Below are 144,179 nucleotides of genomic sequence, written 5' to 3'. Positions count from 1 at the left end.
ACATGCACAATATTTCACAACACATATTCATTCCATTAATTTGTGATAAGCATTTAATGTACATATACCGATCCTTGATTACAATACTTTGGCTATAAGAAGCTACCCATTAGAAGTAAGAAAGGAAAGGACATTCTCATCTATCAATCACAAAGATATATAATCTTATTTATGTATATAATTGTTAACCATAGTAGTATATCCAGGAAACTATATAATGTCATGAAACCATAGAAAAGCAGAGCAGTTGTAGGTTTATATAGATCATTATAATAAAAAGTCTTTCAACTTAAATATGAGAGATCCCATAAAAGTATAAAAATCCATAAAATTATGTCATTTCTTAAGCCCATCAGTGGTAATATACTTAGCTTTACTAGTAGATTGTGAAATACAACTTTGTTTCTTTGTTATCCATGTAATCAATCTTTCACCTAAAAAATAAGCTCCACCACTTGTGCTTTTTCTATCATCAACATTACCAGCCCAATCAACATCTGTGTAGAATTTAAGATCAAATTCATCATCTTTCTTATACCATAGGCCAAAATATTTAGTTCCTTTTAGATATCTAAATATCCTCTTAACAACATTCATGTGTTCCTCCTTTGGATTAGATGAAAACCTAGTAACTATATAAACAATATGTGCAATATCTAGTCTACTATGTAGAACATACTATAGTTTACAAATCATGGATCTTTATTGTGTTTAATTTATCTCTATAGATGTATCTTCTTTGATAATTTCACTCCAGTCACCATAGTTGTTCCGACTGGCTTAGATTTATCTGTTCTAAATGTCTTCAATATTTCCTTCACATACTTAGACTAAGTAACATATATACCATTCCTTATTTAATGGACTTGTAATCCAATGAAAAATTTGATCTCACCAAACATTGAAATCTCAAATTTTGTACTCATATGATCAACAAATGTCTTAGACAATATGTCATTTTTCCCAAATTTAATGCCATCCACAAATATTTCAGCCAAGGAATATACCTTCATCTCCTTTTGAATAAAATTTACCATTCCTTGAATCCTTGTGAATATAACACCAACTTCCAAATATTGTGAAATAACTTACATTAGGTTTATGACCATGGTAGAGGTCATAGGGTGTTTTATTTATTCCATTCTTCAGCTAAACTCAGTTGAGAGTATAAATAACTATACTAATAACTTCTCTCCATAATATTTGTGGAACATATTTTTCAATCATCATTTTCCTTGCATAGTCCACAATTGATTTATTTCTCCTCTCAAAATTACCATTATGTTGTGGTGTCATCGGTTTAGATAATTGTCTCTTAATACCATTCTCAGGAAAAAAGTTAGTAAATTCAATAGACATAAATTCACCACCTCTATCAAATCTTAAAATTTTCAATGATTTTCCAAATTTATTCTCAAACTCTAGCTTTATACCATCTACACATATCAAAAGCATATGATTTCTCCTTCATGAACATAACAATCATCATTCTAGAATAGTCATCAACATAAAAGATGAACTATCTATCACCGCGATAACTTTATGTAACAATAGGTCCACACAAGTTAGTATGAAAAAGTTCCAAAAGATCATTTGAATGGTTTTCCTTTCTTGAAAAACTTGACTTTGTCATCTTACTGATCTAACATTCTTTACACATAGCATCATCATATTTTTGAAAATTTGGTAAGTCTCCAACTCTTTTCTTTCTACTAACCTTCACCATGTTCTCAAAATTTACATGACACAACCTTTTATGCCACAATCATAGATCCTCAAATTTAGAGAATAAACATGTCTCATACGAGATAAAATAATTTTCCTTTAGTTTTCATTTAAGTTCTAATTAGTTTTCCTTCATCATCATAGATCTTGAATTTTTTGTTATAAATTCTAACTTGTGACCTAAATTATTTAACTAAGTAACACTCAAAAGGTTATACTTTAGTCCTTGTACCTAGTAAGCATCATCACATCTAATCTTATCATTCAACATTAGTGATCCTTTACCTTTCACTAGAGATGGAACATCATTACCTAGCTTAATAGCTCCACCATCATCAATTTCCTCAAAATTTTCAAACTTACTTAAGTCATTAGTCATATGATGTGATCGTCCACTTTCTGTAATCCATGAATCATTCTTCATAATATGAGAAATAAGGGCAATTTTACTTTCATACCTATTAGTAACTACATGGATATAGTTTTTAAAATTTAAAATTTGTGTTTTTGAACCACTTTAAACCTTAGTTCAAAGTAGTTTGAAGTGGTTTAGTAGTTCTAAGAAGATTATTTTGCAGGTCCATGGTTATTCTAAGAGTGTCACATATGCGATTTAGTGATCTGGGTTTGGTGATTCATTTCCAGTTCATAGATACAATTTGCCAATCCACAATTTTAAATGGCTTAGTTTAAAAGGTTTAGGGATGGGAATGCTGAGGCAAAGTTCAAAATTCATGTTCAGTTCTTGAAGACTAATTCAAAAATTCAAGCCTATGCTCTATTCTATGGAATAGTTATTGTGGATATAGTTTGGATGCTTGTTATGTCAGCATGGTCTCCTAACTTTTAACCTGATTGAAGGAAAAGCCTTTAAAGTTTGACTTCAAATTCAAAGTGGCCATAACAATTCGGTCCAACTGGGTAGATATTGTAAATGAACATAAGTTAATTTTGTGGCTTCTTACTCTCTATCATATCCACAAGGTTACTACATTGAAATAAGAGCCAAACATGAAAGATACATGCTATTATCAAGTTCATGTGTTTGGATAACAAAATTTCATCAAAGATAGGAATTGATTCTAGATTAGTTGGAAAATGATCTTCCTCAAAAGCCAAAAGTCATCAAAGGATTATGTTACATGAGCATGTTAAAACTAGCTATGAATCATTGGCATGGTTTAGGAGAAGTATTAAAGTTTTCACATATAGGTGGAACTCGAGAACATCATGTGAATTCCTCTCAAATTCTGTGTTTTGAGAAGAAAATGAATCTTCAAATTGAAGCACAAATAAAATATCTAAGAATTTCAATCATGAAATGCCGTAGAGCAACATTTAAATACATGTGGTCACACTCGTGGAAAGGCAATGCCAAGTAGCAGCTTGAAGGTATCATTGACCTAGTCTCACCAGATTATGAAGGTCTAAGATGAGAATCTGGAGAATAGATTATACAAAACACCAAAGATGAAGCTTGAAAGATGTTATTGTGAATAAGAGATTGTAGTCTCGTTGAAGGGAGTCGTGGGTACCTAAAGAAGCTCATGATCATCCAAAAGAATTGGTAGATGTCAAGAGCTCTCACACAAAAAATTGAAGAAGAAACTTGGTAGTGATAGTGATGATGGAGTAAACATGATGTATTCCCACAAATATCATGCCCACACACCGAATAATGGAATTTTATTGCAAGTAACATAAAAAGTGAACTCCAAACCCGAGCACCTATATGTTGAATGAAACATGTTGATGCTCATTTCAATGAGCAGATATAGAACCCACCAGTATGAATTGCAAATACGTGATAGATATATATCCAATGTCAAATAAATATGTGTGAAGGTGGAAGTTTTAAAATATATGTAATAAAAATGAAGCTTTGTTGTAGTTGAAGGTGCATCTAACACATTGCCAAGCTAAAGGGAACTTGAGGGAAAGTGCATGCCTTTCTATCTATTCAAGCATCATTGGATGATGAGCTTCATTCCTCTTAAAATATTGCAATCAGTCTATACATGCAATACCATAAGATTATAAACCATGGTTGGGGTGAATTCTTATGTCATGGGATGCACAAATGAAGGCTTGCACAAGGAACTTCCTAGATTAGAAGTATCAAATGTCCAAGTAGAAGAAATTTCTAACATTAGTGGTAGCACTAGACTAAAATTCAAAATTATTGCTGAAGAGATGGAAGAATGTATCTATGGTTAAGCATCATATTTGTTACTATAACATGTACCCCCTCAACCAACTATTGTTTGGTGGTCAAGGAATTTGCTAGTTTCTACAGATGTTGAGTTACAATGGAAAGGCTTTTGTGCCATCATTGCAAATGCATATTATATTTGAGGAGTGGCTCAACTTCTTGTGAAGACATTGTAGTTAGAGAAATTAGTCGTTATGGGAACTACATAATAACCAACAATGGTTGTAAGTTGGATGCTTCTCAAATTAAAATATGAAAGTGAACTTTGTCACATTGACAATTTTTATAGAAAACAGTGATCACGATCCAAGGATTGATTGGCATAGATGAAATAATGGAAAATTTTGAAAGGAGGAAAGCTTTAAACTTACATCTTGTATAGGTGAATTAACAATGGCATCCGTAGGAGTAGACTTCATCGAGTTTGAAGAATTGAATGATGCAGATTAAAGAGATATATATATGAAATTTTAATTCAAATTTTCCATATAACATATATCTTGAATGCATGATGCAAAAAAATAATAAACATTGACCTTAGGGGCTCCAATATAGAAAGTAGTTATAAATTTAAAAGATACTATTATTTGGTAATTAGGTAAAAGATACAAATCCATGATGTATTATTACCTAAAATTTAATGAGGGATCAAACATTGTGTTTACAAGAGATTGAAAGTATTAAAAAGGTAAAGGAAGATCAACCACCATCCAAGAATCAATTATTAGAACGGACAGATCTCATTGGAAAAGGGGGGTTACAGGGATTGAAAGAAGATTTCCAAAATTCTATAAAAGGAGGAAGACAAAACATAAAGGGGGTTCCATTTTCCTTTCCAGGAGGATATTTTATATTGTTGTAGGTAGAGGGTTCGAGTTTCCTATAGAGAGATTTTCCAGTTCTCTAGGGAAAAGAAAGTAGACTTTAGAGCTGTGGCAGAAAGAGAGCTTTACTTTGCTACACTTTGTGTTAGTTTTTAAAGGGAATTTGATTTCAAAATCTAATGTATGGGAGAGGGTTTTCATTTTCTTTCTAGATAGTAAATCTAATGCAACATATAATAAGATTTGTATAGATTTTTACATCTTAGCAAAGGGAGATTTGAAAGATAACTGCAAACTAGAACTTTGAGTTTAGGCAGTTTACTTTCCATTGATTGTTATCTTTTCATAACTTTCAATTTTCTTTAAGTGCATCTAATGTTGCTATTTTCTGAAACATATTTTGATATCAAGATCTCTTTGAAGCTTTGATTCTTCTTTTTCTCAAGAGGATGAAAATTATTCCTTTGATCATTGTCCTTTTGTAATGTAACATACATCAAATGAACTTTGTGTGATCTGCTATTTTCTGCTTTCTTTCTTTTTAGTTATTAGTTTTATGCATCTACTCTATGTTTACAGATAGATGCTTGTAACCCTTTCATGCTTTTTGGTTAAAAGCATCCATAATTAATTCATTGAATATCTCACATGGGGAGCTGTACTTGATAAAATTTTGAGGAAGGTTATCAATCCAATGATAACCTATCCAAATGCTGGTGTTAATTAGTCCTCTCACTTGGGCATTTAGGGTTATAGTTGTATTTTCTTGGAGGACAATCTGTTCACTAACAATATCTTACTCCATTGGGATATTCCTTGGCAACAACATATACCATCTCAACCACTTCCTTCTCTTCATCACTACTAGACTCAGTGTGCTCTTCCTCAACAATGTATCATGATTTATTCCCTTTTTCTTTGGATTCCTCATTCTTCCTATACCTATAATCTTTCTTCTTATTTCTATCCCTCTTTATTTTTTTAGGACACTTATCTGCATTAAAATGACCAACTTCATTGAACTTTAAACAAACAAGGGGTAGGTTACCTTTACATTTACCTTTACCTCTTGAAAACCTTCTTACAAGCAATTCTTCAAGTTCATCCAAATCATCCTTGTATTCAAATTCACTTTCTTCCTTAGTTTTCATTTCTTTCTTTGAACTTTCAATGCTGAATTTATATTTAAAATAATTTCCAAGTGTAACCATATTATTATCATATTTACTCAATTCAAATTGCAGTCAAATGACCAACCAAACTATCAAGTGCCAAAACATTTCTAGACATAACTCTCACTTCTTGAATTGTAGAAACTTTGATAACATAAATAGGAAGAAGAGTTCTAAGAAATTTACTTATAATTTTAGTATCACTGATAATTCTTCCAAAAACTTTGAGTCCACTTATAAATTATTTTATTTGGTTGACATACAATGCAATATTCTCACCTTCCTTCATTCTCATTTCATCATACTTGCTTGTAAAACTTTTAGTTTTAGCTCTCAACATATTTAGATCTCCATTGTGTACAAGTGGCAATTTATACCACATCTATTTAGTATTTTTTGAGTTCTTGATATCATCAAACTCAACATCATTAAGTGAAGATGCAATCTCAATCATCAAGCTATTGTGATTCCCCTTTTTAGCCAGTTGTTCTATTTTCATAGGAGTAGGAGGTGCATTATATTCATTTTCTAACCAATGAGTAATATTATCTCCAATTCTAGATAGATGTAACCTCATTCTATCTTGCTATGATGAGAAAATCTCCTTGCTTAGCTTTGGTACTCTTCTCTTATACATCTTTTGGTCATTAGCTCAAGTTCCTTTAAACTTATTTCTCCAAGCACTCTGATCTGATACCAATTGTTAGAGACCTAAGAGCAGGGGTGAATTAGTTATGTCAAGTTATCCTAAAGACCCTTTAATCATTTTAGTACCAAAAAAACTTTATAAACATTATAAGAAATCACTCAATGATCTCATTCAACTTCATAATTAACACTTATAATCAAATTAACCCAAACTGTTCATTCATTATTCCTATTATTGCCAAGTGCCAGAATATAACGTTTCTTTTTTCTAGTTGTTACAAAGTTGCATTAAAAAGTAAATAATATAAAATGAAATTTGCAACATAACAACAATCACACATTTAACACCAATATTTTTAACATTAATCATGTAAAGGGAAAAAACACTTGGGACTGACAACCCAATATTTTCACTATTCTTAAGTGAGCTTTGGTAGGAGCCAACCTTGTAAAAAATTTGCATACACATTGTTAATGTGACCTTGTTAGAGGATTTACATGAAAGATTTCCTAGATCTTATCACTCCTTGATCTTGTCTAAAGAGTGACCTAATTTAAAGGACTTATCAACACCACTAATCGATGTTGCTATATAGGATTCATAAAATTGTTAGGTCTACTCAGTTAAAAATATTTTTTTGCTACAATGATTAGAAAGTAATAGTATAAATTGATCTATTAGGTTTAACACTACCTTGCTTATCCATATCTTCTCTGTGCTCACTTTATTTCCAATCTCCTCCTTTTGATCTCTTTATTGGTTGATTCACACCTTCACTCTTTCACTCTTTCACTCTTTAACTTAACTCTACTTTGATCTTCTCTCTTCTCTCTTCTTAGTTCACCTTGCTTCGTTTAGCTTCAACAACTTCACTCTTTTATCTCCTTAATTAGAACTCCATTAGTAACTAAAAAAATTGTTCAACTAATCCATTTATAGTAGTCTCTATGATTCCATATTCTTCCAATTATTGTCGCTTAAACACAATTATTGATCTCAAATTCATTGCATTTAGTCACTTAGAAAATAGAAATTTGTGCTCATCCTTATCCTTCTCTAGTCTCCATTATCATATCTTCATTGTACTTTTCCAGTTGTAGATCTTGTAACAAACTTTGACTTGTGCCTTTGAACTTCTTGAACATTCTTTATTTCCACCAAAATTCAGCTTCAGATTCCATTTTTACAAACTTGTTCTTCTTGTTGTTACTCAGTAATCATAACATTTCTCTCAAGTATAACATCACTCAATCAATATTGAACTCGCTCAGGTAACACTAAACTTTCACTTTCTTAACCAAACACTTGGTGAGTATTGTAGTTTCTCAGTGAATATTGTCTTCCTTCTTTAACCTTGTGACTCAGTGGTTCTTCTATAGATCATTACATTACAATATTATATGATTGTAAAATAATAAAGCGAACATTACATTATCACTATCCAACTCATTCAAATGCCCATTAAATACCATACTTATCAACTTTGTCTGTAACATACATCAAATTCTCTTCATCAATCAAATTGATATGACACTCTACTGAATTAAGATAATGTCTAATCAAATAAGACTTAACATCAATAAAAATATAACAATTGATATTACTCTTTTACATACAGTCATAGCATTCTCATTTGCATCATTAGTTGGGGCTAGCATATGTGCATTACATCCTTTGTAATTCTAACCAGTTTATCTAGCCATATATGCATATTGTAGACTCTACTCAACACAACATGTATCTACTTTACCTTAAATAATTTTTAAAAATGAAGGGCATGGGTGAGACCTTTCATCTCTACATGTTTGTTTTCTTCTTTCTATTTCCCATCAACACATAGTTTATGATATACCTCTCGTAATTCATGATCCCTAACTTCGCCAATCTTGCAATGATAAAATGAACAGATGTCATTTAACAATAAAAAACTAACTGGAATAGATGATAATGTACCCATATTTTCTATTTACATAGCCACTTTAGAATATGGCTTGTATATTGACTCTTCACAATCTTCATTTTGAAACAATTTTACAATATTCACCTTGGTCTTTCTCTTAATTGTTTTGGAACTTGATGCCATTATTGTAGTTGGGTTTTGGTAAATAAATAAATTTTTGTGCTTCACTTGGTTCACTCCAAATTCACCTTTGCACTAAGATCTTGAAAAAAATTTCACTCACAAGCTTTTAAATTCTATCACTCACGCATATAGATCAAAATTACTCTTTCACTCTTAAGAGTGTAGCATAACCAAATGAACAATTCTTTCCCTATTTAACATGAAAAAGTTTTTGTTAATGCTCATTAGGGCATATTAAATGATCTGTACCTTATACTTGGTTCCCATAGATAACTTGGTCATACTCATTTCCATCACCTACTTAGTTGTCTCTATAGTGTCATCTCAAACTCGGTTAACATACCAACTCTACCAACAACCTCACTTACTTAGTTTACATTATGCCTTCAATTATTTACAATCTCAGTGTGACTTATCAACTTGTAGATTTCTAGACTTCATGAGTTGTCCTTGTGTATCATTCATTATTCATATATGGACTTTATTTCAACAAAAATTTTAGAACTGATGTAAGATTTATCAATTCAAATGCAACTCCATACCTGCTTTATAAGATTTAGCTTGAAGTAGAGGTTTCACCTAATGCATTGGATGAGGTGCCACCATCAATTACATTTGATATCTCATTATCTTTTGTCTTAGCCATCTCTTGTTCATTTGTTCAATCAGTTCATCCTCATTGACTTTCTCTTTACCTTTTGGATCTTCCTCTTTAGGTGTTGATACTTGGTACCTATGGTTATTGCTTAAGTGACTAATCTTGTTACCGAGAGAATGGTAGGAATAAGGTGTCTCAACCTTGGATAATTCCTATATTTTTTTTTTTTGTAAATGTATTTTTTGCAAATAATCTAATTAAGTGTGAGTATACATGTCTAGTTGGCATATTGATGTGTCACTCCACTTGTATGTGTCAACATCTTGAATTGTGTATAAGGAGATCATGGTTGAAATGGTTATGATGGATTCCTATGATGTGTAAGAGCTATCTCTAGAAGATTTGATGATGGGTGAAGATGTGAAGACATGTGACAATTGATTACTGAGTACTATACACTTGAGTCTCCAACTCACATGTGGGGTTCAGGATATCACCTCAAAATTTGTTTTGGGTTCCTATTTTTTTGGAAATGGTAAAACCCTAATAAAATTGTTATTTGGAAGTTTCCCTGAAATGGAAATTGAATGATATAAGCATTTTAGGGTTGGAAATAGGAGTGAGAGAAAGTGTATTGTTCGTATGGTATGTTTCTACTAGATTGGTCTTTTGTATCATTGTTATTCTAAAAGAAATTGCATTATAAGTATGTTACCTTTTGTATTGAAGATAATACATTGTGTAGGTTTTGAAGGGGTGGGGTTGTTTTATCAAAAGGTTTTTCCCCATCGGCATATCTTTGTGTTTATGTGTTTTCTTTCTTTATCTATTTTCTATATTCATGGCTGATTGTAATATTATTGTTTACATAATATCAAATCTAAAATTGTAAGGATTTAATAGGAATTTTCACAATACTTTCCTTAAGGGATTAGTGTAGGAAGTTAATTTTGCACCTAAGTTTCCTTACATATAACATGAAATTCTAGGTATTCTCCACTTTTGATATCTTCTTCCAAAGTATAATCTCATGCAAGTAGCATCAATTTGACCATATTTTACACATGTAGTACAAGAATACCATGTATCATACTCCCAATTGATTGTATTACCTTTCTTTCTCAATGTATAGTTAGACTTCTTTTGTGATCTATAGTCTTGATACTTATGTCCAAACTTATTACAAGTTTAGCAGTAACCTCTGAATGCATACATCTTAGGGTACTAAATAAATTTGGATCTAAATTCATATTCTTGGTGACCATATTTATTAGAAAGATAATAGTAACCATCAAATTTAGGAGTGACATTGGACCTACTAGTATTTCTCCTGCATATTTGTTTTGTGTGTCTAGGTTTTCCACGATGATATCATGTAGGCTTCTTTGGCTTGGGATTCTTATAGATATTCCTTTTTTCATCTTGCTTATATGATTCTCCTTTCTTGGTAGTAGAATGATTGATGTATCCTAGTCCAAATTTGTCTCTCAATCTCCTTTGTCCTCTAAGTTGTTCATCCAATATTTTTATGCTTTTCCATGATCTCTTTAGTCTTTCATGAGTTCTATTTTTTATTGCCAGTTCAATTTTCAGATTTTTATTCTCTATTCTTAGTTTCAAAATCTCTTCCATCTTCCTGCCAATTTCATGATATTCATTGAATAGTTGATTTACCATATTATAATGGTTCTAATTCAACCTTGTGATTTCTTCACCCTTGGCATCTAATATTGCAATGATTTGTCTCTTATCTTCTTTGATCATTCTTTGCTCATCATCAACTTACATCTTTAGTTGTAGCACTTCACACATCCTAGTAGATTGCAATTTTGCTTCTCTTTTTAGTAATTCTATCTACTCAATAATACTATGATTTTTCTTCAACATATCAACTATGGCATCATTATATTCATCATACATGTTTCCATCAAACAATTCTTCAATCACTTCTTCCTGATATGTAGTTTCATTCATTTATTGGGAAATATCCTTCCTTCTGTTGGAATTATAATAGGAAAGGTAAACTTCTAAGAGGTGGGGGGGGTGGGGGTGAATCAATAGTTTAAACTTGGACCCATAAAACTTTCACCGCACATCCATCTCATGCATTCAATGAGTAAACTGAAATAGCATGTAAAGCATGCACATCTAAATCATGTATACACATAAGCATTCACATACATATAAAAACATATATGATTACCTAGAAACCCTCCAATGAAGGTAAAATTGGGGTGGGGACGACACCCACAAATCTTCACTGCTGTAGTAATAAAGTGTATCCAATGAAGGTTACAATGTTTTGACCATGAAACATGATCTACCCTGTGAAAGGTCTACCCTATTAAAGGATTACAAAGACTATTAGGTCTTTCCCTATTAGAGGATTTCAACACCCTATTAGAAGTGTGCCTGATTAAAGGAATTCAACTTACAATTAAGCACCATGTTAAAGCATTTCATATAGCCTATTAGGACTACTCTATTAAGAGATTTTGACTGAAATCACTTGTTAGAATGTCTCAGCATTGATCCTATGGTTAGCACTTGATTACATGATAATAGATCACCTCTAAACTGATGTATTATCGATCCTCCTTGATCACATGTCTCTTTTCTATATTCTTTTCCTTTCTTTTGTTCTGCTCTAACTGATTCAATAATGTAGTCTTAGATCATAACTCCTTAGCCACCATGAATGCTCTATTTTCACATGCAAATGTCTCTATGTTCTCCTTCACACATGTTACACACTCACTAGAGAATTTAGGGTTTGTCCTCCTTAAGAAGACTTTAATGACTTAGGATTAGGTATGAATCTACAATTGAGATTTATCCATTTTGCTACTTTAACCTTCTTATTTTCTAATTGGCTGCATGTAATTGCATAGGGAATCCAACTTGAGATTCATCCTTACCTCCAAAATATCAAAATTCAATCTTAAGTCAGCTCAAAAATGGTTTACATGGTTGTTTGTGCCATTACAAAAAAATATGTTAAAATTGTGTCACTCAGCATCTGAAGTCTCTGATGCTCGACATATACTATTCTCTATGCTATGACTTGGCATCTGTATTACTCAACATGCACTACTTGCTTGGCTCTTGTGTCACTCAGCATACATCTTCTTCTCGATACTTGAATGACTCGACACATGAGTGGCTTGAAACTCACTGTGGACTCAACATACTTTATAATATACATGTTGTGATTGGTATGTACTAATTGTTCAACATGAACTAAAAAACTTAAGTGTGTTGACACTCACTTGTCAAAACCAATATGACATCAACATCTTCTATTCAATGAATACTTCAAATTATCTTTCATCTCATTGATTTGATTCATGTCCATCCTTAATTCCAAATTCTGGTTTTCAATGGTTTTGTCAAGCTTATACCTCTCCTTATCTCAATTCTTTTATCTTAGGTGGTAACACATTCAACAAGAGAACAATGCTCTGGTACCAATTATTGAAATAATAGGAAAGGTAGGATGATGAGAGGGATGGGGGATGAATCAATATCCTCTAAAAATTTGACCTTAAATAAATTTAGTGATGCCCTTATCCTTTTCACAACTCGGTAATCACATAACAATAACCATAATACTTGTGAATGAAAATAATTTTTTTCTAATCTAACTTGCATCAACTGATACACCATAAACATAAATTCATAACACATAACCCAAATATTTGGTCATATCAAAACCCTTGGATTGAGGGAAAGCTATCATGGGGATGATACCCACAACTCCATCACTATTGCAATAATAGGGTACCTTGATAGGGCTACAATGTTTTTTTCACTTTTGGTGACTTACTCTATTAAGAGTATACAATCAAATCTACTAAGATCTACCCTCTTCAATGATTTTACAATGCTATGCTAATTTTGTACCCAATTAATAGAGTTTACATAAGATTGTTAGGTCTACCTTGTGAAAGGATTTAGTTTGCTAGAATAATTAGAGAATAGTTGTAAACTATTCTATAGAATGCAACTTAATTTTCCAATTAGGTCTCTCTTTTGCATAATTATTTATCACCTCCTATCACTGATCTTTAATTCCTCTCAAATCTGCTTGAATCTATGATCTTTGATATAATTGACACTTTAATCTTTTGCCATAAAAAATTCTCGACAACAGAAATACCCCTCTTTTTCAATTCAACAAAAACTTCAAAATGTTTCCATATAGGTCCTTTTATAGTTTTATTTTTCCTCTTTGATCTATGACCTAATTAGGGTTTAGGAGGTCTCTTGAATGTATCACTAATTGAAATTCATGATCTAGAATAGTCTTGATTCCATACTTTTCCCTTCTATATTTGAATTGGCCTTCTTGGCCTTGAAATCATAAAAAAATTAGTGTACACATACCAATAAATCTTTTCAAATATTTTTCTTGATATGTGGGAATCTTGTTTCCTTCTCTATATGATCTTTACACAATTTTTAGATATAAATTAAACATTTAAGTATCCTTTTTTCCACTCGATAAATATACTATTCCTTCTCAATAGAAATGATGTCTCCCAATGATGTCTCTTCTTGGTTATATTTATCTTTCTCAGTGAGGTCTCTACTCAATGGAAAAAACTACTTGGTAAGTACATTGCTTGGGTACAATTTTAAACTCATACTTCTCCTCTTTCATTTATTTGGAAATATAGTAACTTGATAATAGTGTTCATTGACTAACTCATTCTCTTCTCCTTCACTTATCTTTTTGACACTATCTGAAAACATGAATGTTTATGGGAGTAAAACAATGATTCTAGTTGCATTATATGTTTGTTATTCAAAGAGATAGTAAGACTCCATGAATTACCTTCGAGCTAATATCTGACATATTAAAAAAAATTGTGAGACATTTTTGGGGGAAATTGTGGAGGAAGTTGGGCCCAAATTCATCATTAAGTTCTATTTATCATAAATTAAGGTTGTGAATAGGTCCTTGGTAAAGTTTATGAGATATCTAATCAATGAGCATGGAAAAATTGGGATGTAGTTCTTCTGCACACAAAGTATACATACAATAAATCCAGCAATAGAAGAAAAGTTATGGGCCCATTTGAGATTATACATGGTCAAAATCCTAGAGGGGTTTGTGAATTGAGAAGTATGAAAGGTCTAAATAAGAGGAGTGCACATGAAAAGATATGCTAGAGGCAATTAAGGAAATTTGTGAATAAGTAAGGCATCACTTGAAGTAGAACACATAAAAAGTTCAAGAAAAATCAAATCAAAAGAGGAGATATATTAAATTAATAGTTGGGGACTTGGTTATGATTAATTTGAATAAGGTAAGGTTACTGAAAGGATGCTACATTAAGTTGATGTTGAGAAAAATACATCCCTACAAAATACTCAAGAAATATGAAGCAAATGCATACAAACTTGAACTACCACAAGGTATAGGTACATATCCTATTTTTAGTGTATTAGATTTAGCATTATAAAAGAGCCCAATCAATGAAAAATCTCAATAGAGTAAAATACCTATAGGAGAAGTAGATTGGATCAAGGAAATGCCACACTAAGAGGAGAAACAAATGGAGTGTATTATAGACACTGGAAAAGGAAAGAAGACAAGGGATAAGATATTTTTGGAACATCTAATAAAATGGAGAGGACTCTTGTAAGACCCCTCCTTGCACGCACTTATTAAAATATGAATTTCTCTAGTCATGATCAATATAGGATATTACAATGGAAACATGAGTTGGACAACGTGATGGTATGGGAAATTGTTATAGTTTTCTTTCTAGAACTATGTTGAGGAATTTATGATAATTTATAATATTGGATATATATTTAATTGATAGTATTTATAGTATTATTATTTAATACTTATACTTACCCTCATAAGGATTATTAGAAATTGATAATGAAACTATCATTACAGTAAGAAGTTCTCATAATATAACTTAATGATTAGATGTTAAAGTATTGCACTATGTTGAGTCTTGATCAACTAGGTGGAAAAATGAATGAGATGGTATATGGTTGAGACACCTTTGTATACACTATAACTACACACACACACACACACACACACACACACACACACACACACACACACACACACACACACACACACACACACACACACACACACACACACACACACACACACACACACACACACACACACACACACACACACACACACACACACACACACACTAGAATTGTGCACTTCTCTAAACCATTCTATCAAAGATGTTCCATGAGTTGGAAAGACTGAATTGTGGCTTAGAGCTCCCTAGTCATGGAGTGCAAAGGTGTGCACATAAGCATAAAAATAGCTCTCAACCAAGCCCTAGGAATATAGCCCTTGCTAGTAAACCATTAAATGAGTGATTCTTTAGAAAAAAGAAAGAGTGATAGTGTCAAAGAACTCTCAAATATGCAATGCAAAGATTAGACTATGCTAGAATGGGACACACAATGCAACTATGCTAACAACTATTCTAATTAAACTATATGAACTATGTTATGGAAAGGAAACTAGATTAATGCAAATGAGGCTAAGCTAGAATAAGACAAGAAGATAGAAGTTCTCCAAAAAATACTCCAATAAACCTATAAGTAAGCCTAAAACATAACAATAGCTCAAAATTGGGATCCTTAGAGAAGGAGAGAGCCCTCCCTTTTAAAGGTGTATGGACAGTTGAGATCAACATCAAGAAGTGGATGATCAAGGGTAGGACTTGAATTTTAGCATGATCTGTGTGCAAGATCATTTCCACCAATGAGAACGAGTTGAATTTTCATGTGAGACAAAGTATTTTCTTTTAATTTGTAAATAGGGAAAAATACTTTATGTGTGCACATTAGAGTGGGTTGGAAGAATGGGGTCTTTTATTTAATTAAAAGGGGACATATTCTTTTAATCAAATATGGAATTAGGATATTATAGTCAAACTATAGATTAAAATAAAATAATTTTATTTTTAGAAATTTGACATAGGTAAATGATTCAATAATTTAGCCAAAATGCTAAAAGGGGAGCTAATAGTCTAGATGACCATTTTTAGGTGATAAAATTTGCCTCTATTTGACTAATGTATGATCCATCTAGGAACACATTATGTCAAAGAATAAGGAAGCCAAGTAGGTAAGAATAAATAAAGAGATTTAATTTTGAAGAACAAAAATGCAAAATTAGATAGCAAGTCCTAAATGTATAGCTTGGTAGTGATACTATTGAACACTAGGAGAGAGATGATATCAAGACTCAAGAAGAGTAATAAAATCAAGAAAAGAGGATCGATGAAGAGAAAATGAAAGGATCAAGCATATGCTCCTGAGAAAATAAATAGCTATAGCAAGTAAGCAATTTACAACAATGATAGAATATTCTTTTCCCCTCGGGATCAAAATAGAAATGAGGTAAAGCGAATGCAAAAATGAGTGAAACAAGATCAAATAGAGATAAAGAAAGGTCCATGATGATAGATAAGTGGTTAAAACCCAAGAGTGACTACAAGAAAGTGATGTAATGCCCTATTTTGACTAGAATTGACCAAGAAGGATAAAGTATTAAAATTAGATCAAATCAAGTAGAAAGAAAATATGGTGAAATAAGGTGAACTAAAGTAGGTAAGAAGTGAAGACATGAATAAATGAAGTTGGAAAAACTATCTACATAATCAAAATAAAAAACAAAAGAACATCAGTGCCAATGAAAATAGATCAAGAAAATATCTAAACAAATAAGCACGAAAGAAAAAAAATATTCACATGCTCAAGTTCTACCTCTAAACTTTAGAAAATGGTCAAAAAAAAACTATGAGATGCTTTTTTACACTAGTGATGTGATACTTTTTACTGATGATACATCGTGTGATACTTCTTATAGTAGGCATGTAATGCTTTTGTTTCATGGGATACTTTGCACAGTGTCATGTGACAATTGGGTGCCTCTCATATGATATATTCTCTAGTAGTCATGTGCTACAATGTTGATGTAAGATTTATCATGAGATATTTGTCAAATAGGCATGCGATAATTTTTAAGTATCACAGGATACTTATCACCAAACTCAAAAAAACATAAAAACATGTTTAGAAGTGCAATAAATAACCTAAAAACTAGAAATTTTTGAACAATTATGGAGGCCTCTTAGTTTGTAGGCCAGTTGTGCAACTAGATGTGCTCAAAATGGTTTCAGTGAGTCAGAATCCTTGCTAAATCCATCACTCTCTCTCTTAGACCACTCAAAAGCTCTCAAATTCACAAATGAAAAAATGAGTTGAAAATGACCCTTGACCCCTTATATAGTCATTTGACCTAATTTTGACCCATTTTCAAATATCCTGCGATACTTAAAAAGTATCGCATGCCTATTATGACAAATATCACATGATACTTTTGACATCAACATTGTATTGCACAAATGATAGAGAATCTATCATATGAGAGGCACCCAATTGTCACATGACACTGTGCAAAGTATCACATGAAAAAAAATTATCACACACTTACTATAAGAAGTATCACATGATATATCATCAGTAAAAAGTATCACATCATTGTTGTAAAAAAGTATCACACAGTTTGCTTTTGACCATTTTTTCATGTTTAGAGGCAAAATTTGAGCATGTGACTATTTTTTTCTTCCATGCTTAGTTGTTTAGAGATTTTCTTGATCTATTTTCATTGGCACTGATGTTCTTTTGTTTCTCATTTTGATTATGTAGATAGTTTTTTGAACTTTATTGATCAGAACCCCTAAGGTTGTGGGTTTACATTTTGTTTGACACTTAGATGATGATGAGATCACCACAGTAGAGAGTATGGGTTTTGGTTGGTTGCTATAGATGCCCCATATCTAGGTGAACCATGGGCTACTGATAGAATTGGCCAAGAGGTGGCAAAATGAGCATAACACCTTCCATTTTCCCACTAGTGAGGCTACGATCACTCTCGACGATGTGGATCACATCCCCTACATAACATGCCATGGTGATCCAATGAGTATGATAGATATATCTTGAGATTTTTTCTTTTGATTTTTGATTTCCATATGAAGAATACTAATAAGAGAATTTTCATGTCACAAGTTCACTATGATCAAACCCCAATAGAGGGGAGAGCTATAGTGCAACATTGTTTCGAGGATGTTGTTGCAGTTTCACAATGCACACCCCATTTTGCAAGAAATTGGGATCCCATACTTTTTTCATATAACTTTCTAGATTCCTGGTCTTGGGTTTGAGTCTTTTTTAGGGTTTTTCCTAATGTCTCTGGCCAATCTAGGTCTTGACCTGAAAACCTATATTTCAGGAATCATCATCTGAGGGAGTAAGTCATTTTTTGAAAGAAAAATTGTGCACCTAGTGTGCCAAGAAAATGAGGAAATAATTTCCCTCTCATAAATGAGCAATAGCACAACTGCACAACTAGGCACCTCCAAGATGTGTGCTAAGTCCCAGGTCTATAAAACTTAGGACCCTCCCCCTTCCCCCTAACCTTATTTTCACTCCAAGTCTTCATAACTCATAGTTGTGCATCTCCTTAGTGTGATACTATGACTAATCTCCCCTCCACCACCTACACAAAAAGAATAATAAAAGGCTACAAGGTGCACATCTAGCACACCTATGAGGTGCACTAGCTGTGAACCTTGTTTCAAAACTAAAAATACGTTTAAAAAACTTAAACCCTAAGCCTGCCCTTAAAATAAAGTGCACTACTATGCACCATATACTAAGGATAAACATCCTTAAAGGGATAAATGGTGTGCACTTGGCGTACCCCAACTAAGAGAAAACACATAACCAAAAAGAAACACACTTGCAAAAAATGGCTCACTCCCTCAGATAATGGTTCCTAGAATTTGGGTTTTCAAGCTGGGACCCAGATTGGCCAAAGACATTAAGAAAAACACTAAAAAAGACTTAGACACTAAACTAGGAATTTGAAAAGCTATAAGAAAAAAGTGGTGGTCCTTATTTCTAGGCAAAATGGGGTGTGTGTTGTGAAACCACAACAAAATAGCCCTGACAAAAAGGAAGAAATGATAAAGGCATTTCTTCATCAATAAACATTAGTCTGATGTGTGTCTAACACCAACTGAATCCTAAATACTTGAAGCATATTTTGAGTCACTTTATAGTCAAAACCTTAGAATCTTGAATCTTCAAGTTTAGTATGTGTTCAGTATAACCTAAGCCTCGCATCTCAAAAAGGACAACTATCCTTTGCCTTCATTGGATGAAGTCTTGCAAATTTTCAGTGGCTCAAAGATGATGTTTTTCTTGGATGGATATTCAAGATATAATCAAGTAATGGTTGATGAAGAAGATAGGCTGAAGATGGCCTTTACGACTAAATGGGGAACTTTTTCTTACAGAAGAATGCCTTTTGGGCTAATCAATGCAGGGGCTACATTTCAATAAGCCATGGATAAAGCTTATAAAGGATTAATAAAAAAGTGTATAGTCATCTACATGGATGAATTAACTATATTTTTGAAGGATCAAAGAACACACATTGCTGATTTGAGATAGGTATTCAGTAGATGTTAGAAATACAACAATATCACTTAATCCCAAGAAATATTCATTTGGGGATACTAAAGGAAAGCTCCTTGGCCATATCATCTCTGAAGCTAGAATATCCATTGATCCTGATAGAATTGAAGCCATTATGAAGTTATCACCTCCTCACAGTCAAAAATAACTTAAGTCTTTCTTTGGGAAGATAATTTTTGTGCGAAAATTCATAAGTGGATTTGTAGAGATAGTTTGTCCCCTTAATGGTTTACTTAAAAAGGGAGCTAAAAAAAATGGGTCCCAAAGATTAAGAAATCATTTGAGGATATCAAAGTGGCCATTTACATAGCCCTGGTATTAGTGAGTCTAGATTATGGACTACCTTTCAAAATATACTCTTTTGCTTTAGAATATTCATGTGCTGGGATTCTTACATAGAAGAAGGATAAAGAAGATGAAAGGCCCATTGCCTTTATGAGTTTCCCTTTGAAAAATGTCAAGTTAAATTATTCCAACCTTGATAAATAGTCTTTTTCTTTAATCAAAGTAGTAAAGAAGTTTTGCCATTATATATTGAGGAGCAAGGTATATGCGATTGTGCCTAATCCTATAGTTAAGGCATTGTCGATGCAAAATGAATTTGGTGAAAGATGAGGAAAATGGATGGAAATACTTCAAGAATTTGATTTAGAGATTCAACCCATGAAGTCAGTAAGAGGCCAAGGATTATAAAAATGATAGCAAATAATCAGATCAAGGATGAAAAGAAATTTAGATTTGATGGTGAAACAAATGTCGAAGATCAGAAGAAGATTGTAGTATCTCAAGTTGACATTGACTAGGGGATAATAATAGATGTTTGGTACTAAGATATTGTTTACTATCTTTTACAAAATCAATACCCCAATAGGATGATTAGTTCATAGTGTAGGGGACTCAAAATGAAGTGTGAATCCTACATGCTGCATGATAGACAATTATACAAAAGGAACTATGAAGTAATTTACCTAAAGTTCTTGGGACACGAGGAAGTAAAATAATTTTTGAAACAATTTCATGATAAGTATGGTATAGGGCATGGTTTGACAGAAGCAACTACTCATATGATTTTAAAATCGTGTTATTTTTGGCTACAATTATACACAGTATATTTGCATATTCATGAAACTTTAATGTGGAGTGCAGATAAAATGATAATGAACTAGACTAAACCCAAGAAATCATTGTCAAAATGTAAACTCTACGAACGTCTCATGTTTCCCTAACTACAACCGCTAAGAATGCTCTTAGACCAACATCTCAGTGATAGTTCTAGAATGGGAGTATGCTTAAAATGCAGATCTACTAGTATGTACACAAGATCTAAGATGAAAATGCAGATTATATGCGAGTAACAACTTGTAGAATACTATCAAAATGGACATGCAATGAGCTAAATATGTGTTAAAATGATACTAAATAACATGAAAACAAAGCTAAAATGCTATCAAAATGACATAAACTTGCCAGAATAACAATGTTAATATGCTCAATATGACAACTCCAAATATGCCTATAATGCAGATGCCTAAAACTTCGGTCCCTTTGCTCTTGAATTCTCCTTCTATTTATAGGATTTTAGAAGGGGTTGAGGTAAGAATCTAGATTTTACCTTTGACAGGTGAATGAATGTGAAATTGAAAATATCTCATAAGAGATAAGAGGAAGAGTCCAAAAGACTTGATTTTGAGGATAAATGAGGATATTTCCAATTCTTTTAAATGTAAAAGGAGGATTTTCATTTTTGTGAGGATAAATGGATTTTTTGATTTAATAAAAGTTCCATTTATTTTCAAAAGTTTGCCTTTTTCCTTTTCCCTTTTGAATTTCATTTTATGATTTTGAATTGTTTTTCTCCTCTTTTTGAAGTTGGTTTAGGTCTTATTAATTTGATAGATGATTTAATCAATTAATGACCTGATGTAATCCTTAATTTGAAAGTCTATTATCTTCCTCTCAATTTACGTTGTTATATCAAGATTTGCTATGTTTTGAGTCTTTGCCAATTTTTGGATGTCTACAAATGCCCCTCTTTGAGCTAATATGTGAAGCATATTAGTTTAATTACTATCTTGATTTTATGATTTTAGGCCAAATTTTGATGATTGAATGTTTGCTCAATGAAATTTTGATGTTTTGTAGGTTGATATGTGTTGGTGTTTTAAAATGCTATAGGTTTTTAATTACCCCGATGAGAAAAAGACACATCAAGGGGAAGCTAACTCCCATCCTTAACATGTCATTTCAAACACTGGGCCAACTATAATGCTAGACCCTTCTTCTACTTCAGGCTCTGCAAAACCTAGGTGAGTGGACCTCAGATTCAATTATATGGTACCAGTGCAAAAACATATTCCTGAATCTATAAAGTAGATTTAACCCTTATATCTCCTAATACTTATGAAATAACACAAATCTACAGTAGAAAAATTACAATCCTATGATATTCACAAGTTGAGTGAGGGTATTCTATTTTAGCTCTTCAATATGAAAGGGGAAAAACATTTGATTAATGATGTTGAGTTCAACAAAACCTCAAATATGCAACAACATGAACAAGTAATCCTATAACTGATCAGTGCCTTAACCATTGGGCAATTCCATAAATAAAATACACACATATGGATACCTAATACCTATTCATATATTTAGATATCTGATCTATCTATTCACCTTGTAAATAGAGATCTATGTTCAATCTAAATCTTATTCTTACCTGATATCCTTCTCAATAAACTTGCAACCCTGTTGATTTCCTTGAAGCATTTACATAACTCCTTGAATTACAAGAAACAATGAAACAACATACAACCTTAAGGGACTACAACTATGACCTAGGCTCTTTGTTTAAAGATCATAAAAACATTACAACTCATTGAGATAGGAGACAAGATTTAAAATGAAACTCAACCATCTGCTGCTCTTTGTATTTATTTCTTTGAAATAATACATTCATATGCATGAAATCAAAACATGAAAACACCTAATAGATATAAACTTGCTGTATATCCTTCCTACTACTATTCATACAAGAGAGAATATGCTGAAGAATGAAGGTGGAATCATAGTTCTGGATGCAAAAAAGTGGTCTCACAGAAGGACAAAATTTTTTCAACCAACAATGTTATCATAGGTTTGAGAAAACTCAAGATTGGAACCAACTAGTTCCATAGTGAAAACTGGAACCCCTTCAATAGATGAAAGAAAGAAAGATATAGACCAAGATGAATTCCCAGATCTAATCTCAGAATGACATGTGTCCACTTGAAATTCCATCCCTTGCAACTGAATAACCTCTCTCTTCTTTCTACCCCTGATCTGATTTTTCTTTTCATCATTATACTGTAACTAACTTGAAATATCTCCTATTCAATGATGAAAACTATTCTATTTGCCAAAATATTTGAAAACATATAGAATGTTGATAAAATCCCCATTTAACTGACTTAAAAGTGATCAAATTCAACCCCAACTACATTTTCACTATCTTTTACCTACATTCAGGTTATTTCCATGCTAGAAATCAGTTTTGAACTTCGACACCAGAATATAGTTGAAAATTAGGAATCTAGGACAAAACCTCCTATATTTTGAACAGACTACTTCCTATGTGAAAACAAACTCCAAAATTAGAAAGTTATTCTTCTCTTGATTTCGGTGATATATAATATGCCTGTATTCGCCTCTCAGAAACTCTCTAAATATCAGTTTGAAAAATGTACCCCTTACATGGCCTCTAGTTTGCAGCTTTAAATTTGAAAAATTAAAAATATTCTAATGTTCATACTTTAGAAAATGACCACTTTTGCATTTAAAAAACAATGCATGCATCCCTTTTTGAAAAACATTTTAAAATATTTTCTTTTTTGTCCTCACCCTACAACTTTAGGGTCAAACCTTGTTTGACCAGCTGCCATGTGGTAGTGCCTTATTGGTTGATTTTTGCCACTAGGTGCCACATCACCTTGGGTCAACACCTGCATGTCATTGACACATCATCATTGGGTAGGTTCGCCGCCACTTGTCACTTTCCCACTTACCTGCATTACTTAACCTTCGAGCAACTTTCTTTTGCGAGGATGTGCTAATCGTTCGATCCTGCCACGTGTCATGATCTTAGCATTTAGTTCAAAACTTTCTATTTTGGCACCACTTCACTTCATTTGCAACCTGCTGCCACTTGTCACTTTCTTGCCTACTTGCATTTCTTAATGATCAGGCAATTTTGTTTTGCGAGCATGCGCTAGACCTCCAATGCAGACACGTGTCATCATTTGGGTGCATCTCTATTTTTGGTGCCACATCATCCCATGCATACATTGGTTCAAAATTTTTTGCGTCATCTTCTAGCCTGGCCACGAGGGGGTCTACTGCGTGAGCCTTGCCTTTTCAAAAGGTGCTTGTCTTAAGACATTAAGCTTATTGTGTCTTTTAGTATTTAAACACTTAAAAAGCCCTCCCATGAGCAATGTGGGATATATGTGATTTCTTGGTTGTCCCTCTGTTCTTCCTTGTCTACAGCTTGTTTCCTAAGTGAAGCTTTTGATGTGTGGTGCTCTGCCTTTGGCGTGGATTCTCTATTTCTTGCTGCCACTTATTTGTATATGGCTTCTTTCTTTGGCATTTTTTTTCTTTTATTTATGAGTGGTCTCTACCTCTTCCTTTTAGTTGGGGATTTTCCTTTTAGTTGGGGATTTTCCTTCTTGGTGGCTTCTCAACATTCCCTGCTATTGACGTGGATTGTGGACTGCCCCATTTTGTAGTGCTTTGCCTTTGACATATGTATTATGGTATTTCAATTCCTTTTGATGTTCATCCATTGCTACACAATTGAAGAAAATAGGGGAAAACATAAACATTTGGGCAAGGCCATCCCTGTTCTTGAATACTTCTACATTTGTTGTGGCCCTTTTCCTTTCAAATGCACGGGCAACTTTTTATTTGCTATGTGGTTCATTACCTATGGGTTTTTAAACTCCCTTTGTTTGGCGCTTGTGAGACTTGCTCTTCAAACTCACAAGGGTTCTCCTTTGTACTTGCTGCTTTCCTTTGTTAGATGTTGTGACTCCCCTATTTTCATGCAAAATATTTAGTCATTACTTATGGCTTCCCTTTCTACACAGCTTCAAACATGCTGTGGGCTTCTTTCCCATGAACGTAGAGTAGAGTGCAGTCTCCTCATGCTGTGGCTTCATGCATTGATGCTGCCTTTTCACGTGTTCCCTTGGCTGGCTTTGTTGATGGGCACCTTTAACATGCATGGGAGTTTTCTTTTGATGATTAATAATTGCAAGTGACTGTGAGGTGCTCAAGTAGATTCAATCCACCTCATAATCAAAAGTAATAGAATCTACTTGCTCTGTGTAGCGCTGACAGTCCAGAAGATTATCAAAATAGTCCAAGGTTTCCAATCCTTCAACTTTCACATCACTGTTATTAGAAATAGACAAATGGGTATGCAAAGAAAGGGTGAAGGTGAAAGGCTTGTTGTTAGTATTTCTCACTTGTGATGTCAGTTGAAGTTTCCCTACTCCCAAGGTCATTCTCAATCTCAGTTCAAAATTGTTAGGCCAAATCTTCATATCCTCATTTGTAGGTTTTACAAGTAGATCAATTGCAACCATATCATTGTTAGGGGGAAGATGTGGGTTAGGATCTATAACCCACTTTCTACTCCTTGCAAATTCATGCCTCTCCAATGAACCCATATTCCCAAATTGTGGAAAACAGATAGCAATCCCTCCTTTCACTGGCTTTGGTGGCTTGAAGACAACCTTACTGCTAATGAAAAGTAAATCTTCTCCATTTTCACTCTTGCATGAGGTCACTTGTCCACCATACAAAAATACTAGAATTCCTTTGTGAACAAGAGCTATAAGTGTCTCGAATAAAGGTTTCCCAAACAAGATGTGTGTTCGAGCTCATCCCTAAATTGAGAACTTTTGAATGAGGCATTGAAATGCATCATAGTATCATGAGTAAAGGATTTTTTCATATGATGTAATTGTGAGTAGCTCTTGGGGTCTACATCATTGAGATGCTAAGAAAACAAACTTAAAACCATACCCAATTTATGCACTATAGTCATAGAGCAACCCCAGCTTATCACTAGCATCATCACTTTATCAGCTCTAATAACAAGAAAAATCCTCTTGACTTGATCTTAAGAAGAAAATTTTCAAAACCTATATACCTCCTTAAGTTTTAGAAGGTGATGGATTCTTTGATACATTTCTACTAATCATGATCATTTTTGTCTTTAAATATTTTCAATCTCATGACATCTTATCAACCTGGCAAAATAAGTCGGGCCCCAAAGTGGGTCCAACTAATTTTTTTTCATTTCTGGACACCTGAATTTCCAAATTGATCCATTCAACTTGTCATCTTAATTAGAATCAAATTTGATTATTGAACCATCAATTACAACTTATTTTACCGTTAATCTACAAATTGTCAATTTAATGCTAGAGGGTCTTTTGACCGGCTTTGAAAACTAACCCAAACCTTTGACCGAGTCTAAAATCAAACATAATGATTCTTTGTCCCACATACTTGAACCCTATTGAATCTAACCTCATGAAAAAATATAAGTCAAAAGATATTGACTGATGAAGTTACCCCTTTAAAATCACCTACACATAAACATGTTAAAAAACACTAAATTGTGTTTAGGTTTGGCTTCAAAAACTAGGTAAACCGACACTTGGGGAACTAAAAATTGGGGCATAGGTTCACTACCACAAGGAGAGTATAAATATGCAATTTGGGCTCATTATGAATAACTAGGCATAAATTGCGAGCGTTCAAAGTGGGTTACTTAGAAAATGCAGACTGGAAACACTAATAGAAATTTTTTTTTCAAATGGAATTTACTTGGGAAAGTGTGTAGATGGATTTGTCATGACTTGAAAATTGACACACTTAAAGTATATTTAGAGTAAAAAATAGTGGTACAATCCATTCAATCTCATCTATCATGGATTTCAAGTTATGACATCACAAATAGGGGTATTGACAAACCTGCACTTCTTGACACTAGTAAAAAGTTAGAAATTGCATTTGGAATCATGTTTGAAAACTAATCAAACAGATTCTTCATAAGCTCAAATTTGAAATGTGGCAAGTCTCTAACCTCCAAAATGAAACATAAAATAAATTTTAGCATTTTGGTCAATTGGGTCAAAGTTATAACAAGTGAAACATGGCCTTCTAGAATTATGAACAAGTTGTATTAGCATGACATCAATAAATGACCAACTTTGAGGGATTCAAAACCTAGACAAACGAACTTGAAATGACTCAAAATCCAAAACATAGGCTCTTAGGTATAGACACTAAATAATCCCAAAGTGACGAGTCATGAAACATAACTGGGTGCAACATATTCAATTGCAAACACAACCTCCTGTTGTTGTTTGACACAGGTGAAAATGTAGAGTTGATAATTGTTCAAAATAGGACTTTACAGAATGGCTCAGAATGTCAATTTAACTTTATGAAACATATAGACACACTGAATGGAAGGTTCTAGAAGCATTAAAGACCTCATAAGATTCTCAAATATAGTCGGGTACATAGGCATCAAAAAGCATTTATAGGGCTTAGTTTCTCAATGGTACTCAAAATTGGGGCTTCAATTTTTGAGTCCCAACAATATGATCTCTGGTTGTCGTTGATGGCTTGCTATCTAATTGTTGTTGATTTTTTTGATTGATGTTGTGATTTTTTTACTTGGATACCTTGGCTTTGGTTGATTTGATGTTTGAAATTTTGGCTAGGGTAGAACGTTTTTGATTTTTCAAAAAAATTGGATGCCCTGATTTGATATGGATATATTGCCCCCTCAAAAATGAAATTGGAAAAGAAATGAATGTGTGAAAATATATGAAAATTCCAATTTTATTTCTTAAATGTGAATAATGGAGAGATTAAGATGATCAAGTTGGTTTAGAACAATACCCAATTCATGAAAGTAAGCAAAAAGGTTCCAATGTTAGGTAAATAGATCAAAAAGGTGATATAAATGCTCCTAAGGAGGGTCAAATAGGTTAAAAAGCCTTTTACCCTTGTCATTTTTACACTTCCCTTTGACATTTGGCAATTTGGAGCTCTAAGCTAGTGAGGATGGTGGTTCCTTTATGAAAACATAGATTCGAGAGGGGTCGTAGGTACGAGCATCCAACTGACTATGGTGCCTTGGTAAGTCATTGAGATCCTCCATTGTTAAGATTTTTGCATGTATACCTAAGTTTTTGTGAATTTTGCATGAATATTTGTGGTAAATGTGGTAGTTTAACTTTTTCAATGAATTTATAGTTTCTTAGTGCATTTGAAATATTATAGCACTTTTCAATGATGTTTTAGTGCATATGATTAATGATTTAGTGCATATGAAAGCATAGGATAGGAGCACAATAGTGCATTCATTAGGAAAATAGTGCATATGTAGCCTTAAATAGTGCATCCAGATGTTTAGGTGTATTTGATTGATTTTATAGAACATATGCATTATGTTTTAACACTTTTGTTTCAAATAGCACTTAGGCATTATCAAACAACACATATGAGCATAGGGATAGTGCTTAGCCATCCTACAACACATTCGAGATATATAATATCACTTTTTAGGCTTTTTATAGTGCATGTGGCATTTTTAGCACATCCAATATGTTTTGTAGTGCATTTGTCCCATGAAATAGTGCAAATTGATTTTGAAGTGCATGTACTTGTTAAAATGGCACTAACGAGGACTTGAAGGGCAAAAATTAACTATGAAACACTGATTTAGTGTAAGATGATGCAAAAGACTAGATTCTAGTTTACTGAGTAGTGATTTGTTACAAATAAACAAACAATAGCGATAAGGTAGCCGAAAAGTGATGTTCTAGGATCAATTTGACAAAAGTGAGATAAAGAATGATGCACCAGCTCAGGATACAGAGTAGGGAAACAAACATGTCCAACTCAAGATAGAAAAAGACAATGTAATAGGTTTAAGATAGATCTAGTAGCAGATTAGCTAGAGATTGAGAGTAGGTTGATGAAGGATGATCACTTAGGATGAAAATTGATGTTATTGTTTGTTTGATGAAAATAGGTATGTGGGAAAAATCTGATGGTATGAGAATTGTATCCATGGCCCCTCGAGGTAGTAGAAAGATTATCAATTGAGGAGAAATAGGTGATTGACAGATGTGGGTTCACCTATTTATTACAAATACCCTAGTTCTGAGTGAATAGAGGGCTATTAATAGCTATGGCTAAGCGGTGACACTCGGACCACAACACCTTTCACCTGCCCATGGGTAAGATGACTATGATGTCAAATGATGTATATTGATTAATGCAGATCCTAACAGTGGGAGATTTGGTGTACTATGATTAGACTACAAATGGCATTGCATTCAAAGATTTATTTGGAGATGACAACATTGGGGATGATAGTGTACCTAGTTCTAGATGTTGCAATATGAGCCATTGCTTACAGTTTTGGCTGGATTGATAGGAGGGTTTTTGTTGCTAGACTAATGAGGGAAAGGATGTCCATTTGGATGGGGCTAGTTAGTATAGGATATGATTGATTAGCCATAGAGATTTGCATGGGGTAGCTGCATTTTGGCCAGCTTATATCATGACTTGCATTAGGTTGTATTTACCTGAGCTTCATCGCTACTAGTAGGTGTGATATTGTTATAGCTATGGACATGGGAGAATCTACCCATTACTCATCCGATATGTGTATGAAAATGTCCTCAAGATATGTCTTACATATATACTTACTCTGGTGTGATCATGCAGCCTCATCCAGGAAAGATAGAGTATTGGCAACGAATTTTGGATGATATTGATGAGGTCATATGGAGAACATACAAGTTTACTGAGCCATGGGATGAGGATGAGGATGAGATGGTATATTTCTTTGGCTCAAGATATTTTCTTGGCAAGGTTCCTGCGGTGATAGAGAGATTTTGTTTTAGGCAAGTTGTGAGATGGTTTGGGCAATGATAGGGCATGCCATAGGGATCAACACATTATGCCCGAGTTCAGTCAGAGAGGGCAGTATGGGGGCTGACCTTGGAGTATGAGGCTTATCTAGAGGTCTTTCTATAGATGATAGATACACCACAACCATGGGAATTGAAAGATGGAGAGGAAGATGTAGGGATGGAGGGGGACTGTGCATGATGGTTTTTTGAGCATCCATTTTTGAGGTGCATGGATCTAGTGGAGCCTATTTTGGGTATTGATGAGCCATTGAGTGGGGGAAAGGATGGAGATGATGAGGGTGGTCTAGGGAGAGGTCAAGGGAGGCAATGGGCTAGAGGGAGAGCAAGAGGTGTGGTTAGAGCACAGGGGAGATATAGAGGGTGAGGCCAAGTAGCAGTGGTACTACCATAGAGGGGTATTGCATGAGGTCTAGTGTAGAGGTTAGGAGATGTGGTTGCAGGGAGGTTTGGAGGGATTTAGGGCCATGGAGGTGTGAGGGTGAGAGGAGGGATTAGTAGTGGTGCAGGATTTGATCAGCGGGATAGTGATGTTGGGTAGGAAAATATAGAGCATGTGAGGGCCAGGTTACTTGATGATGCACAATTTATTTAGTGATAGAGGCCATGGGTACAGGTTTTGATCAGAGATCTATAGAATTTACAACCATAGGGGCAATAGTAGGTGCCACCAGATGTCTAGCTACCACCAAAGAGACTAGGAGGATCCACTAATTTAGGGTCTCAGATGAGTGCACAGATAGGTGAGCTAGTGGGTATGTTATAGACATTTATAGTAGTGATGACACCGAGGCCACCACCATCACTGAGGATAGATGGGGCATCAACCAAGTAGATGGCCATAGTCATACATATTATAGTGATGATAGATGTGACCAAACAAGCTCCACGAGAGGACAAGAGTGCCCCTAGCGAGTAGGGACCTTTAGATCAACCACATACAGATGATGCAGGTGGTGAGACACATGGATGATTGTAAATCATTTGTCAATGTAGTACTTATCATATGTTTTTTATTGATGAGGACCATTTGATATTCATGTGGATATACTTTGTGATTTTTTAATGTTCATTTCATGTGATCATTTGAATGATTATGTTGATGTAGTCCTTATATTCATGTTGATTCAACCCTTTGATATATTGTTCAATCTTTTGCTTTATGAGATATCTAAGTGTTATGATTGTTCAGATGTGTACACTTGTTATATCATGGACTCACATATGCATGTGGTGGTATGATTTTATAGATATGATAGTAGTAGGTATTGATATATGTGTGAATGAGTAATGTAGCATATGGATAGCATGATATGTGAGTAATAAATGAAGTGATTAAATTGCATGTATGAGTGAAATGTGTTAATGAAATGTGTGAAGGAAATGTTAAGTAATGAGATGCATGAATGAAAATGTAATGAATATGTGGATGTAATGAAATATATGTAAATGAAATGTAATGAAAGGAAACGATAATGTGGTGAAATGAAATTTGATATAATGCAATGTGATGTAATCACATGAAATGTAATGAGATGTAATGCAATGCGACGTAATAATATGAAATATAATGAAACAAAATTTGATGTAATGAATTGTGAAAAAATGAATTAGAATGTGATTAGATGAAATGAAGGGTGGTATGTAATCAAATGAGATTGGGCATAATGAAATGTGATGTAATGAATTGTGATAAATGAAATGAAATGTGAAAAAAATGGAATATATTGAAATGTAATAAAATGAAATGAAATGAAGTGATAAAATAGAAAGAAACAAAATGAAATGGAATGGGAATGAGATATGAAATTTGTAAATGAACAGAAATGTGATAAAATGTAATGGAAACAAATGACATGAGAATGAAATGAAGTGTAAATGTGATAAAATGGAATGGAATGAAATATGATAAAATAGAAAGAAATGAAATGGAATGGAATGAAATAAAATGGGAATGAAATATGAAATTTGTAAATGAATGGAAATGTGATAAAATGTAATGGAGTGAATAATGGAAAGAAATAACATGATAATGAAATGAAATGGAAATGTGATAGAATAGAATGGAATGAAATATGATAAAATGGAAAGGGAATGAAATATGAAATTTTTAATGAATGGAAATGTTATAAAATGTAATGGAATGAACAATGGAAAGAAATGGGAATTAAATGGAATGTTTAAAGGAGATGAGAAGATGAGGTGAATGAAAGTGAAAAATGGAAGGAAATGAATGTGCTAGAGATGAAAAGACATGGGATGGGACTCAAATTTTGAGATTCAAAAGCCACAAAATAAAACTAGAGACCCTATTAAGAATAGAATAAGGAGTGAATTCATAAAATGTGATGAATGGCGTAATGAAATAGTGACCATAATTGTTTTTGATTCAAAAGTGACATAATGAAATAGGTGGGATAGATGATAGGTGAGAATGAAGTGTGATGCAAGATGGTAGTGTTGTGATGAGACCAAGTCTACAATAGTAGAGTGTTAACCGTTGCATGAATATGTTGTTTTGTGACTTTTTGTTGGATAGCCTTACTCAAATTGTTTAGCCTTTTTGTTGATCACTATTGATGAGACTTGTGTGTGTGTTATCCTTATTTATGTGCCAACTATGTGTTCACAAGAGACCCAAGATAAAAATGCAAACTAAATGAATGCAACTAATTGCCACTTTTATTGTAAAGAGACACAAATTAACTGTCATCATAGAGCATTTAATAAAAAGTGACAAAGTACAACCACCGCTAGCTCAGCTATGGTGATATGAATACTGTGTCTTGCCAAGAAGTACCACCAAATAGGGATAATGTACATGAAAAGTATGGAAACTTATTGAAAAAAAAAACATTATAGCCTCAGTAAGTAAAAATAGGCACACAAACAATCATATGTCAGATAAATTCCTCACTTAAGATATCATACAAAATTGGTTGAGGTACACATGGCTTTCCAAATGAGAGGAGGCACTTACAAGTGGACACCAATAATGCATGAAACCAGAGGATCACTAGAGTTGAACAGTAAAAAATCAAAGGAAAATAATGTATCATGACTTCATCCTAGTACCTCTAGTCAATTCCATCATTAAGGTACTAGAAGTGAATAACAATAGAAAAACTAGTAATTATGGACCAGTAGTGCTAACAATTGTGTGAAATATTGTAAAATTTGTTCAATTTGTGGGTAAAGTTATTGTAATGGTTAGGATGTTTTTGGAATGTTGAGGAATTTGTGGATTTTTTGGAATTTTTGGGAGTATTCAAATGTTTTTGTGTGTTTGGAAAAGATTTAGAAAAGTGTCGACTTTCATAAAAATGGGGACAATATGATCTATAAAGGAAGACAAATCTTCACTTGTATGTGGGGAACTAAATGTCTATGTGGGCTCCCAATGAAAGATGGGTACAAATTTGTGTAACGATCGGAGAGCCATGGCATTTAAGGTGGAAAAAGCAAGAAGTGCTAAACCACAAATTGTGAGGCACAAGTCTTTATATATTGATAGCCTTTATAGACAAGCATAAGGCCAAATTTAGGCTTTGATGGCCAAAAGAGACCAAGAAGTGCCTTGAAAAAGGTGCTTGGGTGTCCGTGAAGGATGTTTGGGCTCTAAAAAAGGCATCTGGGGCCTTAAAAGGTGCTTGAGGGACTAAGAAGTTGTTGTGGGGGCTTGAAAAGGCCAAAAAAGGGCTTTGAAAAAGATGTTTGGGCCTAAACATGCATTTTGGGAGCCTGGGAAGGCCAAAGCTAGGCTTTAAAAAAGGTATTTGGGCTAAAAAGGCACTTCGAGGGCCTAAAAAGGCCAAAATAGGGTGTTGAAAAAGGTGTATAGGCCGAAAAAGGCACTTTGGGGGCCTAAAAAGGCATTTGGGCCAAAAAAGGCATTTTGAGGACCTGAAAAAGGTGTTTGGGCCAAAAAAGGCATTCTAGGGGCTTGAAAAAGGTGTTTGGGCCCAAAGAAATGCTTTGGCAGCCTAAAAAGGCACTTGAGGGGCTTGAAAAAGTTGTTTGAGGGGCCTAAAAAGGCATTTGGGCTGAAAAAGACATTTCGAGGGCCTGAAAAAGTTGTTTAAGGGGCCTAAAAAGGCATTTGGGTTGAAAAAAGGCATTTTAGGGGCCTAAAAAAGGTGTTTGCACCTAAAGAAATGCTTTGGGAGCTTGAAAAGTGCCTGAGGGGCCTAAAAAAGTTGTTTGAGGGGCCTAAAAAGGCAAGGAGACCCCTATAATATCTCAAACTTACACTTACTTATTCTGTGCCCCTTGTTAGGGGATGATGAAAGAATCTAATGGATATCTGGGCCTTTTAGGATAGCATTGATATATTTGTTGAAGGGGTCTAGATTAGTGGTGGCCACTACAACATAAATAAGACTAGTAATCTGTCAAAGATTGTTGTTCTTGGCCAAAGGAAAGAAAAGGGACTCTACCAGATCCTCTTTCACTATTTGCATTGTGCCAAGTTTTCCAAAGCCCAGCAAGATGTTTTAGGACATAACTACACTACTTCTTAATGCCTTTGAGGCACTTTTTTTATTTTTATGGTTTTTCCAGAAGTATTGGAGCCATAAAATATTTAAATATTTTTTAATATAGTGGGCCTCACCATTGATTTCATATAAAACTGGTCAAGGTACACAAACTTATCCCACATGAGTAACAATTATAGACAGACACTAGTTTGACATGAAATCAATAGATCATTGGTTTGAAAAATACATCAATAATTTATGTATAGTTGAATAGCTTATTTGAGTTGAAATGAGCCATGTCTGACTAGAATTTTGGGGTGTTGTTAATTTTTTGGATTTTTTGGCTCTTTTTGGCAATTATTACCCCCTTTGGAATGTTTTTGGTAATTTTTAGTAAATTTTGACAATTTTTTAATTTTTTTTGATAATTTTTGATAGTTTTCCAACTTGTGGGGGTCAAGCGAGGATGTGAGTGAGATTTGTTGGACTGTGGAGATAGCCAGGACTATGTGGAGGCACCTAAAGAGTCAAGAAGACCAAAGTGGGCTAAAAGGGCTAAGAGTGGGTTCAGGGAGCTATATCAGAGATGATGAAGGAAAAAAAGATCTTTGAAATAACAAAATGATTGAATAAAATGCTAAAATGGATATTGGGAATTATTGGCCATGGAAAATAACTAATAGGTGCACTGATTTTCCTGCAATTCATGTCTATGGTATCTCAATATATAATCTAACTCCATGTTTCTTCTAATCTATTGTGCTTCTCTTTGGTGCTATTGTACTGATTGTCTCTAATGCTTTGAACTATGTCTGATGCCAAGAAACCATTGAATTGGAACCCACAAGTATTTCTCAATTGGGTGTGTGTAAAATTAACTTAATTGTGCTAGGTAAGCCACAAAAAAGTAAAATTTGTCTCTAATGAAGTTTCATGAGTTCTATTTGGAGTGTCTTTCAGCATTGAAGGACTCATGTTGTTTTGGAGAAGTCCAAAGGTGCTATCTCTTGCTCCTTTTGAAACCAAAGGTGGCATTTCTCACCATTTTTTTTTTTTTTTTTTGTATATTATGGTGTTTTTTGATTTTTTAAGTATTTTTGGTGATGATGTGTTTCCTAAAGGCCTTAGACATAGAACCTTTTGAGATGGATGTTGTTGATGGGTTCTGGTAGGTCTACGCCATCACAATCTACAAGTCTATAAGTACCAGTCCTAAAAGAATCTATGACAATGTAAGGACCAATCCAATTGGCCTCCCAATTTTGTTTCTTTTCCATAGAGGCTTGGTTTTTAGGGTTTTCTCAGAGCACTAGATCACCAATTTGAAAGAAATGGGGTTTATCCTTTTTGTTGTAATATCTTGATAACCTATTCTGATACACCTTGAGGTGGTCATGCACTGCACATTGATGTTCTTCTAGTAATTCTAGCTACTCTAGATGAGCCACTCTATAATCCTCATCTGATAGGATGTCATGAAGAATAAATCTCAAGGGTGGGATCTCAACTTCTAAGGGAAGAATGGCTTCACAACCATAAACCAAAGAGAAGGGTGTTGCACCTATAGGTGTCCTAACACTCATCTTGTAGGCCTAGAGGGTGAGATTCAGCTATAAATGTCAATCTCTATCGATATTTTTGATGGTTCTCTTGAGAATGTTGATAATGGTCTTATTGGTGGCCTCTGCTTGGCCATTGCCTTGGGGATAATAAATTGACAATGAGTGGTGTATAATGTGAAATGTTTTACATAGTTTATTAATTATTTAGTTTTTAAAGTATAAGGCATTGTCCGTGAGAATGGCATGAGGTATGCCAAACCAACAAATGATATGGTTTAAAATGAAGGGAGAGATTTGTTTTCCCATAGAGTTGGTAAGTGGTATCACTTCAACCCACTTGATAAAGTATATTGTGGTGGTGATAATCCATTTATGTTTGTTGGAGGAAGGTGGGTGGATGGATCCAATCAAATCAAAGCCCCACTAATAAAAAGGCCATGGTATGGCCAAAGGGTTGATCTCATGGGCTGGCACATGAACAAGATTACCATGGATTTGAAAATTTTTTCAAGTCTTAACATAGTCGATAAAATCCTTTTCCATGGTTGGCCAAAAATAACCCATCTTAAGAATCTTCATGGCTAGTATAAACCCATTGGAGTGTGACCCACAAATCCCTACATGGATTTCCTATAGAGTGACTCTCAACTCATCCTTTTCAAGACATCTAAACAAAGTATTGTCAAGACCCTTCCTATAGAAGGTATCATCCACCAAAGTGTAGTGTGAGGTTTGTCAAATGAAATTACATCTTTGGTTATGTGAGAGATCAAAGGGGATGTTTTATCCTAGAGGTAAGTGATGATGGGGTTATACTAGAGGGAATCAATAGCATCTAAATGGAAAATGATAAGGGAATCGGGTTGAGTAAACATGGGTTGAACCACTTCTTCTACGATGTAGGAGCATCTTAGGTTTCTTTGCAATCCTACACTTTTTCTCTTTCTACCAGTGACTACCGAGTTCTTAGTTACTATTGAGTTCCTTTGGTTGCCAAGTGAACTCTTTGGATGTCAAGTCATTCCTATTGTTGCTGAGTTCCTTTGGTTGCCAAGTGAACTCTTTGGATGTCAAGTAATTCCTGTTGCTATCGAGTTCCTTTGGTTGCCAAGTGAACTCTTTGGATGTCGAGTCATTCCTATTTCTACCGAGTTCCTTTGGTTTCCAAGTGAACTCTTTGGGTGTCAAGTCATTCTTATTGTTGCTGAGTGCCTTTGGTTACTGAGTGATTTTCTTTGGTTGCTGAGCGTTGGAGGATACCAAGTTTTCTATTGCTGCTGAGTGATTTTCTTTGGATGCCAAGTTCATGTGGATGCCGAGTGCTAGTATTTTGCAAAGTCTTCATTTTTTAATTTGTTTGTGTCTGGTTCTAGTTTGGGCTGGCTTAGCTTGCATTTAATTTTGGTCTAGGTAGTTATATCTGCTATGAGCCAACTTCTGGCTGTGCATGCATTTAATATAGGATTTGATCTTGTGATGGGCTGACTTGTGGCTACACTTGCATTTAAAGAAGTCTTAGACCGAGTTTTAGGTAGAATTGAGAGAATTAAGATTCATAGAGATTAGAAGATCAAATAGAAGATGCAAACTTGAAGTTGGATCATGAAGTCTATATTTTGAATCTATTATATTTGGCCATAACCTAGAAGGCCTTACAACTAGGCATGTATGAAGATATTTTAATGAATCAATAAAAGTATTTCACTCTTCTTCCTCCTTTGGTTGGTGTTCTTTGTGTTTTATTCCATTGTGTTAACTTTTGTAGGGTGGTTTGAATAGTTGGGTGAGCCTTGGCCCTAGTTATTCACCCCTTTCCTTGCGTCAGGTGGTATCAGAGCTTGAGGTTCATCCTTGTGGAGATTGGATCATGTAGAACCCTGATTTAGATTTGGTTGTAGGGTGGTAGATCTATGGATTTGACCTATAACTTGTAGAGGGTTATGATCTTGTAGAAACCTAATTTGTAAAGATGGTTCGTGGTAGAGGAAATGCTAATAATGCCATATTGGATCAATTGAGACAAATTGCAGCCAGAGTAGATGACATAGAGACAACCCAAAGGAGAGGATCAAATCTTGATGATGTAAGTGATGATGAAGTAGCAACCCAAAACCATAATCCAAAACCTAAAGAAGATCAAGATGAGGAAAGATTGTTGCGAGTGTTGTCTAGGGAAAATTCAAAGACTACTGTAGAAGTTGTTCCTTATGATGGAAAATTGGATACCAATGCTATGTTGGATTTGATATTAGATATGGAGAAGTTCTTTGAGTATGAAAAAAATCCTAATAATAGAAAGGTGAAGATTGTAGTCACTAGGTTGAAAGTTCATGCATCACTATGGTGGGAATATTTGCAAATTGATAGACAAAGGAGAGGAAAGGAGAAGATTAGAACTTTTCCAAAGATGGTGAACAAGGTCAAGAACAAATTCCTTCTTGCTAATGACCAAGTTATCTTGTTGGGAAAGATGCAAAATTTGAAACAAAAGAACATGACTGTGAAAGAGTATATCGAGGAATTCTATAGATTGGACATCAGATCTAGACATGTGTATGATGATGTTGAGAAAATTACAAGGTACATAAATGGATTGAGATCTAGAATTCAAGATGAAATAAGTTTTGTGAAGTTGGAAAATGTTGAAGAAGCATATCAATATGCCTTGAAAGTTGAGGAGATCTTAACAAAGAAGCATGAATAAAGACAAAAAGGTAGAGGTGGTAGATTCTAGAGAGGTAGAGGTAGATCTTATGGTGAAGGTAGCAGATCTAAAAGTTTTGTGCAGGATAAAGGAAAATCTAAATGGAAGAATGATGAAAAAGGCAAGACTGAATGGAAAAGTGGTAATTCTTACCAAGGAGGTACTAATTCTTACCAAGGAAGAGGTAATTCTTATTCTAGAGGATGATTTCATGGTAATTGTTTCAGATGTGGTAAAGACGGACATAGATCTTTTGAATGTAGATCCTTTGAAAGTGGGAAAGGTAGCAAAAATGTTGTGATTCAAGGAGATGATGAGGGTTCACCACGTGGACCTAAGGTTGGAGAAAATCTAATGGTGAGAAGAACCTCATGTAATAAGGGAAGTGATGAGGAACCTATTTTAAGAAGTCTTTTCAAGACAAGATGTAAGATGGCTAGAAAATGCTACAAAGTGATCATTGATAGTGGAAGTTCTACAAATTTGGCATCAAAAGAGCTGGTTACAAAGTTGCAATTATAGAGGCTGAAGCATCCTAAAACCTATCATGTTTCATGGATCAAAGATGAGCATAAGCTATTGGTAAGTGATAAATTCCTTGTGAAGTTCAAGATTGGACATTACTTTGATGAAGTTTTGTGTGATATTATGCCTATGGATTATTATCATATTCTGTTGGGTAGATGTTGGCAATATGATAGATATATTATGTGTGATGGAAGATTGAATCAATATAATCTTTGGGTGAATGGGAAGAAGCAAATATTGTTGCCTTTTATTGAAAGTCTAGATGAGGTTAGTTGCACTACAATAAAAGTTTGCATGGTTACTAGGAAATAGTTTGAAAAGGAAGTGAAGAAGAATCAATTCTATTTTGCCATAGTTCCTAGAGGACCAAGTGTTAGTAGTAATGCTCAAGCAGTAAAAGCTAGTGATGATCGAGTGATAATAGATAGTGATAGCCGAGTACCAGTAGAAATTATAGAATTGTTGAATGAATATAAGGATATTGTTGCTGAGGATATTCCTAATGGTTTACTACCAATGAGAAGTATAAGTTATTGTATGGATCTGATTGTTTGAGCTAGTTTTCCAAACAAAGCACCATATAGATTGACATCTATAGAAAATGAACAACATAATAGACAAGTGCATGAGTTGTTGCATAAAGGTTTGATCAGAGAAAGCTTGAGTCCATGTGCTATACTTGTTGTATTAGCACCTAAAAAGAATGGATAATGGAGAATGTGTACTAATTCTAGAACTATTAACAAGATAACAGTGAAAAATAGGTTTCCTATGTCGAGGATGGATGGCATAATGGATTTTTTGAGTGAAGCAAATTATTTTACCAAGATATATTTGAAGAGTGGCTATCATTAGATCAAAATTAGAGAAGGTGATGAATGAAATATTGCTTTCAAGACAAAAGATGATTTATATGAATGGCTGGTTATGCATTTTGGTTTGACTAATGCACCAATATTAAGATATTTAGTAAGACTAAGGAAGAACATCTTCAGAATATTAGACAAGTATTTCAGAGGTTGAAAGAGGAAAAGTTGCTAATTAATCTAAAAAAGTGTTCTTTTAAGCAAGAGGAGATTGTGTATTTGGGATTTGTGAATTTAGCTAATGGATTGAAGATGGATCCTAAAAAGGTTAAAGCAATTTTGGAAGGGCATATACATGAGAATTTGGGCGAGGTAAGATCATTTCATGGTTTGGCTAGTTTTTACAGAAAGTTTATAAAAAATTTCAGTGCTATTTGTAATGCTATGATTGAAACAATGAGGGGAGATAAAAATGAATTTAAGTGGACACATGGAGCTAATAAGATTTTTGAGACTTTGAAACAAAAGGTTGTTGAATTCCCTATATTGGCTTTGCCTAATTTCAACAAAGTATTTCAAGTTGAATGTGATGCAAGTGGTAATGCAATAGGAACTATATTAAGTTAAGAAGGTAAACTTGTTTCTTTATTTAGTGAAAAGTTGAATGATTCCAAAAGGAAGTATTCTATGCATGATCAAGAATTTTATGCTATTATTCAAGCATTGAAGAAGTGGAGACATTATTTGATTCCTAAGAAACTTGTGTTGTATACTAATCATAAAGCTTTACAATAATTGGGAAGTCAGCATAAATTGAATCAAAGACATATGAAGTGGATTGAGTACTTGTAGAGTTTCACATTTTTTACTAAGCATAAGAGTGTAGTTACTAACAAAGTTGCTAATGCATTGAGTAGAAGATGTTCTTTATTGACTAAAATGAAGGTTGAAGTTCTTGGTTTTAATGAAATGAAAGAGTTGTATGATGTTGATCCTATTTTTTTTGAGGTGTGGAGAGAGTGCAGAGCACCAAATCTGACAAATCACACAAGTATGATAAGTATTTCATTCAAGAAGGTATGTTGTTCAAAGGCATTAAATTGTGTATTCCTAGAAGTTCTATGAGGTTGAATCTGATTAAGGAAAAGCATATTGGTGGATTGGCTGGACATTTTAGAATTGATAAGACATTGAGTTTGCTAAAAGAGATGTATTATTGGCCACAAATGTATAAGGATGTTCATAAATTTGTAAAGAGTTGTTGAGTTTGTCAAATTGCAAAAGGAGTAAGTCAAAATACTAGTTTGTATACACCTATTACTATTCCTAAGAAACCTTGGATTGACATCAGTATGGATTTTGTTCTTGGATTACCTAAGACAATGAAGGGATATGATTCCATATTTGTTGTAGTGGATAGATTTTATAAGATGACTCATTTCATACCATGTAAGAAGGCATTAGATGCAGAGCATTTTGCTGAAATTTTCTTTAAGGAGATTGCATAAGATTACCAAGAAGTATTATTTATAATAGAGATAGTAAGTTTGTTGGTTATTTTTGGAAGACTTTGTGGAAGAAGATGGGTACTGAGTTGAAGTTTAGTTCTACAATCCATCCACAGATAGATGGATAGACAGAGGTTGTCAATAGAAGCTTGAGTAATTTGCTGAGATGTTTAGTTGTAGATAAGCTAAGTAATTGGGAAGTAGTGTTGGCACAAGCTGAGTTTGCATAAAATTATTCTAGGAATAGGAGTATAGGGAAAACACCTTTTGAGACTGTTACTAGAATGCAACCTAGAGGTATATTAGGTTTGAGAGATGTTGTTGGTGAAGAAAAGAGAAGTGCTACAGGAGAAGAATTTGTTGATTTTATGGAGTCTTTTCATAAGGAAGTGAAGTTGAGGTCGGAACAAAGTAATCAAAATATAAGGAGAAAGCTGATAAGTCTAGAAGACATCATGATCTTGAAGTTTGTGGTGAGGTGATGGTTCATTCAAAGAAGGGAAGATTTCTTGTTGGAACATACAGTAGGTTGAAGATGAAGAAATTTTTCCCTTGTAAGATCTCTAAGAAGTTGGACAGTGGTAATGCTTATGAAGTTGAGTTACTTGATGACATGGATATATCTCATATATTCAATGTTGCTAATTTGTATAAGTATCATGAGTTAGATGATGAAGTTTTTATATCAGAAGATTATCCTAAAAATTAGATTGAAGAAGTTGAATAGCTATTGGATTAGAGAGTTGGTAAGAGCATAAGAGGAAAAGATTACTATGACTATTTGGTAAAGTGAAAGAAAAAACCTATTGAAGATGCTACATGGATTTCTCAATCTAAGTTGGATTTAGGTTAGGTTGTAACACTTGCATGATTTAGGAGAATCATATTCTCTAACCCTGGTTGTTTGATGCAGGAGTATCCTAGGTTTCCTTGCAATCCTACACTTTTTCTCTTTCTGCTAGTGACTACCAAGTTCTTAGTTACTGTTGAGTTCCTTTGGTTGTTGAGTGAACTCTTTGGATGTTGATTCATTCTTATTGCTACCAGGTTCCTTTGGTTTCCAAGTGAATTATTTGGATGCTGAGTGAATCCTTTGGTTGCCGAGTGCCTTTGGTTATCGAGCATTGGAGGATGTTGAGTTCTTTGTTGCTACCGAGTGATTTTATTTGGATGTTAAGCTTGTGTGGATGCTGAGTGCTAGTATTTTGAAAAGTTTTCATTTGTCAAGTTATCTATGTTTGGTTCCAATTTAGGCTGACTTAGCTTGCATTTAATTTTAGTCTAGGTAGTTATATCTGCTATGAGTTGACTCGTGGCTGTGCATGCATTTAGTATAGGATTTGATCTTGTGATGAGCCAACTTGTATTTAAAGAGGTCTTGGAATGAGTTTTAGGAAGAATTGAGGGAATTAAGATTCATAGAGCTTAGAGGATTAAATAGAAGATGCAAACTTGATGATGGATTGTGAAGTCTAGATTTTGAATCTATTATTTTTGGCCATAACCTAGAAAGCCTTACAACTGGGCATGAATGAAGATATTTTGATGAATCAATAAAAGTATTTCACTCTTCTTCCTCCTTTGGTTGTTGTTCTTTGTGTTTTCTTCCATTGTATTAACTCTTGCAGGGTGGTTTGAATAGTTGGGTGAGGCTTGGCCCTAGTTATTCACTAATTTCCTTGTGTCATTCTACTAAGAACTCATACTACTCGTGCTACTCCAGTAACTGAAGCAAGGTGGCCAAGGTGGCCATGGTTTCTACTACTCTATTCTTGTCTCTGGGAATTTGTTCAAAAGTAATATGAACAAAACATGCGTTAAGTGTGTCAACCATATGTTTGTAGGGCAGTAACTTTTCATCCTTGGTCTAATATGTTAACTTGGAATCTCCATAAATCTCTAGCACTATTAGTTTCCATTCTAAAGCTAGCTTAAGGCCTAATACCAAGGCTTCATATTCTGCCACGTTGTTGGTGCAAGGAAAAAGTAGTTTGTAGGATATGGGGATCGTAACACTTAGTGGCATGATGAACAAAATATTGGTGCCTGAACCTTGGTGTGTCTAAGAACCATCAAAATATAACTTCCAAGTTACTAGCTCTATTTGAAGAATGCACATATCTAGAAAATTAGCTAAGATAGGATTTGAGCTCTCTATAGGTGCATCTTCTAATTGGTTAGCAATGGCCTGTCCTTTTATTACTTTCCTATCCACATACTCTATATAAAATTCACTTAGGATCATCACCCACTTAGCAAATCTTCCTGTTAATGTTGTTTTGCTAAGAAGATATTTAAGGGGATCAATCTTGGAGATGGGCTTGACCTTATTTTTCAAAAGATAATGGCATAGCTTTTGGAAAGCAAAAACTATGGCTAAACATGCCTTTTCATTAAAAGAGTAATTGAGCTCATAGTTGACTAGGGTGTGATTTTCTTGTGTTAATAGGGCTCCAATTGATTTGTTAGTTAGGGAAATATATAGCAGTAATGGTTTGTGTGACACTAGAGGCACCAACATGGGTGAATTCATCAAGTAGGTTTTGAGTAAATCAAAACCTCTCTAATACTAATCATCACATTTGAAAATTATGTCTTCGTGTAATAAGTGGGTGAAAGGCACACACTTCTCTGCTAACTGGAAAATGAAATGACAGACTAATTGAAGTCTTCCTTGGAGAGAATGTAGCTGACTCAAGTTCTTCAGTGGTTGCATGGTAACTATAGTTTGTACCTTGTTAGTATCAACTTCTACCCCTTTGACCAAGACAATGTATCTTAGAAGCTTGCCATATTTGATGCCAAAAACACATTTCTTTGGATTTAGCCTAACTTTGAATGCTTTTAGGTGGGAAAATATCTTGTCCAAGATGGAGAGATGTTCTTCTCAAGTATGGGATTTGGAAAGGTTATCATCTACATAGTCTTCTATAAATATTTGCATCATGTCATGAAAGATAGTGGTCATGGCCCATTGATAGGTGGCCTTTGTGTTCTTCAACCCAAAGGGCATCACATTCCAACAAAACGTGCCCCATGCATAAGTAAAGGCTATTTTCTCTTGGTCCTTTGGAGCTATCCTAATCTGATTATACCCTAAAAATCCATCCACAAGTGAAAACATGGAATGTATCACTGTCATATCTACAATGGTGTCAATATTTGCAAGGGGGAAATCATCTTTAGGACATGCTTTGTCTACATCCCAAAAATTAATGCAGATGCATATGCTGCCATCTTTTTTTGATATAGGCACAATGTTTGATATCCATGACACATATGCTATGGGCTAGATGAAGTTGGTACTGGTCAATTTCTCTAATTCTACTTTGTCTAGTAGAGCTACATGGGGATGTATTTTCTTGAGTTTTTTTTTGACCGGCTTGACCTTTGGAGAAATGTTGAGGTGATGGAGGATTAAAGTTGGGTCTAATCCTGGCATGTCTGTGCAAGACCATGCAAAGTTTATTTTCCTCTCTTCAAAGAAGTGAATGAATGCAATTCTTTCCTCTATGCTTAAGGATTGCACCAAATAGATGATCCTTGGTTCCTGCTTTGTACTAATGTTGACTTTTTTATTTGGTTCAATTAAGATGGATGACCTTTCCTCGGAGTGCTCAGATAAGGTATCAATCATCTCATCTGTGGGTGCCATAATTGAGTTTTCACCATTGGATGCATCACTTCTATTTATTTCCATTTTTTTGTCAAGATTAGCTACAACTTGGTAGTGATCCCCAAGGCTATGAAATGCTTGGCTTATTCTAGTATGACTGAGATGATTGATATCAGACTCAGCTATGTGCATTTCTTTGGTTCTTTATGGATGAGATGATTCAACCACATTAAGGTAGATGAAGACATTGTGGTCAGTATCAAAATGGGGAATATGGTGAAGCTCAGTTGTGTCCCAACTAATGAGTTTAGGATAAACTAGGGAGAGTGATTGATAATATGAAAAGGGTTCTACAGGGTTTAAAGACATGATCTTGTTAAATGGCTCATATGCTGTATTGGTTGGGTCTATGACATGTGCTTCCTCTAAGGTGTTAGGAAAAGTAGAGCTTGTGAGTAGCTCATTGTAGTCATCTTTGACTTCTAATGGAAAGAAGCTAGGAAATAAGGTTTGAAACTAAAACCCTTCAATATGTTCATCATCCTCATATGATGCAGTGTGACATGTCTATTTTGTAGTAGCCCCTAAGTTATTCTATTATACTCTGACTCTTGGTGAAGACAGAGATGAGAGGTTGATCCTTGTGTAGTGAAATCATTGGATATGGGAATGTGAATAACATCACATTCTTTATCATGGATGGACTCTTCAAATAATGATTCAAATTCCCACTTATTGGAATCGTCATTGTCTTCATTGTTGGAGGTGTCCATGAGTGGTTATCTTATGTGGTGTGAAATGGGGAGGGATAGATTTACATTTATTATATCAGATGCCTTCTTGTTAATACCACCTCTTTCTTTTGGTACCCATACTAGAGTGGAAGAGACAGAATCACTGTGCTTGGGATGAGACTCACGGGTGATCAATGCCTTTCCTTGTTCACTATACCCTACCCCTATTTTGGATTTTTTGGACCACAACTATGCTACAAGAGGTTTGAAAATTCCTTTCCCTTTCCCTTAGGGACCATCTCCAATATATCCCATCTTTTTCATTAAATCAAAACCTTTTCTGTGTAGATGAGGGGAGATGTCAATATTTTTTTTACCGATTTCTTCTACCGTGCTTGGGGGTACTCCACTCACCTTAACAAAATGCATGTGATAAGGTCTAGTGGTGGATGATGGTCTACCATGAGATCTTGGAGAAAGTGGGGGATCAGATAAGGAGATTGAGTACTCAACTACCCCTTTGTGTTGTAGTTTACACTTCCTATCAAACTCCTTCAACCTATCCATTTCTTCATAATATGTTTGTTTAGAGTCCTTTGATGATGATGGTGAAGGAAGAGAAGAACTTGAAAAATAAAATTTCTCTTTACCCTTAGCCAATGTAGATGAGTCATTATTTTAGTTGGTAGAGCATGAAGTGTCTATTGATGTGGATTAGTTAATGTCATCTATCGAGGTGCCAGTTTCTTCCTCGTTATGCAGAACAAGGGAGTTACAATATTGTACAAAGTTTTGGTCTCCAGGTATGGTCACCTCTTGACCCGTGTACAAAAATTTAAGATATTGATAACAATCCATGACCTTCCTAATAGGATGTTATAAGTTAATTGCAAGTCTAAGACTTGACAAACAACTTCTTTCACAATTGGTCCTACCCTAATTGGCAGAATAACCATGCCTTTGGAGGATTTCTCCTCGTCATCATAAGCTTTAATAGTGATTTTCTTCCTTGGATCAACAAAATCCTCCATATATCCTAGGGATTTTACCAAATTTAGTATGCAAATGTTGAGACCTACCCCATCATCGACCAATGCTCTCTTAACTCTATTTCTATGGATAAAGACTTCAATATGCAAAGTAGAATTTTGTGGCTGGATGATGGACATGTCATCTTGGGCTAAAAAGGAGACGTAATGAGGAGCCACAAGATTGCTGACCATGTTTTGAAACCCACTCACATCTAAGTCATTTGGTGGTAAGGATTTGGTGAGAATTTCTTTATGCTTCAATGAGATTTGCAACAACTCAAAAATGGAGATATAAGTGGGAGTCTTAAATAATTGGTTGACCAAGTTTTGTTTAGGCAAGGAGGAACTCGTAGTTGCATGATCAAAATTTGCAATGGATCCTTGTAAAATGACTTTAGAGGCCTGACCTCGGGTAATAAAATTTGATAATTGTTTCTTTTTTTATCCTTAATTATGATGATATTTACAGTGTCGTCAAATCTAGAGATCATGCCGATGGTGTTATTGTAGTGATATGCATAATTAACCTTATCTTGAGGAGGTGCCTTCTGATTGGCTCTAGAGGATTCACCCTTTTTATGACTCATGAAAGAGTTCTTAAAGGTCATATGGTCTTCATTGTTGCTAAGGTTATTCACTTTGATAGTTTCATCATTGATTAATTTTTGTATGGCTCCCTTAAGGGTGAAACAATTATTTGTTAAGTGCCCCTTGTTTTGGTGATAGGCACAAATGTGGTTGTCATTCCACCATTTTGGTTTGACTTGGGGTTCATAGGGTTTGGCTTGGGTAGTACAATAAGTTCATTAGCCAAGAGGGTTTGTAAAAAACTCTCATAAGACACCCTAATAAGTGTATACTCCTTGGGTATATTGAAAGACTAATATCTTTGTGGAGGAGGAGCTTGATTATAAGAAATTTGTTGATTAGATGTCAAGGGAGTTGTCATATTATGTTAGTAAAATGGATGGGCATTATCTTGTTGAGGTGTGCTTGGATTGGTTTTGTCAATGATATGACATGGTTGATTTAGAGGTGGTTGAGTTTGAGGTTTGACATTGTTGGCTTCAACCACCCCATCATTGGCAGTGTTTTTTTTGTTGTTGTTTCTCCACCACAATTTTTGTTTACTAGTGGACCAATAAGAGGAATTGTGATTCTGTGTGGAATTGTTGAGAAACCCTTACCATCTATAGATAATTTAATAATGTCATTTTTTATTAAGGTTTCTTCTACCTTAGTGGTGTTTTCTAAGGTAGTCTTAAAATCTTTAGGCCCTTGGAGTTGGAACTAGTAATTCATAGGATTTGAGAGACTATTGATGAAGATGTCTATCTTCTCTTTGTTCGGTATGTCTCTATGATACTTGGAAAATGTGTGTCTCCACCATTGTAGGAAGACCTTGAATGATTTTCCAAGAAGTTTTTTTGTGTTACACAAATCAATCATTGCAAATTCCCTTTCAATGTTATAGGAATATTGGGTGATAAAAACAAAAGCCAATTGGTCAAAGGTTTTAATGTTGGAGGGTAGCTTGGAGAACCACTCCATGGCTCGCCCCTTGAGGCTCTTAAGAAATTAACGCATTAGGTAAGTCATGTCATGGAAAAAATCCATACTTAGGGTATAGAATTGTCTAAGGTGATCTTGTGGATTTTATGTACCAAAATATTTATCATATTTTGTTATCTACACATTTTGAGGGAAAGGTGTGAAGGTAACACTTTATCAAATGGAAGAGGGCTTACCTTTTTGAGGATGAAATTTGAGGGTTTTATTTTCCCTCACTTGATCCTTTCCATTTACAATTATAAGTCTTGTAATTTTTGTGTGACAATATCTAAGGATGACTCTTCTTCATCTCATTTCAGATTGGTCACATCAAAGTCTGACGAAAGTTTCACACCTTGTTGTGCTAATGCTAGTATGTAGTGTTCTTTATGTTTCTCAAGTATCTTGTCCATGATATCAACAAGTTTGAGATTTTAATAAAAGTCTTCAATTTTATTTTCAATGCTCTTTTCATCCCACATGTTAGATGAACCCATTTTGGCAAAGGGGTTTGAACTGCAGTTGAACAGGGGTGACTCGTGGGTAACTATGTTTGGTGAACAATCTATTGTTGTGATAGGTTCAATGAGATCCAAAGGTTTTTCATGTTTGATGGTTGTGCTAGCTATTCTAGCACTCACCCATATATGCAATCATTTTAGCTTCATGGCTATACTAGTTTTACACGGTGGCATGAAATGTGAAAAAGATTCCTTTAGTTCTTAAGCATTTTCACAATGAGGGTTCCCATTGATTGGGATTCACTTGGAATAACAAGTTAGGTTGGACCCTTTTATTTAGCAATGTTGATAGGGTAAGTTTACTTTTGCAAAGTTAGGTATGAAAAGGATGTGTGTCTCTAGACATTTTTGGCTTGATATGCAAAGTGGAGAGATAATGACTAACATATTAATCATGATATTTGTCACTTCGCTTGTTTCAAAAATAGTTTTGGCCAATTTCAAGATCTCTCAATTTTGAAAAAAAATAAATGAGAAAAAGGGGGTCTAAATCCATTGTTCATTTTCAAGTGTCATGTACATAGCTAGCCTCTATTTTGAATTCTTTCTGATATGCATTGCAGGATTGATCAAATGCGCTATTTTATTGATCATATGCACTATTTAAATGTTCAAATGTTCTATTTTATCTGTCATATGCATTGTTATGTAGGGAAAATGCACTATTTAAAGCTTTAGATGCATTATTTTGTAGTTATATGTGCTATAATAGAGTTCAAACATGTCATAGAATTATCCATATGCATTGTTTGGAGTGGTAGATTCACTGTTTCAGAGTCTTTCAACAATGTTCTAGTTTTCAACTTGGTTTCTTGTTATCAGTTTATAGTTACATGTTTGGGAAGGATTGTGATTCAAACATGTAACTATAAACTCTTAACAAGGTTGTCTAGAGTTGGTGACTAGTGGGTTTTAGTTTTTAACTGTCAATATTTGGATTTACCTTTCTTGTAATAGAGAGCTTCCCACCAATGCTAAGGATATTTGATGCAATCCCTTATGGGACTACTAGAGGAAAGTTATTTTCTAAACACAAGTAGCTTACATTTGATTGGGAATGCAAGATTGGGAGGCATTCACTCTCACTGGCCTTGCTAAGGCAACTTGGGAGGTAGTCTTTCTATGGCTAAATAATCCTACCTAGTAGAAAGAAGGAAAATGGAAATCATAAATAGGTCCAAGAATTTGATCACTCTAGGAGAGTGAGAGCATATCCCTACTATTTTGACCTCACAAACACAACAAAAAAGTTTTGTTCAATTCCAAGCCCTTAACTATAGTAGACAAAGGGCCTCCTAGTTAAACTACGTGTTCATTCTTTCCCTATTTGACTATTACTAACCCTCATAGAAGGTTTGGCATTCTGATAAAGTCTCATGAGTTGAGAGCATAGGCCTACTTTTGATTAGATCAATGAGGACAAACATACTACTTAGAATAGGTTATGAATTTTTAAAAAATGCCAAAATCTAATTCATGAGGGTTTTTTTCTACTTACTTATTTCAAAGCTAGCATATGCTAGGCACATTTTTGAGGGTCTTTATTCCTGTCACACATTTCTAGCAGCTTGAGAGTTCTTGTTAGCTTAGATGAGGTTTGCAAACAATCAAAAATCAAATCAAAATATTATATGTAAAGGTTAATAGTTCGGGTCAAATGTATGATAGAAAAAAACATATGCATCATAGAAAGTGGTATAGGCACTATAAGAATCTTCGAATGTGCTATAAAAATGAGCAAATGTGCTATAACAATAAAAAAATGCACTATAAAAATGATTGAATGCACTATAAGAATGATCAAATGCACTATAAGAATGAGCAAATGAGAAGTAGAATGCTTCAAATGCATTAAAAGACTGGGCGAAAGCACTAAAATAGTGTGCGAAAGTGCCTCTGTGTTAGGGGAGTGGTAGATTTGATCTTAGTGAGCTTGGAAACATCTTTGAAATTTTTTTGATCTCGTTATGAAGCTTCTCACACACTATAAAACCTACAAAAGGTTAGATCTTGTTGCCCCACTTCTCACCATGTACCAATTTTGCAAAGTGGAAATTAACTTGCATTTTGTTTAGTTTGGTCGAGTCAGTTGGTCCTTTCTTCCTCAAGTGATAAGTATCTCCATCAAGTTTTCATCTTTTCCCTTCTCTTGCATTGTATGGTCGGGTGGGTTTTCTTTATCATCATGACTCTTTTGGATAGTTTAGGACCTTTCTTGATGGATATTCTTGAATTATGTTACTTCAAATGAACTTACTTGCATCTCATTTTGTTCCAAACATAAAGAGAGTTGAACTGGCGAAAAATCTAGTTTCATCTCCTCCTTGGTGGGGTTTTGCACCTCGAAGGTGAAACTCTGCCGAGATTTACAAATGCAGTTTGTGAGCTTAAATAAAGAGAGGAAAATTATGTTATGGATATATCATTCAAGTATTTCCATGTTTTCACTACAGGAATAATTCAAAACTCACTAAGATGATTTAAAAAAGATCAGCGAAAAACTCAGAAACAACTTCTTCTTAGCAGGTTTTGAACCAAGAAGTAAGTTTTTTGAAAAGGCATTTGTGAAAAGGTAAAGTGAGTTAGTGGGTCCCATTTTTCACTCACGAATCCATTTTAATATTTTTTGAATTCTTAAGGTAAAGTGGTTAGGGCAGAGAAGGTGAAACAATGGCAAAAGAAAAAAAGTGGAAATCGACTTCTACTCCGCAGGCTTTCTACCCTTGAGAGCAATTTTCTACATGTAATGGAAAATCATTCCCACAAGCATAGTAATTGTGTAAATTGATCATGGGATGTTTTGAGAAAGATAATTGAAGCAAATCAATTGAGTTTGTGAAGGTATTTTTAAACAGAATCTAGTTAGGCAGATTTCTTCCCAAGGAGTACTCCGTTCTTATTTTTTCAAAACTGGGTTAAAATGGAAAATAAGTCTGTAATAAAGGGAAGTTACCATTGGACCAGTGGAAATAGTGAAAGGACAAGGAAAAATCCATTAGAACCCTCACATTTACTAATACAATGAATTTATCCTTAAATTTGCTCGTGTGGTGCAGATCATGAAATTCAATGGGCAGATCAAGGGTTCTTATATAAAGATAAGCATAATAGATTTTCAAATTACCACTTTGCCTATTAAACTATTATGCCATTATATTGAATAGTACTCTCAAAAAATTTTAGAGTTACAGGGTTCACTCTTGGCACTATTTGTGATTATTGAGTTTTAGTTCACCTCAATATCAGACAAGATGGCCACAAGATTTGCTAGTTTTGATGGGCTAGGTGGAGTTAAGTCAACATGGCAGAATATTACTAACACTTCACTCCGTTTCTTTGACATGCAAGACTTCCAAAGGAGACTAAGGATAGAGCCAGTTCACCCCATAATGGAGAAACTTTGAGGAAGTGGATTAGTAGAGGTAGCCAGATTTCTAGTAGCAGTACAAGCTCCAGAGTTGATTATTGAATGCATCAATCATTACAATTTGGATACAAAGAAAATCTTACTACTAGACCAAATAGTGCTGATCTCAATTGATAGGAAAATGGTAGTGAAGTGTCTATGGATTCTAGAATGAGAGGAGTTCTCTGAATTAACAATTAGAGGAGCTATGTCTGAATTCTCTCTAAATAAGATGGTGTGGTAAAAAGAGATCATGGGGTCTTGGTTCCAAAAGCCAAGGGGAGCTAAGAGTAAGGTCCCTAAAACCCTTTTCAGCATTGATCTTAAGCTTAAGATTGTGGAAATTCTAGTCCTCTTACATCAACTTAAAGGTGAGGTAGAGGCCCTTAATTTTGTAGAACAATACTTCTTTTTGATGCAAATTATTTGCTCAGATACACAATATGTTAACTACATGTATGAGGTAAGTGAACATTTGTCTAGGGCTCTTAGTGAAACTAAGTTCTACAATTCATTTTATATGTCTTCTTTCTTGATATATATGTTGGCTTCCCTATAATTGTGGCTGAGACTCCCCAGAATAGAGAATTTTCCTAATGATGTGAAAAGCTATGAATTTTATCCATGCCTACAGTTGCAGAATAGTTATGCAGAGTATATTCGGGTAAATGATGCATTCAAAATTAGAATATGAAAGGAACTCCAAGGATGTCTAGAGTGGAGATTTAGTCCAAAAGAAATGGCAGTAATCAGTCAATTTGGTAGCTATTTCATTCAATTCTCATCTTTTTCTTATTTGCATCTTGCAACATTTGATGGATTTCCTCTGAAGCTAGCTAGATACCTGAACGACATGATTGTACTCATTGAGATTTTGAGGCAAGCAATTTAGGTGAATGTGCTGAGCACTAGTTTGAGGAAGAAGGGGTATGAATTGCCCATGAAAGTTGGGGCCTACAGTTGTGAGACTTGATCAGATGCTAAAAACATACTTAAGACATTTGAGAAAAAGTACAAGTTAGAGGAGTATGAAGTTGTGAGGCCTATGTTTGACCCAAATGGATATGCCAGAGATGTGCTTCAAATTGGAAGTGTAATCAAGCATGTTACTACTATGGAGGATTAATGGGTGGATTCATAAGATGAGTTGGAGAGTTGAGATCGAGCTTTTGCTAGATTGAAATTGGATCAAATAAAGACATATGACATTAACTTAGATGTGGAAGGGCTAGAAGATGATGAGAAAAATATGTATAGCAATACATATTTGACTAAACTAAGGAATACTCCTATTAGTTCTGAATCCTATGTGGATATAGAGGAAGATTTTGATGTTATGATGGCTCAGATCATTAAGAAGACTGGGAAATGGGTTGAGTGGATAGAAAAAAAGGGCCAGAGTAAGAGTAAAACTACTAGAGCTTTTCCAACTATTGCTACTCCTACTTCTTCTCAGAGTGCCACACCCAGTGTTAAAACTACCATTGCTCAAGGACCTACTCAATCTATAGGAGGAGGTGATCAACCCCCAGAGAAAAACATTCCAATAGATCCAACTTGCCAGGGTGGTCCTCTACCAGTTATTGGAGCCCAAGCTAGCATCAAAGAAAAGAAGATTGAAGAGCTGAAAGATGGTGTTACTACTCCAATCTCACCTCCTCATGTTACTCCAACTCCATCCCCTCATCATACCTCAGGTCCATCTGAAAGTGCTCTTCTTTTGAAGCCAACTGGTTCCCCCATTTAGATAGTAGAGACCAGGGATGAAAAGAACAGTAGCAGTGAGTCCACTAAATCTGATGAAGCTGTGAAGAAAACTCAAGAGGAAGAGAAAGCCTCGAGTTCATCTAGGCTTCTTTTTCAAGATCCAAAGAATCCTTTTTCTACAACTACAATGGCAGTGACTCTGGTGAAGAAGAAAATGTTCAGTATAGAGTCACTTGGGGCTACTTCTAAAGTGATTAATAGAGAGTTCTAGCTAGAAGACACCTTAGAAAGGAAGAGAAAGAGAAAAGAGGAGAGTATCCCTACAAAAGATACTGTGTCTCAAGTAGTTCACTCTGGGTCTACAATAGTGAAAGCTAAGAAGCAGAAGACTCTATCAATACTTGGGCAAGATCTAGAAACATGACACTTAACCATGGAGATAGCAAAGCCAAACAAAGTAGGGAGAATAGAAGACATGACACCTGATGATTTCAATTTGCATTCAATTGATCTTGGAGAGGGTAGACATGATACAAAGTTGGGCCTATGGAGATAAAGTAATGAGGTGATAGAAGAACAACTAGAGAGCCTCAAATTGTCAAAAATCAATATGAAGGCTAAGATAGAAGAAATGAAAAGATTTATCAGGCAATTAGTTGTTCCATTGGCAACCATTATTGGTGTGCCTACTACTGAGAACCCTACAGCAAAAGAAGTGCAAGCTTTCATCTCATAGCTTCAGAAAGATAGGCATTTTGGCTAGATCAAAAAAGAATGGATTGAGAAACTCAATGAAGATGGAGTTTCTCTGATCAATCAAATTGGAAATGTTATCCTTCGATTGGAAACTGAGAAGGATAATATCATATCTAATCATAACACTTTGGCCGTGGAGAAGGCAAGATGTGATGAGTGCATTTCCCTCCTAAAAATGAACATCTAGATGAAGGCAAAGGAGGTAGTTGAAGAAAAATTTTTGAAGAAGGGAACTGAGCCTTTGTTTGAATGGCTTTAGGATATGCAATTCAAGCTAGAGATGATTCAAGAAGCTGAAGAAGGACTCAAGGAAACATGAGATAAAGTGAAGAGAACTCAAGATAGGGAATTTGAACCGATGAATGGATTACACACTGATCCACAAACTAGCAGTCAAGGGAAAGCTCTTATTGGAGTGGAGGTAATGAAGAACAACTTCTTCATGTACTTGAGTAACCTGTTGGGAATGGCTTCAAGTAGTCAAAATAGAGTGACAGAGCTACAAACACTTGGTAGATGTGTACATGTGGCTACTAAAGAATTGACAAGCCAACTAAATGTAGTGAAGGAGTTGGCTGGAGAGCATTCAAAGTGGATCTTAAGATTCATTAATGTACATGTGCCTAATTGTAAATAATTGATTCCAATTATAGTTGTTTCTAAAGCATATAGAGAAAAAATTAAAAAAGGAAAGAAGTCCAAGTGATTCAGCTGATGCCTCCTTTCATTTTTTGTTGTAAACTTTGCAAATTTTATAAATTTTGTAATATGACAAACTGGAATCTTGCCATTTGTCATTCTCAGAAGATGAACTGATTAAAATTCCTATTGTAATGGTCATCTCTCAAACTCTATATGTATGAAGTTGAATGATCAATGGAAGGTCAAAATTTTTTGGTGTAGAATACTTGATGTTGTAGAGTCAATTGAATAGTATTTTATGTTAATTATTTTCTGTTCAAGTTAGTTGATAGTTGTTAATTAGCTAATTCTTTCTCTTAAACTAAGTTAGAGTAGGAAGGAAAGGATTTTTCATTCCTTTGTTTTAAGGTTGTGAATAAACCCAGTAGGATGTGCTGTGGAATATTTGGAGAAGGACTCTTTAGAAATTTTTCATTATTTCATTTATATCTCTGTTAATAGTTGTTGTAGATTAGTTAAGTGTCGAGTATATGAATTCATAGGGTGTGTGAATTATACCATTTGGTTCATAGACTAGAAAGCTCTCCTTGCCTAGATTAAGTTCTCTTTAGGCTTAATTCGGTCTGCCTCTTCTACTCTCAGGTTAAGAGCATATCTTGTGTTAGTTTTAGGATCAAAACATAATTCATTACATATCATTCCATAAGGGAGCTCTACCTACCAATTCAGAGAAAAGCTAGTAATTAGAGAATGGCTTTTCAACTGTTGTAACCAGATATTGTTCATGATTTGGGCACTAAGAGTCATATTCCTAAGAAGCAAGAAAGGACAAATCTATTTAACAACAGATTTGCACCAAAAAATAGATCTAAAAGAAAAAGAATAACCGATTGAAAAGAAAAAAAAATAGATTAGCAAAAAACTTGAAAAACAAGGAGGCTTTAATATGAAGCCCCACAATGGGTGTCATTTTGTACATGGTATATTCAAGTATTCATGAAACTTTAATGCAGAGTGCAGATAAAATGATAATGAACTAGACTAAACCCAAGAAATTATTATCAAAATGTAAACTCTACGACAATCTCATGTTTCCCTAACTACAACTACTAAGAATGCTCTCAAACTAGCATCTCAGTGATAGTTCTAGAATGAGAGTATGCTTAAAATGAAGATCTACTAGTATGTATACAAGATCTAAGATGAAAATGTAGATTATATGTGAGTAACAACTCTTAGAATACTATCAAAATGGACATGAAATGAGCTAAACATGTGTTAAAATGATACTAAATAACATGAAAAAAACCTAAAATGCTATGAAAATGACATAAACTTGCTAGAATAACAATGTTAATATGTTCAATATGATATCTCTGAATATGCCTATAATGCAGATGCCTAAAACTTGGGCCCCTTTGCTCTTGAATTCTCTTTCTATTTATAGGATTTTAGAAGGGGTCGAGGTAAGAATCTAGATTTTACGTTTTATTAGTGAATGGATGTGAAAATTGAAAATATCTCATAAGAGATAAGAGGAAGAGTCCAAAAGACTTGATTTTGAGGATAAATTTGGATTTTTTCAATTCTTTTAAATGTAAAAGGAGGATTTTCATTTTTATGAGGATAAATGGATTTATTGCTTTAATAAAAGTTCCACTTCTTTTCAAATGTTTGTCTTTTTCCTTCTCCTTTTTGAATTTCATTTTATGATTTTGAATTATTTTTCTCTTCTTTTTGAAGTTGGTTAAGATGTTAATAATTTGATAGATGATTTAATTAATTAATAACTTGATGTAATACTTAATTAAAAATTCTATTATCTTCCTCTCAATTTATGTTGTTAGATCAAGATTTGTGGTGTTTTACATCTTTGCCAATTTTTTAGTGTCTACAACAATATTCAAAGATACTTTTGAACATGTGTTCACTTGTCATATTTGATAGATTAGTGCTAACAGAGAAAAACATCCTACAATGCCATTACAACTAGTGTTCGAGGCACACCCCTTTGCAAAGTGGGAGCTAGATTTTATTGGTCTGGTGAACCCACCCTCATCAACTGGGTACACTTTTATTCTCGCAGCTACTCATTAATGTACACACTAGATAGAAGCAAAGACATTCATAAATTGCATGGCTAAGGTGGTTACAGACTTCTTGGAAGAACACATTATTACTAGATTTGGGATTCCATTCTCCCTAGTTTGTGATAATAGATCAGCTTTTGCATCAATATTTCTTACTCAATGGGCACTGGAAAATTAGGTTATTATCAAGTTCTCTTTGAATGATTATCCACAAGGAAATGGTGTGGCCAAATCTATGAATAAGAACTTGATTATGGTAATAAAACATTTGTTGAAAGAAAATCCCAAGGATTGGCACACTCAACTCAAATATGCACTATGGATAGACCGAGTCTAGGTCAAGAGTGCTTTAGGGACATCTCCATATCTGCTTGTTTACAGACAAAAGCTAGTATTCCCACTTAACCTCAGGATTCCTATTTTAAAATTCATGAGTGGATACATTGATGATGTTGATAGAGTATAGATCAGTCTAATGAATCTTTTGGAGATGGATGAGAAGCAAACAACTAATTTGGAGCATACGGTAAAACATCAAGCTGTCATGAAAATATGGTTCAACAAGAGGGCCATAATAAAGTCTTTTAGAATATCTAACCTTGTTCTACTCTAGGATAGGGAAAAATAAAAGTTGGGCAGTCACACTAAGTTTCAACGCTTATGGATTGGTCCTTATCAGATCGCAAAAATTCTAGGAGAAAATACTCTTAGGCTGAGTTCTTTACAAGGGGAATTGGTTCTGTTGCCAATCAATGGGAAATTCCTAAAGCATTACTTTAAAGCCTAAAAAGATAAAAAAGTAGAAAAATAAATAAATTTCATTTTCTGTAAGTGTGTTTATTTATACAAACACGTGTTTCTTTTTGGTTGCATGTTTGCTCTTAGTTGTGTCTTTATTTTCAAAGTTGTGTCAATTCAGGGATTAGATGAATCCAAGATTTCATTTTGATGTATCTTATAAATTAATTTTTGGTTTCAACTTTTGGGAAGAGGTATTTCCTTGTCAAAACATTTTAATGATTTTCTTTCTTATACATATTGAGGAATGGATGTTACTTGCAGTATTAGGGGACTTTCAGTCTCAAATTCAGAATTGTAGATTGACAAGTTTTCAACACTTTAAAAATTTAAAGATTGATTATCTTAGGTGTTTTCATACCAAGGTTGAAGGCAACAAGGGATAGTTCAAACCCTACCAATTCAAATAGAAGGGTCTTCTCGAAGGAATTGCTAAGATTCTTGTTTGGTGTGAGAGTTTCTAAAAGGTCCTTAAAAGAGGAATGTAAGGGATGTTCACAAAAGATCAAATCTAAGAAACAACACCAATGTCTTGGCCACATAGTCTAACTGTGGTTAGTATATAGAAAGAAAACAAAATTAAAAGGGTGTTAAGAATGAAAGATTCTACAAAGTTTGAGAAAGGTAATCTGACTATAGGGATATGCATTCCAAATAAGCTATCTAGTATCAAAACAATTATTTCATCAAAGAATCAAATGGTGACATTGTGATCTACGTGAAGAAAGTATTCAAAAGATTACCCAGGACTTTAAATGAAAAGTGACAACCCATTAATAACCCTCAGAACTAATTCTCTCATTTGGCTAGACAGGGATTGATAAACAACTTTCATGAAGATTTTGAATGAATGGAGAGGAAGGGGTGGATGATTGTTTCCAAGTTGTCAAAAATTGTTGATATATTGCATTTTGAGATGTCAAAGGAAATGGATACATTGAACACACACTAAACTTGAAGATTTGAGATTCTAAGGTTTTGAGTATAAAGTGACTCAAAATATGTTTGGAGTATTTAGGATTTAGTTGGTGTTAGACATACATTAGAGTGATGTTTGCTGATGAAGAAATGCCTTTTTCATTTCTTTCTTTTTGTTAGGGATATTTTGTTGTGGTTTCACAATGCATGCCCCATTTTACCTAGAAATGTGGACCTCCTTATTTTTTCTTATAGCTTTCCAAATTCCTAGTCTAGGGTCAGAGTCTTTTTTAGGGTTTTGCCTAATGTCTTTGGCTAATTTAGGTCCCGACTTGAAAACCCAAATTCCAAGAACCATTATTTGAGGGTGTCAATCATTTTTTGCAAGTAAAATTACACATCTAGCATAAATCACCATGTACACTAGTGTGCCAAGACAATGAGGAAAGCATTTCCTTCTTACAAATGTATAGTTGTGCACCTCCAAGAGGTGTACTAAGTCCCCGGTCTATTAAATCTAGGACTCTCCCCCTTCCTCCTTACCTTATTTTCACTCCAAGTCTTAATAACTCATAGCTATGCATCTCCTTAGGTGTTCTACTATGCTTGGTATCCACTCTACCATCTATACACAACAAAAAATAAAAAGGTGACAAGGTGTGCATCTGGCACACCGCCGAGGTGCACTAGTTGTGCACCATCTTTTCAAAACTAAAAAAAATGTTTACGAAACTTAAACCCTAAGCCTTCCCTTAAAATAAGGTGCACACCTATGCACCTATCTAGGGTGCACTATTACACACCATACTAAGGATAAACATCCTTAAAGGGATATATGGTGTGCCCTTGGAAAACCCCAAAAGGTGTGCCAAATGCACACCCTTTTTTATAACTTACCCTTATATAGCAAGGGTGCACACCTGTTGCACCCATTATGTGTGCTAGATATGCACCTTGATTATTGAAGGAAATAAAACCTAGCACACCTCTAAGGTGCACTAGGTGCACTCTTTTTTGCCTTTAGGGTTAAAAATGGGGTTTTTAGATGGTTTTTAAATAATTTTTAAGATTCGAGGCTTTTGGGTTATATTTTTATCATCATTAGGGATTATATTATTGAGTTTTCTTCACCACTAGACTAATGGATCTTGATTTTGTGCAAATTCAATGGCTTCTTCATTATCCTCCCTCGCTACAAAGATGGTCCCAAAACTAGTGATTTTCAAGTTTCAAGGTGTTCTTGTAAAGTCACACTGAACTTGGCCATATCGACTAGAACACATTCCTAGTATTATGCAACAAACCTACAAAGAGTTCCCCAATGATATATGTTCTTATCTGATCGGGACTAGGTAACACAACATCACACCCAGTATTAGTACAGTCCTTAGAGATCATGGTTTTGGCAGAAAACTATGTCTCTACGGAAAGGGTCATAAAGAGTAGAATTGGAGAGATCATGCTAGATCTCTAACCTAAGAACATAGAAAAGGTATTCCATCTCCCAAGAGCAGATTAGTTTATTAGATTAACCTATCACTAGGTGGAAAGATGGTATAGAGAACATGTAGAGGAAGTGTTTGAAATCATCCTATCCTCATACCTCATTGAGAAGACTCCTCTAGGGTGTAAAACAGGTAAAGTGGACATGAAAAGGGGCTATATGAAAGAGGATATCAAATATTTTATAATAATCTTGAGTAGAGTCATGGGGTTACCAGCATCGAGACACCTAAACATATGGATGGTGCATTTCATTGAGACCATTAGAACAACAAAGATGCCAATTGATTGGGCTTTTATTCTTAGAGAGAACTTGGATGAGCAGCTGGTGATAGTTAAGAACAACCATAAGTTGTACATGACATCCTATTTGGAGTAGTTGTTAGCTACAAGGGCAACAAACTATCTGGGGTTGTTTAAAAAGGTCAGTATGCAAGATGCATGCATGGCCATATATAGTGTATCCCTAGTTGGTGAAGAAAAAGCTTCCAAAGCACAACAAGGAATACAAGATAGTGAATGATGCTTTTATTTTTGTGATTATAGGGTCCATTGAAGGGGATTATGCAAAAATGATGTTAGATGAGGCAACATCAAAGATTTTAGAATTTGGTGCCTATTACATCCAATTTTGGACTTTCATATGACTAGCAATTCCAAAAATGCTTCCTAGGTATCCAAGTGACTGACTTATGTTACTAGAGATTGCTCAACAACTCTTGTCTGCATATGGCAGAGTATGGAAGTAGCATAAGATAACCTAGGTGTGGCCCATTACTATAGGCCTATTTAGTGTGGTCCAAAGATAGGATATTCTATCTTTTGAGCCTGAGTGTATTTTTATCCCTTGGAGGAATATAACACTCCTCGTCCTTATTTTGATAACATTGGAAGAGTGCAGTACTTAGCGGGAAAACATTCCAACATGAAGATGCAATTGAGGACCATTGGATGAATGTAGTAGATGACTATGATATCTGTATAAGGGATTGTTGTAGGATGAATCTCTACTTGGAAAAAATTTCTTTGAAGATAAAGTTTCCTTTAAAGGTAGTACAACAAGATACTAAGGATGTCCTTGATCCATTGTATAATAGAGACAAGATTTTTGATTGACCAATTATGAATGTGGATATCAATAAGGAAGAAAACTTAGATATTAATCATAGGGCTAGGCACATCATCAAATTGACCAATTATTGGATTAAAATACCTCTAAATTGGATCCAATTCTTCAAGCAGTAGTCTTCCACACTACAACCCACCCAACAAGAGGTAGAGGATCCAAGGTAATAATGCCCACTTTTATAGCTTAGTCCTCAGTGAGGCTAGAAATAGTGCACCAACTTGATAGAGAAGTTGGTTATTATAGGGCTCAAAAGGGTAAAGGAAAGAGGAAGAGAACAATCCCCAACAAGCCAAGCTATAAGAAAAACTAGCTCAAGCACTGCCACAACAAGGGGCATAAAATGTACAAGGGTCAGAGAATGTGGAAGCTATGTAGAACGAGGATAATCCTAAAGTGCCACCACTAGATCAAGGGTAAGGAGGGACTTAAGTAGAAGTATAAGAAGTATCTCCACTTATTCAAGAGTTACAAGCCTCCCCATTAGCTTCTAGGAGAAGAAAGATCAAATCTCTAGTCAAGAGGAGACAAAAGGTGATTAGAAGAATTATTCCTTTTCCATTAATCCTAGAAGTCATTCTAGAAGGGGAAGAAGAGGATGATGAAGACAAAGAAAATAACCTTCCTTTGAGTCAGAGGACTCATCTTGCTAGAGCAACAAAGTTAGAATGGAGAAGAAGCTCCACCATTACACCACCATCCATTCTCAAGCAACCTATTCAGTCTACCACTTTAGAGGATAAGTTGCAACAATGGAATGATCAACAGGAGGGTGAAGGGGCTGTTGTCTTTTAGATGTCATATTTTGACTTTATGTCAATTGGCATTGAACTGGTGGGAGATAAGATAAGAGATACTCCAACTAATCAACCTCAATGGGAGGATTGGAGTCAGTTGCCATCTCAACCACAAGGACCTGAAGTAGCTCCACCATCACCAAATTAAGTTACATTTTGCATGGATAAAGGTTCTGCTACTCCTCTCCCTTTGAGCAATGAAGAAGAATAGGTCCAAGTAGAATAAGAGGAAGATCCACAATAAATACCCATCAATGAAGTGTTAGAAAAAGGGTAAATATGTGAGTAGCTTAAAAAAAATTCCCAATATGTAGAGGTGAGAATTGTAGACTTAACAGATATAGAGACTCCCAAGGTGGATCTCTCACAAAAGGAGAAGACTCTAGAGAGGAGTGATAAGGGGAAAAGAATAGTAGAGAAAACTCCTTTTTCAAAAGGTAAATCTCCAGTGGAAAATATTTTGAGATGGTTGAGAAAAGAGGTGATTAGAAACAAAAGGCAACCATATGATACTAAGGAAGAAGGAATGAGAGAATTGATTGAAGTTCTCAGGAAACCTGAGCCACCTCCAAAAGATGCATAGGCATTGGCCTTTATCATGAGTGATCATAATTAGTATTTATTTGATCATGTTGCTATCCCTCCTCCACATGCAAATATTGATGAATTGACTTTGAAAGATTAACAAATCAGGGAGGTTGTGCTTGGGAAACCCAAATTGGACATTGCCAAGTTAATGGTGACAACTATGATTAAAGAAGTGTTTAGAAACTTAGAATAGGATGACATGGAATTTATAACACTTCAAAAATAGAATGAGATCTTAAAAGGATATCTAAATGAAGTTGTTGGTCCTTTAGGTCTTGAAAATCCTGAGGTGACTTTGAATGCGGCATTGGAGAGAAGAGATAAGGAGACTATATAATTAGATTCATTTTTGAAAGATTGTTAGAAATGGTGAGAAAGTTTTGGAGAGAAAGGTGTGTAGATTAGATAGGGAAATATTAAATTTCTACACCATATGAAAAATAATGTAGATACATTAGTGGTTATTTTAAACTAGGATTTTGGGTTAATGGATGATGTACATACCTAGGGTAAAGACCTACAAGCACTACAATTGATCAAGGTTCAAAGATATTAGATGTTAATGGAGGTATATATAGTAGAAGAGTTAGATAAAATCAATGATTGGATAGAGAAGATTGCAGATGGCAATAAAGTAATGGAAACATTACACATGGATTTTCATAAGCTCAAGGATCAAACCCAAGAGAAAATTTTGGAGGCAGAGATACGTTATAGTGATGCATGCTTAGACATTTTTGAAGATGATTCAAGGGATAAATTGATGACTATAGAAGTAGTTGTTGCACAATTTTAGAAGATTTTTGAAGAGGCTTCTAATGATGATGATATTAGACAAGCATTCAAGACTGAAGAAGCATTACTAGACTTGGATGTGAAATTAGGAGATTTTGCAAAAACTTGTATTGAGGTAGGCAATTATAGGCAGAAAGAAAAGGAAAAATATGAAGCTTTAGATTTGGTAGATGCATCCCAAGTTATAGAGATTATTGAGAAATTCAAGAAAAAATACCCAACATAGCTTTAGTATAAAAGGGAACAAAACCCAAAAGCTAGAATTTCAGTTTTGACACTTGGTGAAATTTTGCATTTTTTGAACCTACTTTTGAGGTGCACAAGTGTGCTAGGTGCACTACTTCTAAGGTGCACTTTTTTAGAGGTGCACCAAAAGTTTTTGAAAAAGTCAGAGGTGTACTGATAGTTAATTACTAGTTCTAAATTTAGAGCTTTCTATGCATGAGAAATGCATTCTAACATTAGCTTAACTCCTGTAGACACCTAGTGAAGATAAAGCTTCTATTTTTCGCACTTCCAAACACTCCTACATCATCTAATGGCTTTCTTCTTCCTATTTTCTCACACTTTCTTTGTTTTAAGACATGTAAAGGCTCATACATCCATTTAATGATATAAATATGGATGGAGTCCTACTAAGCACCAGTTAGAGAGTTTGTACATAAATAGATTTTTTTTATTAGTTTAGAAGCATATGTTTGCATAAAGATATCTCTCACTTTCAACAAAAATTGAGGAGAATATTTCTTATAAATTTAGGAATGTAATATGTATTCTAGGCTATTATTTTGATGCAATAAAATATGCTATTGGTGTTCACACTTGGAGTGTACTGATTCTTGCCTAAGTGTGTTATATATTGTGAATGTATGTTCATGGAATGTAATTGAGCCAATAGTTTTATTGTATTATTTTGATTGTGCAATCTTTTAATTCTCTAGTTTGCTATAAGTCTACAAATTTTGTTGATGTACTTAGTTCGAGAAGAGATCACCATATTATTCCTACATAGCTTTTTGTCTTGCATGAGCACACTTTTCATGGCTTTGCAATCTGATGAAAAGTGAAACATCTTACGGTTACTAAATTCTCATCAATGATTACATTAGTGGAATTAAGGAAGCACTACTCCTATGTTCATTGGTTACCTACTGATCTTTTCAAATGCTTAATTCATAAATGTATTGTTTTTGTGGGTTATGTTTGTCAGGAATTTATTTTTTAAGTCATTTTCTTAAACTTCTTATTACCCTATCTTTTTTATTTTCTTTAATAACACTTGGTTAAATTAGGAATCCATATAGTTACATTGTTAGATTACATTCATTTAAAAATAGAAAAATATATTTTTTTTTGTGTGGTTGTTATTTTGAGATAACAAGCATATTCAAAATCTTATTTGAATTGTTCAGAATAGCAAAGGCCTCTATGTGAACAAATACATTTATCTTCAACTAAGTGGATTCCAATAGGACACAAGATCACCTAAAACCTTGGAATTGATCCTAGATTGGCTTTTCAAGAGAGGAGTTCGAAAGGACTCTTATCATTAAGCATCATGCAAAATGACAACTCAATAGATGTGACTATCCTAGACCACCATCTTAGCTAGAAGAGGCTAATAGATGAGTATGGGGATCAATATCCCTTTTCCTACCTTTTTTTTACCTAGTTTTCCAAGCCCTTGTCATGGAAAAGAGCCAAAAGGGCTTCCCTTTAGGTTGGGGTTAGTTAGTAGTGGACTTGATTGGGTAGCCCTAGAGAATGGCATAGGGACCTATCATCCTTGCAAATATGTACCATGAGATCCACAAGATAGTATACTAAAAGGGGCAGACATGGGCCTATGGTGTAGTTTTGGCCCATATTTTGGTGTGCAAGCACATGGTCATGGTCCAACCTCGAGTACAATTACAAGAGTGGAGTCTTCCATTCATCTATAGATATATAGGTTTCATCCTACATATGCAGAATGAGGATGTCACATATTACAAGAGGCTCTTTGATGAGCTAACATCATTTGTGTGGAGGCCATATAGGCAATGTGCAAGGTGGGTTGATGCATGAGAGTTGGAGTACATGTGTTACAATAGACCACTCTTGGGGAGGCATTCAAACATTGTAAAGTGCTTTGTTATTAGTTGAGTCTGGAGGTAGTTTGGGTAGTGGCAAGGGATATCTATTGAGACCACAACATATACCCATTTCAAGGGGGAGGAGGATCAAGGATGGCTACTCATGTTGAACTATCAAGAAGCTCTAAAAGATATAGTGGAATTGCAAAAAGAGCCCTGGGAGTATTGTCCTAATTTGGCATATGCAGGGAAAAATCCATCCTATTTGTATGAGATGCAAAGAAACCCCTTTCCTTAATATACACAACTAGATGCACTACTCAAGGTAGTGGGATAGGGAGGGGAGAGTGGGGATGGAGGAGGAGGCAGAGGCAGAAGGATTAGGTGGATGGAGGTGGGGAGTAGCTCTTGGGGCACTGTAGGGAAACATATGTCATGATAGAGTTGGGATGTGAGGGAGGAGGGTGAGATGGTGGAGGTTGAGTGATTGGTGAGGTGGAGGAGGGTGGAGAGAGAAAATTCTCAATAGGAGTAGCCACCAAGGAGATATGGAGAGGATCTGATTCTCAAATTCAAGCATTGGAGGCACATATATTGGGGTTAAGGATGACCATTTCGGTTAGAGACCATTAGTTGGTGGATGCATGGGTGGAGGATGATAGGTGGGAGTGGGCATTAAGAGATTATTTGGAAGAGGCTTGATGTGAGGTGGAATGATAGGGAGTGTAGGCAATGTACTATCATGGAGTTTATATTATTGTGGTTCATGTGGGTCAATGGGTACCTATTATTCTAAGAGAGCTGGTAGATCAGAATAGTTTCCATTGAGGACACTAACGGCTTCTCCTTAGACACAACCTACTCATGAGGGGGGGAGTCAGTCTTAGGTCTAGGCTAATGTCCTTATGACACTTGCTAATGTATATATGTATTTTGAGACAATTATCTATATTTTGAATCTCACATGTACATGTACTATTTGATACACTTTGATAAATATATGAGATACTATATACAATTGATCATCATTGTGTTCTTTTTTCTTCTTATTCTCATGTGATAGTTTTATATGGATATTTTAGTAGTGTTTTTTATATTCCATATGTTATTTCTCATGCTCATGTTTATGTATGCTCAGTTTTGTGTTCAAGTTTATGTATGCTCAATTTTGTGTTCATGTTTATATGCTCATGGATCTTTATCATAGATTTTTTAGCTCTCATGTTTATGATGTAGACTCATGATTTGAAAATGTGATACTTGGATAGATTAGAGGTGATAATGAGATTAACCCCTTGTGATGATAAGTATAGAAGAAGAAAGAAAGTGGACATGATCGAAAAGAAATGAAAGACATGATCAAGAGAAAGAGTGGGAAGAGATGAATGAAAAAATTTGATGTGTCCATGAAAGATGAAGAAATAGCTCTCTCCAAGTGCAAAATGCAAGACTAAGCTAGAATGATCCTATAATGCAAGCTAGTAAGTAAAGTGGTTTCCTTGCAAGGGATGCATAACATTTAGACTCTAAACTCATCATTGAGTGTTATTAGGGACATCAAAATATCATACAATTCTCACTAATATAACTATGAGGATATGAATATGATCTATGTCGAAGAGGTATGTGGAAATCCAACCTAAGAATCAAAGACATGTAGGTCAAGATGACTAATGCAGTTAGATTCCCTAAGTTTAGTAGAGTAAGATTACACCTGTATCAAGGCATAAGCACCAAGATAACCCCTAAGTGTATTCTTGCAAAAATAGACAAGGATAATACATTATAGGCCCAAAGTGTTAAGTAGGACAAGCACAAAGGCTCTGGACACCTTAGACTAACAAAGTATACCCACAAGCAGAAAACAAGTAAAACATGCTCCATGTCCCCAGTCTTCTAGTCCATGATATCCTTGAAAGACTATTAGGGAGGGAGCACTTAGCAAAGAAATTTACATAGACAACACAAAAAAAAAAGAGGTAGAACATATCTCAGTATGTTTAAAGTTTAAGTGTGTGTGTAAATTGCATGACCATTTCTTTAAGACTTGCATCTAATAGTGAGAAATATCATAGCATCCTAGACTATAAGTAAGATATCTGAAAAGTGTTGAGAAATACTATTTTAGATAAGCTACCATAGAAACCCTAACGCATAAGAAGACCCTGATAAGCTAAGTAGTTGTGCCCCTGAGATGAGAACAAGAGTTGATTCCAAGCAAGGAAAGGTATTGTCAAATGAGTGTGAAGTGAGACTAATAGAAATAGGTGTAAGGGTATCAAGCCATGCTTGTTTCCAAGTTTCCACCACTTGGCAAGTTTTTTTAAGGATTTTTTTGCAAAAAAAAATGGTGATGCATCAAAGTGCCTATTGCTAGGTTTTCACTAAGATGATAATTTTTCAGGACATTTTCCATTTTTTTATATTTTTTAGCATCATATGATATGTACAAATAATTGATCCATGAGATCCTTAAGCATAAAATCTCTTTAGATGTAGGATATTGATAGGCTCATAAAGTTTTTCCCCCTTAGGAGTAGAGAGTTGATAGGCACCAGATCCTAATGTTGTTGTGACAATGTAAGGATGTAATGAATTAGGCTCAAATTTTCCTTTTTATTCTCTATATTCTTGATTCTTAGGATTCTCTCAAAGAATAATTTCACCCACTTGGAATTCATAAGGATGGACCTTTTGGTTATAGCTAGTAGATATCCTTTTCTGATACTCGCTCATGTGGTCGAAAGCAGCCTTGCAATGTTCATCTAGGGTCTCTAGTTCATGAATCCTCATATCTCTATGGTCCTCATTAGTAATTAAACCATGTAGAGAGATTCATAAAGAGTGAATCTAGACCTCTAGAGGAAGGACAACCTCAGAACCATAAACTAGTGAAAATGATGTAGCCCATGTAGGAGTGTGTATAGTAATCATGTAAGCCCATTTCTAGATTGATTTGTAGATGCCAATCCCTACCTAATTTGTGAACTGTTCTATGCGAGATGTTTTAGAAGTATCTTATTTGAGGCCTTGACTTGGCTATTCCCTTGAGAGTAGTATATAGAGGACCAATATTTTAAAATCATGAATTTTATGCATAGCTCATACCCAGGAGCATGAATTAGGGTTTCATATAAGTGAAACTTCTTGCATGATTTGGAGTATCAAATAGCATTAGCGTACATAGTTGGCCAATAGTAACCTACCCTAAGAAACTTTTGAGCAAGTGCAAGGCTGATGCAGGAGCATCTTGGTTTTACTCAGTGACTATTTTGGAGTTCATGGGAGGAGGCTCTAAGAGTTTAGGGTTAGGGTTTGGAAATTTGGTACCTATTGCAAGTCACATAATTATTTTTTTGTAATGAGTTAGAGGTTGAAAATTTCAAGGATTGAAGAGGATCTAGTTTTCTACCTACGATTTGAAGCATGAGTTCTAATTCATTTGGAGCTAGGAGATATCACAATTTTACATCAATTTTAGGGATTTAATTATTGTTGTTGGCCGACTTGTGGCATTTAATTTGTGTAACTATATTTAATTTGTGTTCTAGGCCAACTTGTGGCTTAGATTGGTATAACTAGGGGTTGTGAGGGAGTCTTTAGTCATTTTTCATTCAGAAGGGGAATGAATGGAGATTAGCTGATGGGAAAGTTTTCCTGAGTCTGTAAGCAAAGCGCCGAATGTGAGGCAATTTACAGTAGGATTGTGATGAGATTGTGAATGTGTAGACAGAGTGTCGAATGTGAGGCAGTCTATACTTGGACCTTGGATTGAGTTTGAGAAGAGCTAGTAGCTATGGCTTAGAAAATAAGGATATTTCTTGGTGGGCTTGCAAGCACAAGTTGAGATCTTCCTTGGGTGTTTCTACCAGAGTGAGGTTCTAGACTAGCTAGGGTTTGGAATTGGATCCTGAAGGATCTTGCAAAACTTTTTACTTGCTTTGTATTTGGCTATAATCGGGAAGACCTTATAGCCTGCAACATTGCATGTAATTAGTTATATATATTTATGAATTAAGAATTGTAATTTGGTATCAGATTTGGCATTATTTCTTCTTGTTATTGTGTTCCCGCTGCATGGTTTTTTTTCCCATTGCATTAGATGGTATCAGAGCACAGTCATTCCTGAGTGTGTAGACAGATCACCAAAGCTGAGGTAGTTTGCACCAAGACTTGGGTTGGAGAAGAAAATGTGAATTGATCTTGATCTGATGGTGGATTTTCTTTCTAGAGTCCTAGATCTCTTGGTTGTAAGGTGGTAGATCGTGGTTCTGACTTGCAATTGCAGAGGGCTTACAGATGGATTGATGGATGTGGAGTTGGTTTTTGCTAGTGTGGATTCACTAGTTATTGATGTGGATGAGGATTTTTTGATGATGCATTATGTTCAGTTTGTTCTTGGGAGTGAGCATGTTGATTGGATGGTTGAGATTCTAGAGTTTGATGGAGTGATGCAGATGTGGATGATTTGCATATTGGTTTTCTTGTCCCTATTGGAGTGGAAGCCTTTGGTGAAGATGAAGATGGTGAGTGATCTTTCTTTGGGCATAAAAGTGTGGGACACACTTTCCTACTTACCTGGGGAGTCTGATGTAGGAGCATCTTGGTTTTACTCAGTGACTATTTTGGAGTTCATGGGAGGAGGCTCTAAGAGTTTAGGGTTAGGGTTTAGGGTATGGAAATTTTGTGCCTATTGCAGGTCACATAATTAATTTTTTGTAATGAGTTAGAGGTTGAAAATTTGAGGGATTGAAGAGGACTTAGATTTCTACCTACAGTTCAAAGAAAAAGTTCTAATTCATCTGGAGCTAGGAGATATCATGATTTTCTTAAGACATCAATTTTAGGGATTTAATTATTGTTGCCGACTTGTGGCATTTAATTTGCGTAACTGTATTTAATTTATGTTCTAGGATGACTTGTGGCTTAGATTGGTATAAGTAGGGGTTGTGAGGGAGTCTTTAGTCATTTTTCATTTAGAAGGGGAATGAATGGAGAGTAGCTGATGGGAAAGTTTTCCTGAGTCTATAAGCAGAGTGCCAATGTGAGGCAATTTACAGCAGGATTGTGATGAGATTGTGAATGTGTGGATAGAGCGCCGAATGTGAGGTAGTCTATACTTGGATCTTGGATTGAGTTTGAGAAGAGCTAGTAGTTGTGGCTTAGAAAAAAAGGAGATTTCTTGGTGGTCTTGCAAGTACAAGTTGAGATCTTCCTTGGGTGTTTCTACCAGAGTGAGGTTCTGGACTAGCTAGGGTTTGGATTGGATCTTGAGGGATCTTGCATAAATTTTTACTTGCTTTGTATTTGGCCATAACTGGGAAGGCCTTACAGCCTGGCACATTGCATGTAATCAGTTATATATATTTATGAATTAAGAATTGTAAGTTGGTATCAGATCTGGCATTATTTCTTCTTGTTATTGTGTTTCCGCTGCATGGTTTTTTTTTTTCCATTGCATAAAAGGCCATTAGAGTGTGCCCTAAAAATGCCATCATGGACTTCGAATAATGCCTTTTATGACTCTTCTATCTCTAGACACCTAAGAATTGTTTTGTCTAGACCCTTCCTATACAAGTCACTAGAGACAAGGGTATAATGTGAGGCATTGTGAAGGAGTTGACATTTTTGGTTGTGTGTGAGGTTTTTAGGAATAATTTGGTCACACTAGTAGGAAAAGATGGTGAAATATTGAGAGGAGTCATGGTTGAAAATAGTGTAGATTACATGGTTATTAGGGGAGTCATAGGTAAGGTGTCATAATTCTTCCACCAAGAACTCAAAGTGAGATTTAAGTTCTTGAAATTGTATAATAGATGTTAAAGCAACCATATCATCTACAGCCTTATTTTCAGTCCTAAGAATCTGCTGAAATGTAACAAATGTGAAATAATTCTTGAGGGTATCAATCAACTTCTTATTAGGTACTAACTTTTCATCCTTAGTTTGGTAATCATTGTTGACTTGATTAATGACAAATTGGGAGTCTCCATAGATTTTCAATTCTATGATTCTCTATTCAAGAGCCATTTTAATCCCATTATTCAAAGCCTTGTACTCAGCTATGTTGTTAGTGCATGGAAACAATAGTTTGTAAGATTTTGGGATTGTGTAGCTATGAGGTGTAACAAACAAAATCCTTGCAGCAAATCCATTTTGAGTGTGTGAGCCATCAAAGAACATCTTACACGTTCTCTCAATGACATACATAATAGAGGCATCTAGAAAATCAATTTGCATTGGAGCATCATCTATAATTGGGAATTCAACCAATTGATCAACAATTACTTATCCTTTAATAGCTTTATTTTGACATACTAAATGTAAAATTTAAAAAGAATCATTATCCATTTGGCAAGTTGACTTGTAAGAACAACTTTACTTAAGAGGTACTTATAAGGATATATTTTTACAACTAGTTGGCTAGTATAATTGAGCTTTTGGAATGCAAACACCACTACTAGGAAAACCTTTTCAATGTTGTTATAATTTAGTTCTTAAGCTACCAAGGTGCAACTAATATAATAAATGGCTCTTTCCTTCCCATTTTCATCTTGTTGTGCTAATAAAGCTCCTAATGAATTTTTTGTAGCTGAGATAAAGAGTATCAAAGGTTTCCCTAGATTTGGAAGCATGAGAATAGGTTTTGCAAGATATTCCTTGATTTGAGTCAAAATTTTCTTGCATTCTTCATTTCATGTATAGGTAGAACCCTTCTGTAGATTCTTGTTAAAGGGTCATGACCTATCAGCAAGCTAAGAGATGAACATTGGGATTGACTAAAGGCATCCTTGTAGAGTAATTAGTTGACTAATGTTTCTAAGATGTGGCATATCCATGATATCTTTAACCTTTTCAAGGTCTACCTCTATGCCCTTAGCTGATATGATATACCCTAGAAAATTTCTTGTTGTGACATCAAAAGAACATTCCTTTGGATTTAGCCTAAGTTGCCATCCAATATCAAACTAAAGTTTGATAGGTAAGTTCTTTGTTGTTTGGATTTGTTCAAAGTGTCATCAACATAATCTTTCATGCTTTTGAGTATCATGTCATGGAAGATAGTGGTCATAGCTCTTTGATAGGTGGCAGCAACATTCTTAAGCCCAAATGGCATCACATTCTAGATGAAGGTTAGTCATGCACAATTGAAAGTTGTTTTCTCCTAGTCTTTTGGAGCTATCTTAATTTGATTATACCTAGAGAAACCATCCATCAGGGAATACATTTCATAACCCATAGTCATGTCTACTATCCTATCAATGTTAGGTAGCAGAAATTCATCCATTGGGCATGCCTTATTAAGATCCCTAAAATTAGTTTATTCACAAATAAATTTTTCATGTTTTGACATAGGGACAATATTTGAGATGCATTCCTCATAGTGAATAGTTTTTTGAGCTCAACTTTTACTAATAATGTCATATGAGGATACATTTTTCTCAGCTTTTGCTTGATTAGTTTAACACCAAGATCTGTGGAGAGATAGTGCATAACTAATTTTGTATCTAGATTGGACATATTAGAATAAGTCAATTTGAAATTGATTTTCTTCTCCTTAAATTCTTCTCTCTCTTCTGTTGATAATGATTGAGCCACACATATGATCTTAGGAGACTCCCTAGTACCTAGATTAATTGGCTACATTGGTTTGATCAAAGTTGATGATTGATCTTTAAAATATCCCAGGAGATTACCAAGAACCTCATCCTTGGGTGCCTCAAAGAGGTTTTCACCCTTGTATACGTCTTTATTTTTATTATTTTGAGGTTCAGATATTGCTACCAAGTAGTTTTCACCATCTGAATGCTTGTTTTTCATTTTTCTCTTTATTTTATGACTGAGGTACTTGATATTTGTCTTTTTCATATTGGTCACTGGTTTCTTGGTGGAAGAATCCATGGGTTCAATAGAATTTAGATAGCAGGCGATCTCATAGTCATTTTGAAAAGATGGTAGCTCTAGTCTTTGATGTTGAACATACCAAAAAATGAGATCCGAGTGTATGAGTGAGAGGGAAGTGGAAACTTCAAGATTGTTGATGTGGAAGGAATTATCTATGGTGACAAGAGAAGTTGATCCTATAGAGAAAGCTCTAGAGGGACCTAAATCAAGAGGAGGCCTAGAGGGATTAGCGTGATCCACTAAAGTGAGTTAAAACTTGTCAGACCCTAGACTAGACTCATTGACTACATTGGGTTGGGTGACATAAGCATTTATGAAATCCAATCCTAATTCAAAAGAGGCATCTGAAAGAGATTCCTATTCATATTCACTAGAATCTATTCTCTAATTTTAGGCTAGCCATCGAGCAATATTTTCTCTTATTCTTCCTCTGTTAGGTTCTTTATTATCAAATTCATCATATTCATGTTGTCTAGATGTAGAAGCTTCAACATCATTATTGGTGATCATTAGTTCCTCTCCCCAAAGGAGGAAATTAGGAGGCATGAAGTCTTCTTCTTCTGTAGCAAAAGTAGTAAAAGGTGGATCATCATCCTCTAATTCACTAGTCATGGGGGCCCTTCTATCGAACCTTGGAAATTCATCCTCTACCCCAAAGCATAGACCAAGAGTATCTCTATTTTTTTGTCCCTTAGTATGACTTAGGGGTTCTACAAGAGCCTTTTTATCACAATTTAGGGATCCTTGGCCTCGATAGCCCATGTCTTTAAAGAACTTATAGCCTTTTCCATAGTTTTTGGGAGAAATAGGGGTAGTGACAATAACCTCCTCAAAATATTCTTCTTCCTTATAGATCCAGTCCTTTATAGCTTGGTCTTCCTTCTCTACTTCTAAAGGGATGGATGGCTGGACAAAGGTCCCATAGACTATCATGGTAGAAGCTGAGGGCTTCATTTTCTTAGAAGGTTTCCCATAAAATCTTGAGAGATTGAAAATGCAACAATTGAATCTAGAGTGTATTCTCCCATACTAAGGCTCATCATTTTAAGTTTATATTCACATGCCTTGAGGGATGGCTTGAGCTCATAAGAAGAGTGGTAATGTGGGACTAGCATTTCAAAAGTAGTGAGCATGTTGGTGGACATGGAATTGTCCCTTGGAATAATAATCTTTGCACATTTGAATGGCAATTTTATACATTGATGATATGTTGAGGGAAGATCTTGCATGTCATTAAACCATGGTCTTCATAGCAATAGATTATATGCAAGTGGGATGTCTAGGACTTGAAAGACCACATTTTTCTCTATAGGACCCACATGGATAGGCAACACAATGAGGCCTTTAGAAAGCCATTCAACTTCATCGTATGCATTGATGGTGATTTTCCTCCTAGGATCAATAGTGAATTTAGATATTCTAAGTTGTTGGATGACATTCAAGGAGGTAATATTTAACCCATCACCATTTTCTATTAGGACTTGGTGAACTCAAGTGTGAAATATTTGGACTTCAATGTGGAGGGCTAGATTGTGTAGATGACTAAGGGACTTGTCATCTTCTTTAGAGAATGTGAGATAGTGAGGTGAGGAAATGTGATTAACCATATCTTGGAACTATATGACATCAATATCCATGGGAACATTGGTTGTGTGTAAAGATTTTTCAACAATCTCCTTGTGCAAAGGAGATAATTCTAGCAACTCAAATATGGAAATCTATATAGGGTTTTGTTGTGATTGACTGACAAGATTATACCTAGATATGGCTAGAGCAGCCACTTCCTTGGAGGAAGAGGATTTCTTAGAATAATTTCTATTTTCAAGAGAACATTGGTTGCTCCCTAGTGATAGTGTTGATTGTCTCACCATGTGAAGAGGAAGATTCTGCCACCTTAAGGGTTACCTTAGGCCTAGTGTCTCTATAATTTTGTTAAGCATTATGTGTTTTCAATACTACCTTATTCTTTTTGTCATCAGTGTCATGGTTAGGTTCCTTATAAAATTTGGGACCCATCATGCAGATATGTTCATTGGGTTCTAACATGTTGATGTCATTGTCTGCATTAGTGTAAGTGTAATTGATCTTAGCATCATTATTTTTCTCCATAGCATTAGATGATTCCCCTTTTTCATATTAGTGTAAGTGTAATTGATCTTAGAATCATTATTTTTCTTCATAGCATTAGACAATATCCCTTTTTCATATTTAGGTAATGGTTTCTTAAAGGCTTTATGATTAGAATTCTTAACTAAGCCATCTCTAACAACCTTGCCTCATTCAATGAGGACTTGGATGACATCATTAAGCTTGAAACAATTTTTAGTGTTATGTCCCTTACTGCTATGATAGTTGCAAAAGTGGCCATCCCTCCACCAAGTAGGCTTGACAGATGGGTCATAGGGTTGGGAGATATCAGGTAGTGTGATAAGCTTTTTAGAAAGAAAGGTCTTTAGGACCACCTCATATGATTCTACCATTGGTGTGTAGACAATATTTGGGTTAGAAAAACTTCTTATTTTTGTCAAAGGGTTGAGACTTTGAAATCTCTTATTGTTTGGTAGCATAGATAGCATTAGATAAATGGAAGGCTGGCTCTTTCATCTTAGGAGAATCTATGACTCCATCATTGATGACATATGTGTTATTGTTCTAAGGTTTATTCTTATCCATGCCATTTCCCATTCTTGTCTTTTATTAGTATGATTCCACCTTTCTTGACAACAACATCCTCAACATGGTAAGTACTCTAAACCATGTCGTTAAAGGATGTGAACAATTGTTTTCTAAGGTCAAATATAGTTCTAATACAAGCATGTTGAAAAGTATGTCAATTTTATTAGTTTTAGGAATCTAGTGAGGGTACCTGAAGTGAAAGGATCTCCATCATTGGATGTATGTAGAAAAGGGCTCACCTTTTTTTTGTTTAATATTACACAAGTCTATCATAGTGATAGAATGTTGAATATTGTAAGAATATTTCTGAATGAATCATTGTGTAAGCTCATCAAATGTATTGAGAGGAGGTGATAAATTTGTGAACTATTCCATAGCTTGGCCCCTAAAGCTCCTAGGAAACAACCTCATGAGATTGGTGTTTTCATGCATAAAATCCATGCTAAGAGCATAGAAGTGTCATACATGATCATGGGGATCACCATTTCCATCATATTTTTCATAATTAGGAACCTTTATATCCCTAGGAAATGGGATCATGCATAGACTTCTATCAAATGGAAGAGCACATATAGATTCAACAAAGGAAGTCTTAGGTTGTTCTTTGGCTACTTGTAATTGAGAAAGTTGGTTTTTGAGTTCTTGCATTTCTTTCCTTAAGATTTTAACCTTAGTGGGTTCTCTCTTTTGTATGGTCTTGTAAACATCATAGTCATGAGGGAGTTTCCATCCTCTAGAGGTCATATATTGGAAATATTGGTCATCATTTTGTTCTAAGGATTTTAGCATCAACCTTTCGACAACCTCATCTTGTTGGAATCACATAAGGTCCTTACTAGTGATTACAAAATTTACCTCACTTTCATGATGTGATTTTGAGGGTCTAAGTGGTGATGCACATGCTTCTGTGTGTATTCTTGAAGATATAGGTGGTTTTTTATTTCCCTTATTACCACTAGTAGGGCTTCTTTCAAAAGGATTACTATACTAACTATGTGCATGTCTATTCAAAAAATCATGGGCATGAGTGTTAGTCTCAACTTGTTGATAAGGCATTTCTCTAGAAGCCATGTGTCTATCCTCTTCTAATATTGCTTTTTCTAAGTATGCTTTCTTTTCTTAGTGTGCAAAGAGTTTCTCTAAGTGGTGATTCCTCTCTTTAGGATGCATGGTGAGAAAAACACTATCCTTAGCCCTAGAAGTATCAAATGGAGTATCAAAAGGGTTCTCAAAGATATAAAGTGGCTTATGCCGAGTGTTAGCCTCTTCTGTCTTATTAGAGATAATTTCTTCCTCGTAAAATTATTTATGATGACACCTAGTTGGAGTTGTCAATTGTTCAAAGGTGAATGAAGGATGACTTTCTTGATTGGCTTAGAGCCTAGTCACAACCAACATGTAAGGATATGTCTTCGTCTAATGGGATGAAATAAAGGTTTTCAAATTTAGAGTTTATATGGTCAAGAATGATCACTTATCAAAGATAAAATAAGTGAGTGGTTTATCAAGAATGCTTGAGAACTTACAACACTAACTACTCAATCCAAAAAGTTGAGAAGGAAGCTCAATAGAAAGTAGTGAGAATAGTGAGGTAACTAAATTTTGACAAGTGACCATTAGTGGAATTTTAGCTCATATTTGACAAACTAGATCCATATCTTCAACTTAGAACACTATGTAACATGAATATTTCAAACCAGATTTGGGTAGGACAAAGTCATGACACTCCTAAATTAGCAATGACATAATTATAACTTAGTTTTGCAAGCAATAGAGGTTGGGTGATACTTCTCAGAAAGTCAAGCAATACAATATCAACAATAATTGTCATATAATGAACCTTTCTATAGGCAAGCAATACTTTTGTTTTGTGTAATAGTTTTCACAAAGCAGTGTGATAGATGTTCTAACAATGGTGTGATAGAGTTTATAATTGACATGCGATACTTAAGCAGGAATAAAATATTGCACAATATTTATTAGAGGGTCATGCGATAACAAGATAGAAAATTATGTAAAATGCAAATTAAATCTTGAAAATTTTATGTTCTAGTTTGATTTCTTGAACATCTTAGACTAGAATGTAGTGTTGATAGTTTAGGACTTTAGTTTGCAATAGAAAATACCATGGTTTGAATATAGAAAGGGAAATGAACATGTCTGAAAGAGTTAGAGAAGGTACAAAGCAACCTTTCCAACACAACCAATTGGGCTATCAAAAGAAAAATCCTACAAATGTTTACATTGTGTTTGATGTTTGAGAATGTTTATGCAAGTCTTTTCACATTCGAAGACATATTCCAAGAAAAGCTACCTAAGGCCATGGTTCATTACTCAACACTTTGGTCCATGCTTGATGCCCCTTTTCCTCACACAAAGTGGCTACCTAGGATATATATTGGCTTTGTCATAGAGGTTCCATTGGCACAACCAAGGGGACACAAATGGTGAGTGTAAAATCTTTGGGTAATCCAAGTAGTCACTAGGATTAGTCCTTGCACCAAGATGTTGAGAAGATAAATAAGGCAACTTCTATCCTATGGTGTTTAAAAAGGGCCTCCATTCATAACACTCCTCTTGCTCCCAATACGAGACACCTTACCTTGCAGCAAGTGATGGACCTCATGGCCACAAGAGTACCTTAAGCATTCCCACCTAGTGATTTCCTTAGGATCTCAATCCCATAAGTACATTGACTAGATGACGACAAGTACTATGTCTACCAAGGTTTTGTGTCCTTGATAGCCTTGCGTTTATTGTGGGTTGGAAGATTTGGGTTTTCTTGTCCCTACTTGGGTTGTTCCTCTTGATTTCTCAAGTGCAAGCCCACTAAGGGTAATATCTTGAAACTGAATAGTATTGTTTAAGGTTGATAAATGTTTTAATTGATGAAATAGATTTCCTAAGGCCTCTATATCTTGAATAGTATTGTACGATACTCAATATTCCTATAGAATTTGTAAAGCTAGTGCAATAATTTTTTGAATAGTCATGTGATACTTTAACTGGTAAAGTATCATAGCATAGTATTGAGAGATATCATATAATATTGGTAAAATATTGCATGATAATTTTGTCTATGGAGAATTTTTTTTATAAAAATAGTGAGTAAAAATGCACGACTAAATGCAGCTAAAGAGGCAAAACAAAAGTGTTATACCCCATGGTGGGTGCCAAAAAAGTAGACTAAAATCATGCACTTCTCTAAATCATTCTATCCTAGGTATTCCATGAGTTGGAAAGCTTGAATTGTGGCTTAGAGATCCCTAGTCATGGAGTGCAAAGGTATTTGTACAAGCATAAAAATAGCACTTAGTTGAGCCTTAGGAATGCATCCCTTACTAGTAAACCATGAAATGAGAGATTCTTTAGGCAAGAGAAAGAGTGATAGTGTCAAATAACTCTAAAATATGCAATGAGAAGATGAGACTATGCTAGAATGAGATGAACAATGTAACTATGCTAATAACATGAAAGTATTACCAAGCCACTCTAATTAAACTATGTTATAGAAAAGAAACTAGATTAATGCAAATGAGGCTAAGATTGAATGAGAACACAAGAATGAGATAAGAAGATAGAAGTTCTCCACAAACTTCTCCAAGAAACTTGTAACTAAACCTATAGCATAATAATAGCTCAAAATCAAGATTCTAGGAGAAGAAGAGAGATTTCTCTTTCAAAGGTGTACAGATGGTTGAGATCAAGATCAAGAAGTGGATGATCAAGGGTGGGAGTTTAATTTTAGCATGATCCATGTGCAAGATCATTTCTACCAATGAGAAACAATTAACTTATCATGTGAGACAAAGTCTTTTCTTTTGATTTGTAAATAGGGAAAAAGACATTATATGTGCACATTAGAATGGGTTATTTTATTTAATTAAAAGAGGACATGTCCTTTTAATCAAATATGTGTTAGAAAAAATAGCCCATCAAGATAACTGAGAGGGGAGAGGGTGAATTAGTTATCCAACAATTAAAACACTTATCTTCTTTAAACAAACTTAACCATTCAAGAAAAGTAAATAGAAACCATAAAAAGATGCACATAAACAATTACACTAGACATGTTGACTAGGGAAACCCTTGATTAGAGGGAAAACCTCGATGGGAATGATGCTGACAAGATGATGTACTAATATAAATACTCCTTGTTAGAGGATAGACCCAGTTAGGAGTCTATTACAAAATTTAGTACAATGAGTCCTTGTTAGGAGATTTTCAATCCCTATTAGGAGATTCCAACCCTATTAGGAGCTGTGATATACAGTATGCAAGATGAGCTCACTACTCAACCATGCAATTTCAACTATAAGAAGAGCTCATTGTTCAAACAAGTAATTTACTATTATTTTATTCTTTCCTTGATCTTTCCTCTATCCTGTCAACTAGACCAATCACTGTTGGACCTTTTAGCCTAGGTCATGAACCTTGGATTTGAATACCAAACCTTAGATCACTTAGCAAAACCTTGGCAATGAAGTTTCCTTCATTTTCGCACTGCTCTGCTCAACTTGACATTCTGTATTCTTTGCTACTTTCTGAACATTCAAAATTCACATATATCCATACCATGATAAAGGAAAATATCCTTCCTTTATGCCAAGTCCATTAAAAAATTCCTTTAGTCAGCTGTTAGTCCTTCTCAATTAATTATTATAGGACCACATTAAGAACACATTACACTTAGCAATAACACAAATCTTCTACCTTGCAAACTTGAATAACTTTTTGTAAACAAAAAATTATGATGAGTGAACTTAACCACATTATCCTCAATGCGTCTACTCTATGTCCTCAACCTTGATCCTTAAGATATCAAATCTGCTAAGACATATAACAACTTTACCAAAATATGTCTCTATAAACTCTATCTTAGATTAGATATCACAAAAACTTACATAAGTTCTTCTAGTCTTATCCTTTCTACTTTTGATGTTAATTGCATATGCTAGATACTCAAAAGTATCTCCCATAACCTTAGATGGTTATCATGCTCAACTAGTCATTTTTATCAACTTGATCTTTTTGTTGTTCTTCTATCAAATACCACAGAAGACATCAAACATGCTATGTTGACATCAATGATAAACTCAGTCATGAATGTAACATATCATCATCAAACCAATCTTTCAACAATCTCTCCAATATTCCAACAATCTCCCCTTTTGGTATTGATGGTAACATAGATGAAAAAATCTAGTTCCAAGAATACCAACAAAATACTATCCATCTTCAAATCCTTTTCATCAATCATATTCCTCCATTGATATACCTCAATGTGCTCTATACCAAATGATTATTCTACATATTGTGCTTATGCCAAAAATCTTCCTCAACATACTACCAAAATTTTATTCTTGGCATAATGCTTTCCTATAATACTTCTCCCCATTTAGCGTAATGCTTTTCATGCCAAACTTCTCCCCCATTGACATCAATGTCAAAGGTTTCTACAACCAATATCTCTTCATAAAACTCTACAATCAACTGATACTTATTCAGCTCGAGTGTCAAAAGAAACTCTTTACAACAATATGAATGAAGAGTCATATATCACTTTGTCCATCATAGATACTCCCCCATATAGGAAGCATCAACATCCAATCCAGACAAACAATGGTGCTTTGTTACCTTGGAATGATGCATTCTTGCATCTTCTACTCTAATGTAGGAAGCGACATAACCCCAAGCATACCTCGCAAATACTCAAAAGTCTCTTGGGAAGAGGCTTAGTGAATATACCTATAATATTCTCTTTTTATGCTTACATACTCCAATCTAATTTCTTTTTCTACAACTTTTTCTTAGCCATATTTACCGTGCTTGTGTTGTCACAATTTATAACAATAGGTTCATTGATTTTTATCCTTATATCCTTTAGCATCTATTTTATCCAAATAAATTGATTGCAATTATTTTCTAGTGCAACATATTCTACTTTTGCTATACTTTAAGATGTACAATCTTACTTCTTACTTAACCAAGAAACCAATCTTCCTCCAAGAAAGAAGGATCCTCCACTGATGCTCTTTCTGTCATCATACTGCCTACCCAATTTACATTAGTATAAGTACTTAGAGTAAAGTGATTAGCTCTATCATACCATAGTCCAAATTCTAAAGTTCTGTTCAGATATCTAAATATCCTTTTTATTATTGCATAATGTGCTTCTCTGGGATCAACCTAAAATTTTGCAAAAATTCCAATTGCATTTTCTATATCCAACCTTGTGCGAGTGAGATATTGCAATCCTCCAATCATAGATCTATACTTCTTTTGCTCAATAGTAGGTGTCTCATCCTTTGTAGATAACTTATGTCCAATTATCGTAGGTGTTCCAATAGGTTTACATGTTTCCAAACCAAACCTTTTTAGTAAATCCTTTAAGTACTTAGTCTTTTCCTTCTTTATTCTGTACTATCTGCAATCCTAGGAAATATTTTATTTCTCCTATCATACTCAAATTCTTTCTTCATTTCTTCTGAATTTTTTTTCTTTCTTCAACATTGCCTCCAAATATAATGTCATTAAAAAATATTACTAAAATCATCAAACCATCATTAGTTTCTTTTCAATACAGATTGCTATCTACCATACCTTTGCTATATCTGAGCTTTGTCAAATGCTTGTCTAACCTTGTATACCAGGATCTAGGCACTTGCTTCAATCCATACAATGCTTTTCTCAGTTTTCATATAATATCCTTGTCATCTGTCACAAAATATCCTTTAGGCATCTCAATGTATACCTCTTCTTCAAGTTCTCCATTAAAAAATGTTGTCTTGAAAACCATTTGATATACTTTGAATTTCTTATGTGTTGCATAGGCTAAAAATAGTCTTATTGCTATTTTAGCCATTGGAGCATAAGTCTCCTCATAATCTATTCCTTCTTTTTTTCAGTAACCTTTACATACAATTCTTGCTTTATTTCTTACAACTTTTCCTTGTTCATTCATCTTGCTCTTGAATACCCATTTGGTTCCTACCACATTCTTGTCTACTTGTCTAGGGATTGATTCCCATGTTCCATTTTTTCTATCTAACCCAATTCCACTGTCATGGCTTGTTTCTAGTAATCATCTTTGTATGCTTCATCTACATTTTTTGGTTCAACTTGAGATATCAAGTGTATTTCTTCATTAATTATGCTTCTTGTCATCAGACCTTTGTCTTTGATTCCAATCATCTGTTCAGATGGGTGATTTTTTATCATGTTCTTTCCTGAAGTAGGAGTTGCTTTCTCAACTCTTCATTCTACTGAAGGTTCTAAGCTTTGTTCCTACCTTGGTTCTTCTTCATTATACAAATATTGTTAGTCTCAAGAAATATCTCATCATTCCTTGGCTTAGTAACAACATCATCATCTGAATTGTAATAAACTATTCTCTCTTGTATTCAGAACTTCTCATCAATTCCCACATTTTCACTTTCCATAATAGTCTTAGTTCTCTAATTATAACATCTATAAGCCTTTCTTTTTAATGAATAACTAAGAAACATACCTTCATCACTCTAGCATCAAAATTACCAATATCATCATCTCTCTTTATGTAACACTTACATCCAAATATTCTGAAATACTTAACTGTAGGTGATTGACCAAATCATAGTTCATAAGGTGTCTTGTTTGTGTCCTTCTTGACTTGCACTCTATTCATAGTATAGACTGCTATATTCATAGCTTCTCTCCAAAATGTCTTGGATACATCATTCTTTTCTAACATAGCTCTTGCAGCTTCTATAAAAGACTTGTTCCTTCTCTCTACAATGTCATTTTGTTCAGGGGCTCTCAGAGTTGATAGCTATCTTTTAATTCCATTTTCTTCATAAAATATGTTAAACTCATTTGAAGTAAATTCTCCTCCTCTATCTGATCTTAAACATTTAATCTTCATACCAAATTCATTCTCAACTCTATTCTTGAATATCTTGAACTTTTCAAATGCCTCAAATTTCTCTTTAAGAAATGCAACCCACATCATTCTAGAAATATCATCAACTAGAATCATGAAATACCTTTCACCATAAAATCCTCTAGTCTTTGTAGGACCGCTGAGATCTATGTCTACAATCTCCAACTTCACTGTAGTGGTAAAATTTTTCCTAGGAAAAGAAGTTCTAATATGTTTTACCAAAACACACTCCTTGCAAATTGTGTTAGTAGGCTTTAAAATCTTCAGAAAAACTCTAATAGAAAACATTTTACTTTTCCTCACAATACTATCAAAGTTCATATGATAGAATCTCTTATGCCATAACCAACTGTCATCTACCTTTGCAATCAAGCATGTCATTTCATTTGATTTAATTGAAATACATTATCTCTAGATCTGGTTCCTATTCCAATTACTTTTCCATCTTTATCTTTGATCATGCATGTCTTTTTTGAGAATTTCAATTGATAACCTTTGTCTACTATTTGTCCAAAACTCAAAAGATTATGCTTTAAACCATCAACAAAGTATACATCCTCAGTATTAGTTTTACCATCAAGAGTTATAGATCCAATACCTTTTACTTGGCATGTTGCATTGTTTCCAACTTTGACAATTTCTCCATCCTACTTTTGAAGTCAATAAACTTGTTCATGTCACCACTCATATGATGTGAACAACCACTTCCAATTATCCAATTGGATTTCTTCTCAACTTGTGATATCAAAGCTACCTTGTCTAGAATTTCATTCTTAATTGCCACAAATCCAATTTCATCATCACTAGCACTCAATGCTTGTTCATCAGAATCATAATCTTCATTTGCATACAAACAATCTCTATCTTTTCTAGGCTTATTATTTCCCTTATACCTTTTCTCCCTTTTAGGACACTTAGATGCATAATGACCATATTCATCACAAGTCCAACATCTAAATATTTTCTTACCTCTTTTTTCTCTTCTTATCAGAAGGGCTACTGCTTCATCAATCTTTCTGTCTTCTTTAGATCTGTTGCTGCTAGCAAAATCCCCTCTAGTACTTGTGCTCCTTGATAAGTTAGGTTGAATAATTAAGGCAATGAAAGCTATCTCTATTATGGTCAATTCTCTGGATTGTCTAAGTTCATTCTCAACTGCTTCATTTCTTCCAAGAAATGTCTCCTTTGTGAAATCTTTGGTGCATGATATCAACAACTATATCCTTTGAACTACTGACTTGAATGGTGGTGTTGAATTCTTCAATAGCTTCCATATAACTCCATTATCCTTGGTTCCTCCTTGAGCTTTAATACCTGTAGTAATTTGTGATATCCTACCTAAATATGTTCTTATAGATTTATCTTCCATCATTTTGGCATCTTGAAATGCACAAATCCAATTTTGTAGCCTCAAATTCTTAGAGTGTTCATCACCTTCAAAAATATTTTCCAAAGCTTTCCAAATCAAATGTGAAGTAGCAAGTGATTTTACCTGATTGTACTCTATTTTAGGAAGTGTAGTGAATAGTGCTTCTCTGGCTCTCATGTCACACATGAAAAGATCTCTTTCTACCTTGGTGCAAGTTTCTAAGTCCTTTTCTTCAATGATTTTCTTTGCTATTTTTGTCAAGATCCAATATCCCAAACCCATACACAAAAATTGCATATTCATCTCTTCTTTCTAGATATCATAATTTTTTCATTCAAAATTTAGACTATCTTTCTTGAACATGTTTTCCATGGATCTCCCAAAGCTATTAAAATTTTTCTTTAAGGACCTGAAGCTCTGATACCAATTGTTAGAACCAATAGTCCACAAAGATAACTGGGGGGGAGGGGTGAATCAATTATGCAACAATTAAAACACCTATCTTCTTTAAATAATATTAACCATTCAAGAAAAGTAAATAGAAACCATGCAAAGATGCACATAAACAATTACACTAGATATGTTGAGTAGGGAAACCCTTGATCAAAGGGAAAAATTTGGTGGGAATGATGCCCACAAGATGATGTAGTAATATAAATATTCATTGTTAGAGGTTGGACCCTGTTAGGAGTCTATTACATCATTTATTACAATGAGTCCCTTTTAGGAGACTTTGAATCCCTATTAGGAGATTCCAACCTTGTTAGGAGTTGTGATATAAAGTATGCAAGATAAGCTCACTACCCAACCATGCAATTTCAACTATAAGAAGAGCTCACTACTCAAACAAGGAATTTATTGTTATTTTTTTCTTTCCTTGATCTTTCCTCTAGCTTATAAATTGGACTAGTCACTGACACACCTTGTAGAGCAAGTCACGAACCTTAGATCTGAATATCAAACCTTCGATCACTCAGCAAAACCTTGGCAATGAAGTTTCCTTCACTTCCATACTGCTTTACTCAACTTCACATTCTGTACTCACTACTGCTTTCCAAACATTCATAATTCACAAATACCCATACCATGATAAAGAAAAATATCCTTCCTTTATACCAAGTCCATTAAAAAATTCCTTGAGTTAGTTGTTAGTCCTTCTCAATTAATTATTATAGGATCACATTAAGAACACGTTACACTTAGCGATAACACAAGTCTTCTACCTTGCAACTTGAATAACTTTCTGTAAACACAAAATTATGACAAGTGAACTTAGCCACATTATCCTCAACATGCCTTCTCCATATCCTCAACCTCGATCCTCAAGATATCAACTCTACTAAGAGATATAGCAAATTTACCAGAATATGCCTCTGTAAACTCTATCTCAGAATAGATATCACTAAAACTTACATAACTTCTTCTAGACTTATCTTTTCTTCTTATGATGTTAACTACATATGGTAGATACTCAAAATTATCTCCCATAACCTCAAGTGGTTATCATGCTCAACTAGCCATCTGTATCAACTTGATCTTTCCGTTGTTCTTTTGTTAGATACCACAGAAGACATCAAACATGCTATGTTGACATCAATGAAAAACTCAGTCATGAATGTAACATATCATCATCAAACCAATCTTCCAACAATCTCTCCAATCTTCCAACAATATGGACTTAGGATATTATAGTCAAACTATAGGTTAAAATAAAATAAACTATTTTTTAGAAATTTGGCCTAGGTAAATGATTAAATAATTTAGCTAAAATTTTGAAAGGGGGGCTAATAGTCTAGATGACCATTTTAAGGTGATCACAATATATAATATGATTGATAAAACTAGAGTATCAGGATGGGGATAGGTTGTTAGAAACAATATTCCATCAAGATAACTGAGAGAGGGGGGAAGGGGGGGGGGGGGGGGGGGGGGTGGTGGGGGGGTTGAATCAATTATCCAACAATTAAAACATTTATCAACCTTAAACTATCTTATCCATTCAACCAATATAAATAGCAACCATAACAAGATGCACATAGACAATTACACTAGATATGTTAACTAGGGAAACTCTTGATCAGAGCAAAAAACGTGGTGGTGTTCAGAATGGATTGAAGAATCTAATCAAAGAGGGAGATTGTAATGGGAGATTGCTAAGAACATACAAGTATGACCAATATGCTTCAATCATTTTTTTGTCATTGATATAAAACTTGCTATTTGCTAATAAGATAATTTCTTATAATATTTAAGTACTATCACTTAGATGATTGATGAAGAGGATTTGATCAAAAGATGTAACAATAGAACCTAGAGGAAAGGGTTGAGTTATGATTATGTAATGAAGTACAAGAATCAGTTAAGATAGTGATGATATGATGTCTTAATAATCTACTTAAGGTTACAAAGGTTGGTTACACTAAGAAAGTCTAGAACAAGTTGCACAAAGTTTGTTTGCCAAGCTTGACTAAGTGGATCGTAGGTGCCAAGAAAAGTCGCTACAAGCCAAATAGAAAATTAGTTGGAGCCATGTAAAAGTTCATTCTAGTATATTCCAAGAAGAACAATGGATACTGAGTAAAAGTTTAGTTGATGCTGAGCACCAATAAACTTTAGTTCATGTCTAGTAATTTCATAGTGGATGCTGAGAAATGCAGTATGTATTGAGCATCAAAAGCTAGATAAGGCCCAATTGTTGCATTATTTAAAAGATCATGAATTCGATGAATCTGAGCTAACAAGTTTGTGATAGATCAAGCCTTACTATTACTCTATAATAATTATACCAGTCTAGGGTAAATCCTTTGGATTAAGGTTGACCTAATAGTCATTTGTAAATCCTTTAACAGGGTCACATTTAATAGTCTATATTGAAGCCTTTAACAAGGTTGGCCTTTCACAGGTCATCACTTTAGAAGAGTTGAAAAGAGTAGCATGTTACTGGTGGTTTTTCCCAAATTGGGTTTCAACATAAATCATTGTGTCAGGTGTGTTGATGAATATGTGATTCTTCATGTTTACATTTTTGCAAGTTGATTTGATAGTAACCTACAAGTTTTAAGTTATTGTATAATCTTATGGATGCATGCATGGTGAAGATAAATGTTTTATGGGTTTACTAAGCTGTAAAAAGTATTTCAATACTTGGAAATGATGCTTACAAGATGATGTACTAATATAAATATTCCTTTGTTAGCATGAATGTTGATGCTATGAGAAAATATTGCAGAACAATGTTATTACTTTGTTTGTCATTGAGGACAACATAGTAAGATTAACAAAGCAACAGACTAAGATCTATGTATTGAGGGCATGACATTATGTATCTGCCCATGCAAAATTAACAACATATACTACAACATGTATTTGACATGTGGTCAAGTGTGTAGAACCTAAATCAACACTGTACGAAAGATATTAATGATTTACAAAGATCCACAAGGAAATAGAGCATTGAAAAATAGTCTCTATTGTATGATCAACATAACACATTGTGTTTGGAATCAAGGGTTGCATAGTTAACTAGAGGCAGCACACTAACAACTGATGATGTCAACAAGTGTGTAGGTATAGAAGTCACACGTGTGAAATTTTGGAAACAACTGTGAGCCGACAACATTAACTAAATGTGTATTTCATTTAATTAAATATGGACCTAACTCAAATGAATCTTAAGTGTATGAAGCCAACTCTAAAGATTAATAATTGAGTACGATATAAAGAAAATGTGTTTTCCAAGTTCTAGAGATAGTAATTGTGATTGAGAAGTAGAGAAGACTTGCGAATTGTGAAGTAGAAGAGCAGAGTAATTTGCTAATGCATGGAAGTGACCTTAAGGGTTATTGATGAGTTCCAAATCTATTTGCATGATTTGAAGGTAAAGAAGTCTAACATATTGGACAAAGGAAGAGAAAAGAGATTGTTTCACATCTATTATTCTGAAAGGAATAGTAGCAAGATCAATTGGATAGTGGGTTCAACTTCCTTCTTCAACTCCTAATAGGGTTGGAATCTCCTAAAATGGATTAAAAGTCTACTATAAGGGACTCTTTGTACTAATCATTGTAATAGACTTCTAACAAGATCTATCCTCTAACAATAAATATTCAAATTAGTACATTATTCTATGGGCATCACTCCCACCGAGGTCTTCCCTCTGATCAAGGGTTTCCCTAGTCAACATATTTGGTGCATGTGTGTATGTACATTTCTTTATGATTGATGTTTACTTTGGTTGATAAAGTAAGAATTTTTTTAAGATTGATACATAACTAATTCATCTCCCCTCTCAGTTATATTGGTGAACTATTACTTTTAACAATTGGTATTAGAGCCTCAGGTCCTTGAAAGAAAGTTTAACAACTTTGGGAGATCCATGGATATGTTTAGAAAGGAAAGTCCTAGATTTGATGGCACAAACTATGATAGATGGAAAGATAGAATGAAGAATCATCTCTTGTGCATGGGTCTAGGATATTGGCTTGTGACCAAGACATCCAAAAACATTGCAGAAGAAGACAATCTAGAAACCTGCACCAAAGAATAGAGAGAAGTATTTATGTGCAACGCAAGGGCAATAGAAGCAATATTGTCAGCATTACCTGAAAGTGAGTACAGTTAGGTAAAACTACTTAAAACATCTTGTAGATGCTCAAAAATGGTTTGCATCTACGATTTCATGACTTCTTCATATTAATTTTTACCATTTTCTCATTCTACTAACTCTGATCTTTTGGCCAGATTGACCATATTTTGTCATTTGTATCCTCTTTCACATCAATGTCATGCCGACTCGGAATCATATCAAATCAACTTGAAATCACCCCAAATCAACTCAAAATCACTCAGAATCAATCCTAATCAACTCGAAACATATCAAACATCCCAAATCAATCATCATTTATCTACTCCTAGGCATTGTTGTGGCTTTCAGTGTCTTGGAAACCTATCAACTTATCAATCTTATCAATCTAACCTTAGTACTGTCGTGGCTCTCAGTGCTAGGTCAAACTATCATTCATGTCATTCAATATTTGACATTGTTGAGCCTTTCAATGTCAGATCATGGCATCATCAACCATTTTAATAATATTGACAGTGTCCATCGATGTTATTATGATCCAACCTTATCAATCAATTTCAATCCTATAGCATTTACAATGTCGGTTAAATGTTACATATCAACTAATTCATGTCATGTGTCCTTGGCATGTTATCAACTTCAATCAATCAATCTGATCATGGCTTTTGATCTCTTGGTCATCATCTTATTTGATCTATATCATCATCACATTTTCATCAAAGGGTAGGGTTGCATTCATTTAATCAATTTGGCCAATTATCTACTAATTTTCTCTATAGGATTAAATAACCCATAATTTAATTCTATTATTCTCACTAATTATTCTTCCTAATTATCATCCTCAATTAATTAATTTTATTAATTAATTGATTCATTATTTTCAAACCATGGAAATTCTTAATTTCCTAGTTCCATTTTCCATCATTTAATTCCATTTTCTACTAATTCTTATTTTGTGGAATAAGAGGATTTTTAATTCAAATATTCCATAAAATATTGCATCATGACACTTGGATATGACACCTCATGGATTCTCCTTTGACACTTGGCTAAGATTTTTCATAATCAAATATTCTTACCTCTTATGCATGTCCCTATTTGGCTTATTCATCATAGATTCTTGGCTTTAAGTGGGTTGAGGTGTCTTATGATGCGTCATAGATTCTCTTCCACATTTAGCCAATTTTGACTCTCATGTGTCATAGAATCTCACAATTGGCATATTCTATCATATGCATCATAGGAATCTCTTGCCACATCGCATATCTATGGGTGACAAATTCAATGCTCTCACCCTCCATGAAAATTATAAAATGGACACCCTTCCTCTCATTTCGGATCTGAATGCTTAAGTTTTGAAAATCCAAATCTTTGAGTCTTTGAGTCTCTACTTCTTTGCATGTTGCATTCTTTCTCTCACATTAAATCACACTTAAAGTATTCTCATGGCTTTATCCCAATCATAGGCTTTTGCTTCAATCTTGTGTGCACTATAGTCAAATTGGAGCTACAATCATTTGGAGAAGAAAGAAGGACATGAGAGCTACAAACAGAAAAGGGAGTTTTTAATTATGTTTGCTTTCTTCTGATTAGTTTGGCTTTCATGGTAGACTAGTGGGTGCTAATGTATGATTATTGAGTTTTGTGATTTTCTCATAGTATATTATGCTTCTAACCCATTTTTTGGTCCTACATTTGGTGAACCCGACGTGAACATGCATATCTAACTTGGGTTTTCTTGTTTTGTGCTTGTAGGTGCAAGGAAGGAGCTCACTTGGAAGGGTATAATGATTATCTTCTCTTCATTTTCACACCTATATTAATTAGTGGGTCCATTAAAATGCTTATACACTCTTGTTTCATGCATTCTGTTAGCTTGCTATCCTAGGGCGCACTCTGCTCTGTCAGGGCGCACTTGGGACCCCTAGGAACAATTTTAGGAGCCCAGAAGCCACCAAAACCTCTTTTTGCTATTTATAACTTACCAACTATGCCCAAATGGGCCCCAATTGCATCATTGATGCAGTCTACATTGTTTGGGTGCACTTGGGAGTGTAGTTTTGAAAATTTCAATTTTTGGGTCTTGTCTAGGCACCATTTCCCCACACTCTGCACCTGACTTCCCAACGACACCCTAAAACTACCAATTGTGCCCAACTAGGCCCCAACTACATCATTGATGTATTCTACACTATCTAGGTGCACTTGGGGATGTTCAGAGCCATTTTGACCTTCTGGGGAGCAATCTACACTGTCAGAGCACACCTGGGTTCATAGTAAGCACATGCATCAATCAAAATTTGCATCTAAGGTTTCCATTTTATTCTAGAACTTAGATTAGATGATTTTTTGTTACTGGTGGTCTATTTGTAGCATGTGGAAATCATGGGATGAAGATGTGATCATAACAAACTACTAATGTGTGCTTTGCAAGACGTTGTCGAAGACTTTGTGTGTCTTTCAAAACTATGTGTGTGGATTTCCTAGATTAGATAACATTTCGTTTGGTGCTTAAAAAGAACCTTTTTCTTTTCTACCTAGCATGTCTATAGTGTTAAAATCCCTAGGAGTTGCATTGGACGTATCCTCTCCCCTCGGCATTCGTGGATCTTGGGTGTAAGAGAATTTCGTGTAACTTCTATAGGAGGCCTGCCTTGGACCAAGATACTCGATATTGGGTATGCCAGGGGACAACCTCAGAGTGATAATAGGCCAAAGCCAGGTCAACATTCCAGCCGCTATATAAAATTTGATCACGGTGAAAGTTGTATCAGCAGTATTGTTGCTTGATAGCTCTCCTCCAGCACCCTTGTGGTGCGTCAAACCCTGATTCTCGAGACTGGGAGACCTTCTGTGGAAGTTTATCATTCACTTGCCGAACGGAATGCCCTTACTAAAAATCATGTTTTAGTGGCTAAAATCCTTTCTATCCACTGGCTCAAGGGGTCACCCATGCTCGTGAAGACATCCTACATTCTCGTAGTCCTAAGTAGAGGCAACAGTCCCTTGGGAAGTCATGCCCCTTGGGAAGCGGATCTTGGTAGCCCCGACAAGTGAGTGCACTATAAGGGGGAGCCTGTAGTGCCAAGATCCTAGGTTGTCCGCTCTAGATAAGTGCGGCTGAACTTTGGTTCAAGTAGGAATTTAGTGGATACAGTCCTAAAAGCCTAGGTTGTGGTGTGTTTGTTAACTTTTTACAACAACTATTCTTGTCTTAATGTGTCTTGCGTGTGTGTAGAACATAACCAAGATAAAAGCCAAACTTTTAAATTTACACCTTGGATATCATTTGAACTTTTCAAAATATTACACATTGCCAAAACATTTCAACCTTTATCAAACTTTGTAAACTTTGGTTCAATACACTCAAACCTTGGAAAACATATTGAGTTGTGCTCCTAAATGTGCTTGGCAAAACATAGATCTCACACTTGCATAGACTTCACTTGCATTCACCCTAGTATAGGCCTTATTCATGCATCATATAGACTTCATATTGCACCTTTTAGTCCTCATTTAGTATCTATTACCTTTCATGTTGCATCCTTTTAGGTTCAGTTTACCTCCCTTAGTCTTTTTCATTCCCATCTTAAAATTAACACTTTGCACTCATCACCTTGCATCTTTGCATACCTATTCATCATATTGACCACTTTATCCATCATTCCAAGTGTCCTAACCATCATTTTGAGCATTCATACTAGCCCTAACACTGTCCTCTACTACTTACCTCTCTGTGACATCAATCCTAAAATCATAGCTTCCAGAATTGCCTCAGTTTCAGCCCAGTTTACCAACTGCACCTAGAAACTACCAACTGTACCCAACTAGGCTCCAACTATGTCATTGAAATAGTATACATTTTCTAGGTGCACTTGGTGGTCCTGAGATCCAGTTTTGGGTTCCAGATAACATTTTGGGGCTTCAACAGTGTCCTTAGGTACCTGGTTAGCTCCCCTTGCACCAGCTTGCCTAGATTTGCATTCTACAGCACCTAATCTTCATCACCTTCAATTAAGACATCATTATATACATCATAAACTTAATTTTTCATCTCCCAACCCATCCTAACATCAACCCTAGCATCTTAGCTTCCTGGCATGTCAGTTTGGTAACCATACCCTTTAGAATCAACAAAGATTCTTCCTAGCTTACCAACTGTGCCCAGAAACTACCAACTGCACCCAAACTAGCTCCAAGTGAGTCAATGATGTAGTTTTTACTTTTAGGACACACTTGGCACTGTTAGGGTGCACTTGGGTACTTGCATGACAATTTTGGGCCTCTGAACTGCACTTTAGGACCCCAAAACTGCATCTAGAAGCCTCTAGACCTCCCTATTCTACACTTGACCCAAAACCGTATCTTGCACCCAAAATCCCCTTTTGCATCATAAGAATTGTCCATATCACACACCCACTCATCATCACCACCATTTTGAGTCCTCTAAACATCATTTTGAACCCCCAAAACCTTTGAATTTAGTCAAAAACCTAAACAAAGTATGAGTCTTAGAGTATCTCCTAGTGTTGATGGATAATGGATCTTGACTAGTCTTTTTATCTTTTCTTATCATTTTATTTGGTCAAAATCTATCTATTTATTGATAGATTTTACCTTGTCATATTTTATCAATTTGATCTTTTCATCTTTTATCAATTTTTTTGGTCAAGATCCAAAGTCCTTTATCACAAGGTTAAACTCCTAGACAAAATATTTTCTAAAAGGTTTTACTTAAGTTCAAAACTTTCCATATACCCTTATCATAGAATAATAATATCCCTAGCATCCCCAAACATCATTTTGACTTACCCTAGTAGTATATCCCCTTCATATTGCATTGATCAAAATCCTTAGCATCATTTTCACTATCAAACCCTATCAAATTGTCCATTAACCAAATTGGCTTCTTGAGCATTTACCCTCATTTTGCATGTCCCAAATGTCATTACGAACCCTAGAACATCATCCTTTGCATGATATACCTTGAATACATCAACCTTTATGATCCTTAACAAGTCCAAAACATAACCCTAATTGTCATTTTGCATACCTTAGAGTCATTTTCATCCCCTCTAGCCAAACTTCAAAACATCACCTTGCATTTGCATTTGCATAACATCCCTAGGACATTTTCACTTTTCAAATAAAAACCATAATTCATCTAGCATTTCCTCACATTTCATAACATTCCTAAACAATTAAAAATCCCAAAAACACTCATATCTTGCATACCCACCACTCTAAATCACCCAAAACACCCAAAAATTCCATTGCATTTGCACTCTTAGGTATCATGCTAGCACTTACTAGGACACAATCAGCTCAGAGACCCAAGGAACTCTATCAACTTTTTTTTTTGAGGCACAAGCACAACCAAAACCTCATCCAAGACAAAGAAAGAGCAAGAAAATCCAACAAACCTTTGACAAAGACCAAATTGAGGCATTACAACCATTACTAGCAGACCCCTTGAATATGTATCCACAAGATCCTCATAATCAAGCTATGGCACAAAAAACCTTGAACAGTGCACCTAACATGAGATTTCCTCCAAAAGCTTCCCCCACACATGGTATGGTCCAATGGAGTCTTGACTTTGAACCTATATTCGTGCCAATACCACCAGGAGGAGGAAGTGTACCAACCACACTTGAAGATGAACAATCACATTCCTTTGAATTCAGCCAACCTAAAAATTAGACATACAACAAGGTACTATACACCTAAGTGATGACTCTGACACTGATTATGGCATCACTGATGAAGAAATGGCTAGGGCATGTCAAGACAAAAGTTTTCGTAAGAACTTCAAACGTTTGGCAGCCCAATAAATTGTCAAATTTAACCCAAACTTGGAAGGTCCTAAGTCCAAAAATCAAACCAACACAAAAATTGAAAACATCCAACCCATGATAAATTTGGACTTAGACAAGGGAAAATAACCTTTGGAGTTTTCAAACATAATAATGGCACCTATAAGGTGCCATCAAGAGTCAACTATTGAAATCCTCCAAATTACATTTGAACACATCAATGTTAATCCCTTGTTTGATGAAATACCACCAATCCCTAAACACCCCAAAAGGACATAAAGACTTGATTTTAGTCACATGATGCAACAAAAAGATGCACCTAAAGGGACTCATGCTCTAGGAAAGCCAAACATACCTTCTTTGGAGGCAAATCAAAAAAAGTACACCTTTGCTCCTAACTTGACCAAGTGCTATGACATCAAACACTATAGAACCTCTCATAAGTACAACATGTGAAACATCAAGCGCAACCATCCCTATAGACACACAAAGGAAAAGTCTTATTGACATTACACCCATTCCCAATAGAAATGCATCTCATAGTCAAGTCAATATGATGTCGCAAGCAAGAACATCTAAAACACAAAGGTACCAAAACAACAATACAAACATGACATTTGATTCTCAAGGACTTAGTCAACCCCCACGACAACAACAACCTACAATGGTACAAGGACTCAACACTTCCAAGGCACAACCAAGTTTACATCTACTTGACACACATCCCACATATAAACAACAACATTAACCACAATGACAACAACCGCAAGTGGGGCAAACATCCAACATTCCTAATACGCAATCCCATGTGAACCCACTTGACTTACACACAATTTATCAACAACAATTTCAGCAACAATCCCAACAATAACAAATGATGTTTGCTAAACAACAAGAGCAACTCAAGAAGTAGTTGGAATACCAAAGATGCCTTGAGCAACAGATTGCATACCAACAACATTTGTTACAACAACAACATGTGCCACAAAAACCTCAACAAATACCTCTACAACAACAAGCATGCACATGGTCTCACATACAACCAATAGAGGTATCCCAACAACAACCACAACACACAACACAACAACAACACATGGTAAAACAATTGCAATCAATCCCACAACAAGTGCCACATCAAATACCACAACAAGTTCCCCAACAATAGGGACCTTTCTATCTTCGAGGTGCCAACATACCTCCACGACCTAGCGACACTTCATCAGACTCATCAGACACAAAAATGTCAGAACCAAGTAGACATAGTTTTCGCCACAGCAAACGGTCTACTCATAGACACAAAAGACTTGAAAGAAAGACCATCATGCAAAACCCCAATGAAGAACTATTACAACAATTCAAACAACTTTCCAAACAAGTCGAGGCATTGGGAGTCCAAAAGAAATAGGCTCTATATATAGAAAGGGACCTATGTCCTAATCTATTCGATAAAAGTCTGTATATGCCTCCATTCCAAAAACACTTTGAAGCTCCAAGGTTTGAAAAATACCAAGGAAAAGGAAACCCTATTGATCACATCCGAGAATTTTTTGCTTCATGTACCAAACTTAGTGAGGAGCCCACTTACCTTATGAGATTGTTCCCTCATTCTCTAGGTGGGCCTGCACTTGAATGGTACTCCAAACTTTTTGGTAATGTCAAATCTTGGTCAGAGCTAGCAGAAAAGTTTATCTCCCACTTTGCCTTTAACATTACAAATGAGGTGACACTTTCTGATTTGTGCTCAACTAAAGACAAGATAGGAGAATCATTCATCACATTCTTACTATGTTGGAGAAGCTTAGTTAGTCAATGCTCACTAGACATTCCTGAAGAACAACAAGTAAACTTGTGCATTGAAAACTTAGTCTCGAACTTAATGTATGAACTCAAAATCAAGAGTCCAAGTACCATTTCTAAACTAATGAAAAAAGGGGCTAGTATTGAAGATGCTCTTATCTATAAGGGAATCCTCAAGATAAACAAAGAAAACACAAACACCAACTCGTCTAATGACAAGGCAAAATTTTTCTCTAAAAACAAGAATGTGACTAATGATGGCATTATGGATGCCCACATGATTAGCACAACACAACCTCAATTGACTTTGAAAGGTGTAAACCCTACAAATTCACAAACCTCTAATCAAACAACACCTCAACAACAAAAAATTCAGACTTCCACACAAGAAAAAAGACATCCTAGAGCCAAGGATAGAAAATTCACACCATTGGGGATACCTCTTGAGACTGCATTACAATAGTTACTGAGTAATAACTTCCTGCAGCTACCCCCAATCAAAGATGAACCATTAACTAAAGTATATGGGTGGGATGACAAAAAGTATTGTGATTACCATCGCACCAAAGGACACAAGACTTCATCATGCTTCCAATTGAAACATGCAATACAAGACCTTATTAATGATGGTGTCATCACAGTTGATCCATCACTGTTAGCATCCAACTCTGATCACACTATTTTCAAAGATCCTTTGGGTAATCATGACAAAGAGAAACCCTCAAGTTCAAACTCAAACTCATAAGGTAATACGAATTACACATGCACCGGCTATGACTACACCATCAATTGCTTTAATGAGTTTGACTTCTGCATATCCACATTCACATTGAAGGCTGAAGACCTTCGTTGTGTTGTCACTACATGCCGTAGCAAGATCACCCTACCTGGAGCCCCATCTAGACCTACTACTTCTACTAGACCTATACCCCCAAGTAGACCTACTGCTCCTACTTCATCTAATTATAGCCTTGTTGAACAACTTGGCAAAACCCCTACACAAATATCCATTTTGGACCTACTACGTGCATCTCCCCAACATCAGAAGATCTTAGATCAAGCCCTTAAAGAGTCAATAGTCCCAGATAACATGGATGTCACCCAGTTGCAAGCCATGGTTGGGAACCTATCTGCGTCACAAAATATCACTTTTTCACCCTGTGATATTCCTAAGGACAAACCTAACCATAATGATCCCCTTTATCTCAAAGTCTTCATCCATAATGCCAAAGTCAGATGTGTCTTAATAGATGGAAGAGCAGGACTGAACATCTATACTCTTAAGGTTGTCAACAATTTGGGTTTTTCTGAAGATGATGTGGATCCCTCTTGAAGAATCACAATAAAAGCTTATGATGATGGTGAATGCTTCTCTAGGGGCATCATCACATTACCTATCAGAGTTGGTCCAGCTATTGAAGATACATTGTTCCATGTCCTAGATATAGAAATGAATTGCAACATGATACTAGGATGCCCTTGGCTTTATGCTATGAAAGTAGTCCCTTCTACATAGTCATCAATGTCTAAAGTTTTCCTATCACAACGTAGAGGTTACCATCCCTGGTGATCCAGATCCTTTTCAATTTTGTGCTAATCTAAGAGATGCTACTACATTCTAAATCCCAACAAATAATGAAGTACAACCCACAAATTCCTCTAAGTATGTGGACGCTGATATGCTACTCAGTAAAGCCAAGGAAAATATGAAGATTGAAGAAAATGGGTGTGGAGAGTACTTTATGTCTCAAGTCTCTCACATTAGGGAGTCACTGGTTTCTCCCCAATCTCATGGTAAATCACAAACACTTCAAGCACAACATTCAGAGATCAGTACAAAGAATGATACTTCTATCAATGAGAATACATCCGTATGTATTGAGAAAGTAAAAGTAGAACGAGAACCCACTTTGATATCTCCTAAAAAGTATGGACTTGGGTTTACTATCATAAAAAAACAAGGCTATGATGGCTATAGTGGTCTTGGATCTCAGAAACAAGGAATCATTGAACCCATCACTACAAAAGGAAGACCTCCTAGTTTGAGGCTTGGATTTAAACCATTACAAATAGGTCCTCCTAGTACCATGGTACCTATGTGTAAGACTATGGATGTTTTGAACAATGAAAAGGCATCTGAGGATATCCCACCTGAAACCAACAATCCTCTAGCTTCTGTGCATAACCCCAATGACCCAGTTGAATCAGATACCCATATATCTACCTTCAACCAAAACCCATTCAACACTGATGATGACATCTCCTCAAGTTATCCTAAACCTTTGGATTGGGACCAACGTGGACCACCAATTTTTGATCAATTTGACGATGATGACACTCTCATAATAGACTTTGAAGGCATTATGATTGAAGATCATAAAGAAGCAATTTCTTCTAAAGAGAACACATTGGCATACTTTGGGGAGTCTACTCCACCTTCTAGTTACAAAGCAAAAAGAGAAAGAAATAAAAAGCATAGGTTTTTGGTGAAAATTGAAAGGCACCATTAGACCATAAAAAATCAAAAGCTAAGAAGCTTCCAAGGATACAAAATGAAAAATATGATGCAATGAATATCAATGTTCCAGTGTTCAACATGCCACAAAGTCTTTTGGAGCTCTCTCGATCAGCATTCATGCGAAAGGTCATTGGTCTCAACCCTCCCAACCCTCCCTTATATCCATTTGTTTATCCCCAAATCCAAATACCTAATTTGTCCAATATCCAAAATCAATCCTTTATCCAACAAGCCTTGCATATGTCATCATCAGTGACATCCCACGTGAAATTTCTATTGACCCAATTATCCTTAGATGCCTTGATTCGCAAGAGACAAACATTGTCTTGCATATGGTACACGATGGTATATCTCGAGGCCTTTCTAGTGGTTTGATTTTAGCTACAAACTCAGAACAAATCCTGCATAGTTATGGCCAGTCATGGATCTAGAGCTCATCAGCTAGCAGCACCAACAACATATATCTTCTCAGCATTTTTCAATGACATTCTTGATTCCATCTAAAAGTCTTGAAAAAATACCAAAAAAAATTGAAATAAGTCCTGAAAAAAATATCAAAAAAAAGAAGCAAAAAGTCATGAAAAAAGCAAAGAAAAAAGTGAAAAAAGTCATGAAAAAATGGATGCCTTGATGAAAAATTGGCAAACAGGCATCTTGGCACAAAAATTTGAGTCAAGAGAAAAATTTCATCCAAAAGCAAAAACTTGGCAAACAGGCACTTTGGGCAAGTACCATGGTGAAAACCTGGCAAACAGGCGTCATGAGTAATCAGTTATTGCTCCTCCATCTATTGGGATTCCATCTAGACTTTTCCCCCTCTATCATTCCTTGATCATATCCTTCATATTACAAGACATCCTTGGTCTCTTATCATGGCTCACGAATTGGTTAATGTGCTTTGTTATCTTTCCTACACATCACCAGTCTACACACACACTCTACCATTGGCCTTTGTACATAGTTTGCATCTTGTCTGGGGGCATATTACCTACATGGTGCATGAGTTTGAGCTTGAACTAGGGGCGTATCCCTAAGCACTTTTTATCCATTGGACCTATCACATAATGGATTGGAGCTAACACTTGTATATGCCTATACGATCCTGAAAAAATCCCTAAAAATCATAAAATGTCCTGAGAAAATCTATAAAAATCACATAATGTCCTAAAAAAATCCTTAAAAATTCAAATATGATCCTGAAAAAATCACTAAAAATCATAACATCTCTTGAAAAAAGCACTAAAAATCATAAAATGTCCTGAAATAAACCTTAAAAATCGTAAAATGACCTCAAAAAAACTAGTCACACAAAAAAATCAAATATCCCCAAAAATCCTAAAAATCACAAAACTCATCAAAAATTTGCAATAAACCTTGTACATATTCACTGTGGATAACCATCCCTTTTGCGTTCACACTTGCACTTTGTAGATTGAAACTCAAAGCACTACACTTTCAAGACAATCACACTATCTGACCAATGTGAACCAACAATCAATCCAACATGTCACTACAAACCTATCAACTGAATCCACAAATAGTGTTATCACATTATCAACCTATCGAACACCGTATAAACACCTAAAACACTAAAAAGCAAGTAATAATGGACAAAGATAGCTGTTGGCTCATGTTGTTTAGTGAGTGATTTATTTTTTGCATTATTTTTCTTTGATCATGTTCCTATGCCACTCGATGATATAAAACTAATCTATAGACTGGCCAGGATGGTTCATGGTCATCTTTTTCCATTTTTGTCTATTACAATGTACCTTTGAGAGTCTAGGGCATGTAAATATGCATCAGGAAGGACAAGGTCATTCTCTGTTTGCATCATGCTTGTTTACACAAAAGGCTTGCATTTGTGCTCTGGCCCTTTATGCCATGATGCGTTGCATTCCATTTGCCAAATCAAAATAAAGCTCCATTTGACATATAGTGCACTTTCTAGAAGCAAAAGTATTTCCATCATACTAACATCTCCTCATCTCATCTTTCTTCTTCATCTCATTCTCCACCACGATGATCATGTCTTTTGATTCACCAAATCATCTTCATCTTGCATTCATGCATTCTTGCATCATCCTACACTGTCAATCAACTTTCTGTGGCTTTCCACCTAGTTTAACCTCAGTCTGACATTTTTCTCATCATATTTGACCAAATATGACCAAATTTAATGATTTCCCTCATGTTATGACATCTTTCCATCATTTTGGGCATGCACGCATAGTTTCAGGTCATTCTGAGTCCAATTGGGTTGATTCTAGGCCTCGAAGCCTTTTAGGGTGCAATCTGCACTTTTAGGGCACAGTTGGGGTTCCCAACTACATAATTGACACACTTGGTCATGCCAACTATGTCATTGATGCACTTTGTAGAGTTTGGGCACACTTGGGAACCTAGGTTATCCCTAACTGCTCCCGGAACCCCTCGGTTGCACTCCAGAGGCCATAACTTTTGCATTTCAACTCTGATTTATGAACTATTAGTTGTGTTGGGCTCATATCTTTCTTGTGAACAAAATGAACTATACTTTTCATTATTTGGTTACTATATGGAGTTGTAATCCTTGCAATTACTCTTGGGCTCCTCGTTGCCCCCTGTCATGTTGATTTTGGCCCCCAGGGCCTTCTCGGGCACATTTTGCACTTTCTGAGTCCACTTGGGCTTCCCAAGTATGTCATTGATGCACTTGGTGCTGTCATGGCACACTTGGTCTTACCAACTACATCAATGAGGCACTTGGTTGAGTTTTTGGCGCAGTTGGGGACATAGGATACCCATAACTGCTCTCGGAGCCCCTATGTTGCACTCTGGATCCCATAACTTTTGCATTTTAACTTGGATTTGAAATTTTTCAGTTGCATTGGATTCATATATTTGTTATGAACAATGTGAACTATCATTTTCATCATTTTGTGTCTTTCTTTATTGGTAACCCTTGCAATTACTCTCGAGCTCTGGATTGACCGTGTTCTACACTCTGGGCCTCATAACTTTCACATTTTAGCTCTAATTTTCATTTAGTCAGTTGCTATGGTTTTGTCTTCTTGTTGTCAATAAATTGACTTATCATATGCTTATCTTAGTCAATTTCTCAAGGGGGAACCCATATATATCATCCCTACTGGGGCATGTTGTGGCTTTCTCATCAGTTATTCTTTGATACAACACTCTAAATCACATTGTATCAAAGAGGGGCAAAATGTAGATGCTCAAAAATGGTTCACATCTATGACCTCATCACTTCTTCATAATAATTTGTCCCATTTTCTCATTCTACTAACTTCGATCTTTTGGCCAGATTGACCATATTTTGTCATTTGTATCCCCTTTCACATCAATTTCATATCAACTAAGAATCATATCAAATCAACTCGGAATCATATCAAATCAACTCAAAATCACCCCAAATCAACTCAAAATAACTCAGAATCAGTCCTAATCAACCCAAAACATATCAAACCTCCCAAATCAATCATCATTTATCCACTCCTAGGTATTGTTGTGGCTTTCAGTGCCTTGGAAACCTATCAACCTATCAATCTTATCAATCTGACCTTAGTACTGTCATGGCTCTCAGTGCTAGGTCAAACTATCATTCATGTCATCCAATTTTTAACATTTTTGAGGCTTTCAATTTTAGATCATGGCATCATCAACCATTTTAATAACATTGAAAATATTTGTCGATGTTATTATGATCAAACCTTATCAATCAATTTCAATTCTGTAGCGTTTACAATGTCGGTTAAATGTTACATATCAACCAATTCATGTCATGTGTCCTTGGCATGTTATCAACTTCAATCAATCAATCTAATCATGGCTTTGATCTATTGGTCATCATCTTATTCCATATCCATCATTGTCACATTTTTATCAAAGGATACGGTCGCATTCATTTAATCAATTTGGCCAATTATCTACTAATTTTCTCTATAGGATTAAATAACCCATAATTTAATTCTATTATTCTCACTAATTATTCTTCCTAATTATCATCCTCAATTAATTAATTTTATTAATTAATTGATTCATTATCTTCAAACCATGGAAATTCTTAATTTCCTAATTTCCATTTTCCATCATTAATTCCATTTTCTACTAATTCTTATTTTGTGGAATAAGAGGATTTTTAATTCAAATATTCCATAAAGTATTGCATCATCATGACACTTGGATATGACACCTCATGGATTCTCCTTTGACACTTGGCTGAGATTTTTCATAATCGAATATTCTTACCTCTTACGCATGTCCTTATTTGGCTTATTCGTCATAGATTCTTGGCTTTAAGTGGGTTGAGGTGTCTTATGACACGTCATAGATTCTCTTCCAAATTTAGCCAAGTTTGACTCTCATGTGTCATAGAATCTCACAATTGGCATATTTTGTCATATGCATCATAGGAATCTCTTTCCACATCACATATCTATGGGTGACAAATCCAACGCTCTCACCCTCTGTGTCAATTATAAAATGGACACCCTTCCTCTCATTTCAGATAAGAATGCTTAAGTTTTGAAAATCCAAATCTTTGAGTCTTTGAGTCTCTACTTCTTTGCATGTTGCATTCTTGCTCTCACATTAAATCAAACTTCAAGTATTCTCATGGCTTTATCCCTATCATAGGCTCTTTGCTTCAATCTTGTGTGCACTATAGTCAAATTGGAGCTACAATCATTTGGAGAAGAAAGAAGGACATTGAAGCTACAAATGGAAAAGGGAGTTTTTAATTATGTTTTCTTTCTTTTGATTAGTTTGGCTTTCATGGTAGACTAGTGGGTGCTAATATATCTTGATTGAGTTTGTGATTTGCTCATAGTATGTTATGCATTTTAACCCATTTTCTAGTCCTACACATCTCATGAAATTTGGAAAACTTTAGAAGCTAATTATGAAGGTGATACACATGCAAAAAGAGTTGGATTGAAAATTTTGTATTATGCATTTCAAGATGCTAGAATGATGGAAGATGAATCTATGAGAAGCTATGTTGGAAGAATATCTGAGATTGTTTCAGGAATCACATCTCTTGATGGAAGAAATTTGATGATGAAGTGATATGGAAGATCTTGAAAAATTTGACACCACCTTTCAAGTCAATAGCACAAATGATTCAACTAATGATACCTTGCACTACTAATTTCACCAAAGAGACATTACTTGGTAGATTGGAAGCTACAAAATTTGATTTGAAATAGCCTGGAGAATTGGAAAAAGTTGAGACAACATTTAGTGCATTAAACATCAAACTTGGTTTAGCAAGGATCACAAAAACATAGTGAGACATTGCTAGTAGCAACAAATCTATTGAAGAAAAGATCCAAGAAGAAGTGGCTCTTCTTGTGGAAAGAGAAAAAGATGGTAAGAATGTCTTTAAGTATTGGACTTGTAATGAATATGGTCATTATGCATCTAAGTTTCCTAAAAGAGATAGGAAGTTTAAGGGTAGATTCAAATCTAGAAGATCTAGAAATTTCTTATATGCCAATGAAGAAGAAGATGAAGAAGAATCTGATCAAAGAAAAAGTGAAGATGTATTAGGAGTTGTAGCTATAAAAGAGGATGATCTTGATAGAGAAATTAGAGAAGAAAGTGCACTAATTTCACAAGTTGAAAAGAAAGATTAGATCTTTGATAGTGATTGTTCACATCACATGACTAGTGATATGAGCAAGTTTGTCAAATTTAGAAGCTATGATGGAGGAATTGTCAGAGTAGGGAATAATGCAACCTATCATATTATGGATCTATAACACTTGATGGTAAAACATATACTGATGATGTTTATTTTGTTGATGGACTTAAGCATAATTTGTTGAGTGTTGGACAACTTATGGACAATGGCTATCAACTACAATTTGGTAATGATACATGCATTATCAAGAACAATGAAGGAAAACTACTTGGTACTGGCACACAAACTAGAGGTAAAGTATTTTACTTAAAATCCACTAAAATAACATGTTTAGTAGAAAGGATTAACAATAGTTGGTTATGGTACAGAAGATTTTGTCACATTAACTTTGATAACATTGTAAAGGCCAATAATACACTTGTTGTGAGAGATTTTCCCAAAATCTCTAAGCCCACTGACACTATTTATAAGGAATGCATTTTGGCTAAGAAAAAAAGAGTCTCATTTCATAGCAAGTAGTTTTGTACTACACATAATCTGGAATTGGTACATACAGATCTAAGTGGTCCTGCAAGAACAAGAGGATTCTATGGAGAAAGGTACTTCATGATTTTTGTTTATGATTTCACTAGAATGATTTGGGTAGTTTTTCTTAAAGAAAAATTAGAAGCATTTGATAAATTTATAATATTTAAGAACAAGGTTGAAAATAAATCTGGAGATAAGATCAAAAGCTTAAGATTAGATAGAGGAGGAGAATTCACCTCTAGAGAATTCAATATCTATTGTGAAGAACATGGCATCAGGAGACAACTATCCTCACCCATACACCTAAGCAGAATGGGATTTCCAAAAGAAGAAATAAATAAATTGTTAAAGCAACAAGAGCTATGTTATTTGAAAATGATGTACCAAAGACCTTTTGGAGAGAAGTCACCAATACAATAGTATAGACACTAAATAGAGTGCATATTAGAAGAGGTATGGACAAAACACCCTATGAATTATGGTTTGGTCACTCACCATTAGTCAAGTACTTAAGGATATTTGGAAGCAAATGTTACATTAGAAGAGATGATGATATTGGTAAATTTGATCCAAGGAGTGATGAAGGTATGTTTCTTGGTTATTCATTGAATAGAAAGCTTACATATGTTTCAACTATAGAACAAAAACTATAGTAGATTGCACAAATGTTAAAGTTGATGAAAATTTTGGTACCAAGGAAAAGATAATGGAATATAACTTTGATGGAGATGATTACTCTAGAAAGGCTAACAAAAGTAATGAGTTATTTCTAAAGAATAACAATGACTTGCAGGATAACATACAAATTGAAGATGTGAGAAAAGAAAATAGTGTAGTACCTAAGATAAGAGTTAAAGAAGCAACTCCTACTCTAAATAGAAACATGATGAGAAATCATCCTATTGATTAGATAATAGGAAGTAAATAAGAAGGGGTAATGATAAGGAGCAAAATTAATGAAGAACTATGTCTGATATCTCAAGTAGAACTAAGAAGTTCAGATGAAGCAATCAAAGACAATTATTGGAAAGAAGAAATGAAGGAAGAACTCCAACATATAATTAAAAAAAACACAAGGGAATTTGTTCCTAGACCCAGGACAAAAATGTGATTGGCACTAAATGGGTATTTAGAAATAAAATGAATGAACAAGGAGAAGTGATAAGAAACAAGGCAAGACTTGTGTGCAAAGGCTACTCTTAGGAAGAAGAAGTTGATTATGAAGAGACATATGCACCTGTAGCAAGAATGAAAGTAGTTAGAATGTTCTTAGCATATGCAACAAACAAGAATTTTAAGGTATATCAGATGGATGTTAAGTCGGCATTCTTAAATGGAGAGCTTGAAGAAGAAGTTTACATTGAGAAACCAAATAGTTTTTCTTTAATAGAGGAAAAGGATATGGTTTGTAGACTAAATAAATAATTTCATGGATTAAAACAAGCACCAAGAACCTATTATGTTAGGTTAAACAAATACTTAGCAAAGCTCAGATTTGCTAAAGGAATAGTAGATGGTAACTTATACTTAAAGAAAATAGAAGATGGTTTGCTAATACTTGTTGTATTTGTTGATGACATCATTTTTGGTGGAAATGATGAAGCCAGTAAAAAATTCTCTTAAGACATGAAGAATGAGTTTGAAATGAGCATGACAGGTGAAATGAAAATTTTCTTGGGATTGCAGATTGTTCAGAACAAAGAAGGTATCTTTATTTCTCAAACCAAGTATTTAAAAGATTTATTAAAAATATTTGGTTTAGAAAGTTGTAAACCGGTTGGAACTCTTATGGTAACTGGTCATAAATTATCTAGCAAAGATGATACACCTACTATTGAACAAAAGAAGTATAGATCTATGATTGGAGGATTGGTATCTGACTCATAGTAGCCTAAATATAGCCAATGTAGTTGGAATTGTGGCAAGATTTCAAGCTGATCCTAAGGAATATCACTATGTAGCAGTAAATAGAATATTCAGATATCTGAAAGGAACATTAGATTATGGTATTTGGTATGATAGAAATAGTGACTTTACTCTTTGCACTTATATAGATGTTGATTGGGCAAGAGACAGGGATGATAGTAAAAGCACTAGTGAAGGAGAATTTTTCCTTGGAGGAAGATTAGTTTCTTGGCTTAGCAAGAAGCAAGATTGTACCTCACAAAGTACTGCAAAGGTAGAGTATGTTGCAATAGCAAGCAACTATAATCAAGTCATATGGATGAAGTAGATAATGAAGGATATTGGAATCACATTCACAGAACCTGTTATCATTTACTATGATAACACAAGTACAATCAACATGTCTTAGAATCCTATTTTTCATTCTATGACTAAGCACATTGCTATAAAATGTCATGTATTAAAAGAAAGAGTTATAGAGAAAGAAATCAAATTGGAATACATCAGCACTAAGGAATAGATTGCAGACATTTTCACAAAGGCCTTACCAAAGGACACATTTGAATACCGGATAGGTATGCTTGGGGTTATGCCCCTACCTAGCTCAGAGTAGAAGATGTAGAAGTGCATCAATCTAGGGTACACAACACCATTGTTAGACTAGACTAAATGCTAATGCTTCTTCAATGGGAGAGTATCTATGATGAAAAAAGTTAGTCACAAACTCTTGGTAATAGGCAATTAGTATACAATAGTATCTTTAGATACTTGTGTTATTCAATCATATGCAAAGATTGTAAAGCAACATACCAGTTTTTGGTCATGTTAATAGGTTGTTATGTGTTCAATTTTTGTACTACCTTTGACATTGATGTCAATGGGGGAGAGAGAGTGATATGAAAAAAATTAGGAGAGAGTGATATAAATATTAGAATGGGAGAGAAAGTGATATGAAAAAAGAAGAGAACTTGCACTATGGGGGAGTAGTGCTACATGAAGCAAGATTTGATTGATAATGAAAACTCATTGGTATTCTTGGAACTAGATGTTTTTCATCTATGTTGCCATCAATTCCAAAGGGGGAGATTGTTAGCATGAATGCTGATTAAACATTGCAGAACAATGTTATGACTTTGTTTATCATTGATAACAACATAGTAAGACTGATAGAGAAGTAGACTAAGATCTATGTATTGAGGGCATCACATTGCATATCTACCCATGCATAGTTAACAATATATACTACAACATGTATTTGACATGTGGTCAAGTGCACAAAACCTAAATCGATAGTGTACAAAAGATATTAATGATTTATAGAGATCTGTAGGGAAATAGAGTATTGGGAAAATAGTCTCTCTTGTATGATCAATATAACACATTGTGTTTGGAATAAAGGTATTTGTAGTTAATTGGAGGGAGTACACTAAAAATTGATGATGTCAACAAGTGCATAGGTATGTAAGTTGCACGTGTGAAAGTTTGGAAACAACTGTGAGCCGACAACATTAATTAAATGTGTATTTCATTTAATTAAATATGGAGCTGACTCAAATGAATGTTAAGTGTATGAAGCTAACTCTAAAGATTAATAATTGAGTATGGTATAAAGCAAAGGTGTTTTACAAGTTCTAGAGATAGTAATTATGATTGAGAAGTAGAGAAGACTTGCGAATTATGAAGTAGAAGAGTAAAGTAATCTGCTAATGCATGGAAGTGACCTTAAGGGTTACTAATGAGTTCCAGATCTATTTGCATGATTTGAAGGTAAAGAATTAAAATTTACTAGATAAAGGAAGAGAAAATAGATTGTTTCACATCTATTATTCTAAAAGGAATAGTACCAAGATCAATTGGATAGTGGGTTCATTGATATGATCTTGAAGCTATTTGGACAGTGGGTTTAGCTACCTTCTTCAACTCCTAACAGGGATTCAAAGTCTCTTAATAGGAACTCTTTGTACTAAGAATTGTAACATACTTCTAACAAGATCTATCCTCTATCAAGGAATACTTAGATTAGTACATTATTCTGTGGGCATCACTGGACCACCAGGGTTTTCCCTCTGATCAAGGGTTTCCCTAGTCAAAACATCTGGTGTATGTGTTTATGTGCATTTATTTATGATTTTTTTTACTTTGGTTGATAAAGTAAGAATTTTTTAAGATTAATACATAATTGAATCACCCCCCTCTCAGTTATATTGGTGAACTATTACTTCTAACATCCTTGTTAGAGGATGTACCTTGTTAGGAGTCTATTACAAAATTTAGTACATCTGAGTCCCTATTATGAATCCTTGTTAGAAGATTCCAACCTTTTTAGGAATTATTAAAGATAGAATGACCCACTATCCAAATAAATTTTGGGGCAAGATCATTGAACTCACTATCCAATTGATCTCTCAACTATTCTTGATAGAATAATTGTATGTACTATACTTTAACTTCTTTCCTCTATCCTATCAACTAGACCAATCACTATCACACCTTGTAGACCAAGTCATGAACCTTGGATCCAAGTATCAAACTTCAAATCACACGATAAAACCTTGACAATGAAGTTTTCTTCACCTTCACTCTGCTCTACTTAACTTGGCATTCCTCTCTTTGTATTGCTGACAATCACTTTATCCATCTCATACATGATAAAGGAAAATGTCCTTCCTTTATACTAAATCCATAAAACAATTCCCTAAGTTGACTGTTACACCTTCTCAATTAATTATTATAGGAATACATTAAGAACACATTACACTTAGTGATAACATTAATTTTCTACCTTGTAACTTGAATATCTTTTTGTACATGTAATATTATGATGAGTGAGCTTAGCCACATCATCACCAATATGTCTTGTTTACATCTTTAACTTTAGCTTCTTAGAATAACAAATCTGTTAAGGGATATAACAAGTTAACCAGAACATACCTTTGTAAACTCTATCTCAGAATAGTCTTTACCAAAACTTGCATAACTTCTTCCAGAGTTAATATCATATGCTTTTGAAGTTAGCTACATATACTAGACACTTAGTATTATCTCCCTTTAACCTCACTTAGTGAAAAAATCAACTATCTATTTGTACCAACTTGATCTTTCCATTGTTCTTCTATCAGATACCATAAACAATTGCTATATTGACATCAATGACAAATACAGTCATGAATGTAACATATCATCATGATCCCCTATAGGAATATCATCAGCATTCATGCTTCCAATAATCTCCCCCTTTGGCATTGGTCGCAGCATAGATGAAAAACATCTATTTCCAAGAATACCAACTACAAAAGATTGTTAATCTTTCTTTTCAAATCCTCTTCATCAATCTTTCTCCCATGTTGTACTTTTCCTACTGTACTTCTTTCCAATTGATTTCCTAAACACATTGTACTTATTTTCCATGCTTTTCAAACTATTTTTCCATTTACTATTTTTCATGCTAAACTTCTCCCCCATTGACATCAATGTCAAAGGTTTCAACAACTATCAAACTCTAAAACAACTGTTTCTAACTAGCTCAAGTGTCAAAAGAAATTGTTCAAAAATAATATTCAACAAGAGTCCTAGATGACTCTATTCATCACAGATACTTCCCCATATAGGAAGCATCAACATTCAATCTAGACAAACAATAGTGCTCTGTTACATTAGACTAATGCATTCTTGCATCATCTACTCTGATGTAGGAAGGGGCACAACCCATAGTATACCTCTCAAATACTCAAAAGACTCTTTGGGAAGAGGCTTAGTGAAGATATCTACAATTTTCTCTTTAGTTCTTAGATACTCCAATCTAATTTCCTTTTTTGCAACTTTCTCTCTCAACATGTGATACTTGATATAAATGTGCTTAGTCTTAGAATGCAACACTAGATTCTTAGACATATTTACTATGCTTGTGTTGTCACAATGTATGAAAATAGGTTCACTAAATTCTATCCTTATATCCCTCAACATCTATTTCATCCAAATACCTTGATTACAATTTTTTGCTGGTGCAACATATTCTTCTTTTTTTGTACTCTATGAGGTACAATCCTACTTCTTGCTTAGCCAAGAAACTAATCTTCCTTCAAGAAAGAAGGCTCCACTACTAGTGCTCTTTTTTTCATCCATACTACCTACCCAATCAATATTAGTATAAATATATAGAGTAAAATTATTAGATCTATCATACCACAATCTAAAATCTGGTGTTTCTTTTAGGTATCTAAATATCCTTTTGACTATTGCATAATGTGCTTCTTTGGGATCAACTTAGAATCTTGCAACAATTCCAACTACATTTGCTATATCCAACCTTGTGTGAGTCAGATATTGTAATCCTCCAATCATAGATCTATACTTCTACTCAATAGTAGGTGTCTCATCCTTTGTAGATAACTTGTGTCTAGTCACCATAGGTGTTCCAATGGGTTTACATGTTTCCAAACTAAACCTTTTTCAGTAAATCTTTCAAATACTTAGTCTAAGACATAAAGATTCCTTATTTATCTTGCACAATCTATAATTCTAGAAAATATTTCATTTCTCCTATCATGCTCATTCCAAATTCCTTCTTCATTTCTCTTGCAAAATTTTCACTATCATCATCATTTCCTTCAAATATGATATCATCAAAAAATATTACCAAGATCATTAATCCATCATCAATTTCTTTCCAATACATATTACTATCTGCCATACCTTTTCTATATCCAAGCTTTGTCAAATGCTTGTCCAACCTTGCATACCAGGTTTTGGGTGCCTGCTTCAAGCCATAAAATTCTTTTCTCAATCTACATACTATGTCCTTGTCATCTATCAAAGGAAAACCTTCAGGTTATTCTATGTATACTTCTTCTTCAAGTTCTTGATGTAATCCAATCTTGTCAAAGAATAATTCAAAAATTGACACAAGACAGATGTTTTAGAATACCATATCTCTTCATTAAAACTTACACAACTCTACTCTACCTCTACAATGAAAACAAACACCTACTTATTTCAATTCTAAAAATTTCCATATTTGCCAGACTGTCATTTTTGGTAATTTTAAAACTCATCCTATGAATCCCAATTTTCCCAAGAAAATCCCCCAATTAAGGCAAGATGAATTGCCAACTAATCAATGAAATCAAAAATATAATTTTAAATTTAATAAAAAACATCTTTCTAAAAAAATTGGAAAAAAATACAAAAAGCTAAATTTAGAGGTCAAGACGAGATTTTAGGCTCCAAGAAAAATGTTGAAATAGCCACCTATCAAGCTTAACTCCATTTGCAATCCAAATAACTCCTTTTAATGCAACTACCTATAATATTTCAGCCAAAAAACATATCCAAGTCAAAAGTTATGACCCCTAGAAGTAAATCTCGACCAAAATCCATATATGAGTCAACAACCTTGACCCTTGGATGCCCCTACATCATTCTCCCCTACTTGAAAAGAACGTAGCTCCTACAAGTTCCAATCCTTGAAGTACTTCCATTTAGGCTCATCTAGCTTCTACAAATCCCATTCCATAATCCAAGTGCTATCTATCAATGCCAACCCTTCCTAGTACATGAGATATCTATTGTAGTCACCCTAGTGAGTTGACTAGTCTTCTTGTCTAGAATTTGTGCAACCTTTTCTCCTTTTTTTGATGTGTATGGTGTGTGTCAAGTCTACCACATCCTCCTTTTCAATAGAGGTATCATCACCATGGAAAGTATACAAATCAAAAATATTAAATACAAGAGATATATCAAGACCATTGGGGAGCTCTACCTCATAAGCATTATCATTAATCTTCTTCAAAATCTTGCAAGGACCAATTTTATTATATTTCAATTTATGATAAGTCTCGATAGGAAAACTCTCCTTTCTGAGATAAACCACCACTAGATCCTTTGCACTAAAAACTTGATACCTTCGAGTAGCATCTATAAAAGCTTTGTACCGCTCATTTCTATCCTACAACTAGTAGAGCTACTGAGTAGCATCTATAAAAGCTTTGTACCACTCATTTCTATCCTACAACTGGTAGAGCTACTTTACAAAGGCTTCTCTATCATCATTGACTCTCACCCAAGGGAAGCTTCACCAAATCAAGAACACCCTGAGGGTTACATCCATAAACAACTTGAAATGGTAACTTACTAATTGACCTATTCACTAAGCTTTTATAAGAAAATTCTACATAAGGTAATGCCAAATCTCATTGTTTGGGCTTCTCTCCAATAATACATTGCAATAGATTACCCAAACTACAATTGAAAACTTCTATTTATCCATCAGTTTGTGGATGGTAAGCACTTCTGAACTATAATTTTGTTCCCATTTTCTTCCATAAGGTCCTCTAGAAATGACTCAAGAACTTAGAATCTCGATTAGAGGTGATCAATTTTGGAAACCCATGCAATTTGACTATTTCAGAAAAGAATGACTTGATCCCCCTAGTAGCATCACTACTTTTCTTACAAGCAATGGATGGACCATTTTAAAGAGTTTTTCCACTACTACAAAGATAGAGTCATTACCTCACTTTGTATGTGGCGATCCCAATACAAAAATCCATACTCAATTTTTTCCATGGTTTGACTAGTACTAGTAATGGCATGTACAATCTAGCGTTCTAGGAGTGCCCTTTGGCTACTTGACAAATTTGACACCTCTCCACAAACCTAATGATATCTCGCTTCATTTTTGGCCAATAGTACTTATTTGCCATCAAAGCTATTATTTTATCCTTCCCAAAATGCCTAACCATACCACTACTATGAAATTCTTGAATAATATTTTCCTGCATTGAGCCTATAGGAACACACAACTACTTCCCCTTGAATAATAACCATCTTGCATTAGATACTCACCTTGAATAGTGTCTACGTGCCTAGGTACTAGATTCTTCAACTGATCAACAACTTCCCAAAAGTCACTATAAAATTCATACAAGCCTTTGATTTCATTGAAGGCAACCATCTCTATTTCCATTATGGTCAAAAGAACAACTCGCTTGCTCAAGGCATCTGTAACTTGGTTATGTTTCCCTGATTTATACTTTAGAATAAAGGTAAACCCCTATAGGAAAGAGACCCACTTTGAATGTCTAGTGTTCAATTTATTTTGTGTTTTGAAGTATTTCAGAGCAATACGGTTTGTAAACAACACAAATTCTTTGGCTACTAGATAATGCTTCCAGTGCCTCAAAGCTTGCACAATTACATGGAATTGTATTACACCAATGCCCACATATGAGGCATCACATTCCACTTCAAACATTTTTTCAAAATCTGGTAGTGCTAGTATTGGAGCTTCAATGACCTTTTTCTTTAAGATATTGGAAACTCTTCAACCTCTTTGGTCCATGAAAATTCTTGACCTTTAGTGTAGTCTATCATAGGTGCTATAATGTTGCTGAAATTACAAATGAAGTTTCTATAGAAAGTATCCAAGCTGTGAAAATTTATCACCTCATTGATATTACATGGATTACACCATTCAAGAATGGCTCAAACTTTTTGTGGATCCATCTTGATACCATCTGCAGAAATGACAAATCCTAGAAAAACCAAGCTTTCTTGCATGAACCTACACCTCTTCAAATTAGCATAGAGATTTTCTCTTCTTAATACCCACAATATGATCCTCAGGTGTTGTAGATGTTCTTCCCTTCTCTTACTAAAAATTAGTATATTATCAAAATAAACTACTACAAACTTACCAATGTAGGGATGCAACACAATGTTCATGAGTCTCATTAAAGTACTAGGTGTGTTGGATAAACCAAAAGGCATAACCTTCCATTCATACAAACCATCCCTAGTTTTGAAAGCTATTTTCCACTTATCCCCCTCTTGAATGTGAATCTAATGGTACCCACTTCATAGATCAATCTTAGAGAAATATGTTGCTCTAGCAAGAACATCCATCATGTCATCCAAATGTGGGATAGGAAAATGATACTTGATGGTTATCCTATTGATGGCTTGACTGTCTGTGCACATCCTCTACATTCCATCTTTCTTTGGAGCTAATAATGCTGGGATAGCATAGGAGTTAATTCTTTCTTGTACTAAGCCCATTTTTATGAGCTCAATCACTTGTTTGTCTAGTTCTGCATGTTATGTTAGACTCATTCTATATGTCACTTGATTGGGGAGACTTGCTTCTGGAATAAGATCAATATGATGTTGGATATCTCATTTTAGGGGAAGTGCATCAAGTAGCTCCTCTAAAATAACATTTGAATATTATTCCAACACTATAGCTACTTTTGCTGGTATAATCAAGTCTTCCTCTTTCCCCTTTTGTACTATCAATGCATAACAACACCCTGTCACTTTCATCTCCTTGACAAGTTCCTTTTTAGAAAACATACTTTCAATTTTTCCATCACCCTTGAGAGGTAATAATACTACCTTAGATCCATCCTTCTAGAAGGTGTAAGTACTCTTTTCCCCATTATGAATAACCTTTTTGTCATACTACCAAGGATGACCCAAGAGGACATGGCATGCGTCCATTAGAATCACAACACACCATAGCTCATCCTTGTAGACCTTCACTATGTAAAATGTTAGATTGTGGTGACTGATTAGGAAAGTACTGTACATACTTCATAAATAGTGGGACTACATGGTAGCCGACATATTATGGCCGACATATGGCCGACATGTTAGAACCCTAAAGCAGTTTAATACTTGTATAAAAAGGGCTTAGGGTTGGATATTTTTCATGTGTGGTGATATGAAATTGGTTCTTGTGGTGGTATTGAGCTATAAGGGATTACAGATTGTAATTAGGTTGTAATCACTAGATTGTAATAAGATCGAACTTGCTGTTTGGTGGACGTAGCCCAGGGATTGGGTGAACCACGTTAAATCTTGGTGCCTTGTGTTCATTTCTATGCGTTCTATTATTTTCTGTTATTGGTTATATTTGCATGTAGTTTTTATTTCTATCCATGGTTTATCCTAACAAGTGGTATCAGAGCAAGGTTGTCTTTCAGTTATCCTCTGCAGGAAAGTCTCACGGTTAAGTGGGAGTCTCACAGTTGAGTGGGAGCAATGGCAGATGAGGGTAAGTTGAGGGTTGACAGGTTTAATGGGCAAAACTTCCAGTTATGGAAGATGCAAATGAAAGACTATTTATATCAAAAGGATTTATGGAAGCCGTTGGAAGGAAAAGCCAAGAATCAGGGAACTATGTCAAAGGCTGAATGGGATCTTTTGGACAGAAAGGCACTAGGAAGCATTTGATTATGCTTGGCACCATCAGTGGCATTTAATATTACAAAAGCAAAGACGATAGAAGATTTGATGAAAACCCTAGCGACACTGTATGAAAAGCCCTCCGCTTCAAATAAGGTATTTCTCATGAAGCATTTATTTAATATGAAAATGGCAGAAGGTGGATCTGTTGCAGATCATTTAAATGAGTTTAATACTATTACTAGTCAATTATCTTCTGTGGGTATCAATTTTGATGAAGAAATTAGGGCTCTCTTGATTTTGTGTTCTTTTCCTGAAAGCTGGAATGGCTTGGTAATGGCAGTGAGTAATTCTGTTCCTGGATCTAGTACCCTAAAATATGATGATGTGATCAGTGTTATTTTAAGTGAGAAAACTCGTAGAAAATCCTCAGGTGGATCTACATCAGGAAGTGCTTTAAATGCACAAAGCAGGGGTAGAATGACTGAAAGAGGAAGTAACTCTGGAAATCGTGGGAAATCAAGAGGAAAGTCAAAGGGGAGGAGGTCTCAATCGAGAGGACCAAATGATTGCTGGTACTATGGGAAACCAGGGCACAAAAAAAAAGATTGTTGGACTCGAAAGAAAAATGAAGGAGATAAATCAGATGGAGACAAAGAGGCAAATGTGGTAAATAACAAATCCGAAGAGGATGCTTTGCTTCTATCTTTAGAGAGTGTTGATGATTCATGGGTTTTAGATTCTGGTGCTTCTTTTCATGCTACACCTCATAGAGGTTATTTCATTGATTATGTCCAAGGGGATTTTGGGCTTGTTTATTTGGGGGATAATGAACCCTGTCAGATTGTTGGAAAGGGAAAAATTAAGATTAAGTTGCAGAATGGGAATCATTGGCTACTACATGAGGTAAGACATGTTCCAAAGCTGAGTAGGAATTTAATTTCAGCAGGGCAACTCAGTGATGAGGGTTGTGTAGTTACTTTTAATGATAAAAATTGGAAGGTTTCAAAAGGTTCCCTTGTAGTAGCAAAAGGTGTGAAAGTAGGCACCTTATATCTTTTTACAGGTCATATTGTTCCTTCTACTTTGATTGTTTTAGAGAAAAATGAATATTCAGGAACAATTACTGCAGTTGAGCAGGGAGAACAAATAGCTGCTGTAGATTCTGATACAACGTTGTGGCACAATAGACTTGGGCACATGAGTGAGAAAGGTATGAAAGTACTTCATTCAAGGAAAGTTTTACTAGGTCTAAAATGTGTGAAATAGGATTTTTGTGAAAGTTGTGTGTATGGAAAACAAAAGAGAGTGAGTTTTGTAAAGAATGGGAAGGAAAACAAAAAGGAGAAATTAGAGCTTGTGCATACAGATGTATGGGGACTGGCTCAGGTATCTTCCCTTGGTGGCTCTCATTATTATGTTACATTTATTGATGATGAAACTAAAAAAGTATGGGTTTATTTCCTTAGATAGAAATTTGATGTATTTCAAACTTTTAAGAAATGGAAATGCTTGGTTGAAAATGAGACTGGTAAGAAATTAAAATGTCTTAGATCTGATAATGGTGGTGAGTATTGCAGTCATGAATTTGAAGATTATTGCTCCACTAATGGTATTCATAGACAAAAAATCATTCCAAGGACTCCACAGGAAAATGGAGTGGCTGAATGCATGAACAGGACTATAATGGAGGGCGCAAGGAGCATGAGGTTGCATGCTAGGTTGCCCTTAAACATGTGGGTGGAGGCTGTCAATACTGTAGTATATTTGATTAATAGAGGACCCTCTACTCCTTTGGGCTGTGGTATTCTAGAGGAAGCATGGACTGGTAAGAAGGTGAGTTATTCTTTTCTCAAGACCTTCAGTTGCGAAGTTTTTTCTCATATAGACTCTGAAAATAGAACCAAGCTAGAAGCTAAATCAAAGAAATGTGTCTTTGTTGGATATGGCATTAATGAATTTGGCTATAGGCTTTGGGATTTTGAAAATCATAAAATTATAAGAAGTCGGGATGTCATATTCAATGAAAAAGTGTTGTACAAAGATCTGTTGCAGCAACATGAGAAGAAAGAAGATGATTATGTAGTGCTGGATGATACTCCAAAAGCTGATGTTCCAGCCATTCCTCATGATGTGCAACAACTGCAACAATAAATACCACACACACCAGTGAATGTTAGACGGTCAACAAGGCCAAGTAGACCTCCACAAAGGTTTTCTCCCTCTTTGTATTCTATTTTACTTACTGATGCTGGTGAACCTGAAAGTTATGATGAAGCTGTGCAGGTGGATACTAAGATTCAGTGGGAGTCTACAATGAAAGATGAAATGGACTCTTTGCTGAAAAATAAGACATGGGATTTGTGCAAGTTGCCTGCAGGTAAAAAGGCTTTACAGAATAAATGGGTTTATAGGTTGAAAGAAGAGGAAGGAGGATAGAAAAGATTTAAGGCCAGGTTAGTTGTAAAAGGATTTGCACAGAAAAAGGGAATTGATTTTGATGAGATATTTTCTCCTGTTGTTAAAATGACTTCTATTCGTACTGTTTTAAGTCTTGTGGCTACTGAAGATTTGCATTTAGAGCAGATGGATGTTAAAACAGCCTTTCTTCATGGTGATTTGGATGAAGAAATATATATGGCTCAGCCACAGGGTTTTGAGGTCAAAAGTAAGGAGAACTTAGTGTGCAAATTGAAGAAAAGTTTATATGGCTTGAAGCAAGCACCTCGGCAATGGTATCTAAAATTTGACAGTTTTATGCATGAGCATGGATATAATAGGTGTCATTCAGATTACTGTGTTTATTTTAAGAGGTTGGATGATGATAGCTACATTATTTTATGTTTATATGTTGATGATATGCTTATAGCTGGGTCTAACATGGATCATATTAAGGGGCTGAAACGCCAATTAGCACATGCATTTGCTATGAAGGATTTGGGGGCAGAAAAACAAATCCTTGGTATGAAGATTTGCAGAGATAGGAAGAACAGAACATTGACGCTATCTCAAGCTGATTATGTTGAGAAGGTGTTGCAACGTTTGTCTATGGAGAATGCTAAAGCTGTCAGCACACCTTTACCTAGTCATTTGAAATTGACTAAGGAGATGTGTCCCAAGACACAGGAAGAGGAGGATAAGATTTCCAAGGTACCCTATGCTTCAGCTGTAGGAAGTTTGATGTATGCTATGGTATGCACTAGGCCAGATATTGCACATGCAGTGGGAGTTGTTAGCAAGTATATGAGTCATCCAGGATTTGAGCATTGGAATGCTGTCAAGTGGATTCTCAGATATTTGAGAGGAACATCCAATAAGTGTTTACACTTTGGGGGCTCTACTACTGATTTACAGGGCTATGTTGACTCAAATTTGGCTGGGGATATTGATACCAGGTGGAGTACTACAGGTTATGTCTTTACTGTTGGTGGGGCAGCCGTGAGCTGGGTTTCTAGGCTACAGAAGATTAATGCTCTCTCCACTACAGAGGCAGAGTATGTTGCTGCTACAGAGGCAACCAAAGAGATGATATGGCTTTAGTTCTTCTTGGAAGAATTGGGACATCCTCAGAAGGATAATTATTTGTTCATAGATAGTCAGAGTGCCATTCATCTTGCTAAGAATTCAGCTCTGCATTCTAAGACCAAACACATACAGTTGTGGTACCATTTCATTCAGTCAGTTTTGCAGGATGGACAATTAAAGCTGGAGAAGATACATACCAATGAAAATCCAGTAGATATGTTGACAGAGGTTGTAACAAGGGAGAAGCTGAACTCCTCTTCAGCTTCAGTTGGTCTTTTAGACTAAATGTGAATAAAAGAACAACAGAGTCCAGGGTGGTTTGATCCAGTGGGAGCCCCATGCGGTAGTTGTATTGCTACAGGATCAGTCTCCAAGTGGGAGATTGTTGTTTAGTGTGGAGCCTGATCAGTCCCCAAGTGGGAGATTGTTAGATTGCGGTGACTGATCAGGAAAGTACTGTACATACTTCATAAATAGTGGGGTTTGGGGCATCGCCCCGAATTTTTTTTTTTTGGGAAGTAGCCGACATTGTAGTCGACATATTATGGCTGACACATGGCCGACATGTTATAACCCTAAAGTGATTTAATACTTGTATAAAAAGGGCTTAGGGTTGGGTATTTTTCATGTGTGGTGATACGTAATTGGTTCTTGTGGCGGTATTGAGCTGTAAGGGATTACGGATTGTAATCAGGTTGTAATCAATGGATTGTAATAAGATCGGACTTGCTGTTTGGTGGACGTAGCCCAGGGATTGGGTGAACCACGTTAAATCTTGGTGCCTTGTGTTCATTTTTGTGTGTTCTATTATTTTTTGTTATTGGTTATATTTGCATGTAGTTTTTATTTCTGTCCGTGGTTTATCCTAACATAAAATTTAACAAGGCACCTCTTATCTATTGTGACATCACTTCCCTTTTAAAACCATGCAATCCAATAAGGATGAGGGTGCTTTTCACACTAGAGATTTAATTTATCCACCATTTATTTAGAAACCATATTCTCACAACTACCTCCATCAACAATTACTTGAGATATCTTTCCCCCCGAGGTACACCTTGTCTAAAATATATTGGTCCTAAGCCATGAATTAGCAATTTCTTTCTCCTCTACATCCTCTTTGGCTAGAATAATTATTGTCCTTCTCATCATGAGACTTTCTCCCATATCTGGAGATAATTCTTGTTTAGATTCATTGTTAGCCTAGGCTAGGTTCACTCTAGATGGACCTCCTTGATTTCTATCCTGCATGTTGAAATTGGAACACTCAAAAGTGTTGTGGCCTTCTTCTTCGCACCTAAAACAAGTGAGAGGCTTTCTCTAGTTTTCCCAGCCTCTTCCACTTTTGTAGCCTCGACCTCATTAAAACCCCCTTCATCTTTCTTGATTTGGAGGATCTTGCCTAGTGTTTATATTTTTTTTTAGAACCTTGAAAACTCTCTCCCTAGCCATTATTATAACCTCCCCAAAATGGAGTTGAGGTACTCCTTTGATCACCTCTATTCCGCTGGTTATATTGCCTATTCTACTTTTCTTTAGACTTTAGAGATAATTGGTAGGCTTCCTCCAAACTGTTAACATGATGCATGCTAAGTTCATCTTGAATAAAGAATTTTAGGCCATCCACATATCTAGCAGCCATCTACTAATTATTTTCTTGATGCTCTATGCACATGGATAGCTTGTAGAACTCATTTATAAGTCTTGCATTGAAGACAAGTTTTGCTTCAAATTCTATAATTTGTGAAAGAGGTTTTGTGAATAATCCATGGGTAAGAATTTTTCTCTCAACTTTTTCTCCATTTTGATCCATGTCTTTATCTTCTCCTTGTCATTTCCAACTTGTTCCTTTTGGAGGTGACCCCACCATATCATTACATGTCCTTTTAGTTTTGTGCATGCAAACATCATCTTCATTTCTTCTGTCATAGGCTTCCATTCAAAACATTTCCCCATCTTGTTCAACCGGTCTATTAGTTCTTTTGGATTAAGACTACCAACATAGTTTGAAATATTAATCTTTATTGCTTCACTCCTTCCTTCTAAAGTAGCCCTGAGAACTCTATCTTCATAGCTTATTTCTCCTACTCTTTCATCTACATTTTCTCCCTCTTCATCAGATTCATTTCTTCTTTTTTATTCCTTGATTATCTAGTCATTCATTGAGTCATTCAATCTCCCTCTACATATCTAGTACCAATCTTTGCATTGGTGTGACACCTCCACTTTCTCTTCCTCTTCCTCTCCCAACCATGTAACCTAGCTCTGATACCAAATGATGTAACCCAATCTCATCAAAGAATAATTTAGAAATTGATACAAGATAGATGTTTTAGAATACCATAGCTCTTCACTAAAACTTATGCAACTCTACTCTACCTCTACAATGAAAAAAAACCCACTTATTATAATTCTAAAAATTATCATATTTGGCAGATTTTTGGGAAAAATAAAATTTTCCATTTTTGGTAATTTTTAAAAATCATCCTATGAATCCCAATCTTCCCAAGAAAAGCCCCCAACTAAGGAAAGACTAATTGCCAACTAATAAACGAAATTAAAAATATAATTTTACATTTATTACAAAAACAACTTTCTAAAAAAATAGAAAAAACATAAAAAGCCAAATTCAGAGGTCAAGACAAGATTTCAGGCTCCCAAAAAAATGTCAAAATGGCCACTTATCAAGCTAAGCTACAACCTTGACCCTTGGATGCCCTTGCATCATTTCTCTATTTAGAAATGCTGACTGGACATCCATTTGATATACTTTGAATTTCTTATATGCTACATATTCTAAGAATAACCTTACTGCTTCTATTCTTTCCACATGAGCATAGGTCTCATCATAGTCTATTCCTTCTTGTTATGAGTAACCTTTATATACCAATCTTGCTTTGTTCCTTACAACTTCACCTTTTTCATTCATCTTTTTTTTGAATATCCATTTTGTTCCTATCACATTCTTGTCTTTTGGTCTAGGGACCAATTCCCATGTCTCATTCTTTACTATCTCATCCAATTCCTCTTTCATAGCTTGTTTCCAATAGTCATCTTTATATGCTTCATTTGCATTCTTTGGTTCAACTTGAGATACCCAACATAGTTCATCATTGATTTTGCTTCTTGTCATCACACCTTTATCTCTACTTCCAATGATTTTCTCGAGTGGATGATTCTTTGTCATACTCTTACCCAAAGTAGGAGTTGTTATCTCAACTCTTGGCTCTACTAAAGGTTCTAAGCATTTTTCTTTCCTTGGCTCTCCTTCATTTTGAAAATCATTGTTAGTCTCAAGGAATACTTCATCATTCCTTGGTTTTTGTAGCAACATCATCATCTGAATTGTAATCAATTACTCTTTTTTGTATCTTGAATTTCTCACCAACTCTTACATTTGCACTCTCCATAATAGTCTTTGTTCTCAGATTATAACATCTATAAGCCTTTATTTTTTATAAATAACCAAGAAACATACCTTCATCACTTCTAGCATCAAACTTACCAATATCATCATCTCTTTTGATATAACACTTATTGCCAAAATATCTGAAATACTTAATTGTAGGTGAGTGACCAAACCATAATTCATAAGTAATCTTGTTTGTGTCTTTCTCGACTTGCACTCTATTCATAGTGTATACTATTGTATTCATAACTTCTCTCCAAAACATCTTGAATACATCATTCTATGCTAACATAGCTCTTGTTCCTTTTGTTACTGATCCATTTCTTCTTTATGTCATACCATTCTATTCAGGGGTTCTCAAAGCTGATAACTATTTTCTAATTCTATTAGCTTCACAAAAGATGATAAATTCATTTGAAGTAAACTCTCCTCTTCTACTTGATCTTAAACATTTAATCATCATGTTTGATTCATTCTCAACTCTATTCTTGAATATCTTGAACTTATCAAATGCCTTAGATTTTTCTTTAAGATATGCAACCCACATCATTCTAGAAAAGTCATCAACTAAAATCATGAAATACCTTTCACCATAGAATCCTTTAGTATTTATATGACTGTTAATATCTGTATGTATGATCTCCAATTTCATTGTAGTAGTAAACTTCTTGCTGGGAAAATAAGTTCTATTATGCTTTTCCAAAACACACTCCTTGGAAATTGTGTTAGTAGGATTTACAATCTTAGGCAAATCTCTAACTGCAAACATACTACTAGTCTTCACAATACTATCACAGTTTATATGAAAAAATATTTTATTCCATAGCGAACTATCATCTACCTTTGCAACCAAACATGTCATTTTAGTAGGATTCAACTAAAATACATTACCTCTAGATCTGGTTCTTGTTCCAATCACCTTTCCATCTTTGTCTCTAAACATGAATGTCCTTTCTATGAATTGCACCTAATAATCTTTATCCACTAGTTTTCCAACGCTCAAAATATTGTGCTTCAAACCATCAAAAAAATATACATTCTCAATCTTAGTCTTACCATCAAGAGATATAGATCCAATACCTTTAACTTGGCATGTTACATTGTTTCCAAATCTGACAATGCCTCCACCCTTACTTTTGAAGTTAACAAATTTATTCATATCACAAGTCATATGATGTGAACAACCACTATCAATTATCCTATTAGATTTATTTTCAACTTGTGACACCAAAGCTACTTTCTCTAGAATTTCTTCTTTAATAGTTACAAATCCAATTTCATCATCACTAGCACTTACTGCTTGTTCATCAAAATCATCTTCTTCATTTACATACAAAAATTCTCTATCTCTTTTAGGTTTGAAATTTCCTCCATGCTTTTTCTCTCTTTTAGGACACTTATATTCATAATGACCAAATTCATTACAAGTCCAACATTTAAAGATTTTCTTACCATCCTTTTCCCTTCTTACTAGAAGGGCTACTCCTTAAATCTTTCTGTCCTCATCAGATCTACTATTGCTAGTAAAGTCTCCTCTAGCACTTGTGCTCCTTAACAAACTAGGTCAAATATTCAAGGCATTGAAAGTTGTTTCTATTCTGGTCAATTCTCCTGACTATCTAAGCTCATTCTCAATTTCTTCAATTCTTCCAAGTAAAGTTTCCTTTGTGAAATATTTGGTACAAGAGATCAACAACCGTATCATATGAACTACCAACTTAAATGGTGGCGTCAAGCTCTTCAATATCTTCTATATCACCTCATCATCTTCTTTCGTTCCTCCTTGAGATCTAATACTTGTAGTAATTTCTCATATTCTTCCTACATATTTCCTTACAAATTCATCTTCCATCATTATAGCATCTTGAAATGCACAAATCCAACTTTGTAGCCTCAATTTCTTAGAATGTTCATCACCTTAAAAACTATTTTCCAAAGCTTTTCAAATTGAATGAGAAGTAACAAGTGACTTTACTTGATTGTATTTATTTTTAGGAGGTGCAAACAATAGTGCTCATCCAGCTCTAATGTTACATATAAAAATATCTCTTTCTTCCTTCATACAAGTTTTCAAATCCTTTTTAGAAATGATTATCTTTTCTAATTTTGTCAAAATCCAATATCTTGGACCCATATACAATAGATGTGTCTTCATCTTTTCCTTCTAGCTATCATAATTTGTTCCATCAAACTTCATACTATCTTTCCTGAACATGCTTGCCATGGATCTCCCAAAGTTGTTCAACTTTATCTTCAAGGACCTGATGCTCTCATACCAATTGTTAGAAATAATAGTCCACCAAGATAACTAAGAGGTTGTGGTGGGGGGGACAGGAGGGGGGCATGAGACGAATCAATTATTCAATAATTAAAACATTTATCAACCTTATACAATCTTATCCATTCAACCAGAGTAAACAAAAATCATAACAAGATACACATAGAAAATTACACTAGATATGTTAACTAGGGAAACCCTTGATTAGAAGGAAAACCCTAGTGGGAATGATGCCCACAAGATGATTTACTAATATAAATGCTCCTTGTTTGAGGATGGACCTTGTTAGGAGTCTATTACAACATTTAGTACATATGAGTTCCTGTTATAAGACTTTGAATCCTTGTTAGAAGATTCAAACCTTTTTAGAAGTGCCAACCCTGTTAGGAGTTGTAGAAGATAGAAGGACCCACTATCTACATAGCTTCTGGGGCAAGATCACCGAAATCACTAGCCAACTGATCTCTCAACTATTCCTTGTGGAATAATTATATGTACTATACTTTAACTTCTTTCCTCTATCCTATCAATCAGTCCAATCATTGTCAAACCTTTTAGGCTAAGTCATGAACCTTGGGTCTAAGTACCAAACTTTGCATCACACAATAAAACCTTAGCAATGAAGTTTCCTATACCTTCAATCTATTCTACTTAACTTTGCATTCCTCTCTTTGTGCTGCTTACAATCCTTTTATCCATCTCATACATGATAAAGGAAAATGTCCTTCCTTTATATCGAATCCATAAAACAATTCCCTGAGTTAGCTATTACACCTTCTCAATTAATTATTATAAGACCATAATAAGAACACATTACACTTAGTGATAACATTAATCTTCTGCCTTGTAACTTGAATATCTTTTCATACATGTAACATTATGATGAGAAATATTAGAAACGTCATCACCAACATGTCTTCTTCACATTTTAACTTTGGCTTCTCAAAATAACAACTCTATTAAGAGATATAAAAGGTTTACCATAATATGCCTTTGTAAACTCTATCTTAGAACAATCTTCACCAAAACTTGCATAATTTTTTCCATACTTAATATCTTATGCTTCTGAGGTTAGCTGCATATACTAGACACTTAGTAGTATCTCCCTTTAACCTCTCTTAGTTGAAATGCTCAACTTGTCTATCTGTACCAACTTGATCTTTCTATTGTTCTTCTATTAGATACCACATAAAATTGTTATGTTGACATCAATGACAAACATAGTCATGAATGTAACATATCATCATGATAATGATCTAATCATGTTTCTACAATACTCCCCCATAGGAATATCATTAGCATTCATGCTTCCAACATAGATCCCCTTCTCATGCATTAATATTAATCCATTTAGGTTATCATTTTGATGATGCTAGGAGCTATTATATGTGTGTTGGTGATATCTATTTGGGTGATTGTTGTGATGTTATAGATTGAATTAATGTTAAAAATATATTTTTACATGAATTGTATTTTGAGATGAGATCAGTATTCCTAAGATGTTATATGAAGTTTTAGACACATAAATATAATGTGATTCTTATAGGATTTAAAGATGGATGGACTAGGTGATTTGTATCAATTAATGAAATAGTGAATTATTGTGCTCTAATATTATAAGAGTATTGTGTTACAAAAGATTATAGTTCTAGGTTGAGAGGAGGTTACTGATCATGCAAAAATGTGATTAGATCATAAACACTACATGTTGACCTAGGGTCCTTTCATATACCCTAAATTCTAAGGAATTAATAGACTTAAATGATAAAGAAGATGATAATGAAATAGGAGTTCTATGATTCAGGTGTTTAAATAGAAATGGATATTAGAACTGAATACTTGTGATTATAAGTAGGGTTTTCCTTATATCCTTTGATGATTAATTATATATGTATTCCATTGTTAATTATGATGATGGAGGTTGAATCATGATTAAATCTAGAAGGTTAAATGTGTAAGAATTGATAAGTGTATCATTATTTTTGAACTATGCAAGTATTTTATATGAGCACTATTATAGAAATGAAGAGGTGATTTGAAATTGAATCATGAATGCTAAATGCTGAATTTTACAATGTAATGTTGCTTTGATATATTTACAGGTGATTTTTCCTTAGACTATTGATATTTGAATTTGAGTGTGCAAGAAAGAGCCCATGGTACTAAATTGGAGAATCAAGGCTAAACCTATGTGCAAAGAGTGCAAGCAAAGGTTGAATCTATTGAAGAGATTAAATCTATGTTGTTATGTATTCTAATTTGTAAACTTAATTTTAATGTATGTTATTAGATTAATTTATTGAGTGAATTAGGACATATCACTTGTATTGTGTAATATATTTTAATAGTGTGACTTGACAGTTGTGATGTCTATGTGTAAGTGACATGTCATTTAGGGTTTGACAAGAGACACCTAACCTAAAAATAAACCTAATAGAATGCAAAAGTTAATCCTATTTTATAATAGATGTAATGTGAGGTCCAATCAAGTTAAAATTCGAATTAAAACTTCTTAGTGACTTTTGAGGGCTCAAAAGTGATCCTAAGGTGTCATTTTAGTGGGATTTAAGTGCCCATACACCCATATGGTAGTACCACAAGTTATAGGTCAATTTATGATCACTAGAAGGTCTAAATAAATTTAGTCACCCTCCAAATAAGCCACTTTTCAAAAGTGGCAAAAATGGATAAGTCACTTGACTTTAACCTTGCCCACACACTTTTCCAAGCTTGCATTTATGAGAGGGGGACAATACTATAAGGAAAAAGGACTTTTTTCATTTCCACTTCGAGCCAGTTAGTGGCTAGTAATTTTGGAGGATTTTCAAAAGGGATTCAAAAAAATTAGCTGGTCTTCACCCACTCTCTAGTCTTAAAGATATAAGGGTTTTGGAAGAAGGAGAAAAATGGCTGCGAGACAGATAGCTCTTCTCAAACCATTCATTTTCCTTTACTTGGAGTTAGGTTGGTTCTCCTGTCAAGAGAAATGCTCATTTAATTTTGTGTAGAATATATTTTTTGAACTTATGAACATAATGTATGAATTTCCTTATTGTATGTAGTTATTTGTTCATGATGTATGTGTTTGACATTGGGATTTTATTCATTGTTTTCTTGGATTTTTAATACTTGTTTGTTCTTGGGTGTGTAAGGTGTTACTTGTCCTTGGGAGGGAAGAAGTAGCCTTGGGTGAAGGGTGTAACTGGCCCTTCTTTGAAGTGTAGAGTCTCTTCTCTTGGAAAAGAGGGAAAAAATAGAGTATGGGCCTATGCTTTCCATTTGATGTTTTGTTACATTTTGGGGGTGATAAAGAGAGATGTGTGTATGGAAAATTATGATTGATATGGGCCTTGAGAAGGTATGAATTTGGTTATGTTATCATTGGTATCTCTTCCTTGGTTGGCTCAACTTAACCCTCTTTCATGGGTTCATAGGTGATGTAACATCCCTCTAGAGAACCCAATAGAAATTAACCTAATATGTCACTAAGTTTGCCAAATATATACTTTTTCTAAAAGATTAAAACAACAAGAGATAACATAGTGGAAGCAATAACTCACATATATATAAATAATCTATAAATAGTGTTAGTGTAAATAATTAATTATTATTACACTTTACTTAAGTTTACTTAGGTTAATGCATTATTTTATTATTTATTAGTTAGACACCTATAAGTATGCGTACTCATATGAGTTGTCTTGTTCACAACACAAGAGTTTGCATATTTATCTGAGTTGTCATGTAGACAATATAGTTGTTTGCACTCTAATTAAGCACATGGTGTCTACAACATCTTTTTATGTGACACACCTATGTAAGCTTATCCTCTCATCATCACACTAACTTTTGTGCTCAATGGAGGATAATCTACTCTTGGTGGACATGTGGTTAGTTGTGAGACTTATCACTTTGCTGACTCCTAGTTAGTCTAGAGGCCTTTATATATAAGCACTCCTAATGTATATGTACATAAATTTATTTTCATATTATTATTCTAATCATACTTTATTGGTCCATATTGTGTTAGTGCTTGAGCTTCTTGATCTTGGTGTGAATTTTTCCTAAGGAAAATTCTTACATGTAACCAAAGCTATACCAAATTCTTACATGGTATTAGAGCTAAGGGAGCTTCTCTTGACATATCCATTGGAGACCATTTTCTACCTCACCTCTTGGAAGACCTCAATTCAGATTTGGAGTATCGCAGTCATTGGGAGTGTCTAGAGCCAAAGAAGACCTCACCATTGCATTCAAAGCATTGATTCAATGAATTTTGGCTATAAATTTGCCTACCCTAGGTTATAGTCAAAACTGAGACAAATTTTTTGTAAACTGGCACCCAAAGGCCCAATTTGTAGAATTTGGTATGATTTTTCAGATCTGTTCATTTGATTTTCAGATATGTATTTATTATATTTGCATTTTTGCAATTTTTTTGGATTTGCATATTCTGTATTTTTGGATCTGCAATTTTCAAAAAATTTCTAGAAATGTTTTTGGCCATCAAGCATGTAGAGAAGCTTTTTCTTGTAGGATATCGGGTGGTCAAATCCTAGTGCACGTGGAATATTCCATCATAAGCTAGCATATTCCATAATCCAAGTGGATCAAACTTCATCTAAACTAGTACAATATTCCATAATTAACTGATAGTCACAATTATTCTAGCCACAACACAACCCAAACCAGAGGTTCAAATCAGATGACTTCTTAGCCATTTGAAGCCTCTGTGGGCTTTGGCTTTTAAAAGCTCTTTTTCTTTAGTATAGGGTGCATATGGGACTAAAGTTCCCCACACCCCCTGCTAACTTCTACATTTCTAGCCACCGCTGGTGACATTGGCCCTTTTACACACCTCCTATCAGTCATTATGTCTTGCTGGCCAACAATCATTAGCCACTGCATCCTCTCTGCCAGTGTCTAACACAACCATTGATGCAAGCCTAGCCACAATAGTAGCCACCTCTGCTACCACATCTACAGTGACAGAGCTCCACACAATGCCAACTAAGGTGCCCACAAGACACATTGACAGTGCATGTGTACACCCAGTCCCACCACATAAGAAATGACACATTGTTAACCACATCAACACTATTGATGTTAGTTGTACAACTTGACACATAAGCAGATCATACTACCATGTCATCCAGGCAACTCTTTTTTTTGCTAACATCAATTTTTTATGAGCCTAAATTTGACAGTCATCTAATCATCACCAATAGGTCAAATTGCATTGCCACGATGGTCATTTGGATGTTAAATTTAACCCAGTGTTTTCTTGCATAGACCCCTCTCCATATATAGTTTTGATTTGATGGTCTGACTTCAGGAGGCCATATCTCAGTCATTTTGACTCTAAATTAGGTGCAATATTTTTTATTTTTTTGGGTAAAATTTCCTAAATTTTTTAGTGGTGCTATTATTTTCTAGTTTTGGTACATGGTTTTGTCAAAAATTTCATTTTTTGGTGACTATACCTATCTAATCCTGCATTTTAAAACTTCAAACGCTCTATATGGGCTCATCTAGACACATTTTCAAGTTCTATTTTTTCTGAAAGTGCTTAATTTTTCATCTACTTTCTAGATCTATAATCAAATTATAGGCTTGTTTGGATAGAAATACCAATTTTAGAAATAGGTCCTTTTTTGCAGTATGTTACTTTGATAAAAATTCAAAATTTTTGTAAATCTATGCTATATTGCTAGGTACCAGATTTAAACTCCAACATGAGGTTGTAAAAAACAAAATTAGAAGCCCACTTTTGTCCATTTTGACAAGTGGCCTGTTGTAAATACACTACATATAAAGTTCCCAAAGCATCACTTTTGAGGGGTTTCTTTGATTGAGTGAATAGGGTGGGTGTCTTGTGTTCTTGTGTCTCTCTTTTTCTCTTGTGCTCTTTTAATTTTTTGCATCATGGGTCCACTTAAAACTCCACTTCTAACTTCACACAATTATGCTACATGGAAATATTATATGGAGTAGACTAATGGAAAAAGGTTTAAATCTATATGTTGATGGTACAATTGTAAAACCCACTAATATTGATGCACAAGTTGATTGGCAAGTTAAAGACAACCATGCTTTAGGAATTATTAGGATTTGTATTCATAGAGATCTCTTCTTCCATATTTCTAGCTTTAAGGATGCTGAGGGTGCTTGGGAGAAACTTGAAGGGTTGTATGGTAAGGTGGATGAGGAAAAGGGATTCTAAATTGAGGATGATCTAATTCTATTGGATCCTAAGAATTTTGACACAATTAAGGACTATGTTAACAAAGCCAATGAATTGAGAGCACTACTTAAGGATTGTGGTAATCCCATGAAGGATGATAGATTGATTCATCACATCTTGAAGAGGCTACCTTCAAAGTATACATCTTTTGTTTTGAGTTACAACACTCATAGGTTGACCATGGCAAGTGCCTTCACTAAGCCTACATTTGATGCTTTTGTAGAAATGTTGATGTTGGAACAATCCAAGTTTATAGATATGGAATTCTCAAGTCATCCAAGTCTACAGTATTGGTGGCTAGGAATGAGAACCAAACAAATCAAGGTGGAAAAAGTTTTGCTAATAGCAAGAAAAAGTAGTGGAAGCAAAAATCATAATTAGAGACACAACAATCTTCCTCCTCACAACAAGGCAATTCTTCTTCCAAAAAAAAGGGAAACAACAAAAAGAAGGATAAACTATTTTGTACATATTGCAAGAAATTGAATCATGATGAGCATCATTGCAAGACTAAGAGAATAGATGAGTTGGAAAACTTACTTAGGTAGAACAAAATCAATGTTCCAAATGCTTCCAAGGATTCAAATCCATCCACTTCATAGGGAAAAGGGCAAGCATTTATGATAAGTTCAAGTTCTTCAGGGGAATGGATTCTTGACTCAGGTGCCTCATATCATATGGGTTCTTCAAAATGACACTTTTCTTCATTGAAGTAGTCTAAGGTACCTCAAATCTTTGTAAGAAATGATACACAAGTGGAAGTTGAAGGGAAAGGACAAGTTGAGATGAAAAATGGAGAGTTCAAAGATGTTCTCTATGTTCTTAACCTTAGCACTAATCTCCTTTAAATTTACCAAATCAGTCACTATGGAGTTGGCAATAAAGTTGAGTTCCTTCTTGGTTTAGTAATGGTATGAAATCTTAAGGATGATTTATTCGTTGCAATGGATAAAGTTAATCATGACACAAGGCTTTATTATTTCTCCCACTTTGTGTCTAAGTCTCCTTTGCATGCCTTGTTGACACATACACAACCACAAAGTAAATTATGGCATGAGTGGCATGGACATCTTTCCTTCTATTATCTTCATCAACTTAGCTCAAAAAATATGGTCAAAGGTCTACCTACAATCAACTTTTCTATAGGTGAATGTTCAACTTATTCAATGGATATACATCTATAAGAGAAGTTTGACACAAGGAAGTCTTGGAGAGAATAAATTATTCTTGAGTTGGTTCACACAGTTCTAGTAGGCCCTTTTTCAGTGACATCAATTAGCAAGGGTCTCTATGTCCTCACTCTCATTAATGAATTTTCATACTAAAAATGGGTCTACTTTCTCAATCATAAGAATGAAGTGTTTGATAAGTTTCTAGCATTCAAGAGTAATGTTGAGAAGCAATTGAGTAAAGCCATCAAGGTTCTTTCTATGGACAATGAAAGCAGATATGTGAAATCATGACTTGGATACTTTTGTGAACTTGAGGGTATTGATCTTTAGAATCCCGTGGCATTTAGTGTACAATAGACAAGTGTTGCATCAATGCGGATTAGAACTCTTAAGTCAATGGAAAGTTTTATTATTCAAGCTAAGTCTATTGATCCATCATTTGAAGTCAAAGCTATAAGCAGTGTTAATCAAATCCTTAATAGGTCTCCTCAAAATGTCTTAGATGGAATGACTCCTTTTGAGGCATGGTGTGGAAGAAAACTAGTTGTGAAACACTTTAGAGTTTTTGGTTGTCCAACATGAGCACACATATCTTTAAGGGAATGCAAGGCACCACCACCAAGGCCTTGTACTTTCATTGGATATGAAGAAAGTGTTAAGGCATATAGACTTATGGATCTTGAGACTCGTAAGATACTCATAGAGAGGAATGTTCACTTTGAGGAAAGTTTACCTAGTTTATCATCTAATCCTCTCCATACTTCATACATTGTTGAAACTGATAGTGATAATAGTGATTGTGATTCAATAGGTTTAGATATTGGGGATCCTATTGACAAATGCAGAATGAGGTTACAAAGTCAAAAAATTCCACATGCATACATTGCTAGAGTGATAGATCCATGTAATTTAGTACATTTGGGTATGCCTTGTCTTCCAGTTCCAGCATCAGGGGATGAATACATAATAGATATTTCAAGTTTGTTAGTGTAATCCTACATAGCAGATTTGGGAGACATTATTGATGATACACATCTTCTCTTTGATGAAGAAGATCTTTCTTCAGTTGTTGTGAGGGAACACTCTGACCCTCTTGTCCATTCTCTACATGACCAGTCTTACAAGGTTGATATGATTGTTGATCCTTATGTACATCAATTGTAGGAGATCTCTTTATCATTTAAGGAGATAGTTGGTTCTTTGGGATATGTTCTACATCAATCCTTGCTAGATCCAAAAAATTTCTTTTCAACAGTGTTGGAAGGGGTGACCATTAGTATCGACATAGGGATAGCTGAGCAATTTTTAGAGACACCATTCATCTTTAGGATTCTTTCTAAAAATTGGGGAAGCATCTCATATGTACCTATGATAGTTTTTCTTCTTAAAGGGAGGAAAATTATTCAATAGTCATGGATTAGCTTCTACATTCATCTTGGAGAAGCTATCACCGATTGACATTCAACATTTGGGGGGGGGGGGGGGGGGGGGGGTGGGGGGGCGGACTACCTTTTCTCCTTTCTTCTTCTTCTTCTTCTCTCTTATGGGGGTGTGGGGGGGGGGGGCTTTCTCCTCTTATGGGGTTTTGTCCTTCTCATACTTCTCTATTGTATATACATGATGTATGGTGTAATGGTGGGGTCTTAATTACTCCATCCATCCATGCATCTTTTTTTTCATCTCTCTTTTTGGGGGAGGATTTTTCCCATGAGCTTTTCCCTCTTTCTCCATTTTTAGAGAAATTGTATTGCATTTGTACATGGGTACCTAACATGGCCTAGTAGTCGGGACCCATCATGTATTTTCATCATAGCTTTCGTAAGCTTAAGTGCATTCCCCGAAGTTGCACCTAAGGGGGGTTGTTAGTGTAAACAATTAATTATTATTACACTTTACTTAATTTTACTTAGGTTAATGCATTATTTTATTATTTATTAGTTAGATACCTAGGAGTATACGTACTCATATGAGTTATCTTGTTGACAACACAGGAGTTAGCAACTCTAATTTAGCACATGGTGTCTTCAAGACAAGAGTTTGCATATTTATCTAAGTTGTCTTGTAGAAAACATAGTTGTTCACACTCTAATTAAGAACATGGTGTCTACAACATCTTTTTATGTGACACACCTATGTAAGCTTATCTTCTCATCATCACACTAACTTCTGTGCTAAATGGAGGATATTCCACTCTTGGTGGACATGTGCTTAGTTGTGAGACTTATCACTTTGTTGACTCCCATTCAGTCTAGAGGCCTATATATACATACACTCCTAGTGTATATGTACATCAATTCATTTTCATATTGTGCTAGTGCTTGAGCTTCTTGATCTTGGTGTGATTTTTCCCTAAGGAAAATTCTTACACGATATCAAAGCTATATCAAATTCTTAAAAATAGATTACATCTCTTAAGGGTTCCATGATATTTAATCACATACATAAGTTTTATTATTAATAAATATGATACATAACAAAATCCACATCATAGACTAACCATAGGTACGAATCCAATGAAATAATATACAATTACATAAGATGCCACATGACATAACTAGAATGCATAACCATCCATTGTACAAGTCATAGGGTATGAAAAGCTCAAAGAATATACATCATGAATAAATATAAGATCTCATAAGATCTCCAGATAATCAAGTACAATACATCACAATATGACCACCAAACATAAACATAAGATTGGAAAGAAAGGAACAACTACACAAGTACATCCAAAAATGGTATCCAATTGTCGTATCTCAATGGTATAAGAAACACTACCACCTGACCTTATGGAACCTAAATGATCCACTCCCACTATGCTAAACAGATAATCTCAGGTCCCAAATGGACAACAATTCCAACAGTCACAACCATCATCTAAGTCAAGGAAATCCTGATAGCAATCTATCTCAAAGGTACCAAGACACAAGTAACATCTAAGCCCAAAGGCAACAAAGACATGTAGTAAACCTAATATGCATGTGGACAAGTGTCATCACATTAGAAAACTCTAAGGTTACCTTGGAAGCCTCTCTAGACTCTATCCCCCTAGTGACTTTATTCAACATCAATATCCTTTCTTACAAACAAGGCATACTATTGAGGCAAGGTCACAACCAAGCATCCTCTCTACTCCCATCCTAAACAACACTAGCACTCAAGACAAGGGCAAGTTAAAACATTGATTCTTGTTTATTGATTTTAATCCATTTAATGAAATTTTATCACTTTTTAATACAACTTACAATGGGTTACCCATGCAGCCTCTTTAGGGATCTAGCCTCCATTGCAAGCCACTTCCTAGCATACACATAGATAACCTACCCTAAGCTCATAAAAAATACAACTCATAAAATTACAATATTCACCTTAGTCCTATACAAGCAATTAGAAAGCACCAATAGATAAATCACAATATTCACCTCAGTCCTATATAAGCAACTAGAAAGCACCAATAGATAACTAATCGAAAACCTCATAGGTTACACCAAGAAACTTACAATACATGAGCTTAGAAAAAAAAACTTGATCTCATCACACAAACACATGGATATAACACATTGGTTGGGAATAAAATAATCGTGACAAAACAACATCACATAAAAACATCACAAAAATAATCACTTCCCAAGCCTTTGGTAAACATGCCTATCTGGTCAAACTATTAGGTTTCCCACAAACCCACCACAAAATAAAACATGACATCTTGACATGCATTTAAAATAAGTGTAGTTATTTAGTCATTTTAGTTTTCGATAAAATTTCAAGAAATTCAATTTTAGTAAAATTTGGAGTTTTCATTCTTATAGTTTTCCCAGGTTAAGTTTTGGCCATAGAGTAATTCTCAATTTATAGTTTTCAATAATTTATATTTTCCTAATAAACTATGTTTCTATTTAATTTTAATAATGATTATCATCAAAATAAAAAAAGTGACCAAGTTAATTAAGACTTAATATAAATATGGTTGTCACATTTTGTGGACATCAAATAAAATAATCGAGACTCAACAAAAAGCATGTCATACTTCTCAGATGCATCCACAATACAAGAATCGATCTTGACATAAACATGGCTATGCATTTTTCACAATTTAACCCTCAATGCAAAAATAAAATAAAACCATAAAATTAATTGAAATTTCAAGAACAAAATCCCTTCTTATACATTACTCTCCCATAGTAACAAAATTTATTACAAAATAAAACACACATTATAAACATTCTTACAAGTACTCTTATTTAGCCACTTATAAATAATGACTTTATTTATAATATAGAATATTATTAAATTATAAATAAATCAGACTATATATATATATATATATATATATATATATATATATATATATATATATATATATATATATATATATATATATATATATATATATATATATATATATATATATATATGTTCAAATTAAATTATGTACTTAAAAAAAAATTAACATATCAAGTATATCTTTATTTTTATTTATTTTTAAATCTTAAACTATTTAATGTAAATTGCATTTTAAATTCAATAATCTACTAAATCAAATATAAAAAATATGTATCTTTAATATTTTAATTAATGGAAAAGGTCTATTCATCAAAAAAAAAATTCATATATTATATGGGGTGGGTCACCTGCCCAAGCCCTTTCCTTTAAACTTATTAAAAAGAAAATGAAAAGGTATATGGAGAACTAAGACCCATGAGAAAGATGGGCATGTGATTTAAAAAAAATAAAAATCAAACAAGGCATTCTTGTAAAATAGAAGCCCCAAAATTGGAGTCAGATGGCCCACCATAGAGTGATGTCCATTCACCAAGAGCCTTACCAATTGAGAGTATGGGGGATACGATATTTTATAGCATTGTCTCGAATAAAAGTAAAATAACAAGAAGTACTTACATGGGTTCCAGTGCATTGGTTTACTTGTCAACAATATTTTTTTTGGTAATGAACAATTTATACATTAAATCTTTGGAGTTCCTAATTTACTTTTATTTTGTATTCTTAAATATCTTTTTGAATATAAATCTGATAGAGAGATAATTGGAATAATCAAATTTATTCGATTAAAATCTAGTTTATCCTGATCTTAATTTTCTAAAAATCTAATTTTCAATTTGATTTCTTTCTAGTAGACATTTCAATGAAGAATAATAATTATTTCCAAACAAGGGCTTCAATCCAAATACAATTTTTGAAACAAGATTTGCAAGCAAACATGAAGAAGACAAAGGTAATTCAAAGCAATCTACTATGATAATTTCAACAAAGTTCCTACCTTGATCTGATGCTAACCATAGGAGCACTCTAAGATTACTAGAATCCATCTCTCAAAACCCTTTCCAGAAATTTTCTCCTCCAAACCTCTTATGTGGAGAAATGAGCTCTAATTTCTTAATAAAGAGCTTTCTCCTTTAGGGTTTTAGTTTTATGAACAAGCAAAGCCTTTTCTTTTATTAATTTAATTTATTTTAATTACATATGCAAAAATTTTACGTTTTGATTAAAATAATATTTATTTAATTTATTTTCTCTTGCTTTTATTAAAAAATAAGACGTATTTAAAATATATTTATTAATTTAAATAATAATATTCAACGTTTATTATAAAAATGAAACTGCTAAATTAATTATTATTAAATTAAATGATATAATTATGCCAAATTTGGAACTGTAATTTAAATATTTTAAATTTAATTCTTTTATTTAATTAATTTCTTAAAATTGAATATAATTAAAATTTGATTTTTCTTTATTAAGTTTTCATTAAGTTAAATCATTTAAAAATATCTTTAATTGATTTAATTATAATGCAAATCACAATAGACCCACAAATCTGAATAAGAAAATCTATTTGAAAGACAAAGTATAGATTCAAACTCAAGGGTTAAAATATCAAATTCATGTCACTTTGACGAATTCAAAAGGGTGAATAACTCAGATACTTGTCCTATTTTCTAGGACAATTAGCTCAGGGTTAGGATTTAGACTCGAGAACTATCTCCCCTCTTTATCATTGAGATATGGTCATAGGGCACACTTATCCTAGCAATTCAGGGAAGTCAATGCCCAGTACTTGCAATCTACATAAAAGTCAAACATTCACATAAACATACATATCTAAACTAAATAGGCAATGACAAGGAGTGGTGCATCATGTAGATCCCAACTAGCAGGTGACTACGACTCCCTCCCTCAACCACATCAGAAATGTCAAACATAAAGTAAAACATACATGTACACCATACACATGCAAGTATGGGGTAAGTAACCATAGAATTTCATATATAAATCATCTATCTAACCATCATCATGAAACAACTAGAATTACTATATGAACATACAAATCATCATCATCGAAAGAATAAACATGAACACATGAAATAACTGAGTATCAAGTAGCTCATCAAATATATAATCCAAACATGTAAATAGTATCAATTAAATCAGTAACCAAGTACCACTAAATCAAATCACGTAACCATGAAAACTAGCCTAAAAGAATTGGATAATATAACAAAAAAAAAAACTAGGGGTAGGTACTACATGTGATGCTATTGCGAAGCCTTTTTCATGGGTGTTTTTTGTTGTATTTGTAATGTTGTCTTGCATTGTAAGTTTATGTATGTGTGTGTAACTCATTTAGCCTCATTTCTCCAAGCTTAGTAGTGGTCTCATGGAGACCTATGTTGAGAGGTGAGCTCTCCATGATTATGCTCATTGTCCTTATAGGTTTTGTGTGGAGTAAAGTCTTGTGGAAGAGGAACTTGATTGGAATTTGTTGCCATTGTTATAAGTGTATTATTGAAAATCTTTTTATAACTTATGTGGTAGAATATCACCTCATATGTTCATTTTCATTGCAAGGATTTGGATTCATTAAATATAAGGAAAGAGCATTACAATCGTTGGGAAATTATGTTTTTAGTTATATGTAAATGCACTCAATATATTCTTGTTACTATTGAAAATAAATAGTTTTGATTTGGAAAAAAATGTTTACTTGACTCATTATTTAGTAGAAGATACGATTCATTTAAAATTTAATATAATAGATGCCTAATAGATTTCATTGAAAGCATTAGACTAATAAATTGAATTAGTCACTTACTAGTTGAATGTAGGAATTAACTCTTTTAGAAAATAGTTACAACTGTTAGAAATAATTCAAGTGATAAAAAATAAGTGTTAAAAGAAAATAGTGGAAAGAGTTTATGGGAGAGCACTTCAACTCTTTGGATAATGTATGGGGAGGGAGAATTAATTCCCCATAGTCAACAAAAACATCAAAAAAAAAGGATCATTCCCCTTTGTCAAATAATATATGCTAGTCCCCTTGTAATTCAAGTGGACCCCACCTTTTTACAAAGGGAATTCTTTCAAAAATAAATATAAATATAACAAGAACTCTAGGAGAGCTTGAGTCCCTTCTTTGTGTTATTGGTAATTCATATGTAGAAATGAGACCGAGTTGTTGAATAGCTATGTACTAGACATGTTGACTTCTTTGTTTAACTTAAGATGAAAAGTATGAGTTAAATTTATACAAATTCTATTATTTCTTGCAAAAAGAGGGGTAAAAATTTATTAAGACAGAAAGGAATACAACAAGGAGAGCTCAACAAGGAGCTCAATCCTGAGCAACAAGATCATCAAATTCTTGCACCATCTCAAAGGACAGTTGCCTCCTATCCCTAATATTCCAACCCAAATCATGACTAGATGCCCATTTGGCTAAACAATCAGCAGTTCTATTCCATTCACGAGGAATATACGTGAACCTAATGAACTGAAAAGAGGAAGAGAAGAAAAGAATCTGCTTAACAATAGTGGCCAGTTGCCAACTAACATCCTCAAGCTCTTGCGAAGAAAGCATGTTCTCCACCACCTGGGAATTAGACTCACAGATAATCTTACTCTATCCCCACAAGCAACACTATTCCACAGCATATAAAATAGCCTAAGCTTCCATGAGATTGTTAGTATAATCACCCTTATGAACTAAGAAGAAAAATTTAACATCCCCAGAACTACAACGAGCCACTCCGCCAATACCAGCCGGACCAGGATTCCCACGAGAAGAACCATCAGTGTTAATTTTCAAAACTCCATAGGGAGTAGGAGTCCAGTGCCCATCCCGGTTAACCCGACCCTTCCTCTAATGGTGAAGCTACCTGGACATAGAAGAAAACCTATGAGCTACAGCCCCATCCTGCAGATGAAAATTGAGGCGATTACAGATAGCAAGATCAACCGGATCCATACCCTCATCAAACTCACACTTCACAAGAATAGTTTCCTGAAGAGAATGTGATATTTTCCACCAAAGATGCAAAACACCAAGCCAAACATCTTGGAATATGTGATGATTCCTCTCCAACCATATATGCCAAAGCATGAAAGATGGGCCAGCAATCCAAGCAGCATGGAGAAAAGAAGACTTGGTGGGAGCAGTACCCAAGCGAGCCTAGAACTCAGGCAAAGAGGAAGCATGCCGACAAGAGCAACCCCAAGCGCTCCACCAAACGTGCCATATCTGAGTAGAATAGGAGCAATGGAAGAACAGATGGGAGATAGACTCCTCTCCATTACCACACAAAACACAATAAGAGGGGCCCTGAAATCCATGTTTACAAAGATTATCCCAGGTAAGACAACGGTTGTGAGCCACTAGCCACATGAAAAAATTGCACTTGGACAAAGAAACTTTATTCCAAACTTGCTTCCACCAAGGGACCTCAGCATCCCCAAATAATTGTCTAGTTATCTCCTAATACCTAGCAGAGACATGATATTTACCAGACAAGGTACCACCCCAAGCCAAAACATCTAGACCAAGCAAAGAAGAACACTCTCTAGAGGCCAGAATTTGAGAAAGCTCCTGACGATCCATGTTTGTACCTCCAGGAGGCCAATCAGAAGAATGCTTCCATCTGTAACCAACAACAGGTCCGAATTGATAAGGAGTCTTGTAATGAGCCACTTTATCCCATCCAGCGGCAAGAAAAAAGTCACAAAGAGGTTGAAGATGAGGGTATATGGATAAAATGGAAGGGAATCCATCCCAAGCATCAGACCAAAACAAAGCCTGAGAACCTCCTTACATATCCAAAACAGACCCCTCTTTACCAACATCACACCTGTCTTCAAAGTATGCCAAACCATTGAGCCACGACCTTCAAGAGGAAGTGCGGAAATAGAGCAAGGATCAACACCATGAAAATATTTATGAGTGATAATACGAGCCTAGAGTTGATGTTGTCCAGAGCACCATCGCCAATAAAGTTTAGCAGCCAAAGCTTGACTACTCAATAGAGCAGATCGAAGACCAAGACCACCCTCCTTTTTAGGCCTACAAATAGTTGCCCAATTAACCAAGCTCCATTTAGTACTACGCAAATTACCACTCCAAAGGAATTGTTGAGAAAGAGCATCAAACTCTTTGAGAAAGTAAATAGGTGTAGCGTGAACCATGCTTCGATAAGTAGGAAGAGCTTGGATAACAGCTTGAAGAAGAGTAACCCGAGCAGTAGTAGAAAGCCATCTATGAGTCCAATGGTTTACCTTATCCTAAAGCTTGGTAATCAAATTTTTCCAGAAGAGACATGGCTGCCTGGAAACAGCAATAGGGATGCCAAGA

General features: G+C 34.8%; 1 pseudogene; it reads right to left on the bottom strand.

Moving 5' to 3' along the window:
* Positions 1–24,910: 24,910 nt before the first annotated feature.
* On the bottom strand, positions 24,911–132,200 carry LOC149567406 (putative glucose-6-phosphate 1-epimerase pseudogene; annotated as a pseudogene).
* Between the last annotated feature and the right edge of the window lie 11,979 nt (positions 132,201–144,179).

The sequence above is a fragment of the Cupressus sempervirens genome, chromosome 3, assembly GCF_028749045.1.
Source record: "Cupressus sempervirens isolate cs-2001-9-10 chromosome 3, ASM2874904v1, whole genome shotgun sequence".
Classification (NCBI taxonomy): domain Eukaryota; kingdom Viridiplantae; phylum Streptophyta; class Pinopsida; order Cupressales; family Cupressaceae; genus Cupressus; species Cupressus sempervirens.
Note: the sequence above shows the minus strand (reverse complement) of the source record. Positions and strands in the feature narration are given on the sequence as shown.